The following is a 144,179-nucleotide window of genomic DNA, read 5'->3' as shown; positions in this document are numbered from 1 at the left end:
CAGAAGTAAGTGTCAGTCCCACAGAACCAAACGTGGCAGAGGTGAAGAAACTCCATCCCAGTTGAAACTCCTAGAGGCTGTACTACGAAGCTCGATAAGTATATCCGGGCTATCTCTCCTATTAGCAGGCTTAACTTAACCAAACATTTGCTGTCACAGAGCAGCTGTACTACAAAGCTGGTTATCAACATATTAACTTAAGCCAACTGTTTCAAACCTGAATGCTTGTATGCTCACATAATAAGGGTGGAGTTTGCTGCTTCTGGCCAATCACAAATACGGAGAAACATGCACAGCAACTTATGTTGTCATGAGGAATAAATGTTACAATTCAGGCTAAAACAATAGTTCTTGCAACAAAAGCAGGAAGGAAGGAATGCTGGCGGAATATTGCAGACTGTTAAAGCGTAAATTTGTGAGATTGTTGCTACAAAATTCATTTATTGGAAAACAAACGGACACACACTGATCAGTTTCACTTTATTAGGGCACAGACCTGTTTTTAATCAATCATTTCCAAGAGAATTGGTTGGCCAGGAGGTGGTGCTTTTATACTCCCTAATATCTTACCAAGAACAAACCTGCTCTTGACGAGGTTAGCCATTCAGCATCAGTTACCATGGTGATTTACCCTGGTAAGAGGTTGACCAGCATCGTAGTACAGGACACGCAGAATACATTCCAGAAGTTAGTGCAATAAGAGGACATCCACCTTCGTAGTACAGGCCCCTCATGTTACGGAGGTGTGGGCCCACAACACAGTGCGCACGGGCACATTGAAGCGCATATCGTCTGCGGTATCAGGGTTGGTTAATGGGAGGAGCCGGTATTGATAGCCCCGTCAGCTGAAAGGTATAACAGAAGAGTGATTATAATAATCAGGCTTTAAGGGTTAGAATTACCAAGGAGCAAGTCATAACACTCATCACGTGCCTGCAGTCTGTTTCCAACACTGCTCTGGTCAGGATGAAGGAATTATTTCTTGATGCCACCATGCACAAAATTTGTCAGACTGATTTCATGCACATTTTTACGGTATATACGTACATGCATTCATTTTCACTCTGAGCCCTAATATGAACATATTTGCATACCTGGACCTAATGGCTCACTAAAGGAACACATCTATAACACGGCAGGCTAAGGTACTTATAATTGTGTGTGTCTGACAACTATAAATGTATGAAATTAATTAGTCTTTAATTTCCCACCTCGCCACCAGTCTCTTGCGTCTCCACAGTGCTCGTGCATAAGGCTCAAAGTTGATGTACCAGTTCACATATTTTTACCAAGTTTCTTTTTATTAAGCACAACGTTTGCGCAGGAAATGCCCAACTTTCAGACCATGCTTTCTATGCAAGCAAGCTTTATAAATGAGGCCCTTGGATGAGAATATCTTCATCAGACTCAGGAGAGCTTGACTTGAGAGATATCTAAAACCTGCAGATCTTCAGAACCAGGTTTGGACACCCTCAATGATCTTGCTTTGAAGAAGAAATGTAATCTCTCATCATGGCAGAAACAGATGCATATTTCACTAATACACTGTTGTTTGTTTTGGAGCAAATCTATATTAACGGACTTGTGAGAAATAGTTAATAATTGCTTAGATATGAACTAAGACAAAATTTTAGTTCATTCTTACATTAGACCTCATTCTGATCTGGGTAACAGAGCTTATCTTGTACTGGCTCACAAAGGACAGTGTCGACAAGGAGCCAAAAGACAATAACTATAGGGATAAAAAAAAATAAACATAAAAAAAACATGCACCCCTGAGCTCAATTTAGCAGTTATCTAACATCACTTTTTTGGAATTAATAATTTCTTGCAGCAAGTATACAATCCAGTGAACCCTCATTTATCATTCTATTAAAAGTTTGCCAGTATGTTGAAACAAACTATTCATGTTAGTAATATTTTCACAAAGAATAACCCTTGAAAATAAATGCATGAAGTATTAAAACTATTGCTAGATCAGCTCTCATGATTTCTCTCTTATTTTTCATTTCTTCCTTATTATTACATGTACAGTAGCTGTACTCAAGCTGTGTGTTGATCTGTGCTGATTGTTCATGACAGTTCGGTGCCCCTTCTGATACCTGGAGTGAAATGACCTTGTGTTCAGAAGCCTTGTACCAAACCACTGCATGTGGCCGGGTACAAGGCCTCAATCTGATCATTAGTAGCAGATCTACCCTCTGAGTGTAGGAAAGCATGTGCCACAAGTGAATTAGAGTCAAACAGTGCTTGTTGCTTTGATTCTCTGTTTGACTGGAACTTTTTAGGAATTAGTTAGTGGAATGTGACAGCAAATATTCAGACACTTTTGCTGTACTAAATATGTGACAAAACGCAGCAAAGCATTTAAACCTGCTTATTCTCACCTAGGACAAAAAACTTTATTGAATTATTACATTTACTGCCAAGTTTGTCCAAACTTTAAGCTACATGCTAACATTTCGATTATGTGGTGCAACTGATTGGACCTACAATAAATATGACACAAAGACCGTATTTTGATACTGAAACAATAATGCAACGTGTTGACAAGCTGGACATAAAATTCCCGCTATGTTCTTACTGTTGCAGAGTCTAATTATTTACTTTTAAAATCAGTGTGAGTTTTGGGCCCATTTAGGTTATTATAGTGGTTTTCAAAAAGATGGCATGAGGACACTACTTTTTGTACATAGTTATGTCATTTTCAATCAAACACAAGATCCATAACATGAAAAAAAATTGGAAGAGAGTAGTTTGAACGGATGAAATATTGCTGGTATCATGAATGAAGTGCTTTTATCACACCATAGTACAGACAATAATATTGTCATAACCCTAATGTGGTTGATAGTGAAAACTAAAAGACTGCTGGAAAGTTGATCATAGTGTAAACATGACTGGCTATTCTTTAACAATGTAAGTGTTAAAGAAGTTTTAAACATCTCTACGAAGCCTCAGGTGAAACTGGTGCTTCAAGCATAAGTTTAGTCCTCTGACATCTATACATTTGTGAATGAACAATTTTTCTTTTTATCATAGACAAAAGAAAAGGAATGGATGATCCTTTGAGGCTAGTGTTAGCAAGTGCATAACAAAGTATATCACTGCTAGGAAGACATAGCAGAACAGACTGTCAATGTAGCCATTATCATAGTAAGCATCTGTTAACACTACACAGGGGTGCAGGGTTAAAAATAGCCTGCATGGTTTTGACTGTTAGGGGCTACAATGTAGTAAAACGTAATCCTTGTTACATAACGGGACGAAAGAATGGTTTCAGTGTGTGTGTGTGTGTGTGTGTGTGCATCCCAGTGTATGATCATGTGTGAGTATGCATGTGGATGCACTTGGGTTATGCTTAAAACAAACAGAGCCGTGCAGTTGCGTGACAGTGCTGGGAAGCGGTAAAACATCCGGATGATACAAATTTGCTCAAAACTTTGAAAAGTGAAACATTTTCTTTAATATTTGATTTTTTTCCATCTTTAAATTATGTTGTCGTACTGGACATTGTAATGCTCCACACTCTGTAAAATACAAGAACAAAGAAAACGTGAATAACACACAAATGATGAACACAATCGTCTTGATACCCAACCTTCGCCTGATTACACTGGTATCCTACACTGGTATTGTGCTGCAGAGCCAGTGACACTTTGCCAACTGCTTTATAGTTCAAATGAGATTTAATAAAAATGTACAAAATGACAGTAAAACTTTATTAACGTACCCGACTATCATTTACTGGATAAATTACAGCTGTCAGCAAAAAAAAAACTCACTCCAAATTTTAAACTGGCCTCAGTGTGATAGAATATTTGCTGTTTCCTTTTATACGGTAGAAGTGTAATATTCAAACACAGTGGAGGGATAATCCATTGTGAACTAGTAATCCAATATTCAAAGACCTTTAAGTGATTAATGAAAGACATATTATTTATCTTGTCCAGTCGAAGGTTCAAAACAGATTTCCTCTTTGCTTTTCTTCAGTCTTGAAGTGGTTAACAGTGAATAAAAGTCCCTTTAAAATGTTCTTAAGTTGCCTTTGGATGCAAAAATGGAGCACATGGTAAACAACAAAATGGGACAACAATGTGAAACTCATACTTTAAATATCACATAATTATGGGATAACCCTTTATGTTGTGATTAATCACAAATTATTACTGATTTAATCTCTGCTACTGTCATTTTTGTAAAATACAACTTTTAAAGGTTTAATATGTAATGTTCTTTTTATGTAGAAATGTTAACACGCATGGGTACGAGAAATATTTAGTTTACTGACATTTCCATTTAGAAAATAATCAAAAATGATATTTATAAATTCAAACACAAAATAATGGAAATGAAAAGAAAGGGAAAAATACAGTCACCTAGACCAGTAAAAATGGGAATACTTGATGCTACCAATCCAACAAATATAAAGCCTTTGAAGGTGGGGAAATAAGTACAGACTAATAGAAGAAAAAATAAAGTTAATAGTTTATACCTGGAGTTATTATTGAGTGCTTGCAATTCTGAGCTTGCATGGAGAAAAAGAAAATAAATGAATAATTAAATAAATTGTAATAATGACATAAAATGGAAAATATGAAGGAGTTCCTGCAAGTTTAAATTATGCAAAACTAAATGCGTCAAACACCGCGTCTCATATAAGAGCTTATCCCTACAACCTCTGAATGAGTATTTTATATTTTCCAACCTTATAAACTGCATGATGTCACTGAACCACAAAGATATTTTGGGCGGGTTTTTCGATTTCCAATGTAGAATTATATTTTTTTGTGGCAACACTTTAGAAGCGATATTTCATGACCTCTTGGTATTGTGTAAATTCCTTCTATCTATAACACCAGATATGACTGCTGCTGCTGCTGCTGCTGCTGCTGCTGCTGCTGCTGCTGCTGCTGCTGCTGCTGCTGCTGCTCATGGTTTCCATCTGGAAGAGTTTCAGCACTGACCTTGTGAGGTGCTGATGTTGGGGTGATGCTGCTGTTCAATGTTTACCTTTCCCTCATTTGCACTCATCACTCTGTGCTCACATCAACTCATCTTTTGCTCCCCCTCTTTCATTATGCATATTCTCCCCTCCGTGGGTGTGCCCTTGTCTCTTCAATATGGGTTTGTCAGTCTTAGGTTGGGTTAACTGAAAAAAAAAAATCAGTGTATACCAAAGTTTTGAGAAAAATTAAACAAATGAGGTTTTAATTATTCAATTACATTTTTTGGAGTAATTTTTACAGTTGAAAATACATGTTTTAAATTGTGTGGCTAAGGTGGGCTGTGTGTGCGTGTGTGTGTGTGTGTGTGTGTGTGTGTGTGTGTGTGTGTGTGTGTGTGTGTGTGTGTGTGTGTGTGTGTGTGTGTGTGCGTACGTGAAAAATAGAGACTGAAATGCAGCTTTGCCATCTGCTCTGACATGATGGTGATCGAAGTAAAGCCCACCAGAGAAAAGGGGTGAGTTATAAATAGAGTATCATGTTTAAAAATAGCAACAACACTCACCTTGAGGAGACCATATACATTTGGTCTCAGGTGGTAGAGTGGTCGTCCTCTGTTCGAGAGGTTGGGGGTTTGATCCCAGGGCTATACCTGTCAAAGCATCCTTGGGCAAGACACTGAACGCTAAGTTGCTCATTGATACTCATGAATGATTTCAATGACACTCATTGAAATCACCCCTCTTAGTATAGCATATAACATGACTGATCTCACAAAAGTAGTTTGTAGCTTCTTCCTTAGAAGAGCATCTGAATTAGTATTACTCATGTTATATCTAGACACTATAAACTAAGGGACAATGAAACTATCAGAACATTCATCGTTACAGCATTAATAAGTGAATCTCTTTTGGTGATTGTACTTCCTGTGGTAGTTTTTGGCGTTGTGGACAGGTACAAATCATCCCCATCAGCATGATTCTCGATCGAAAAGAGGAAAGAAACAAGGTTGTATAAAAAAAATAAAAAATAAAAAAATGCAATAACTGTGCCATTACAAACCAAAGCCACTACACAGTCCTGCCTCATGTACACTGACACAATCCTTCATCCATCTTAATCTGGCCGTTGTCAAGCAACGTTCACTATTGTTTCTGTCTTTGAAACAGCCAAACTGAGGACAAAGTATTCACTTTCTTACACCTGACCCATAACTAATAGGTGCACTAAAGACAAATGTTGCTGTTCACTTTACATGTCACGTGTGAAAATGTTTTTATTTCTACCGCAAAAAATAACATGTGGCTGTTTTTAAAAATAATACAGGACAAGGAGGAGCTTTTCTCTATCTAATATAACATAAATGTGAACAAATGACCTAACCCTGAATACCACAGGTTCAGATCAGCAGGAAATCCATGTAAAAAAATAACAGCCAATTAGTTAATGTGTTCTGACATACATTTTCTCCATTAAATATCTGCCACTGAGACTAAAACCTAAAATCTAAATAGAACACATGAATGTTAAAAAAAGGCACATACACCATGCAAACACACAACCATGCATACAGAAATCCTAGACACCAACTCATGTCAACAATTACAGAGTACAGTAATCTCCTTTCCTGTAAGCCGATGTCGGTAGGATGTTTGCGTACCAACCAGCTGTGAAGTAATGAGCCATTACTGTACTAAGTCACCCAGTGAGTCACGCACTAACTTGGTACTTCTGCCATGACTGCAGCTATTCTATAGTTTGTTGAGACTCATTTTACCCTTCCACACTAGAGAGGACTAAATACTTGACCTGTGACCTTTGTGGTTAGGCAATATTACAATATGCAATATTTGTTATATTTCGCAGGGAATCATTTTTATGTATTAGAAGATTATCAAATAGTAACGTATGACAGCTGATAGAGATTTTATAAAAAGAGAAACATGAATATAATCTTTTACAGGTGTGACTATTTGGGGGCTTGTCCGCTCCTTTAGTTTTGATGCACCTGTTGTTTATTCACGTGATTTTTGAAAGGAGTCAGGATAGTTGTCAATAGAATGGCGTTTTCTGTCTTACGTGTGTGGCTGGATGTAGTGACGTAGGTTTGAGTATTTTTGTGTGTGTCTTTTGGAGATTGTTGTGCAGGCGTGTACGGTATTTGGTGTAGAAAGGAGCTTGGTTTTTGAGGAGGGGAGAGGTTTTTGCTGTTTACTGCTGCTTTAAGTCACATTAGTATCAGGTGACACTTACTGTAAATGGCATCCTGATAATGTAACAGTTGTGTTTTATTTTCCTCTGAGCTTGTTTAGCTGTAATTCTGAGGAGGGGGTGCGGTTGCTTAGATCATTTTGGTGGGCCTTGGTGATCCAAGTTCACGAACGCCTTGAGCAAAGTGTTAACGGTGGTGTTTTTTAGTAAATTTATCATAGAGAACAACTGAAGCATGTATGACCCGACACTGATCCATGGGAGTTTGATGAGTTTATCGTTCATTTGTTATCACCTGTCAGTGTTGAAAAAAAACAACTGACAATTAAATGGAATTTATGAGATTTGTGAGTGTTTCAATGGATAGTTTCTTGAACTCAGCACTAAAAATTAAATTCAAATGCATGGTGGAAGCAGCAGTGCAGTTGGACGTGACGCTGCTGGATGTCACATCCAATGCACGTGTCCTTATATTGGCATTAAAGGATGTTTTAAACACATAGAGACTGTGATCATCTCATTAAAAAGTACAGTACACATATCACCATGATTCAATTGTCATTTGTTTCGATTTAAAATCAGAACTAAACATTTATCATGATATTCAGTTCAATTTCCTTTGAAAACACTGCATTAAAGTAGTAGAATAAATAGTGAGAAATGTAGAACAGAAGTCTTTTTGACTCTTTTTCCATTTGTAGATATTTGTAAAGTATTTTAAAGCACCACAAAATGACATACGTTTCAAAATGATGACGTGGTTTCATGTGAGTGTGTCTGTGGTCTGCTGCAGGTAAACCTAAGCCTGCTGCTTAATCCTGGTCGAGAGCCGGTTTACGCCACAGACTGTGTTTCCATGGCAACTAAGGTGTTTTCTCTTTGACAGTTCCAGTTAGATCCCGGTTTAACTGAGCCGGATTCTCAGGTTTAACCTGGAAATAAACCTGAGCTGGGTTTGATGAAATACCCCGCGTTAACACAAACACAAAAGAGTCAAAACATGAGCAATAAACTGAAACAATAGGACTTGCTGAAAAAAAGAGATGAACTAAAAGAGGAAAAAAAAAACATCAAATGTGTGGAAGCATGTTGTAAAACTTAAACTAGTTAATGAAAATAGTTTAAAAAGTTAATCTATCATCACAGGATCATCATTTCTACAATTCTAACATAGGCTACATCATTTTGGACAGTGGAGGGAATTTTGCATCTGGAGAAAACCTGGCAACCCTGATGGAAGGTGGATTTAAACCAACAACCTTCAGCATTGTAGTCCTCTATACTAAGTGCTATGAAAGTTACAATAAATAAAATGTCTATGTCTTCACTGCACAACAAAACTATATTATTTGTAAAACAAATGAACTTAATGTGTTTTACAATGTTTCACGTTGAAATATCAAACAATAACATTTTAAAATGCTGTTGGCCTGAAACACGTACAGTACGTGCAGGCTTGCAGCTCTAAAAAAAGAAGATATAACTTGAGTAAAGTAGAGAGGCTAAGGCTAATATGTAAGGTAAATAATCACAGTAAAAATAAGGATTTAAAGATTTTTTTAAAAACAACTTTGTGAAAGGTATCAACCATTTATAAACAAGAAATGCTCCAAAAGAAGGTCAATCTTCAAAAGGTAACAGTAAAAGAAACTTTATCAGAAATAGGAGGCTACAGGGACATCCTGTGGTCATTGTGGTGCAGTGTGTGTGTGTGTGTGTGTGTGTCCCACTATGCTTGTGTGGACATTTATTGTTTTTTAATGTTTATGCCTTATTATAGCCTTACCTCTGATCTTTGGTGTTTGTCACTTTTTTCTTATTTTTCATGCCTGACTGCATTTTTAGGGTCTTGTGGTAGCCTTATCTCAGGAAAGCTAGTTTCAAAGTTTTTCATGCCTTACTATAGCCTTATCTCTGATTTTGCGTGTTTGTCACTTTTCTCGTCATTTTTCATTTTCCACTTTTTTTCTCATATCTCATGCCTGACTGCATTTTCGTCCCAGTTTAAGTGTGCTCATCACATTTGCACTAGTTTTCATGGACTTTTGATTCGTATTTGACTTTTAATTTTAGGTTATTTGAGTTGAAAAATGTTACAGTGTTGACACATGCTGTGCTGGAATAATGGGATTTGAACCTGTGCTCTTACAGCTGACACTTCTTGTGGCATATTTGACTTTTACTTTATTCTCATCGATATCTAAAAAAAACTGTAGTTTTTAAATTTTTATGCCTTACTGTACTTTACCTCTGATTTTGCGTGTTTGTCACTTTTATCATTTAGAACTATTTTTCTCATTTCTCATGCCTGACTGCATTTTCATCCCAGTTTAAGTGTGCTCATCATATTTGCACTAGTTTTTAGGTTCTTGTGATAGCCTTATCTCAGAAAAAAAGATGCCAAAGTTTTTCATGCCTTTCCTCTGATGTTGAGTGTTTGTACACTGACTTACTAAGAACAGTGCTTGTGACATATTTGAATTTTAATTTCAGGTTTTTTGAGTTGAAAAACATTACTGACACATGCAGGAATGGGATTTGAACCCTTGCTCTGCTGTGCCAGAGTCACAGCTTGACAAAGTACACTAAAGCTCCTCGTATTAGTGGCACATCTTGTGGCGTATTTGACTTTTACTTTTATCTTATCCTAAAAAAAATTACAGTTTTTAAATGTGTATGCCTTATTAAAGCCTTACCTCAATTTTTTTTGTGTTTGTCACTTTTTTCTGATTTTTGATGCATGCCTGACTGCATTTTCATCCCAGTTAATTGTGTTCATCACATTTGCACTAGCATTTAGGGTCTTATGATCCCCTTATCTCAGGAAGAAAAAAAAATCCGAAGTTTAAAAAAAAATAATTCTGCCTTACCTTTTATTTTGCGTTTGTCACTTTTTTACTCATTTCTCATTTACCACTTTTTTTCAACTCATTTTCATGCCTTATTGCGTTTTCAGCTCAGTTTAAATGTGCTCGTCACATAGGCACTAGTTCTCATGGACTTCTGATAACCTTATCTCAGAAAAAAAAATTACAAAGTTTTTCAATTTTTATGCCTTACCATAACCATAACCTTACCTCTGGCACTTTTTTCTTATTTTTCATTTTCCACATTTTTTTTTTCTCATTTCTCATGCCTGACTGCATTTTCATCCCAGTTTAAGTGTGCTCATCATATTTGCACTAGTTTTCATGGACTTCTGATAGCCTTATCTAAAAAAAACAACAAAATTTTTTCAATTTGTATGCCTTACTCTAGCCTTACCTCTGATTTTAGATTATTTGAGTTGAAAAATATTCACAGATTGTGTTGGCACATGCTATAACTAATGGAAGAAAGGGATTTGAACCGTTGCTCCGCTGTGCCAGAGTCACAGCTTTACACAGTACACTAAAGCTCCTCTTACTACTAACTTTTCACGTGGCGTATTTGACTTTGAAATTTATCTCATCTATATCTAAAAAAAATAGTTTTTCAATATTTATGCCTTGCTATACTTTACCTCTGATTTGTTTGTCACTTTATTCCTAATCTTTCATTTTCATTTTTTCATTTTGCCCTTTTTTTCTAATTTTTCATGTCTGTCTGCATTTTCATTCCAGTTTAAATGTGATCATCATTTTTGCACTAGTTTTTAGGGTCTTGTCATTGCCTTATCGCAGACAAAAAAAAAAACAAACAAAGTTTTTCATGCCCTACTTCTGACAGTGCTCGTTGCATATTTGACTTTTAATTTTAGATTTTTGGAGTTGAAAAACTTTACTGACTGTGTTGACACATGCCGTGTCTAATAGAGAAATTAGATTTGAACCCATCCGACACTGTGTCAGAGTCACAGCTTGACACACTATACTAAAGTTCCTCATGCTGACCCTTCTGGTGTTGTATTTGACTTTTATTTTAATTTCATCTATATCTAAAAAGAATTACAGTTTTTCAATTGTTATGCCTTGCTATTTTTTTTTTATTTATGCCTTTTATACCTCTGATTTTGCGTTTGTCACTTTTTTTCTCATTTATCACTTTTTTTCCTCATTTTTCAGGCCTTACTGCATTTTCATCCCAGTGCTCATCATATTTGCACTAGTTTTTAGGGTCTTATGATAGTCTTATCTCAGAAAGGAAAATGGGTACATTTTTCATGCCTTACCTCTGATATTGAGTTTTGTACACTGACTTACTAAGAACAGTGCTTGTGGCATATTTGACTTTTAATTTCTGTTTTTTTGAGTTGAAAAATATTACTGACACATGCAGGAACGGGATTTGAACCCCTGCTCTGCTGTGCCAGAGTCACAGCTTAACACAACACACTAAGGCTCCTGTGATGACTGATCCTTCTTGTGGCGTATTTGACTTTTATTTTTATCTTAACTAAAAAATTGTATGTCTTATTATTGCCTTACCTCTGATTTTGGGTGTTTGTAACTTTTTCTGATTTTTCATGCCTTATTGCATTTTCATCCCAGTTTAAATGTGCTCATCAGATTTCCACGAGTTTTCATGGACTTGTGATAGCCTGATCTAAAAAAAAAAAAAAGTTTTTCATGCCTTACCTCTGATTGTGAGTGTTTGTACACTGACGTACTGAGAACAGTGCTGGTAGCGTATTTGACTTTTACTTCTAGGTTATTTGAGTTGAAAAAAGACACAGATTCTCGTGTTGACACGTGCTGTGCTGGAAGAATGGGATACAAACCTGTGCTCTGCCGTGCCAGAGTCACAGCTTGACACACTACACTAAAACTCCTCTTACTGCTGTCATTTCTCATAGCGTATTTGACTTTTATCTTATCTAAAACAGTTTTTTAAAATGTTGTGCCTTACCTCTGATTTTGCGTTTTTGTTGCTTTTTTCTTATTTTTCATTTTCCACTTTTTTTTCTTCTCATTTTTCATACCTGACTACATTTTCATCCCAGTTTAAATGTGATCATTATATTTGCACTAGTTTTTAGGGTCTTGTAATTGTCTTATCTAAAAAAAAAACTAAAAAAATAAAAAGTTTTTCATGCCTTACCACTGATTTTGAGTGTTTGTATACTGACTAACTAAGAACAGTGCTCGTTGCATGTTTGACTTTTAGTTTTAGGTTATTTGAGTTGAAAAATGTTATTGGTTCTAAGTGTTGACACATGCTGTGTGTTATGGAGGAAGCAGTTTTTCAGTTTTATGCCTTACTATACTTTACCTCTGATTTTGCATGTTTGTCACTTTATTCTTATTTATTATTTACCACTTTTTTTCTTCTCATTTTTCATGCCTGACTGCATTTTCATCCCAGTTTAAATGTGCTCATCATATTTGCACTAGTTTTTAGGGTCTTGTGATAGCCTTATCTCAGAAAAAAAGATGGCAAAGTTTTTCATGCCTTTCCTCTGATGTTGAGTGTTTGTACACTGACTTACTAAGAACAGTGCTTGTGACATATTTGAATTTTATTTTCAGGTTTTTTGAGTTGAAAAACATAACTGACACATGCAGGAATGGGATTTGAACCCTGGGTCTGCTGTGCCAGAGTCACAGCTTGACAAAGTACACTAAAGCTCCTCGTACTAGTGGCACATCTCATGGCATATTTGACTTTTACTTTTATCTTATCCTAAAAAAATTACAGTTTTTAAATGTGTATGCCTTATTAAAGCCTTACCTCAATTTTTTTTGTGTTTGTCACTTTTTTTCTGATTTTTCATGCATCCCTGACTGCATTTTCATCCCAGTTTAATGTGTTCATCACATTTGCACTAGCATTTAGGGTCTTATGATCGCCTTATCTCAGGAAGAAAAAAAAATTCAAAGTTTTAAAAAAAATAATAATTATGCCTTACCTTTTATTTTGCGAATTTATCACTTTTTTACTCATTTCTCATTTACCACTTTTTTTCAACTCATTTTCATGCCTTATTGCGTTTTCAGCTCAGTTTAAATGTGCTCGTCACATATGCACTAGTTCTCATGGACTTCTGATAACCTTATCTCAGAAAAAAAAATTACAAAGTTTTTCAATTTTTATGCCTTACCATAACCTTTCCTCTGATTTTCTGTGTTTGTCATTTTTTCCTTATTTTTCATTTTCCACGTTTTTTGTAATTTTTCATGCCTTACTGCATTTTCATCCCAGTTTATGTGTGCTCATCACATTTGTACGAGTTTTCACTATATAGCATTATCTAAAAATTAAATTAAAAACTAAAAAAAAATCAATAAAAAAAAATAAATCTATTTTTATACCTTATTGACAAGTTTAATTTCTGGGTTAATAAATGTCTTCCTGCTTTTTTGTAGCTTGTCTTTGTGTACATTAATGTATTTGTAAATAGTATGTTAGTTTAAAGTGTGTGTGTGTGTGTGTGTGTGTGTGTGTGTGTGTGTGTGTGTGTTCCCTGTGACGGTTTATGTGAGGACGTGGCGAACAGACGCTCTGCGCAGACTCACTGGAACAAACACTGACCGCAGACGCGCGGTGTGTATACGTGGGTCCTCCACGTGGACTGTGCCATTGATGAAAACACGATCTCCATAGCAACTGAGGGCGGGAAGGGGGTGGGCGCGTGCAGCAGCCCCTGCGCAATGCAGAGCGCGGACTGCAGCAAAGCTGAAACCTGTAACCTGGACCATACTCCTATAGCACACGCTCACTATGCAGACTGGTAGGTACACATCCTGCAGAGAAGTTTTCACCCGCTTCTGGTCGATCACTTTGTGATGTAATTTGGTCTCTCTGTGATGTAATGATGTAATGCGGGCGCTGGGTGAGTGTTGGGATGAAGGGACAGTGATGTCAGTGTCTACTCTACTCAGCAATGGATCAGCTGTGGGTCATGTGTGCTGTTCAGCATCCATGTTTTATCTCTACAATCCCCACACAGGAAGCTGCAGAGATGCTTATCATACTGCATCCTCTCAGAATCAAACTGAGTATATACAGTAGATGTGGAGGGATACCATTGAATATGCAATAATGGACCATGAGACCATCCATCGCTAAGTGAAGGGCTACAGAGCTGCTCTGACTTGGGTTGTTACCATTACATTTATGTATATATAGATAGTCTGCCCATGCATGCATGAATATATATATATATATATATATATACTGTATATATGTACTTGTACGACCGGACGCATATGTGTGTATATTAATATATGTAAAATTCTGCACATAACCTTGTCCCCTTTTATAACATTTATAACTTAATTATAAATTGTGTTCTATATGGAAGCCTATATTATTATTTAATTTTAATCTTATTGTTTTGCACACATTTTATATAATTGAATCTTTTCGTGTGTACATGGTTCTCACACTTGCTTTGACAATGTAAACCTGTTTTCTCATGCCAATAAAGCTGTTTTGAATTGAATTGTTTTTAGTGCACAGCAGTCCAAATGAATCCCATCTTAGTCTCAAGTGTTTATGGTAGCAGTTTTCCAGTGTGTTCCAAAGCATGATAGTGCTGTACATAATCATTGGAGGGTTATTTTTATGGACTTAATAAAGAGTGATTTGTGGGACAAATGTATAAAGTGATCACAGATATATACTCTGCGCTTTCAGGTGAATTCACAAAGTCCCACCTGGACCGACTGCTCTCTTGTGCTCTGCTTGTGTTCCTTCTCATAAACCTATGCCTGGCAGCTCCAGAGAGGTTTCAGAGGTAATCTCAATAAATGACTAGAATATATGTACACAGGTTAACTTAAAAAAAGAAGGTATGTCAAAGGTTTTTTTTTCTATTTCACAGACATGAACCTGTAGATACCCCTCCCTCTGCACAGCTGGCGAATCCTTTTGACTCAGGAGAGGAGGAGCGCAGGTAAAATCTACCAAAAACCTCTTTGTTATTCTTCTAAATATAAGATGCAGTTCTTACCAACCTCAGTCACATCTGAGCGCCCTACAGTTCCTCTAGTTTCTAATCATTAACTGGACTTTGGCTGCTCTGTTGTGTTAACGACTGGGCCTATCCTTTAGGTGATAAGATTACAAGAAATGCCGAATGCTGTGTTTTATGTTACACCGTAGAGAATCAAGATCGTCCCACCTGTCACAACACTGTAAAGACTATGAAGTTGACTTAACTTCTTCTTCTTTTTTTTTTCTTTTTTTTTAAATGCAAACTTGGTCCTTAAAAATACTATAATGTTTACTTAGATTAATTAGATTTGATTAAAAATCTAGAGGAGAAACACAAAGTGCCTCACATTTGAAGGAAACCATGTCATGTTAAACTGTAAATTGGCAGACATCATTAGTAGTGTGGAGGAAACACAATAGTGGGTTGCATTTCTTGTTGTTTTTTATGTCTTCCTCATAGAGTTGAATGCATGCTTTCTTAAATGTATTTCATTCTGTGTTTACCACAGATTGCTGCAGAGTTACATTAAGTCCAGTCTGAAGAACAGCTCAGGAGAACCTGAGATCCACACCAGGGAACAAGGTTTACAGGACTTCCTATTAATAAAACCCTCGACTCAACACAAACGTCTTCAGACATTGTTTATTCTGTTGAATAAGAAACAAATTTAAATGATAAGAACTGAAAATGTTGACATAATATTATTTAATGCAGTATACCTCTCAGTATTTAAGTAGCAAAGAACAGCAGGAAAGTTTATGGCGATATACTGAAGTTTGACTAAAAGTCTATTTCATTACAACAAGAATCCGCCGACCAAGACAAAGAGATCAAAACTGAGGCGTTAAAGTAAAATCCAAGTTTGAAGAGCCCCACACACAGCTGTTTGTCTGTGCTCTAGGGGTACATTGTGATGTATCAATGATCAAACAACGTAATGGATTGAAAATGGATGAGTGTTGATGACTGTCTAATAATTTAATTCAAAGTTTAAGAAAATGTCCATAACATGTAATACATACTGCAGCATTTTACAGAACGCATTTCATGTTTGTCCTCTAAATTTCTGTTACAGAAGTATTCTTTCTCCTCCGTCTGTACGACTATGATCGCAGTGGATTCTTGGATGGATTGGAGATGATGAAGCTGCTTTCAGACTACAACTCTTATCATTCACCCAATGCACAGACCAGTGAGCAGGTGAGCTGGAGTGGTTGAGGGTTTGTGTCTATTGTGTTCTTCCACGACTGCTACTTTGAAATATTTGTGCAAGCGCTTTTAACTACCAATGTTATGTTTTGTTTACTCTGACTACAGGTGGTTTCCATGGTAGACTCCTTGCTTCAGTCTCAGGATGTAAATGAGGATGGGCTGCTGACCCCATCTGAGCTGCTGTCTCCATCACTCAGTCACTCAGAGGTATACGATATACAAACGCAAGTAAAAACAAGTAATACTGCATTAAAGCATACTGTCAGTGTCAAGTGACTGTAAAATTGATATTTTGAGATTAAAGAGCAACTAAACTCCAACACCCCCTTTTCTGCTGAATACAAATGTCTCAATAATAATGCATTAGATTTTATATAGCACTTTGTCATTGACACTCAAAGCGCTTTACATTGATGTGCATTATTCTTTCACTCCACACACAGTGGTGGCAAGCTACTATTGTGGCAACAGCTGCCCTGGGGCAGACTGACAGAAGCGAGGCTGCCATAGTGCGCCATCGGTCCCATACTAGGCAATTTGGGTAAAGTCATGAACAACGACAATGACTTGGCTAAAGCGGGATCCCAACCCCCAACTCTTCAGTTATTGGACGACCCACTCTACCACTGAGCCACGGTGGTCGATGGGTATGAAATAGTGCTGTTGGTTGTTACTGGTCCAACTCTCAATATTTTAGTCAAAGTATTTTAATATGGCACATTTTGTTGTAAAATGTCAGAGTGACTGCCCTCTATGGGTTGAAACTCAGCTATTACAATTGATTTTTGCTATTGGCTGAGAACAAGATCATGTGACATTTTGGGACCATCTTGCATCACAAACAAGCACTGTTAGCCCCGCCCCATTTATAAAAACTATCACATGTGGGCTCTAAAATTTGTGGAGAGTAGGTTGGATTGAGAGAAATGTAAATTGAGAGGTATATTGAGTAATGAGTAGCTAGTTAACATAGCATAGATTGTTCATTGGAGATTTTATTGTATAGGCTGGGCGTGTCTTAACTGCTCCAGGAGCCCCGCCCATAATCAAGGAATTTTTTGAATTTCCCTCTTAGTGGCAGATCAGGGGAAACAGGGGTTTAGTTACTCTTTAAGTTTAACTAAACTTTTAACATTAACTCAACATGTGTGTTAAGTGTTCTTTTCTGTGTCGTTATTTTGTATGCAATGTTACTGCATGTTTTTTGTCTCAAAGGATTCAAATGCGTCCAAGCATGAGCGGGAGGAGAAAATAGGCGCGGTGGCATCCAATGTGAATGCTGGAGCCTCAGAGCCACTAGAAGACGGTGGGACGCAAGAAGGAGCTCAGCTTCAGGACGAAGAACAGCCTCAAAAGGAAACAAAAGCAGTAGGAAATGAAGAAGAAGAAAAAGCCATAGCAAACACTGACCATCATAAAGGAAAAGAAACGCCAGCAGAAGAGCAGCAACCAGTTCAGAGAATCCCAGTACATCAGGGGCAACCAGAGATATAACATTAGTAAATCAGCCACCAATCTAAGAATTAATGAATTACTTGAAAAGGTACTATGCTACACAAATATTTGTTGTTACTGTGCTGGGATTTTTTTCCCCAACTGATGCATTAATTCAGAGAAATTAATACAATCCAATATTGTTTTTCATAGAAAGCCAGATGCTGTCAATGTTAATGACTGGAAAGTAGAAAAAGATTTTGAATATTTTGTGTGTATTTTAAAAATTTCTGTGGAATAGAGCATACTTTCACAGTTTTTTCCCACCATTTGCTATGTTCACCATCTTTAGACACAAGTATTTCAATTACACATATCTTTGCTGTTGTTGTGGGTTAGGTACTGCTGCCTGATCTTGAGTTTGACTCTCGAGGTGGACCTTGGACTTGAGGAGTTTGCATGTTTTTCACACAGTCCAAAGTTTTGTAGGTTGGTTTCATGTGGGTCTGTTAGTGTGTGTGTGTGTGTGTGTGTGTGTGTGTGTGTGTGTGTGTGTGTGTGTGTGTGTGTGTGTGTGTGTGTGTGTGTGTGTGTGTGTGTGTGTGTGCGTGTGTGTGTGTGCGTGTGCGTGTGTGTGTGTGAGAGATGGCCTGGTATGCTTCCCTCCTTACACCTGATGTCAGCTATGTAAGGATGACAAATAGCCATAGAGACTAAATACATGAGTGGATGTGTGTGTTTATTTTATAATTTAATTTGCACACTTGGTGTTTATGGCTGATGGCTATGTGGCGGCTATATTAGCACAGTACTGTAATAAAAATTGTCTTCCTTTTAATTAATTTTTTCCCCTCGACAGCACCGGGAAAAAACAGGTTAAAGAAATTTGACTTTGATCCATTAAAGCTGTTTGGGTTAAAATGTTAGTTGTTTTTTCAATTTTAAAATAAAGTAACTAAGTCTTTTTTTTTTGTTTTGACAGTTTGTTGCAATATCATAATTTCAAAAGCCACATTTTTGGTTTATTATCAGAATTGACAACTAAAAGTAAATAAAAACAAAACTCTTGTCTGTTGTTTGTTCAACACTGACTGTAAAAACTGTTATTGCTACTGTAGCCGATTTTATTTTTCACAATATGTCATTATTTTATAGCCTACTCCCATTGTTTTTATCTCTTGTTTTCACATTTGTGAAGAGTGCATGAATTTATTTGCGCATTTCACGTCACAAAGTGTTCATAGGACAAATAAACCCTTTTACGACATGCTTAAAAACACTCACTTAAAAATGATTGCGAAACAACTGGACAAAACAGATAGAAACGCATTTATAATGTTAAAGTATGTCAAATCAAATTGGTGTTAGAAAAAAAGAAAGAAAAATGGGGTCAGTGTCATGTACTGAGTCTTCGGCGTACTGAAATTATATATGCGCATGCGCGCACATGCGCACTAACGGAAAATGTATTTTTGCTAAATTAAAAAAAAGAAAACAATTTTTTTTGTATAATTTTGTTTTCAAAGTGAACAGTCACGTGTTTTATCTGTTTATTGGATCAGATTAGGGTTATAATCTCAGTACGGAGGTAAACCCAGTACGTGACACCGGTACTCGTGGGCTGGCACGCAGTCGGTTGCTAGGCGACGAAACGACAACTGATGTCATCATGGCGGATAGTGGACAGAAAGCAGGTTTGTGTTGATACAACTACTACACAGAGTCTTTCCGAGTATTGCTCGGTTCAAACGTGGGAAAGCAAATATTCACCGACTGACCGCACTGTGCCTGTCCGTTAGAAAGTGTTCTGTCAGACTTCCGGAAGAGGATTAAAGCAGCGTTTGAAGCGTTTGACCACGAGACTAACAACACGGTGGACGTAAGGTGAGCATCAGCTGCAGAGGAAAGTCCTCAACTCTTACTTTTCAGTGCAAGTACAACCATATTGATAGAATGAATGAGCTATAAACACATTTTAAATCATCTTGTTTTGTAAATAAGTGGAATGAAACAGTATTTAGTGCCTCCTAAATAATTTTTTTTATTTGTTTATTTTATTTAATATTTTTTTTTTTTTTTTTTATCATTTACGGTCATCTCCCTCCTTATGAGTGACCAAGACTGACCATATTTCCAGTTTATATTCTAATATAAATAATTTCTATCATTATTTTGTGTGTTCTTGGTGTCATTTTGTTGTTGTTTGTCTGTTCATTTTAGTATACAGTTTATCTTATTTTGTATGTTTCTATAATGTTTTGGGGTATTTTATAGTGATCTTGTGTATTTTTTTCTCATTTAGTGTGTGTTTGTTGTCGTTTTGTGTGTTTCTTGTAATAGTAAGCATATTTCTTTCTTTGTGTGTGTGTGTGTGTGTGTGTGTCATTTTGGGTATTTTGTTATTGTTTGTCTTTTATCCAGTATATTTTTCTCTTATTTTGCGTGGTTTTGTTGTCCTTTTGTGCGTTGCATGTAATATTTAGTGTGATTATCATTTTAAACTAAAAATAAACATTATTAAACTTATGTTTAATGCTTTTATTTGTTCATTTTCCTCTCTCTCTCTTTCTCTCGTACTCCCTGTAGTGCCATTGTGTACCCCCATTTGAGAAACCCTTGCATACGCCATTAGTTTAGACAAAAAAATGCAATGGAAAAGTGTGATTATAATTTTTAACTAAAAATAAACATAAAACCCTATATTTTTTGTGCTTTCATTTACTAATTTTCCTCTCTCTCTGTCTCAAGTACCCCCTGTAGTGCCATATGTGGCATATGCACAGCTGTTAGCTCAAATTAAAAAACAAAATAAATAGAATAAAACAAGAGCACTCAGAGAGAGCTCCAAATATTCTCTGAGCCAGATTACAACAGTTTTCTGCAGTGATCCATTCACACTTTAAAGGATTGTAAGAAAACTATATTCCCATTAACCATAACTCATCGCTCAGCCTGCTGATTCAGATGAGTATATAAATGACCGCACCATTGGTATGTAGATATGTTACATATCCTTAAAGTCATCTCTAGCAGTAAATTGCAACAATAACACATATTTGTGCTCCTGCTTCAATCTCCTGCAGTCAGTTCACCTTAAAACCTTTTTATTACAACTTCTGCCTCGAATTTTACCCTATTATAGTTTCACTAAAATGTAATATAATACCAAATGTACACTTTAACATTTTACATACAAAGATTCTTCTTTGTGTTATTTGTGTTTCTCTAGGGACATTGGCACCATCCTCTACTCACTTGGTTGCTTTCCCTCTCAGGCAGACCTGCATGACATCATAGCTGAGGTCAGAATACGGAGTGATCATATCTAGTAAAATAAAGTCATATAATTATTTGTAAAGTCTTATTATATTTCTTTAATAAGGGCAGAAATACAATGACATGGATAGCCAGGAGTCAACAAGTGGTTTCCATATGTCTACAGAATGTTTGGTATCTGTCTGGATTGCTTAGGCATTTTTTACAAAAAAAACCTTGATGGCTTTGAGAAGCTTTTTTTTTTTTTTTTTTTAAATATTCAGAGGTTGTTTGAACATCTCTCATTGGTGCAGGTGGAGGAAGACCATTCAGGACTAATTCATCTGGACCGAGTCCTCCCAACAATGACTAAAATACTGCTGGAGAACAAGTAAGCTAGAATCTTTATGCCCCTGGCAATGACTATACTTACAATTTCCTTTCACACCATTTTTATATATATATATATGTTGTCAGTAATGAGACTCCTTTCTTCTTTAGGTTTCCTCCAATCCCTGAGGATGTTTTGCTTCAGGCCTTTGAAGTGAGAGCTTGATTTTTCACTCAGTCATACATTATTATATTCACTCAACACATGCTTATCTCAGCTAATTTAGAACAAATTTGACCTCAAGTGGGGTCAAACTTTGAACAGTATATTGGCATTATCATTTGAACATGTAATTAACCACCTAGTTTACAGAAGCATTCAGTAGTCTATTAGAGTATTCCATTTCTGAGTCACTTAATCCTTGTTTTCTGTTATTTATATTCTGATCACAGTCATCCCATGGCCTTCATGGATGATTGTTTGACAGGCTTTGTGTTTGACATACTTATCGTAGGTTGTAAAAGGCTCCATCCCTGCAAGAACCTGAGGAGCATGATCTGAGTGGATGTACAGAAACTTGTTTCCACATATGACTCTTTTTTTTACTGCTATTATAAAACACATTAGTTGTACTCAGGATTTAGTATGGTAAATTGACTTGGTTTATAACGTCCTTTATTCACCACTGCAGTAGCTCCAGCCAGTGCTTTGGGAGCGTTGTAGTTTGTCTTCTTCAAAAACAGCACCTGCTCATGAGACATAGAGGGGAAATCCCTGAATTTGACCCCCCAACCACCTGATTAAAAATGACATTTGTAGCTCCAGAGCCACCTTATGTATTATTTAAATACAACTATGGACAGAAGTATAATTGATGTGTTACACTGTATTCCCAGGTTCTGGACAAGGATAAAAAAGGATTCCTTGACCCTGAGCAGCTGACTAAGTACATGACACAGGAAGGTAAAGTCAAAGCTAAAGCTTTTGGTTTTCCGTTGTCACATTGAGATTTAAATGTGTGCTGAAATGACAAACACTGAATTTTGACTTTTGCACATATTGCTTACAGTTAACTAAAAGCTTTGTTGTGCACGTGTTCCATAATTCTACTCTTTGAACCAGGTGAGCCCTTCACTCAGGAGGAGATGGATGAGATGCTGACAGCACATGCTGACCGAGAGGACAACCTCTTTTATTACAAAGACCTTCTCGGTCAGCTCACCATTGACTCCAGCCTGTAGCAAGCACTGCCGTGGATAGATCAGTTTATGCAAATGTTTTCAGGCCAGCACAAATTCTGCAGGAAACAAATCTAAGATAAGATTTTTCTTTTAAACCTCAACTGCAGAAAAACGTTTGAAACCTGAGTCACTCGGGTTCATTATTTCCATGTTCTTCAGTAGAGCTTTGTAAATACAGTCAATGGACTAAATTTAGCAGCATAAGTGATCTGAAGAGTGCAATGTTTCTGAAAGTCATTTCCAATGGAAATAACTTGTATTAGAACAACCAATATAGACTCCTACCATGTGTCAGCACTGCAGCCATTCTCTTAAGCAATATATATCATGTGCATTATACTACTTTAAATAACCTGGCAACATGCAACATAAATTATAGAATGAAAGTGATAATGTTCGAGGTGTTTTTTTTTTTGGCTTGTGTGACATGTTTTTATAATTTAAAACAGCATTCCAAAAGGAGTAAACCTACCCGGCTTTAAAAAATAAACACAGCCATTAATGCTCACTCAGCATATTTATCAAGAGATTCTGCATGGAGTCAATATGCATAGTCACACAAACGGCTGTAGCTTCACAGTAAAAACCAACATGTTTCCTCACCTCCGACAAACACAAAAGGCATCAGCAGCACATTTATGTCTACAAGTGGCAGAATTGGTCTGTATTAAAAATTCCCTTTGCGTCATACACTAAAGCAGAATAATGCTCATTCACTTACAGCCAACAGGAAATAAGATTTGTCGAAACAAGGTAGATAATATATGTAGTGGTGGCACACTCATTAAACAATTCACTGGGATAGGAATGTCTGCATGCTTCTGTGCTACAATAAAACAAGGAAATATGTGATGAAAAGTGATTCAGCATTATAGACTAGAATGATATTGAAGGGAGGAAACATTACGTTACGTTTGAAATTATTCTGTGAGTCAAAAGATTTAAACATTGAAAATCTATGTGATCCACTACTTTCCAGTAATGTAACATGGTCAAAGTCCACACTGGGTGTTTGGTCCCTAAAACATCATAATCTGAATTTAAAAAAAAGAATCAAAGAGAAAATGTGATTATTAATAAGAAATGTGAACAGTAAAGTGAAACGTTGACATCACCATCAATCATTAACACACCCTAATCACAACACACACATCCACATGTAATGGGAAGAACCTGCAAGAGTAAATCTTCCTTTAAGAAAAACAGAGGAAACTTTCAAAATAAAGTCTAGTGACATCTTCATGCCTGAAGCTTGGCTCATCTGAACAACTTGTTCAAAGGCAGTTGAGGTTGAAGGCTGGTTCACTGGAGGAATGGTAGATTTCAAGTAAGTGACCTCGCTGGATAAACTTCATGCTAAAAAAACTGTAGATTTCATTATTTCTGAATCTTCCTGAAGTTTTAACTGCATAGAGAAGTCCATTCTGAAAACAAAGTATTCATCGCACAGCAGCATTAGTGCTCAAACATGACGACACTGCTAAAAACAAGCCAGTTCACTGTAGAAGGCTTTGGAAAGACTAACAGCGCTCATCACTTTAGTCCGAAAATGGCCCACAACAACTCCAAACATCACATGTATTCGAGTCATAAATAAAACACGCTTGATAAAACCTGCTTTACACTTATAGAAAGAATGTGCTTACAAAAGTGAATGAAGCATACATTGATTAAACCCATGAAGCTGCTGTCACCTACCCATCACCTAAAACTGAGAAGTTTAAGTCTGGCTGAAACGTTGAGCAGGGTCGGACCAGCTGTGGGGCGTTTCAGATGGGCTACAAAACCGCCTTAATGAGGGTTGCAGTACCTTTTCACACCAACCAATCAGAAAGGGTTTTAAAAAAAAAACGTCATTTCCACCACTTGACTTCCATCAAAGTCAAGTAGAAGTAACCCTAATCCTTACCCTAACCCTTTTTGCTGCTGATCAGATGAAATACCGATCAAAACCGGATGTTAACTTACAATTCAGAAGCAAATAAGAAGAAGGGGTGTTTCTGCCTCTGAAGGGGGTGTACCCGCTTACAAACCAAACGCCCCTTTTTGCTGCTGGTCGGAAGATATTGTAAAAGTTCCCTAATTTTTCTTCTATTTTCTTTAAAAGATCAAAATAGACTAAATTCATGGATTTATAATCTCTAAATAATAGATAGAGATCTCATCTGATTATGAGTCACTGCACTCAATCATCTGACAATAATCAACTCTACACCCATTTGCTACACAGCTGCTATGCTTAGCATAACCGATAACAGTAGCGAAAGTGAACGCAACACCAGCACAAGTTTCCAGGGACAAACTGCTGCTAACATTTAGTCAGCATCACACAACATGATCCAGTTGGTATCATCTAGATCTGCAGCACCAGCCCTGCTGCTGAGATGTTGTCTCCTCCACCTGCAGTCTGGTAAACATCAGTGCACACCAACACTGGAGCTACACAGATCTCATAGTCCTCTTCATTCCAGCAGCTGACCGGCTTGGTTTCCTGCAGAGGGATACGCTGGCTGCCTTCCTCTCGGCTAATGGAGAAGGAGTCGTCCATGATTAGCCGAGCTTTGCTCAGGTCGATGTCATTGGATCCGCAAACATGACGGTTAGCTGTGAGCGAGGCCTTAGCTGTGGCCGACATCGTGTTCTTCCACTGAGAGGCTTGTGTTACAATCATGGCCTGAAAAGCCAATGTGTGGACGTGGAGTCGGGTCAGAGGCTTCACCTGACCTTGGGCGCCGTTTGCCTCACTTCCTGCCTGGGCGTCTTTGGAGCGCTGGTTTAAAATGCGGTATACTTCTCTCATCTGGTCGAGGACTGTTGCTACGCGAGGATTGGGGTCTGACAACACTGTAATGTTGGAGCCTTTGAGTAAGCTCAGCAGGTTTGGAAGTTCCTGTTCATTCATCCCCAAAGAGTCGGCCTGAAAGAACAAAGTTAAGATGAATGATTATGCACCCCATTTATCTGTACGTGATACATAAAAAATGTGGTCTGGGGTTTGTTTCAGATTATATTTAGTTTTATACATGTAAAGCAATGGTTTAAACTTTTATTCTTCACCCATGACAAGAAGGAGCCACTGACATGGAGGAGAAAAAAAAAAAAAAAAAGAGTATGTAAATTAAATACCTACTGAGGGACACAAATTTGTTTACAAATGTAAATGTATTCAATTAACTTAAACAAATCCAACTATTTGGTTGCGCCTACATTTTTCTTCTAACATGCTCTCATTGTTCATCTTTGTATGCACCTGATCCTTTAGGTCAGTGATTCTCAACTGGTGCCCATGGCAAAATGTGGGTCCCAGGGTGAAACCAGTTGAGAACCCGTTTTAGGTGTTATGGATTAGTTTTGCTGACAGGAGTATCTCATACACACATTTGGGATGACGTAGTGAAGCAGGTCTTTCATGATGCTCTCTTCTACAAAACTGGCCATCTCAAAGTGGATGCCAATCTGAGGAGTGGATGAGGTCAATAGATCAGCCAGCCGAGAAAAGAGGGCTTCTCGCTCTCCTGGGGTGTAGAAAACAAACAAAAAAAAAAAACTGATGTAAGATTCAAAAACAGTATTGCAAAAGTGAAGAATAGGAGGACTTAAGAGGAAAGGGAAAATAAGAAGTTGGGGAGGAGAGAGTCATTTAAGGATTTCCCTTTTTATTTACCCGTCTTAAAGGGGAAGCTGTCCATCATTTGCAGACCACCAACTACAAGCAAATCTGGCTTAAACTCCTCAAGCTTCCCAGCAAACTCTTCCATGGCATCCAGGTAAGGGTTATGATCATCACTGTGAACGATATATCTGCAGGACAAGGACAGGGCGAGCGGTGGAAAAATAAACTGGGCCCTCCAGATTATTCTTTGTACTTTAAATAACAAATATCAAACAAACCTGTTGGCTCTCCGTGAGGTGAAGCGACCCCAACTCGCCCCTAATGGATACTCCAAAATCAGATGGATGTCTGGCTCTTCCACCTCATTACCTGCCACTGCACACACAAAGGCTGAGGTAATGAGCTTGTAATGACAGGGACCTACTTACAGCACCTACACTGTGTGTGTGTGTTTACGTACCTGTAATGTGTTTAGACAGGACATCATTAAAGTCAGCACTGAAACTTCCACCCAGCAACACGTCACATCCCTCAGCTGCCATGCGACTGGCCATTACAGGTGCGTTGCCACCTATAGACCATCTATTTTCAGGCAAGTCACGGGCGCCATCGACCAGCTCCGCAAAGAGAGTGTCATTTAGCATGAAACGCCTGCAGAAATCACAAAATACAGAAAATGAACAAAAATAACAATAAATTAACTGTTCTTTACAAAAAAAAAGCAACAAAAAAGAAGGATGAGAAACCTGAGTATTCCTATTTTCAGATTTGACCAGTGACGAGCAGTAACGCGTTAGAAGTAACGCATTACTGTAATCTGACTACTTTCCCAAAGTAATGAGTAAAGTAAGGGATTATAATTGAAGAAACAGTAATTTCAATACAGTTATTTTCCCACAACCAGGCTGCGTTACTAAAACGAAACCGTCTCGCTACTGTTTGTTGGGCATCTTGTGTTTTATTGCGCATTATAACCTAGTCTTTTTTTTTTGCATTATAACCCAGTCTGCCACCGTAGTGTCAAGCCAAAGACATAAGCGGCACAACATCATTGGGTAGCACGTCCATGCTGCTTGGAAGTACCAACGTTACTTTGACTCCGTAAAAAACGACAACATTAGCATCCGTTGTGCACTCTGCGTGGGAAGGAAACTTTTATCTACATCGAAAAATTCCACCTCAAATCTGACTAAGCACCTAGCACAGGAATGTAAAAGTCATTGCGAAAACAAGATTTAAAAAGAGACCGTTTCATTTGATTACATTTTTAACGTGGAACATGAAAAAGAATCGAATTAGGCTTTAAGATCTACTGTTTAATATTTTGTGCATCAAATTTTTTAAAAAGTAACTTAATTACATAAAGTGAAGAAATTAAAGTAACTAGTTACTTTTGAAAATAGTAATCAGTTAAGTAATCGGATTATTTCCTTGGCGTAATCACTAACAAATGACTATTTCCAAGTAACTTGACCAACACTGCATTTTACCACGTGTAGTCGTGACTTGTGATTGACAATGGTGCTTTTATATTATTAGGTGCTAGCCTAGTTGCCAACTGGTTTAGGCTGAACACAAGGGGAATTCAAGAATATTACTTCCATTTATACAAAATAGTGGGGAAAAACCTAAATTTTTTAGGCCAAATCAAAGTGTTGTAAACTCTAAAGAACCTGCACAGCCAGATTTACCTAAATATGTAGGACACATTCCCATAGAACTACTGTAAATGTTTATTAGGTAGTCTATTCAACTCACTGAGCTTTGATCCAAAACACAACTCCATGCTGAGACATTTAGTCCCCATGAGAAAAAACTAAACACATTAGTGTTGGCACAAACTCAGACTCAACCTGCCAAATTTGAACGTTGCTTTGTAGTGCAGGCCTCTGTACAGATCCAGAGAGGAACCAAACTCTTAAATGTTTATTTACTGTGCTTTAGGTATAGTTGGTCACTCACTCTGCAGCTGCTCCCGGAGCAAAGAAATAGGCAAAGCTCTCAGCCAGCTGCACCGCATTCTCCAAGTAGTCGTGATGAAGCGGCTGCTCGGCAGGAGAAACGCCCAACTTGTTGAGCAATGACACACCGTCAACAAGCAGGTCAACACAACCTCCAAACCCTGGGAAATGGGAGAGGAAAGAGATGTGTAATAAGAGCAATAATTACACATCATAAAAACACCCAGCAGAAGAAATTAAAAACAACACGAGACATCAAAGGAACCAAGTCACAGTGTCATCTGCTCAAGTGTCCTTAACTCTAAACATTCCCGACAAGTATGAGCACATAACAGATTTCTGCAGGAAAGAACCGAGTACCTGGTTTATTCATCTTTTAGAGAGTTGTTAGATAATCAGCTGCAAAGCTTTGGTAAAGCTTGACAGCTGATGTTAAATGTATAGTTCTGAAATATTTCTATCAACGTATACATTTTTGGTTTTGGAAATCAAATGGGGTGAAATATCCACCAACCCCTCCTTATCATGGGGAAGGAAGAGTGGTGGAGGTTGAATGTGGGTGATTCCCAGACAGGCACGGTTGGGGTTGAGGTGTAGCCTCATCTCCCACTTCTGACCCCTGTCATTCAACCAACCACACCCTCATTACATCTACACATAGTCCTCCAACAGGTGCTTTCCACACAAACACAGTAGTGACGGGGTTGTAGTTCATCCCTCATTCTGACCCCTGTAACATACCCACCACAGTGCTTACACCCCATACTCATTCCACACACAGTTTAGCACCATGTGTTTCCATGCAGGCAGACCTGCCAACACTGTACCATGTTTTTCTGCAGTCTGTGCTTTCCCGTAGTCGTCCTCTCTCTTTTTTCTGTTTCAGGTGTCTTAACGCTTGAGTTGGCAGTTCCTGATCTGTGGTTAGCGGCTGAACTAGTCTGTGATACTCTGATGTTCTCTCTCGCTATCCTGTTCTGTTCTCGTCTTTCTGTCCACTAGGGCAAAAATCAAAATCACGATTATTTTGATCAGTATTGTAATCACAATGATTTATCATATTAGGGAAAAATCTGTGTTTTTATTGCACTACTTTTAAACAAACAATATGTGCACAGTTTAAGCTTTAAAATGAAATTATAATTTTTTTTTAATTACAAAAATTAACCGAAGGATTTACTGTGATGTATTGACTCCCTGTCCAGGGTGCACCCCCGCCTAATGCCCAATGAGAGCTGCAGATAGGCTCCGACTTACCCCTGTGACCATGAAAAAAAAGAACAAGCGGGTCAGAAAATGGATGGATGGAACCCAAGAATTTAAAATGTACCAAAGGCTAAGTGAATAAATACACTATTACAAAGTGCAGAGCACGTATTTTAAATGTAAATATTGCCAATGATTTGGTTAATTTAATCATGGCAACCAAATTTGATTAAGTGTGCAGCCCTACTGTCCATTAACCATCCAGTTGAGGCAGATGGGTTGTAATCGGCTCTATATAAATAAACAGGGATCCCACATTTTTTTCACAATTATTTTCCAAAACATTTTACCAAATTTCCATGACTTAGTTCTGAACCGCTAACATCTATTCAAGACCATGAGAGCACAAAACTGAGCGGGTATTTCCAGTGTACTAGCGTAACAGAGGTCTAACAGTGCGCCATGGTTAGCAGCAAAAACGTAGCACAGGAAATGAAAGTTGTGTCCATCACTTACCCGTCATATAACATCGTACAATGGCGCATTACCTTTGACACCCATTTTATTATAAGATTACAATTTCAATTAGCAGACACTTATCCAAAGCGATGTACAACACAATGTGTTAGGGTTAAGGAACTTGATTAATATCCCATAATAAGAGCAAATGCTGGATTGGAACAGGTGTTCCTCTGTTTACAAGCCTGCTTCTCTACCTCTCCTCCCTTCTTTACTCACTAATCCCAAATATAAATAATAAAAAAGCAAAAACATTGAACAGGTAACAAATATATTTAATGTAGACAAACAATTTCAAACAGTAAATGATCATAAATAAAGTTGAACTTAGGTAGACTTCCTTTAAAGGAATGAATGAAATAAAATACATTTCTCTGGATTTCACTTAAAAGAACAGTGCACTTTGAACAAACTGTAACATACTGTAACAGCACAAGCAATATACAGTTCTTGGTAATCTAGAAGCACTGATTGAATCCTCTTTGCTTCAGAAAAAAAAATAAAAAGAATAAATAAAACAAAAGTGCTTTTCAGTTTTTTTTAAAAAACTTCTCTACTTCATTTCTTTTAATCTCATCAATTTCTTTTTGATATCTACGAGACCTGCTTTTATTTCTTTGGCTGAACGGTGCAGGCTATTAGACTTAGCAATAAATATAAGTTAGAGGGTTGTCTCTGCCTTATTTGCATACTCATCAACACGCCCTGTACTCTCTCAAGACATCATCACAAACTGATTCTTGTACTTGGTTTTCACTGACAAGTGTTTGCAGAATTGTTTTCATTTTAGTCACACACAGCTCTTTGTGTACAACCATTTGTCTCGAACCTAGACACTGCATGCTTCAAACAAGAGGGTATTGCACAAATTACATTACAATGAGGAAGGTTTTACAGTCCATTTTTAACAAACATCTGCCTCTCTGAGATATTCTTCTGACTTCTCAGTTTGGTAAGCGCAACCTCTGCTGCAAACCCAATCTTGACTTTGGAGGCATCTTTGTGTTCACTGGTTTGATCAAAAGGCACCTGAATAATGTTGTATACTGTTGGGAGACTCCAAAATCTTACATTATTAATAGACACTATGCTGACATAAAATATGCTGAAACTGCAATGTGCTTAATGGATGACACTGCGGTTTAGAAATATAGCAGGAAAGGATGAAGCGAGTGTCTTGTTAGAATGCAGAAAGTGTTTCCTTTCCTGTTGCAATCTGCTGAAATAACACCCTGTTGTGCAGTGGTAAATGTTAAAGAGAGTTTAACCGAGAACTAATAAGGTTCCACAGATCGGTAGAGAGAGAGCGCGCACCAGTATCCCCGTCGGCTGTGGGACCCGGTTATCCAACAATACCAATGTGGCCTTTTTCATAGTCTTCTCTTTGATGAAACGATCCATGAGCCCTGTAGATAGAATTAAGCAGATAAAATTATTTAGTGATAGTTGACTAGGTCATCATGGTCATTGTAACATTCTTCCAGTCATATTTTTTTTCCAAATTCCATATTGTATTTAAAGACCATAGATAGTAAATTACTGTCAAACACAGAGCAAAAATAATGTCAAACTAGCTTGGCCACTTCTTTCGGTAGGCTAAACCTATAACCTTGCAAAACCATTGAAGTGTAGCAGAATGCAATGGTCCTGTAATTACCCCCTGGCTTCTCTACCAACAGGGGAGGTGCCTTGTACAAGCACAAGCTATTATTCCAGCCTTAACATAATGACAAAACAAAATAAATCCCACACATTAAGAAAACAGCAGTACAATCTAATTTAATTTACCAACATCACAAAGATGAAACACCACCTCTAATGTCACGAGTAGAGCCTCCAAATTTCCGTTTTTATTATTTTTGCATTTTATTTTACCTGCCACAACCGAAGGGTTATGTTTAAAGCACACGAGATTGTGTGAATCTCAACAAGAATTTTCTAGCTCCTCGCCACAATTTTTATGCAGAAAAAAATCATTAAAATGAGTTATGAACCTAAAACATTAAGTTTGCATTTCATTTTTTTACGGGACATGGGAGAGTTACGCAGAAATCACGCAAGATTACGTCGTGTTGTCCGTTAGCATCAACGCTAATCATCCCGCGACACATTTTCTACAGCATATTAATCATTAAAATGGAAGATGTGATCCTAAAGCAGCATTTGTGAAACCTTTACTATTATAAAGTTTTGCATGACAACCCGTGCAGCCACTTGATGAGAGCGCCGACCCTCCCAATCTGAAGTGTCACAAACTGAAATGATGACCAACTGAACTACTACATTAATAGCTAAACCTGTCTTGGCAAATTTACATTTCAATGCAGTTATAATAATCTGAAACCCCTGAAATCACAAAACATTAATCACATTTCAGATGAAGCTCTGCATTCATTTTAGGTCACAGGATAACATGATCACGAGTCCAACTGCAACAAGCGGAGCTCTGTATTCCTACATTCACTAACTTTATACACCTTCAATCACACGTTTTCTGGTGGAAAAACAGCGAGTAAATGTTAGGAGAAAACTATGTTTATTTACCTTTGAGCAGCTGGTACACGTCCTCCCCCGTGAATGGCAGCATAGGTTTGTCGGTTTGGTACTAGACAAGGAAAGGGGTGACCTGCTTCGCTATGAATACTGGAGTTTTCACTGGGAGAAGTACATCTTCGCAGGCCTTTTTGATTTCTTAGAAGGAATTTATCTTTGGGTCTGGTAAGTCCTCTCTCACACGCCTTCACATTCTCAACCCATCCGTGGTGACAGATTTTAGCATGGGTGCTTCGCAGCCAGTGAGTTTGCTGAAGCCTTCTCTGGGCGTTGGACTGTTTTTGAAATGCAATGAAATGCCAATACATGCTTGAGAGCACATGACCCACCTCCCATTGGCTTCCCTTTTATCCATCGCGGAAAGCATTATGGAGTGTGCAGTCCACACGAGCCAATGTTGATAAGTGATTTGTTGATTTCGACAATTGAAGATTGAATTAAATCAAAAACGTTCCAATTAACATTAGGCCTGTCCATTGACAGCTGAACTAGATTCACCAGTCCCGTTTCAGAGAGAACATTTTGCATTCGCTCTACCATGTCCTGTGCAGTTACGTGTCCGAGAAATTCAGGGTCTACGTAGCAGGTTTTCACCTCACCACCATCCCAAATACGTATGTGTAAATCCATTTGTTTGAGCTTTGTTTAATATTTCATCAAACATCATTACATAGCCAGCCTGCCTGGTTACCTCTTTGACCAGGAGAAATTTGAATTAGGGGCGCTATTCCAAATGTTGTGAGGTATGGAGATTTGGTTTCTCCCGGAGTAAATGTAGAACCTATTTCACTGTTGTGAACAAAGCTTTAAAAACTGCAGCAGCGTTGGCACAAGAACTGTAGGAATAACGAGAATCCATCAACTTCTGAAACCAAAGCACTTCAGCAGACAGTACATTATTTAAGTCAGTAGACTGGCTGAGTGTCGGTTGTCTTTGTGCATTATTAACGATAGCCGAAGACCTCTCGTTAGCTAACTGCAGTCCGCGGAGTTAAGTAGGGGCTCACGCTTGCAGTGTGTTAAGCCCCCTTTTGGCTGTCACTGTGCTTTTCCCCCGTAGCGTGGCTAATAAGTGCTGCTTCCCCCATGTTGCTGATGTCAAATGATTTTTGACACAGTTTACATCCAGCACGGCCAGGGTCCACTTCTCTTTTTAGCCATTGTTGATATTTTGCATTTGCCAGCCACGTTCAATTGAATGTACATTTTCCCGGCAAGTTTCAAATACCCCTCTGATGCTCCCAGGCTCGTCTCAGCAGCGTGCAAACTAACCTGGAAAGGGAATAGACTGCACGCATCGTTTCCGCATTTGGCGTTAAAATGCAATGATATTAACGGTCACGGCATTCTGAATGCGGATGTTCGGGTGTTATAGTATGATGCTGCTGGTATGCAGCACTTTCACTTTGAGATAACGCTGAAAATCTTTGGGGTTTAATATATTTTAAACATTAAAGTAAAAAAGGCTATATTTCCAAAACTTTTCCAAAACAGACTGGAAAATCGTTTTTTTCAAATTCCATGACCTTTTCAGGAATTTCATGACCCTGATAAAGTTGTATTGAATAAATGTTTGTCTTTTTTCCCCGTCTCTACATTAGAATTGTGTTTTAATTTCAGTTCTAGTCTTAAAACTTGTAAGTCAGGTTGATTGGTGTTTAAATTTACAATAGGAGTCAATGTGTATTTTAGTTTGTTAGTTTTAAACTGCTTTGTGTCCTTGTTTGCACTCTAGGCTCCGAGACAGCTCTGTGATTGTTGTGTGAAAGTGAGTTTGAATGTGGCTAATAATAAGAGCACAGCACTTTGGACATACTACAATATAAGTGAGCTAAATATAAATGTATAGTGTGTCTATGGCCATTAAGAGAAGGAGCAAATTATTTTTATATGAGAAAAAAAAAAAAAAAAAAAAAAAAATCACAATTAAATGTCAATGGTGTATTTAAAAGGAATAAAGGACTCAAGTATTTCTAATTGTCATCTTTGCTATTCTTGCCACATAAACATGTACAGAACAAAAATGACGTAACCGGGTACTCCGTTAAGCCTTTTTATCAATACAAATAAAAAAAACAGAAATACACAACCAGCTTATTTTAATGTGGCTCAAAGTGGCTCTTTTCCTGATGAAAGTTACTGTCAAACCACAAATTCTCTCATTGAGAGAGTGAACAAAAAAGGAAAGAAAGTTGCATTATTATGAGCTAAAAGTAGAGTTTATGTTCCTCTCATGTGTTAATGTTTAGTAAATAGGCTAGAAATAAAATAATATACTCTTTCCAACAGGAGTAATCCCTTCCTGTGCTTCTTGCAAAACATTAAATCAGTAATACAACCACCAAACTGAAGAGACATCAAAAAGCTCGACATGTTCGTATCCATCCACTTAATGAGAGTACATTACATTATAATTGGTTAGACTGGCTGAACCTGTAATCTAGCTGGTTAAAGGTTTGACAGATAACATTACCTTTTTAACTATCTGTGGAAACAAAGTGCAATAGATAATAGATTAGCATAGAATTAAAACAAATACAGCCGTAAACACTGCAGAGCATAGTTACCTGGGCTTGAAACTCAGACTCAAAATACACAGTACTAGCAAACTTAAGAATGCAGTGTAGTAACTGGATGAACACATTATGTAGAATAGTAAAAGTGCTTCAGTTCAAATAAAAAAGCTGCCTTTAATGTCCACCTCTCTCAGTCCCAGAGTCTGACTGTCCCATGTTTACTCAAACTACATCAACGCTAAGGATCAACCAGTAGTCAGCACGGCAGATAAGATCGGCTGAAATTCAGCATTTTTAACTGCAGAGCTACTCAATTACAAATTCAGTTTGGCCAGATTTTAAAACTGAGACCTTAAGCATTTTCATCAGTCAATAAGGAGGAGGTAATGGCAAAATTCAAACCAACCTCAAATAAATATAACGAAATAATAAGTAATGTTTATTCATCATAATCTTCAATCATCAATACTTTTTCACTTCTGAACTATAAGAATAAACATTTCTCTTATGTAACCCAGACATTAAAACAAATAGTGCACGTTTATGGTGATAATAGATTTATAGTAAAAAAAAAAACAAAAAAAAAAACATATCTGACATAGGAACATCCAAAAGCGCATTAAAACCTTTTCTAAATGAACAAACATAGTAGCAATGCTATTTTTCGCTCTTTGAAATAATGCAAAATTATATTTTCGTCACAAAATTGTCTCTCCATTTTGAAAAGAAATGAACACATCACAAGGTGCATTTAAAGGTGTTAGTTTATACTAAAATACTAACTAACAATACAAGTAAGTTCACCATATCTAATATGGCAAATTACAACCATTTAAGACTTAATTTTTTTATTTTTCATTAGAAAGCACAAATAATTTTAAAAAGAGTGCACAACAAACATACTAGTCATATAGGGTGGAGCGGTTGTCATGTGCTGTGAGAGCTTCTTCCCTTACTCTGTCAATTTGTTCTGCTCTACAAACACATTCTAGGTTATTTTACACTCCTTACATGGGAAGGCTGTAACATTTCTATGTTTGTTGCTAGATGATTTTTTTTTTTACAGAAATACATTTAACGGATTTGGACTGAAGAATAACATTTCCTGCCAACAATCAGTCAACTTGTTTGGCAGACACAGTGATTCCAAAAGGCCTGAGGGAAGAACGAACAAGCTCTGCTGTTTACTAGAAAAGTACGTTGATTTAGCAACTCTTTCCAAAGTTGCCTCCTCAAGCTTTAAGACTGATAACTAGGTTGATTTGGTTCAAGTAAATCAAATCAATAGATTTAGTACATACATCCTGAAGCTGACATGCTATAATATTAATAAAACTATTTCTACAATGCACCATGATTCGGCTTTCTACTCCGTCTTCGCACTCCCACAACTAGCCCTGGTACTGTAGTCTGTGTCCTGGTGGTTGAAGGACAACCAGGACAAACTGTTAGTGACTGAGAAGATCAGAGCCCACTTTACATCAGTCATCCCTCAAAATACAACTATGCATCTAGGTAGGGATTAAATTCAACACATCAGCTGAGCAACAGTGTCAACAATAACCAGTAGAGCTGGGTCAAGGCATCATATCCATTCCAGATTTAGTTAAGGATATTTCATTTTACTTGGATGCGGAAGAGATTCTGAGAGATCTAATGCTGTAAATAGTAGAAAGTAACACTAACCTAACTAACTTGGTGCAGTGTTACAACTATTCATGTGTCACACTAAGCATTGAGCCCACAGCACTGCATTAGACACGGTGAAAAGTGCTTATTAAATTATACATTTTACAAAGTGATAACAGGCCATTCAAAGGTAAATCCATTCAAATTAAATAATCCCTTTTTATTCCAACCCAGCCCTACTAACTAGTGCATTGATCACACTTTATTCGAGAAGTAATGTGTGGCATCAATGAAATCCAGTAACAAAGAAATAATAACAAGGGAAAATATTATTAAAAATATCAAATCAAGTGCACTTCCTCTTTTAAATGCCATCAGATCATACGTTAACAATTAGTCAATCGCTATCGTTTCATACCAATTACCATAACTGGCATTAGAGCCAATCAATCTAAACATTTAATAAATCATTAGTAAGAAGTTCGAACAATAAAACTGATCTTTAATACAATCTGAGTTATAAGTATGTTATCATTTAATCATACCAACTCATTGGAGTGGTTAAATACCACCTAATCAAATAGTGAATTATCACACTAGCGTTGAATCAATTGTAAATAATGTTCATATCATGATCTGTCATCATCAAATCAAACCAAACCGTTAGTGACTTCTCTACTAAATACTGACTCAGCCATCACATGAATGATGGAACCTGATCTATACATCAATCCATGACTGGACCTCCCCCTCAGGTGAGGCTAGCTCTGTTAGCTTTCACTCTGCACCTACCGATAGCCACTCTTGGTCTGGCGACGTTGTTTATTCCCACTTTCCGCTCAGCTCGCAGCAGTGAAGACAGCACCGCGTCCAGCCGCTCGTCCAGCACCGCACGCGGCGGGGACTTAAGCCATAAAGCCAGTAGGACCACCAGCGCCGACACTACAGACCCGCATCTCCACCAGGACCACCGGCTCCCACCCTCCATCGTCTATGATGTTTGACTGAAGCAGCAGCACCGTCCGTGGGTATAATGAAGAAATATCTTCCGTCCACTCCACCAATCAGAAGCCAGCTTTTGGAAATATGCTCGATTTGTACGCCAGCATGTCCCGATGACAGACCGCGCAAACTATCATTTGCTGACAAAATCAATACAAAGAATATGAATTATTGAAGGTATTTTCCTCCAGAATAAACTAAAAAGGTTAAAGAATCTTGCTGTTGATCTTCTCATGTTTTTTATTTTCCCATTGGAATCCACCACCAAACAGTACAACCGGTGTGCGGTGGAGTGGAAAACGACCCTCTCTTTGATGGAGGCGGGCTGTAGTTTTTGCTGACATCATGGCGGAAGTCACAATCCTCTAAGATCTGACACCAATAGCAGTTTCACAGTGTTTATCACATTTATTATTAATAGTCATCCGAGCCTCAGATAAAGACGGCTCATACATACAGCGCCCCCTGCTGGTGAAAACCCGCCACACACCTTTAATTAGTTTCATGTACCTTTATGAATGGAGCTCAATTTCTAACGAGATCATCTCCATACCCGTTTCGAAGGGATTGGTGTGATTTTATTTAAATGTATTCAAGTTCAGCTGATGACATGGTCATGCAACTTAATGGGGACATGTATATTTGTATTTAAGTAGGGACAGTACATATCAATGAACATTCAAAAAAATATAAATATGTCAGATTATAGCCATCTGTTGTCTCCAGACAGGCTGATGTAATAAAATGTCATAATTAACAATAAAACAAGGCGAGACACAAAAGGATCACATACAGGACAAGGAACATAGGGTTAATAAAACACAGAAACTTTACATGTAAATGGAACACTGGGATCAGAACAACTACACTATCAAGAGAATGGACAGGATGCTGTAGGACAAAGAAAAGCAGTTCATCTCCACATACTCAGAGTTGGTCAGTTAAAGGAGTGCATACAATAAATTATTGAGTTTCATTATCTTCTTAAAAATAAAACAAGTTATTTAAAGTGTTGTATTGCAAATAGCCCTGAGTTGCCTTTAAAAAAATCACCTAAAGTGCCATAGTGCATAATGCAATTTATATATATATATGCCTCTTTCTCCAAAAATGTTTTTTTTTTAAGTGCTATATTGTACAGTATATGGCCTTAAGAATTTTTTTTTTTAAAGTGGTAAGGTGCATTGCACATAACCTTAAGGTGCTAATTTTTCTAAAATTGTTATTTACAGTGCTGTAGTGCATTGCACATAGCCCTAGGGTGCATTATACAAATATTAGCATTGTAAAAATATTAGTTTAAATCAATTGTGGTCACAAATCTGGGTTGATCTGAGCCACTCCTTTAAATGACTTTTAAAAGTGTTAAAGCTGTGGGCTTCCCTCACTGTGGTGGATATATGGAGAATTTTAGTTCCTAAAATGCAAAGCAATGGAACATGTGAGCTGGTATTTCTCCCCAATGTCTCCTTTTATATACAGTAGTCCTCGCTCACACTGCATTGATGGACAGCAACACTTATGGATGAACATTAAATGGACGGCATTTAATCTGAAACTATTTTATTATCAATGTCTGTGTGGAAATATAAAACCAGGTAGTCCCTTCCCAGACAGATACATCGCTCATAGTCGTAGGTAGCGTCACCCATAAAAGAAAATTAAAAGTATACGTTGAAGTTCCCTTTGAAAACTGATATTGAAGTGGTCCCAGCAATACTGCTGTGGGATGTTTTTTGAAATATGTATGAAAATTACGTGATGTTCTTTCTTTACAAAATCATTGTTATATTAAGGCCATTATATTTGTGTGTGCAACAGTCCTAAAAATAAAGCCCAATGAAACCTGCTTCAGATTTACCTGTAAGCTCAGATGACATTGGTGCAAATCTGTATATATTTCGTCATACACTTTTGTGTTATATCTTTATTTTTGACTTTCCTTTGGGGTTTTTCTTTATACCTGTATGCTCTTGTGTTAGATAGGCTAGTGTCTGCAATAAAGAGTAGTATAAAATGTAAAAATACATACACATACAATGACAAACATTTTGTCAAGATTTATTGATTTATGTCAAAAACTTCAGTCATCATGCCCAACACTGTTAATAAAGCCCTAGTTTCTCATTAAAATACACCTAAAAACGTACACAGTTTAAAGGCCTGATTAAAAAAAGTAAAAATGCAAATTCACATGAATGCTGCGATCAATAAAAGCATGCTACTGTAACACACACTTTGCTCTGCTCTCTGTGTAAAAAAAAATTGTCTGTTACATCATTTTTCATGGTTGCCAATATAATCAAATCTACAGCAGAGATAACCAGTTTAAAAGCATCAGAGAACAACATCACATGCTTGTTTCTCCACTTCTCTCCTTGTGTAACATCATAGAAGTGTTTGATCAGCTGACTTCCAAACACCCCCATCAGTGAAACAGCAAAGATTTGAACAAAAAAGTAGTTGAGTTCCTCTTTTCTGTTGAACAAATGTTTTTCATGTGCATTTATCATCAGGTTATACTACAGAGTAAAAGCGGCAGAACTAAAGTGGTGAGTTTGTTCTTCTGCTCAGGTCAGTGCAGGGCGTCACCTTCCATAGATAATGTAGCAACAGTGCAGCAAACCTGCGACAAAAACAGACAAACTCACAGCTTAAAATTTACACCAATCAGCCAATAAATAATGACCACCATCACTGTAACTCTAGGTCAACCACTGCTCTTGTAATCATTTTCTTTACAAAATATCCCGGGTTCATGAAGCTGTTTTTTTACCTTAAACTTCATTTGGGAATTCCGGCCACAATCTCCGACTCGATACCACAGTGATCTGATCCACGGAGGATTTTAAAGAATCCTAAACACAAAAAAACACACAAATCAAATAATCGGATTTCAAAGATTTACAACAGAACTACAAATAAAATCTACTTAACTAAATTTACGATATGATATACTGTTGTATTTTGAACAAATGCAATACTACAAAAAACAATAAACAAAAGATTTAATGCAGATGGCTCCCTCCAGAAAAAAAACAACAAAAAAATTACATATATTACTGCATACACATACTTTGTGTTCAAAAGGGAGTGGGTGGAAGTACAAACTTATAGTCCCACCCCTTTACCTAAATTACAGTTACAAATAATCAAGCATCAGCATCCTGTTTTCCAGCCATTGCTGCTGTTAATAACATTTATTTTGTCCTATCGTCATATGATTCTGATTAAATACACAAAAAAAAATACATTACACACTTTCAAAATTGTCATACAACGTAAAGTCATTTTCTTTATAATTATTTTATTTCCAAGGGCAAACTGTTCCACAATCTTATTCCACACACTGATATACAAAAGCTTTTCCTTGTGGTCCGCACAATCACAGACCTAAAATTAATTTTATTTCTCAGTTTGTAAGCCGAATGTTTTCAGATAATAATATATTCTTGGCCTTAGATACAACTTGAAAAGTTTGAAAAACAACTAAATCTGCAAATTTGAGTAACTTTGATTTATGGAACAAAATGAAATTTAAACTCATTAATTTGTATCTCTGTTTATAGATGTGAGCACAGGTGCAATAATCAATGTTTGATAATAATTTTGCATGTACAATACATACACCATATCAGAAGTTTTTTTTTTTTTTTACCACAGCCAGTTAAAAAAGAGGGTCTTATTGCTAGTGGAAACCAGGTAACTGTATCTTCTCACCATTGTCCCCCCAGTCAGTATTCCAAGAGTTGGCACATAGCCAGTAGGGAACACCGTCCTCCACCCCCCAGCCCAGGATCTTGATGGCATGGCCCCCCAGAGCATGCCCCGACACGTGCTGATACACACCTGGACAAAATAATACACACCGAGCAATCCAGAGGGTCAGAGGATCCACTGAGACAAAAACAAAGCTGCCATGTTTACGCCGTGTGTGCACTTTGTGCTCGTACCACTTTTATAGAGCGGGAAGTCTTCATAGACCGTGAACGCTCCTTCTACAGGGCCGTTCTTAAAGAGCTCAGCCTGGATTTCCTTCTCATCCTCCAGCACGTTGTAAGCAGTTTTACCTGAAACACAAAGGCCTGATTTAAGACCTGCTGTGAATATCTACGTGTGTGTGTTGTTTATGCACAAATTCATTTTCATTGACGTGGTAAAAAAAAAAAAAAACAATAATACCAAATGACCTGAAACATACTTACTTTAGGTAAATAAAGTTTTTTTTTCAGCCTTTCACCAACTAAATAGTTACTTAGCTTTATACTCAAACTGAGCAACACATAATGTTCTAATGTAAAATAATCTTTACATTCATTCAAAATAAAAAAAGAAAGTGTCTATTTGTACGGTTGCCGAAGTACAAGTACGTAGTGTCTTAAGGTTGGGGTTAGGATTAGGTTTAGGTTTAGGTTATAACTCAAAACTGCAACAATTTTTAGGGTTAGGGTTAGGTTTAGTCTTAGTCACGTGACCTAAACTGGCCAAATGGGGCACTGCGTACGGATAGAATGTCGATATATTGGTACGGCAACCGTATGAATAGCCACTGCCATAAAAAAAAAACCAGATACAATGACACTGAACAGTCAATGAGCAGAGGTGTATTCCATAAAGGAGGGTCAACATACCCAGCGATGGGAAACTCTGGGTATCTGATTCCATTACAGCTAATATGAAGTGGGTCAATCAACTCTGAGTATGTAAACCTTGGGTTACTTACGTGCACGCGCGCGATAAAAAGTCATCAATGGATTGACAATTACACAAACTACCATGGTAAGCACCCGGAAGAGAGTGATTTATTCACCCTGATGGGTGAAATAAGCCGGTGTTTGAGGAATATGAGCCTGTTCTAAAGGTGCATTCACACTGAACTTTAGTGACTATAGTGGATTAAATCACCCGTGATTAGTCGCTCTTTTTGGTCACTTTATCACTTCATCGCTTCAGTGACGTGACGAGCGGGGAACAATATGAATAAAATGTATCTGAGGAGACGTGTCAGCAGCATAGGATGGCTGCATAGAGAACCCTCCTGTTACACTGGATATAAAGACAGTGACTGCCGCTTGATATCGAATCACTTATATTGATTTTTAATGTAATATTGTCGCCAAAGTCATCTCGACGTCCAAAAAATGTCATGAAAAAAAAACTGAAGCGGGACGTAAACCCACAACCCATCGCTTTGAAAAGCAGTGTCATAATTCATTGCGCCATCATAATTCCACAGTTGTGTGATCTATAGATCACACAACAATGTTATAAAGAAAACTACTGTTTGCACAAAAAAAAAAAAAAAAAAACGTAAAGCAACACATTAGTAATGATGTGAACACGTCTGTGGTGTGTGATGTGACTAATGTGTTGCAGAGAAAAGTGTTAAGGTTCATTAAAGTGTTCAGAAATGGTGTTCAGGTGGGCGGAGCCAGGTAGAAACCCAGGGTTTCTTTGATAAAACCTCCCAGCGACCAGGTTTAGTTCACAGACAATGTTGCCATGGGAACATACTCAGAGAAGAACATACCTCACGTTTAGGAATGGGATACTCAGAGTTTCCCTCATTTGAGCCTGAATATACTCAGAGTTTGAGCATAACCCGCTTTATGGAATACCCCTCAGAACTATTCATGTGTGTGTTTTGGTATTTCTTACCAAAGTGCTTGTCCTTTTTGTAGCTCGGTGTGAATCCAGACTCGCATGACTTGACACATTCGGGCGTGCCACCTCCCTCTCCAGTGCACGGGGGTCTGCTGCCATTCACATGGTGCTCGCAGGGGGCAATAGTGTAGGGTCGACACCCTGAACGCACGCACACACACACACACAAAGTGTTTATACAGCTCTCACTGGTAGACCCGTAACACAAGGTTAGTATGCAAACTCACCAATATGAGAGTCGTAGAGTCCTCCAGAGACGAGTCCCTCATTGGTCCAGTAGTCCCAGGCAGCAGCAGGATAGCCACCATTACATCTAAAGATAGGAGATAATGCATCATCAGCAAACACACTGCACTTGTTCACCAACTTTCAACATTTTTGTCAGTAAAATGCACATTTTGGTTTATATACTAAAGGCATAGATTTTCCTTTTTTGATTTTTCATATTTAACACATTTTTTCATTGCATTTCTCCAACTCATTTTCTTTCATGTTTTGTTTATTCATTGGAATACATTTAATGAAAATGTATTCACTAAAGTGTAATTATGTATCTTCATCTGTCCATCTTTCATGGGAAAGAAATACAGAACTTAGTGTGGTCTGTAAGGGTCAACCATTATAGATAATGGACTGGACAATCATGTATAAATGTCTTCATCTCTTCATATTTGGTGGCTTTTAGAAACAAAAATCAGGAAACACATGCTGCTCAAATACAGTATTTGTTTCTGACTAAAAGGTTTGTTTTGTTTTCACATCATCATATTTAAGGCGTGTTTTGCATCGTACTCCAAGTGTTCACACTGATCAGGAAACAAAAAGGAATGGCATTTGATATTTGTGTAATTATTGTTTCATCCAACACTAATCAAACCCATTTATTCACTTAAATATCTTCTGCTGGTCAGAAACTCAACACTTTACATGAGGGCTTTATTGAATAAACTAAAAGCATCAAATCACGTGTTTATCAGAATCGGAAATACTTTATTTATCCCAGTGAAAAATTGCTTAGGTTACAGCCGCTCAAGAAATATTTTAAATAAAAGAACAAACACCAAACAAGAAGAAAGGAAACATACATAGTTAAGTAACCAAATACCACAGCACACATTACCGGAGTAAAAATTAAGAAAAGATAATAATCAAGAATTACTTCAAATAAAAAATAAACACCAAACAAGAGAGAAAGAAATAGAGAAAAAAAACGTACATAATTAAGTAAAAGACTGTTAACCTTTAGCTAATAAGGGCCAAAAATACCAGTGCACACATTACTGTGGTAAAGGATGAATAAGGTGTGCTCCCCCAGCAAACAAAGCGCAGAGGATCGCACTCGTCACCACAGACTCGTAAAACATCCTCTGCATTTACAGACTGATACAGACTTCACACTCCATGCTTTGCTTTGAGATTAAAGAGTAACTAAACCTCTGCTTTCTTCTGAGCTGCCACTAGGAGGGAAATTCAAAAATGCCTTGATTATGGGCGTCACTGCTGTAGCAGTAAGACACGCCCAGTCAGGCAGCCCACAGCTCTGTGTGCAGAGACAGACATACACACAATGATGCGTCTGTACACACACACATAGCGAGTTCATAAGCTGAAGTTTGTCATTACAACCACAGGCACAACAATCACAATGTAAAGCTCACATACAGCCTTACAGACACCACTCAGGATCAAACAGCCCTGCTCTCCCACCACCTCTCGCACATAGCAGTAAGACGTACACACACGTCCGCGCACACGCAGAGACAGACGGGAATACGCACATAGCATAGATGTGTCTGTAAATACACACATAGCTTGATGAACCCTCTGATTAGACCAGAATCTGCTCTTTATAGAAGCACAGAGTCATAAACATCACCGCTACAGCGGCTGTATCACACGGAACACAGTGGACTTCCTCATTAAAACTGTCAATCAATGCTCAATGAGGGCTGTGATTGAAGGAAATCTTCCTCACAGTTTGTATAGGAGGGGCGGGGCTAACAGTGAAAGTTGATGACGCAGGAGAATCTAAAGAATCCGTTTCAGCCAATAGCAAAACTCAGTTGTAGTAGCCAGCGTTTAACTCTTAGTGGCCAGTAACTCTGACATTTTACAACTAAATACGTAAAATTAAGATACTTTCACTAAAATATGAAGAGTGCGACTAGGATTAATAAACAGCACAACTTAATACACATGTATTCAAAGAGTAGGATAGTTGATAGTTGATAGTTGATTTCTCCTACCCCATGCCACAGTCATCACAGCAGGTCAGCAGATCCTCAGCAGAGATCTCAACGCTGACCTTGGCGTTGCTGTGGATACATATACGGTCAGACATGGCCTCTGTAGCTCCAAATGCCTGTATGTGAAAAGAGACACAAGGAGTTACACCAAATAGGACTAAAAAGATCAAGGGGGAAGTTACCATAAATGTAAAGGTTTTCAGTGTCAAAACAACTTTGAAAAGTTTTTGTATGCCAATTTGTGGATTAAAATTACAGAACACAATGAGTGTGGAGCTAAAACAATGTTCAAAAGAAATGATTTTCACAAGGTACAGGAATGAATCTGATCACCAATCACCAGTTGTTTTTTCCTATTTTCATGATTAGCTATGGACTATTTGCAAATATGTAGATTGTTTGTTTAATGATAAATGAATAATTCATTGTAGTATTAGTTGTACTTAAAAAAGCATCGTTAGTGATTAAAGGGGTAGGATTAAATAATTTACACTTCTTCCTACTCCTTTTTGCACATTCAAGTTGAGAAGTTTAAGTGTTTGTGAATCATATCACTGGTCTATTTCAGTTGTAATTCATTTTTTCATTTTCTAAACTGATGTTCTTTTATCATTTTTGAAAATAAAGACATCAATCAATCTAAAGGGAAGTTACAGGTGACCATACTTTCACAAAGTTTATATGCTTGTCCTCACCCAGCAGGACCCACAGGAGCCCTGGTCTCTGATCTCCTTCAGGGTGGGACAAGTTGGCCACTGCTCTCTAGCATCAAACTCAACAGGCAGCTTCAGGTCTCCAGCGAACTGAACCCTGTGGAAGCAAAGGAGGTTTATGTTAGCTTACTGGGTTCTACTGGAAGCACTTCTTCAAGCTGAGTGTGAATAAGTCTGTTATTTTAATGCCAACATGTGACTTGGGCAAAGAGCAAAGCACTTGTCTGAACTTTAATATTGCTGACATGGGAGTTAATGGATGAACTGATATGCTGTCACAAGTTAGACTTACATGATTGGTAGTTTGGGTCCCTTCAGCACGGTGCCACAGAGCCTCTGGACGTAACTGTAGTCCACGTTATGGAAATTGTGTCCAGCCTGCATGAGGTAGAAAAAAAACCCCTGTAGTTATTGAAACTGTTTTCTTGTCAGGCAGAAACACTTGTGGCGAGGGGAATCAAATGCTCACCTTCCATGTGGTATTGATTTTGTTGATGTAGTTAACCATATCATCGGACATCGGCCGAAGGCGAGGCATGGCATGGCTCAACGACAAGAAAGCCGCCAAAAACAGGAAGGCTGGGTGCCACATTTTACCTAAGAGCAAGCAATCCCATTGGTTACTTTAATTAGGTGATACATGACCGAGGAATGTTAGGAAATGCATGTATAGAGAGAGTATAGCCAAAATATGTTTGAAATGTGTAGAAACCAGAGGCAAGAATCTGTGACTTTAACCAGGACAGAGTTCATTATGTCTTCTAGATTCATGCAAACTGTATGAGTTCAGAGCTACAGTAAGATTCATACTTGCTACACTGTGTGATGTGAATCTCATAAATATACAGAGAAAACAATAAAAGTAACTGAGGTTCCTGTGTTGCTCCACTTTTTTGGTAAGATTAAATTAAACTAGATTGATTTGACAGATCACAAATGAACCAAAGGACAGAACGGATCATCATATGATAGCAAACAATATTAATTTATCAAGCCTTCCCCAACCTGAACGGTTCTTTTCAATAAATATCCCACTTTATTATAGATTTTAGAATAAATCCCTTTAAGGATTTCCTCAAATATGTAGAAATGTTTGCAAATGTAGAATAATTAATTTCTACATTCTGACAAATTGTTTATTATGAAACAGATTGATTTATTTACAGTATGTTCATTGAAAAATACATGACAAGAGGACCTTGAAAAAATAACTGCATATTAAATCACAATATTGAGGAAAAAAATAGAATCGCAACTAGATTAATTTCCAAAATCGTTCATCCCTAGTATCCAGTGTTATTTTTTTTTTTAGAAGGAATCCAATGTTCAGATGTTACAGTTTTCAATAAAGCAAAAAAAAAAAATTGCTTCAAAGTCACTGACAGATATTTTTTTTAGAAAAAGCCTGTTTTCTCAGCTTTTTGCTCTGAAACTGGTGATTTGTGTAAAACTTGCTCTATTTACTGTAACTGCTGATTACAGAAAAAACAAACAAGCTTTACTTAGGTAGCTGTCAATGTGTGCACTTTCATTTTTTTTTTTTAAATCAAAATGTGTGTACACAGTACACACATTCCAAGTGCTGAAGTAGCTGAAACTTGTTTTTTTTTTTCCACTGTTCAACCTGAAGGACAGATTTATTCAAACACGATGAACCACAGAAAGAACAAAAACACTTCAGACCAAATGATACCTCTGTGCTATGCAATGCATACCATTCCCACTTAGACACACTGCTACAGTCACCAGACCACTATAAGAGTTTACATAGCAGATTAGACATAGTCTCAAAGGTTAAACCTGAGAGTGAAACAAAGACAAACACACATACACACAGAGGTCACAGGGAGCACAAAAGAGAATAAGTCAAGAGCCCAGACTGCATCAGCACACAGTCACCTGATTTATAGGGATGTCCCGATCCAATATCGGCCTAAATTTTTTTCAAATTCATTTTTGATTTATTCTATTCAATTGTAGAATACTGTAGATATTATGTTGAAGGTTAAAATGTATGTAACCAATTGTTTAATAATAAATGGGTCAGTTTTTCTCATCAGTATGTATGATTCGTGCCGATATCGGATCAATATCGGTATCGGCCGATACGCAATACTGCAGTAACGGTATCATATCGGAAATGAAAAAGTTGTATCTGGACATCCATACTGATTTAACAAACAGGCTATGACACTGTTGTTCAGCCCTTTTTACATAACGATAGTCACTGTCACTTCCCTAAAGTGGTGCAGAAGTAAATTTAAATATGTATGTATTTACGTCATATCATTTCCGTGAAGCCTGAGTGAAGGTAAGATCATATTACAGTGCGACTCTCAGACTACAGACAGACTCACACAACTTATTTTTACCAACTCGTGCTAAAAATCAGGCCAGCAGTAGCACCCTACAAACCTAATGAAGACTGATCTGGATCTAACCTAAGAACTTCGAACAGTATAAGTCGAATTAACCTTGGTATTTATTTGGTAGGGTTACGTTTGCCACTTGTGGGTCATTTGAAAAAAAAAAATACTACAAATTTGTACATGTGTAACAGAAGAAAACTGACAACTTGTCATCAGTAAAACAGTGTGTGCCAGCCTGTTGACTACCATGCAATCAAAGGTATTGTCTTCTTTAAAGCTTAAAGGTCTTTCTCCACTTTAATGTTGTGACAACAGACTGTGCTTGTTAATAATTCTACATTTTATATTGTGAATGTATTGTAAAAAAAAAACAAACACCGATAAGCAGCAATGACTTTTACAACATGAGAATGATGATACAAAAAGTTTTGTGACGTGAAAAATGATTTGGATTCTTCAGAACTGACCTTTACAAATATAAGAATAGAATACCACACAAGTCATCACAAACCTGTCCCCACAAGCATTGAACTGCTGAGTCATACATGTCCTCTGTTTTTCCATCAAGAAACATTCTTCCACGTTTAACTCAGTGACAGTTGACTTCCACTGTTTGCCCACACAGTTTTAACCAACTGTTAAATGGTAAAACATCTTATGAATTTATCCTCTACTGGGGGAAAGGTAAAAGAGTTTAAGTGATAAGTGTAAATGGGTCATTTTTACACTTCAAACAATGACCTGAATCAATAATGTTAAAGTGAAACCGCATAAAACAGACCTTTGCTTCTTCAGGTCTTATCTAGTTTCAGACAACCTCTCCCCCACTTGAACTGCAACAAGTGTTTCTTTCACGTCTGCACCTGTGATGTTCTGATTTAATGTGACGAGTAGGAAGCAGAAAGGATGGAGGGACTGAAACAACACAGGGTGGAGTGGGGGCTGTCCGGCTTTGTGAAGGTTGTGTCTATTCGAACCATTTGCAATGAGAAAAACTGCCTTTTAGTATAATTGAAAGCTTCAATAAAAGAGAACCTGCAATGGGAACACTTTGGTCTAAAGCATGTCTCACAATGTGAAAATATATAGTAAACCCGTAGAATGTGGGAAAAGTGAACACTTGTTGATGGTAGAATATAAAATCATACATCTCATGTATATGTAACAGCCATATAACCTGCACAGAGTGTAAATAACCTGTATGACCTCTTTAAGATTAACGAGACTCACACACAACACACAGCACTGTGAGCACACACAGTCGTACCAGGAAGGGTTTGAATATCTGTCATTTCACAGTTTTCTAGTTTAACCACAAGCTGGGTTTTCAAAAATGAATTATAAAGACAAATAAAACTAAAAATGCAAGATTCAGGAACATTAGCAGACAATTTCTAAAAAAAAAAAAAAAAAAACAGCCGTAGCTATTTATACGGAAACTGTCTAGCATATTCATACAAAGCGCCCCTCATTGGCAACGTGTCAGGTGCACCACGTGACTTCAAGTTCCGTCAGTTTTATTTTAGCTCATATTTATTTTTAGCTACCCAGCTAACCCTTTTAATTTAGCCCTAATCCTAACCCAGGAAATACCCAAAAATTTTAATTTTTTCCGTATATGTATTTTTAAAAGGTGGAATTTGCTGTGTTAGATATGTTAAAATGAAAAAAATATGTATGACAACAGTGGGATTCGAACCCGGAAGGAAAAATTATTGAGTCAGGCACCTTAAACCAGGGGTTCTCAACTGGTCTCACCCTGGGACCCACATTTTGCCACTGTCAATAAATCGTGACCCGCTTTTTTTTTTTTAGAATTCAACCAACCAAATGTAGTTTTTCAAAAATAGCTGTTGAAAACAGGCATATGATCTTTTTTTAAAACATAAATCTATATATTTTCCTGTGCAACATGCATTTCACAGCATGCCTGTCAAAATAAAAAAACAAGTCCAACATGAGAGACATCAAGTATTTATGTATTTTTGACCAGACGTCCGCGACCCACCCAGTACAGGTCTGCAACCCACTTTTGGGTCCCGACCCACCAGTTGAGAATCCCTGCCTTGGACCACTCGGCCATCCTGACATGGTGAAAAAACACAGGCACACTATATAGAAAAGGTCCGGAAAACGTACCCATAGTCCCGTGGGCTATGGATACGTTTCAGTATTCGTAAACACTTCGAAAAAAAACCAAAACAAAATAGCAAAATAAAATAAAATCAATTAAGAGTCTAATATCAACAACCAAAGTTTAAAAAAAATGTTCAACACATACAATAAAGTAATTGAGATTTATAATGAAACAATTATGAGAGACATAAAAAGCAATGAAGGGAAAAAAGTAGTTTGTCAAAACACTAAGTATATACTTGTATGTGATGGTAGATAACAAAAAACATCTAAACGTACAAGTTCATACACCCATGCTTCAGTAAATAAAATACAAAAAAAAAAAACACTTTTTCTTTTTTTTTTGTTAAGCACTTAGAGATGGATTTGTTGTAAATTGCGCTATATAAATAAAGTTTAATTGAATTTAATTGTTTCAAAGGGAACATGAACTGTCAACGTTTAGCTACAGTTGTAAGCTAACACACACAGGAAGTTGTGCCCATACATCTATGTCTGCAGTAGCACTGTTGGGAACAAGATGGCAGAAAAACCAACAAACACAATGTACCGTACATACAATCACGGCTATGGTGATCAGTGTTGTGCTAGTTACTGAAAAAAAGTAACTAGTTACCGTTACTAGTTAACTAATTAACAAAGTAACTCAGTTACTATTTTGATTACTTACACCAGAAAGTAATGAGTTACTGGAAAAAGTAACTTTTGAGTTACTTAGAATTAAAGAATGTATTATTTATTTTGGGTCATTTCAATTGTGTCCATACAGCTTCATATTAGTGATGTAATAATATAATAATCCACTGTTGATCAACTGCTATAAAACAACCATAAATGATGTGCATATAACGCACAAAACAGCTGCTCCAAAATTAAATTAAATTTAATTTTTCAGCCTGAGCACAGTAATGTAAAGTAAGCTGTGCATATTCCAGGTGCACATTCTGCTGTTGAAAATGCTGATAAAAAATAAATGTGAAAAAACTAATTCACAGCATTTTTCTCAGCTAAACAAGGCTAAACATATCAGGCTAATGAGCTGCTGTTAGCAGTGACTCAGCAGCACGTGATGTAAACAGAGACACGCTTACAATGCTTCTTCTTCTACTGTTTTACCGTGTGTGGCACGGCATCCTGCAAAAATATGTAGCGCCACTGTAAACAGGAGGTACACTGCAGCTAGCAAAGTAACGGTAACGGCGTTATTTCTTCAGAAATATATTGCGTAACAGTACTAGCTACTGTCAAAAGTGACGTTGGGGCGGTCCAACACTGCTGAAACCAACTTAAAGATGACATCAGCCATTCAGATTTAACGTCACTTTGTTACAACAGCTGAATAAACACAAGGGAACCTGTAGAATGTTTTTCTTCTGCCTGAGGAGTCAAACTACAAACCTAACGAGTGGTAAACAGTGACAACATAAAACCATGGTTCACTCACCTGTAGCTTTAAATCCTGCTGCTACACAGTTCATAAGCAGACCTCTGTCCTGCTCGTTCTTTCTTTGTCTGTCTCTGCTTCAGGTCATCCTTTAGTACCACACTAAACACGTGAATGAGTCACGTGATCTCAGCTCATGTGACGGTGCTGTTACCACACTTTGATCTGTGGGCGTGCTGCTTTATCTAGTGACACATCTGATCCTAAAGGACAACACCTATTACTGACAAGTATGAATTTATTTCATTGAAACACTGGTTTATTGATTTAAAATAATAGAGGAAATATATACATTTAATCTGCAATACCCAAACCGAACCGTAGTTGGCACTAAGGTTCCCCGTTATTATAGATCAAACAAAAATAGCTTACTCATTGCTTTGGGTGCGTTTAGTGAAAGTTTTCTATATCACAGTTTTTGGCATTTATGTATAAAAAATCAAACAAAAAACCAACAACAACAAAAACAAAAAACAATAATAATAATAATTATTATTATTATTATACATCAATTTTATATATCACTTTTTGGACACTCAAAGATAGTGTCAGGGTACGTATTTCGGTTAGTATTTCTTTTCTTCTATCTTTCTTGTATGCTGCTGGTCCCGAGAAACACATGTTGTTTTACGGTAACATGAAAATGACAATAAAAAACCTTAAACCTTGACTGTTTTCCAACCTTTATTGTCCCATGTGCCCCTTATTAAGAGTGTCCTGATCTGATATTGATGTCGGATATCAGAAAAAAATAAAACAAAAAAATGAGTATCAGATTATATCTGCCTCCATCTAAAAAAATTGATATAACCACTCCGATACACTATTGATTTTTATTGGATTTATTGACGTTATTTTGCAGGATCTTCTAAAAAAAAATGTTTTAATTCCATTTTAGGATATTCTTATGTTTAAATTTAAAAGTTCTGTAACCCATAAGTTCACACCACATTTGTAATTTTCTCATGACTATTGTTCTTTGTTTGAATAATATCTCTTGATGAAACCTTTTCTAACATTTATGATCCATGCTGATATTATATCTAATATTGGTATCAGCTGATTCTCAAGGAATCAATATCTGTATGTATGGGAAGTGAATGAGTTGTATCAGGACACCCCTACCTCTTATCCATTTTGTCATAATGCAATTAAGTTAAAGTTATGTATTGTTTATTTGTGTGAACAGGCACGTCTAAACTCTTTCCTGTATCTGGTCCAACATTAATCTTGGATTTAAGCTCTTTATTCATATATTTTTTATGCCCTTTTACATTTTAAACTTCACATTTTGAGGTATTTTAATGAATTGTGCCACAAATTATCATCAATGGATGAAGAAAAGGTTTTTAATGTTAGAAATTAAATGGATAAATGTTATTATTTACCTCCTGAGATGTGATCAAGTACCCCCAAAGATACTCATACCCCTGGTTGGGAACCACTGATGTAAAAGTAGCCCACGTCAGTCCTACAAAGGTCAGAGTGCAAGAGTATAAGAGTATGGGAAAGCTGCACTGACTGTAATGTTAAGCTACTACTAATCCGTATCACAGTGTATTTATTTGGATAATATAAGCTCAGTATTGATCAAAGACATTCTGCATAATGTATTACAGACTATTTTTTATTCTAAAGTTCAACTGGTGCTGGTTTCACAATAAAATATCAGACCACAGAGAAAAGAAGCCGTTTGTTTCCTTTGTTTCTCTTCCCTTCTTGGGTCTGTCACCTGACATTTAAAAAGATGATGTGGTCAAACCAGTGCAAGCATAGCACGCCTTTTTGAAATTAGAGAAGTGAGAAATGTAAACTTAAGTCTGACAAAGGTCTCAGACTTCTTTCTGCTTTAGTATGAAATGTTAATAGTTTATCAGAGTATGACCTTATTTAATTATTGGTTAATACAACTAGACAGGAAAGGTATTTTGTTTGCGGCTTAACAGTATAGACTAATTCCATCATGCAGAAAAAAAGGTTAAAGCTTCAAATTAAGAACCGTTACTTAAGATTGTATGTTCTTTCACCAGATTCCTGCAATAGTCTATAAACAAGCATTAGAAATGGACTTATTGTATTTGAAGTGAATTAGCGTACAATAAATAGGTGACCCAGTAAAACAGGAGTACACATTGTACAGAAGCTAAAACAAGCAGGTTAATCCAGCACTGTTTGCATGAAACAATGTGTTTATAACCCATTTTTTACTTCCGTAAAAGGAAAAGTGAAAGATCTCGTGTGTAGTGTTTTTGTGGTTGAATTTTCTTTGGAGTAAAATCAATATTCAAGTTAACGCCATTAAAATAGTAAAAATGTTAAAATACCAGTAAATAATGAAATGTTTCAACAACAACATTTTATTGCTAAAAAATACAGGGACATAGAAAATTAAAAAAAAAAAAAAAACATGCAGATGAGCAGCGAGCACATCACAATGTTAATTAAAAACCTAGTTTTAAAAATCTATTTAATTTGTCAGCATTTTACTTTTTTATTGATTTAACCCTTTAGGCTTAGGGGGATAATAGTAGGACCAGAGAGTGAGTGATTGAGGGGGGGTGTCTGATTGGCAGAGGTAAAAGTAATGGATTACAAGTACTCACGTTACTGTAATTGAGTTTAAAAGAACGTAACGTAATTAGTTACATATTTTCTACACCTAACCGTTACTGATGTTAGAATAATTTATTCTGATTCCAGTGTGTTCGTTGAATAGGAAGCATAACAGTTCAAATTCTTAATTGACCTTTTATATTCCCTGTTGTGCAGGAAGCAGTTCAATACGAGATCTCGGGCTCAACCACACCCTTCTAAGAAAAATGCCCAACACTGAGTCTTGAGCAAAATCAAAGAGGAAGAGCCTCGAGCATCATGTGCAGGACTAATTTATGTTTTTCACTTCCGTCATCCGTTCCTCAGTCACTGTGATAGTGTGTAACCTGACTCCAATAACTAATACAGACATTAACAGTGTGGTTGAGCCGTTATAATCTTTTCAACATGTTATTCAACAACATCACAATGTTACAAAAGACATCTCAATTAATTCAAAAAGTGAGTTTTTAACTGTTTACACAAAGATTTCAATAATGCCATATGTGGCATTGACCTTGGCCATTCCAAGGAAAAAATGAGTGGCTGCAATAGCTCAGAGTGGAAAATCACAAAAAAAATGTTGAAACAGGACATGTTTACCTGCTGCACTTGTCTTTGCCTTAAGCAATGGTTTTAGCAATGATTATATGGTTAGATCAACACCCAATTGATTATTTAAAACCTTCACTGAGTAAATTAGTATTCTTTTGCTTTAAAAATGATCAACAGACATTGTAAAACTACAAATAATAAAATGCATTACATCATACCCGACCAATCAGATGAAATGCAGTGCACCACGTTAAAACAGCATTGAATGCCATGTTATTTTCTCTGGGGTTTTTTTAGAGTTCATAAATTTAGTTATACTTTTTTTTTTTTTTTCTTTTAATTGATTTCATTGGTGTTATTGTATTTTTTTTTTTTTTTAATTACATTTTGACAAACCTCTTACTTTTTAAGTATAAACATTTCATGTTTACACTTAAAAACATTAAACATGGGGTGTGAAAGTAACTAGTAACTTTTACGTTGAGTACTATTTGAGCTAATTTTTAACTTGTACTTGATTTTTTTTTATGTATGACTTACTTGTACTTGTACTTGTGTCCAATGTAAATCAAGTAACAGTACATCTACTTGAGTATGATATATCAGTACTCTTTACACCTCTGGTGATTGGGTGTAGCCTTGCTGTCTGAGACACACTCCGGAACAGAAGGTGACGGTAATAATCCATTAAACTGGATGTCAACCGCCGTAAAACAAGAAGAAGAAGAAGAAGACGGAGAACTGCTGAGTTAAAGTAGAAGAAGAAGAATGAGCGAAGGGGATACACTGATGTCTCTGTCAGTCTAATATTGAATGTTATTAATATCCAGCCTACAGACGGAGTCAGGCCACACCATAATAGTCCTAAAGCTTTACTGGAAAGTGAGAGAGCACAACACGGTGTCAGAATACGGAGTTTCAGACACAGAGAGGCTGGAGCAGAGTGCTAACCGAGCTAGCATAGGAGCTAGCACCACCACGCTACAGGATAGAAAAGTATAGAGAGTTGGAAAAAGTGGAGGAAATGGAGCAGTTCAAAGCCCCGTCACCACTTTCTCTCACCGCGAACCTTTCTGACAACTGGCACAGCTGGGAACAAAGCTTTCGGCGGTATATAGCGGCCTCAGGGGAGAAAAATGAAAAGGTAAAGATTGACATTTTACTCCACACCATCGGCGAGGATGCACTGGAAGTGTACAACACACTGACGGTTAGAGCTGATGGAGATGATCCGACAATGGAGGATGTTCTTCAAGCCTTTAAAGAGTACTGCAGTCCTCAGAGAAATGTTGTCTTTGAACAGAAACAATGTCGGTTCCATCAGAGGACAGCAGAGACATCAGTGAACACATGTATAACAGAGCTGCAACAGAAAAGTAAGGACACTGAGTTTGGAATAAGTGGGAATGACATGCTCAGAGATAAGCATGTGTTAAGCATCACAGACTCTCAGCTTAAAAATAGACTGATACAGGATAGAGGTCTAACGTTATGCAGAGCAACAGAGCAAGCAAAGACTCCGTTACAAGCCATCGAGACTGAACATAGAGTGCAAGAAGTCCCAGCGGATTCTGAAATGAAAACGATCCTTCCTGACAAGAGTCTCCACCATAACACCAGTAGACAATTGGGTTCCCAATCTGTTCCAAATACAGATGAAACAGGAAAACCTGTGCTGGTTGTCTTCATGCCAATAGTTCATCTGCAAAGATTACAGCTCCAGCAGCCGTCAGTCACTGATTGTGTTTTCACTGAGAGGAACAATGTGGAGCAGCTGCTCCCAGAGCGTCTTCACATTAAGGAGGAACCAGAGATACTCAGTGAAGGTCAGAAGGAAAAGCAGCTTTGTGTGCAGCAGGAGACAAACACTGCTGCTTGTCCTGTTAAATGTGAAGATGAAGAGGAGAAGCCTCAGGGCTCCCAGCTACACTGGAGACAACCAACGGAAATGAACACAAAGGTGGAACCTTCAACCTGCAGTTTGAATGAATTAATAAAAAGACAACCTATAGGAATGACCAGCCAAGGACCAGAAGCAGCCCAGAACCCAGATCTAAGCAGTTTAGTACTACAAGGGTCTGATGAATTGGAAACAGACTCGTCTCAGACTGAAGGTAGCGAGGAGGATGACGAAGACTGTTGGCAAGAACGTCTCTCCAAAACACGGATTTGTTCAAAAAAGAAGGTTCAGGTCAAAATGGCATCTGAATGTGTGGGTGGTAAGAAGAAAGCATCACTCAGTGCAGCTTCAAAACTAAGAATCCACGAATGTGACGTCTGTAGGAAACGCTTTGTGTGTACGTCTTCCCTGGAGACACACATGAGAATCCACAATGGGAAAAAACCATTTAAATGTGATTTTTGTAGTAAATGTTTTAACCAGAAAGTCTCCCTTAAGCGACACATGAGAATCCACACAGGAGAGAAACCATTTCAATGTGATATTTGTAGTAAATTTTTTATTGACAAGTATGAACTTAACACACACATGAGAATCCACACTGGAGAGAAACCCTTTGAATGTGATGTTTGTAGTAAATGTTTTAGACGAAATGATCACCTTAAGTCACACAGGAAAACCCACACAGGGGAGAAACCATTTAAATGTGATAGTTGTAGTAAATGCTGTTATAGAAAGTCTGAACTTAAGTCACACATGAAAGTCCATACTGGAGAGAAACCCTTTGAATGTCATGTTTGTAGTAAATGTTTTACCCGTAAGGGTTCCCTGCAGTTACACATGAAAATCCACACAGGAGAGAAACCATTCAAATGTGATGTTTGTAGTAAATGTTTTATTCAAAAGATTCAACTAACGTTACACATGAGAATCCACACAGGAGAAAAAAGCATTCAAATGTGATGTTTGTAGTAATTGTTTTCAGCTAAAGCATCACCTTAATTCACACAGGAGGGAAACATTTTGAATGTGCTGTTTGTAAGAAATATTTTAGCTGTAAGTTTTCCCTGCAGTTACACATGAGAATCCACACAAGGAAGAAACTATTCAAATGGAATGTTTGATTATGGAAATGTTTTGAACTGGAGGTTCACAAGAGAGTCCACACATAAAATAATTTGAAATAATAATAATTTGAAATGTGATTTGTAGTAAATGTTTTTTTTACAAGTTATTCATTGGCTTTTAGTGACATAGGTTTAGGTGTAGTTGGAGTTTTATATAGTAGTTCTTTCCATAAGATAACATAATAGATTTTGGCAGAAGTTTTATCATTAGACAGTTTATTTCTTTTGTGTAAATGTTTACTGTCAGTATTGCTGTTAACATTTTGTTATTTGTTAACCTTTAAATATTAAAGAGTCATCTGTGTTACATTAAATAGGTTTTCTCTTTAATAAATAATTTACACTTCTATAGTTCATTTGTTTTTTTCACAAATTGCACAAAAACAGATATTTCTTTTTTTTTTTTTTTTACCTTGTTTGCACATGCTGTTGAAGGTTAACACTACAAGAAGTGCAATCTTTTAACAGCAATGCATATTTTATTATTGCAATTAAATAAATGAATTTATTTCATTGCATAATTGTGACCATCACCAGCCCTCCCTAGGGAAGGGTAAATACTTTATTAAAGGGAGGATGTAAAAAAGAGAGAGGGCAGTGTTACACCAGGGTGAGGGGGGTGGGGGGGGGGGGAGTTAACAGGGAGGAGGGATACAAGATAGGAAAACGAATGGGTGGGGAATAATCAATAAGTTTCAAGTGATGTGATGTGAAATTGTGGTTGTGTATATTGTGCTTATTGTTGTGTTATCAAGCCAGTCTGGTGACCAGTGTGCGGCTTAGGAATAATGGTGGTGGCTGTGAGCAGAGGAGGAAGTGAGTGGAAGTTACATAAAACAGGTATTTGGGAACAACGTGTCTATGGTTGAGCCCAGTATGAGTGTTATCCCACAGCCCGAGGCCAGTGCGTCCATGACAAATGTGAATCCAAGAGCCGCTACTGCAAAACCCATAAGCCGCCCCCGGGCCCGAAGAAGCAGTCGGGCCAGCAGAAAGAGCGAGAGATCTAGGGGCCCCCGGCGACCACCCCACGGCCAAGCAGCCCCCCGAACGCCCCCAAGGTCCCAAGCCGAGAGGCTGCCATTGCCCCCCCCCCATACACACCCGAAAAGCCCCCAAGGAGCCAAGGACCCAGCGCACCACGCCACCGACTCCAACCCCCAACCCCCAGGCCCCCCAGCCCCCCACCACCACCCACACCCCCGCGCCCAGCCCCCCGAGGGGAGGGCCCAGAGAGCCCCCCGCCCGAGACCTCAGCGGAGGAGCCAAAGCCCACGCCCAGCAGACGACCAGAGCCACGCCGAACGGGCAGCCGACGGGCCCTCGCCGGTGAGCCCAGAGCCAGCAAGGACCCGACCCCAGGCCAGGAGGACCCGGAATGGATGCAGCACCAGGAGCAGCCCGCCCAGGGCGAACGACCACACCCCAAGCCGCATAAGGCACCAGGGGGCCGCTGGGAGTCCCCCCGCCGGTCCCCAGGCACCCCAACCTAGCCCCCCCGGGCGCCCCAGATGCTGATGCCGCCCGCGCCACGAGCTTCAGTTCTTTAAAGCCAGGGCCCCCTCCAGAGGCCAAGCCAGACCGCCCCGCCGGGATGTGGCGCCCTAATCTAACCCCGACACTCTGCCTCACGGGGGACTGCCCAAGCAGGGGCCGCACCAGAAGGTATGCAAGGGCGCGGCACGCGCCACCCGCCCCAGAAGACCCCCGCCCGGACCGGCCCGGCCAGCCGGCCAAGCACCCCGGGCCCCAGGAGCACCCCCAGGGACCAGGACCCCCCAAGGGCAAGCCCCCCGGGACGCGCCCCCCACCCCAGCCCAGGTCCCGGCCACAGCCCAGCAGGACCGCACAGCCCCAGACAGCACAAGGCCAGCAGCCCAGGGCCCGCCGCCCCCCGGACAGCGCAAGCCACGAGGCAGCGCCCCCCGCCGGCCCGCGAGCAACCGGCGACCCCCACCGCGGGGACGGAGGCACCCCAACGGCACACATCCAGCGCGGGACAGCAGCCCCCAGCCAAAGATGCCCCGGACCCACCCACCAGTCCGCAGATGGCAGGACATACCCACCAGGCGGCCGAAAGCAACCTCAACCATCGGAACAGCTAACGCCGCCCCCCCAGTAAACAGCATCATCCCGAGGCGCCAAACAACCCTGCCCCAACCCCGGTGAGGACACCAGCACCCCCCCAGCACACCCACCCCCCAAACCGGCGAGGCAGGCCGCCCCGGGCCCGCACACCGCGGGGCCCGCCCCCAAGGCCACCAGGAGACAAAGCAAGCACCAAGCCACACCCAAGGGGGAGAGGCACCCCCGCGCCCCACCCGGCCGACACAGCCCGGAAAGACCCCGCAAGGAGAGACCCCGGCAAAGCCCCCCCGAGACCCACCGCCACGCCCGACCGCACCATCCTGATGTGCTTTTACTCTATGCAGTGGCCAGCCACCAACAGAGGGGCCAGGCCCCCACCGGAGAGGCCCAAATATGTGTACCAACCCACCACCCTGTTATGGTGCCTCTCCATTCCCCAATGGAGAGGCACTTCCCGATCCCCTGTGTGAATGTGTGTGTTTGGTGAATGTATGGGGTGTAATTAAAAGAAGGGGGATGAAGGGGAGCGGTGCTCCCCCTCCAGCCTCTGTGGATTTATGTGTATGTGGTGTAATAGGCCGGAGGGTGTAAATGATGATACACCCTCCGGGGGGTGACATGTTGAGATGCAATTAAAATTGGAGGGATTAGTAGGGCAACTAGAGGTGGGAGGGCCGCCCCCACGCCACTACATAGTAACACAGGTGGCGGCCCCCTCCACCCCCCAGCCCCACCATCCAGCCCCCCAAGGGTTGGGTATTGGTGTGTGGTGCATTTTGTGAGTGAGCCAGACCAGCTGGGAGTGGGGTGAAGTGAACATGTAGGAGGCCTGTCCAGTGTGAGCCGGGCCCGTCCGCGTGGCGGGCCACGCGAGAGGGTAGATGGCGCAGACGGGCAAGTGGCACTGCGGGCCCCGGAACAGCACAGCCGGAGACCCCCCCCCACGGCACCCCCCAGACCGCGCCGGCCCCGCGGAGCACGGCGACACCCCCCACCCCCGGGCACAGCCAGGCACCAACAACAGATATTTCTTGATTCTGCATTTAGATGTTCATTGTAAATCTTAGTGAACTAATTATTAACGAATAGAGATCTTGGGATCTATGTGAAAGTGGTGAGCAAACTCAACATGGGTTCAGTGGTCTATGTGTGTGCCCAGGCTGTAGGAGGCATCCTCACTATAAGCCTTTTCACAGTCTGGAACTGTGCATGCGCGACCTGGAGGGGTCATAGGTCGAGAGGGATAGAAATGTCAACAAGCTCGTTGTCTCTGTTTATATTTCCACCCTAACTGTGTTTGTAATTTTAGTCCAGAGGTCTATAGTGTTTATATTATTAATATTACACATATTCGGACTCAAGGAGGGACCAGAGATTTTTGCTGGTGCTACTTTCTGCCGATCCGAGCACTTTTAAAAAGCAATGAGAGCAGCTCAGCAGCAGTATCGAAGCAAGGCATTCCTCTCGTTTCCACACAGGTTATCCCTGGTGCACGAAAACATCAACTACCTGGGTCTCCAGCGGGCGGAATTCGGATTCTACCTGGGAATGATGCACATATCTGAGCACTTTGTGTAAAACAGATGAGAGAAGCAGTATTAAAGCGACAGATCTCCCTTACTTCGACACTCCTTCTCCCAAGCTTTTATCTTATAATTATGTATTTTCTATGTTTACCTATATTATTGTTAGTTTATATGTTTTTTGACTTGTGTAGTTGTTTTAACAACTGTAAAGTGTCTTTGAGTTTTTAAAAAGCACTAAATAAAAGCGAGCTGTCCGAGTGTGAAAAGGACAGTATGAGTTCTCACTTTGAAAAAGTACATTTACCAGGAACACCATGCATTCACTAACCATGTCCATGATTATTTTTATTAAGCTATTATTTTAATTCCCTTTACAAATTTGAAGGAAGTGCACAAGATGGACACCAAACAGCCCGATAAGTGAAACTGTGCTGATCAGCTGATTGGCCACTTTTTAAAAAGCTGAGAAAAACCTGAAATTTCAACACGTAGCTTTAGCAGCTAACTCTGCATTTCTGCCTTGGAGATCGATACCACGTTTCCACAAACAATCTTTCAAGGAATCAATGCTCCTATGGGAAAAATAATGCAAATCTCTGTCAGACTTGTTGTCAGCCAAGGCAAGTTTATCCCTCTGGACCATTGAACTCACACGACAACTGAACGAGCGCGAGATTTCCAGGAGTGTGAAAAGGCTTATCAGTTTTTCCTTCCGTCGTCGCTAACTCCTCCTACACCGTTTGTCCGATTTTGACAAATAAGCTATCAAAACGTTCCCGAGATTTATGCTTGTACTTTTATAATTTATACGTTTTTGAGTTATTACATTTTTTGTGAAGCCACATTGACTTATTAACGCCAACCTCATTTTGTGGAGCTGCTCCAGTTTTTACCTTCAAATCTTTCCTAACAAATTATGAATTATTCAACCTTTAACATGTTTAGCCAAGACATTCAACCCATTTCAACCTTTTTGCTAATGTTAAGCTATTGCTAGGTTAATGCTATTTCTTGGCTAATGCAAAGTTAGTGATAATGCTAGGTTAATGCTAATGTTAGGTAAATGCAAATGTTGGGATACTGATTTTGCGAGGCGAATGTTATTGCTAAAGCTATTGCTAGGCTAATATTAATGCTAAGCTTATGCTATGCTATCACTGGGTTAAAGTTAATGCTAGGTTAGTGTTAATGCTAGGCTAATGTTGATGTTAGGTTAGTGCTAGGTTAATGCTATTGCTAGGTTAATACTCATACTAGGTTAGTGTCAATGCTAGGCAAATGCTAAGATAATGCTAGGTTAATGCTAAAGCTAATTAGTCAGCTAGCCAGTGTGATGCGGGCCAGCCCCTGCATCTTCTCATGCATTTTCTTCAGGAAATACAACTATTCTAGTTCACATTGTATTTTAAGGTTAATGTCCAGTCCTGCATCTCATAACAATAATGATAATGCATTGGATTTATATAACATCTTATTTTGGTAACTCAAAGCACTTTAAGTGGCATTATTCTTTCACTCCACACTTAATGGGACAATAACCAAAGAAAACGTCTATAGATCTTTTCAAGCCTTGAACGAAACACTGACTTTATTTTGTCACATCAACAGCACATGTAATTAGTCACAACAAAGGCTGGCAGCAGCTGCTTGTGGGTATCATGAAGTGATGCATGTTGAGCGCTATCGGCTCTCTGACCAGCTTCAACAGAAAATCATACAATTTATAACAGTAACAAAATATTTTTTATAAAAGGTGAGAATAGAAAATAAAACACAATAGTCTGAACATTACAGTCTCATTCCTCAGATTCACACGAAAAGCATGACGACAAATGTACATACATGAGAAAAGCGTGTGGGTCTACAAGGCAAAGCAGTGATTCATAATCCAGCCCAGGCATCGCTGCAGTCTGAAGCTTGTGCATATTTTCTTCACTTTGCTGGCTTATTGCTGTTGCGTACATTCACACGTGTGGTAACATCTATGATGTACAGGTGTGTTTAAAGTAAGTGCTTTCTTTCTCTATGGGTGCTCCTCACTCTGTGTGAATGAGTAACATGCAGTGACTATCAGCAATTGTTTGTTCCAAAAGCTCTCGTTCACATCAAATCATCACTGTGTTCCTCATGTGCTCAAAAAAGTAAATAAAGAGGAATTGTAGGGTTTTTATGAAACAAAAAACAGACCAAAAAATTTAAATGGAAGACTGGGGCTGCCAAAAGCCTCTCAATTAAATTACATTTACAATTCACAGATGTAAATAAATTCATAAAATAGCTTATAAATGCACTGATTGAACTTGAGTGTCTTAGCAGTCCAGGGCAGGACTGTTAACATCATTGCTTCTTGTTATATAATAGCTACAACAATAAGTTGTAGCTATTATTTGTCTTTGCTACGTCATAAAAAAACCTAAGATACAATTATTCTTTTGATCAACTGAGGTAGAGGCCTATCAACACCAAAACATAACGTTTTTCACTATCTGTGAAAATCAGTGTTCAATAAATGCTTCCATAACAGTATCGACTGGGATTATAATATTATTTTCTGTTTACAATGATTAATCTTTTCATTTGTAAAGACATGTAATGTTTCACTGAATCTAACGCAGCTCATGAAACGAAACAAAAGCCAATTATTACCGAAGCCAAATCAGAGGTGTTATATTGTGTTAGGAGTCATGTTCAGTTAGTTTTAGTCCAAACAATGACATTTGTTTCATCGTTTTAACAAACAGAAAACTACTGAGATTGTAATTCAGCACAAACGCAACTTTCTCTTTTCATTAAAACACTTCTTTTCCTCTATCAATCATTTATATTCTTTTTAATAATTCTTAAGTGAAAACGTTTTTCCAGTTAAATGATTTGATAGAATTTCTCTTTGTTTTGATTCTAGATGATTAGATGAAATCATACATGCCACAAATATTAAATGATATAAACAGATATAGAGGTCACCAACATTTCATGTATACATATATGAACACAAACCTTTACCCTCTCTTATTAAAGTTCCTTATTGTTCTAATTCCCTTTTTACAATGGAGTCAATCATGCAACAACCACAATGGAGACGTAAAATGCTGCAGTAAAGATATAGCAGAGAAGCATTGCTTACACATAGTGTGGATCTTGGTCCATACAGTTTTACAGTCATTGAACATGAGCTACAAGTTTCCAAATGTGTGTCAGTGATGTGTGTAAACTGGAACACTGTATATAGAAGTCATATAGGAACTGGCTAAGTGTGTGGATTTGTAGAAAACTGTTAAACAAAATTCAAGTTTTTATATTGTTTTGAGCGATCCTCCTGCATTTTGATTATATACACTGAGTACAGAAAGTATTCAGACCCCTTTAAACTTTTCACTCTTTGTTTCATTGCAGCCATTTGCTAAAATCAGTTCATTTTATTTCTCATTAATGAACACTCAGCACCCCATATTGACAGAAAAAAAAAACAGAAATACAGAATTTGTTGCAAATTTATTAAAACAGAAAAACTGAAATATCACATGGTCATAAGTATTCAGACGCTTTGCTGTGACACTCATATTTAACTCACATATGCTGTCCATTTCTTCTGATCCTCCTTGAGATGGTTCTGCTCCTTCATTGGAGTCCAGCTGTGTTAAATTAAACTGATTAGGTCTGAATACTTATGACCATGTGATATTTCAGTTTTTCTTTTTTAATAAATTTGCAAAAGTGTCTACATTTCGGTTCTTTTCTGTCAAGACGGGGTGCTGAGTGTACATTAATGAGAAATAAAATGAACTTTTTGGATTTTAGCAAATGGCTTCAATGAAACAGAGAGTGAAAAATTGAAAGGGGTCTGAATATTTTCATACCCACTGTATAAAATATATTCTGTGCTGTCACCTTGCAGACAACATGCTGTTGTAAACGTTTGGTTTTGTTTCGTCTTTAAGAAATGAGCCTCAAACAGGAGTTCGCCTTTTTCACAAAGCTTTGACAATGATTGGACTGCATCAGGTTTTAGATTTCAATGGGTAACAGTGATGCCTATTAGCACCTTGAAGCTCTCATTGTACTTCAGTATTTTTTTAAACAACTAAATACAGAATTTTTACTCTGTCTATCACATTCTTTAGTGTTAAGAAGCGTCTATGAGTCAGCTACTCCATTACGACAGTGTTTAACCTTATTATAACCTGCCAATGAGCAACATGACCCACAAGGAGTTATTTCTGCTGTTTACCCGTCCTCTATGCAGCTGCTGCAGCAACACTGCATTAGATGCTTATGCAGCAACATGATATATAATTTAATAAGCTGATAAGTGTACCAGGGTCACCTGTGGTAGTTTTTTCACTTGTGATGTCACACTGTGGATCTAAAAATACCAGGAAACAAGCTAAACAACATATCTATCCCTTTATAACTGTGTTAAAAAATAAAATAGGTCTAAATAGCTATCCTTAGGGACAGTGTTCTGAAAAAAATCTTTATAATGGTTTTGTTACAGTGATATACATTCCTTTAGCCTCATTCAGAGGGCCAAAGTTGATACATTTTTGTTTCCTCCCTCCCTTGCTATTCCACATTTTGTAAAAAGTCAGCTCCATTGCATTTTCCCCCCAATAATACGTCATAATGGGGAAACTCCTCCTACCTTACAGAAGAATGATCTCCTCCCTCTCACACTACTTCAGAGTTAAAACAAACATAGCGAAAACAGGTTGATATTACAGTTAATATCTTTACGTTCAGTTATATAGATAAAAATTAGAGCGCTCACAATCAGTTTCACTTTTAGTAGCCGTTATACCACCTTGTATCGCCTATATGGGATGATGACATGTTTGTGACCCAATGCGATGCAATGGTTGAACAAAACAATGGATTGTCTTAAATTGACTATTTCTGTGGTCAGAAAAGGTGGAGGAGAAGGAAGACTGTTAATAATTTACTACTGCTGCTGCTGTGATAAACACACATGCTGAAGCAGTGTGTGTGTTTACGCCTACTCATGCATTTGCACGAAGGCCCCAAAACAGCCTGTTTTGAGAAGCTTCATGAAATTGACTTTTTTGGAAAATAAACCTCAAATACTACTGTATGTTGTTGGGGTTCTTAGAACAATCAGAGATAGGTGAAAAACAACATAATACTGGACCTTTAAAATGACAGTATTCATTTTCTTCACCCTAAACCCCTCACACTGCTCGCTCTCTACTGTTTATAATCTGCACCATCTGTTTGCGAGGAGTTTGGGATATGACTGGAGTCAGAGGGATGATTGGAGCACCAGGGCCACCAGCCACAGGAGTCAAAGCTGCAGGAGTGGAAGCTACAGGGGTTGAAGCTGCAGGAGTTGAAGCACCAGGAGTCCCACCAGGAGTCCCACCTGGTGTCGTTCCAGGAGTTGCAGGAATCACAACAACAGGCGATGGACTTTCAGCTCGCGGTTCCAGCCGTGGGGTTGATGTGATGAAACGGGCCTCTCTGATGCGGTAAGGACTCCGGTAGCTGGAGATAGGTGACAGCTCTGAGCCCCAGCCCAGGTAGCTCCCAGTGGAGGGAGAATGAGCATCAGCACTGAAATATAAGGTGGTGTTGGCTTCTCCAAGAAGTGTTGGCTTTTTCTCTGGAGAACTGATCAGCAGAGGGGAGGGACGCTCAGGGGACCAGCCGGGTGTCTTGATGTCCAAAGAGCACACAGATGACGAGGCCTCGCCCTCGTGCACGGTGGCTGGGTTGCTGCTAATCTGTTGGAGACTTCCTGTTTGTTGAAGTGATGAAAGTGATGGTGAAGCGTAGGCGGCACTGAGGAAATCCTCATCACCTGTGAAAAGAGAAGTACATTACTGGAAACATCTAACAGTAGATAGCTACAGGATTTGATATATCTGCGTGATGCAAAATCAGATTTACAGGACATTATTAGAAAGGCAGTAGATAGAACAGTAACTCGTAATAAATCACACAATTTTTGTGATGTAATGTTACATAATTTAAAAATTCATATTGAAAAACCAATGCATATTCACAAAAATACTGTATAGAGCCACATCTATAGAAGTTTGTCAGTTTTTTGTCGCACCAGTGACAGCTGTCTGTGTTACCTTTTCCCTCTGATAATGCCACACTGGAGTCCTCCTCTCCCGTCTCTTCCAGAATAACCTCATGAACAGGGATGATTTCTGGAAACCCTCTCACATCCTGGATGGTTGTGGGAGGAGCCTTTCTCACCGGTCGTGCTACCACAGTGCTGGGAGCTGGCTTTGAAGGCTGGACCACCTCCTGGAGAGGGACACAGAAAGCTGAGCCTCAGAATGCGAATCCATCAGCGCAAAGTCTACAAATCTATTCCAACTCCCAATAGCATTTCTACATATGCAGGAAAATGTTCCAGCTTTTGATTTGAGAAAAGCAGCATGTCTTGCCTGTGAGGCCTGGATGACCAGTGGTGGTGGAGAAGGTTGGGAGACCGGCTGAGGAGCTGGTTCAATCATAGGCTGAGATTGAACAGGTGGAGGCTGATGAATTAAAGACATGTAGAAGAAACTCCTTAAAAATATTAGACTTCACATGTAAACTAATGAGGATGGGAGAAAACAACTAACCCTGTGGATGCAATAGTCATCAGGGAAGTGGACCTGCTCAGACAGACCCATCAGTCCTGCCAGCCCACCATCACCATATGCAGACCAGATCCTTGACACGTCCCCAGTCTTTAGAGCCAAGCGAATCAGGAGCCAGTGATGATGCTTCCATCCCTCCCATTGGATAGGGAGATCCATGATGGTCCCGCCTCCTGATCAGAACATTTACTTTACCTTTTTAGAGACTATTAGTGAATTAGAATGATTTCATTTCAATTTAGAGATGCTGGGAATCTGTCTAGTTCACATAAAGACAAACTAGTTATATAATCAGAAAGAGGAGATCATGTGCCACAATTTCAATCAATCTATCATTTGATCTGATTCCTTAGTCTCTATTTAACCACAAATAGGAACAGACCACAATAAAGAACAAATTAACAAACCAGACAGTGTGGCATGGCGATGAAATGTGGGCGTGACTTTCTCCTCCAGTGAGAGAGTTGAACCACGTTCAGTACAAGCTCCTCCAATCCCCCTGTGCCGAATACTCTGAAAGATCTCAAAGGACTTGGGATGGAGAAAACGATAGTAAAGCACCAAGGCAATCACTCCTGGTAAGGGGGGAAAAAGACATCTTTAAAATGCTTCACTGTGACCTGTGAGGATCAAACTGTAATGTTGAAAGCCTGCCACTCAAAGTCCTACCGATGAGGAAACTGCAGAACACAGCAGCTGGGATGCCCACAGTGTCCCAGGACACCATGGTAAAGAGCCAGGATGAGGCCAGAAGAAGAAAAGCATTCTCTAAGAACATAACCTGATGAGAAAAACAGAGATGTTATCTGTTCAACCATAAAACATTATCAGCAGTTTGCATTTACATCAGGCTCTCATCAAGGTGATAAAGTTTTTTTCTTCCATCTGCGTTAACTCCTACACTTTTTGTCCGATTTTGACAATTAACTTATCAAAACGTTAAATTTCCGAGATTTATGCTTGTACTTTTATAATTTGTAACCTTTAAAGGGGCAGTGTTATGAACAAATAACTTTATAATGGTTTTGCCTCATTCAGAGGGTAAAAGATTCCTCCCTCCCTTGCTATTCCACATTTTGTAAAAAGTCAGTTCCAAAGGGGCGAGTTGGATTTTTCTAGCGTTGTGCAGTCACAACGCGAAAACTCCTCCTCCTGACAATCCTGGCTCCTCCTACCCTATAAGAATGTGAGAATGTGAGCTCCCCCCTTTCAAACTACACTGTGGTTTAATATGGAATATACTTTATTGTCATACATGTAAAGTTACATATAAGAAATGTGGTTTCTTCATTTAACCCCTCCCTGAGGAGCAGTGGGCAGCCACGGTGTAGTGCCCATTGACCAGTTCCACTTTTACTAACCGTTATACCTCATCGTATCGCCTTTGACTTGATCTGACATGTTTATGACCCAAATCAACACAACGGCTGTACAAAACAAATGATTATCACCTTATATGCACTATTCTTGTGGTTAGGAGAGGTGACGATGACAAGAAAGTGAGTCAGCAGTTTAATACTCCGGTGAGTGTTTGAAAAAGCTGACTGCCTCGCATGCACGCGCACGCACACGCACACACACACACTAATGACTCTGCTTCAAGCAGTGAAATACTAACTTGAGAACACTTAGTTTAGCCACGTCTTTGGCCTCTGATAAAAGCTCCATTATTTATAGTCAAAGGGTGAAACCTCAGGTTGACACAAACAGCTTTTGTTGGACTCACAATCACAATAGCTGCTTAAATAGCCATGTGTTTTACTGTAATATGCAGTTTTATTCCTGAAAACAATAACAAGAGTGTGTAGATAGCAAAAGTAAATCGCTATTGTAATAACGCTGTGGTGTGGAGTCTGCATCTACAGACACGCCCACTCATGTACATGCATGAAAGTTTTCAACCTCTTTCAACCTTATTGCTAATGTTAATACACTGCTAGGTTAATGCTTAGCTAATGCTAGGTTAATGTTACTGCTAGACTAATGCCATTGTTAGGCTAATGCTAGGTCAATGCTATTGCTAGGTTAATGCTATTGCTAGGTTACTGCTAGGTTAATGCTAATATTAGACAAATGCTATTGCTAGGTTAGTAGGTTAGTGCTAAAGCTAGGCTAATGTTAATGTTAAGTTAGTGCTAATGCTATTGTTAGGCTAATGCAATTTCTAGGTTAATGCTAACACTAGGTTAATGCTACATTAATGCTAAGCTAATGCAGTGTGACGCGGGCCAGCACCTGAATTATCTTTTACATTTTCTTCAGGAAATGCAAATATTCTTGTTAATCGATGAGTTACATAAACTCGAAAGGTGTGATGGTCCTTATAAAAGATGTACTTTTTCACAGACTTACCAGGTAGAACCCGGCCATGCGATATCTGGACTGTCCATACTTCACATTGAGAAAAAGAAAGACGTGAATGGCTCCCAGAACAAGGTTGAAGATTCTCCATCGGGTAGTTGAGCGTATGATGTTGGTCTGCTGAGAAACCATCCAGAAAGTTGCCCCTAGCCAGTGCACACCTGAAAAATACCAAACAAACAACTGTGTAAAAGTACTCACTACGTCAGAATGGATCACATACACAAACTCACCAATGACTCCCAGGATCCATTGTTTAAAGATCCGTGTGAAGAGCATGAGGACAGCAAACCTTGAGCCCAGCATACTGACCTGCAGACAATCAAAAACACACCAAGTCAAAGGAAGAAGTAACAATACAGCTGCAGCCAAAGGACAGAAGGCGTGGGTAAGCTGACCCTCCACAGCAGACGACAGAGAATCCCAGAAGGAGTCATGTGTAAGTGACCCGGTCTGATGAGGAAGCAGGCTCGGGCGTACAGCACCAAGGCCCAGCCCAGGGAGATCAAACACACGATAAAACACACCAAAGCTGGAGGAGAGGAGAGAGGCATGAGACACTGTAAATAAATATCACACAAAAGATAGTAGGCTGATGGAGAGACATTGTCAAGTCAATCTCAATTTTGTGCTTTTCTTGACTTGAAAAGAACGTCTCTTCACATGTTGTTGTTTCCTGGACTTCACTCAAAGAACCAGACCTTCAATTACTTCTTTCTTTTTATTCAAAGATTAGTTTGTAGGTAGGTACATTCGCTTAGGTGAAAAACCTCAATAGGAAAATACACAGTACAAGAACAGTAAGACAACCGTTCGTTCCTTGAAATCAAATTTAGCTTTTTAACTTTGTAACCTTTTCCAAGTATTTATCTTAGTTTTTACACTTTTAAATCAGTATCATTTTTTCTAAACAAGGTTTTCCACTTTTAATCTTAATCAATGATGTTAAATTATTTGTATTTTAACTAGCATTTTAACAACCACATTTTTACAGTATTTAACATGTGTGTATAGTATTTATTTGCCCAGTCTTAAAGAAACAAATCAAATATTTATAATTATTCTACTTAACCACATGTTTTTCAACAAAATCAGATGATTAAAAGTAAGTGAACTAAATACTTAAGGTATTTTTACCAGTTTTAAACCACATAATTTACTGTATAAGCAATGTAGATCATTTCTAAACTAAGATAACTACTTCGTTTAACCATTTTATCTTAACGTATTTGTATTTCACATTAACCAAATCTAGATTTTACTACACAGTTAACATGGAACCTGAAATAACCTTAATACATCTTTAAATTAAACAAGTACATCAAACTCCAACATTTCTTGAATGGCCTATTAAACAAACTTGCCAAACTTTACAAACAAATAAACAAGAAATGCATTCAAGTTAGGATTCCATGCTAAACAATGTTCAAGTCTAAGTTTCCTAATTGCTTTTGAATGAATTGTCCAAACAACAGAAGTTTATATGAAGCCCGTGGTTATTTGGAGGCTCTTATTAGCTGTCCATCCAAACAAGTCTTTACATCAAACTTAGAGGGTAAATAATGCTTTCCTCTGTAGGCTGCTAAGCAAGCACTGCCATTGTCCCAGTTCACCCACAGTGACTGGTTTGTGTCATTAAAAGAATCAGGTGTGCACACTCACAAGTGGGAGGGGATCCACCTGGCCCCTCCCCTGCTTAGCAAGGGGGAAGGAGGTAGCTTACAGGTAGTTTGACAGAACAGACATCACACACAGAGGGGTGGATTCACGAAAGGTTTAGTGGTATTAAAATCTGTGCAAACGTCACTCCACGCGCTAATAAGGAGTACAAAGCCCAGGAAATCAGGTATGGCTGAAAAGCAGGTGCAAACACACACAGAGATAAATGCTGCAGTAAATGTGGACAGAAAACACAGCGGAGATGAAAAAAGGCCCCAGTTGTGTGTGTCTGTGTGAGAGAGAGAAAAGAAGCTGGACATGCGTACATCTCTCCTCCGCGGATCACTGTCTCACACACAAGCACACGATCAGCTGTGCGCATGCACCCATCCGTCACTCAGTCACATCAACGCACATTTCTCCACTGCAGGATGAATAAAGAATATCTATCTATCTATCTATCTGCTGTAATTCATCCATTTTTTATTTGTTTCCTCCACTAACACCTCCAATTCTGCTGTTTCGCATTTTTATTTTCGCTTCCGCACACTCATGTTCACCCTCCATGTTCAACACAAGATGTACAAAACACTCATTTAAATAAGTGCGGTCTGCACCAGTTCTTCACGTGCACTAATCATTGCTGCAATCTTAGTGAATTCCGTGCAGCAGGTGAGGAAACTGCATCACTAAAGGATTTAGGGAAGCAACTGGTTTACCACCCTTTATTTCAGATTTTAGTGAATCCGCTCCAGAGTGTATTTAGGGCCACAGTACCATGCTTGAGAAAATGAGCAAATACCATTGTACTACAAGGACAGCACAATGAATTAATCCACAATTGCTTAGATATTGTTAGTGCCTTACATAGGCCTACTGTACACATTATCTATTTATATGAAAGAGCAAACCAGGGCACTATAATATTGAACTTCTGCCTCACCTGTTTGTTGCCTCCAAAGCAACCAATGGAGGCAGTGAAGATGTGTCACAGTGTATTTTTAATAAACACTGAGCTAAAGAACTATTTGCTAATTATTTTGTCACAATGCAACCTAATGTAGTATTTTACCCGGAGACTTGATTCCTATATCAGTGCAGATGAGCACGTAGGTCTGCACTAAGGTCTCGGGAAGGGTCACCACCAAAGCTTCCAACAGACGCAATGCTGACGCATCGGCTTGCTTCATGATGTCACCATAGAGATCGTACCCTGACAGACGCATGCATTCCCACAGCCTGGAACACATAAAGTAAACATATGTAATAATTATAAAGAGACACTTGATGTTTTGAAAAAAAAAAAAAAAAAAGATGAAGCACGACCTTTTGAAAAGACCCAGGTGCAGTATGTGTGTCCAAGTAAGCGACTTTCTTCGAATTCGTCCATCTGAGAGGTACCATAGATAACTGAGCCACTGAGGGCACCAACCTGAGAAAAACATAAAATTACAATCAAACTGTATATATTCATGAGCTGGGATTCTCCTCTGCTGGTGTAATTGCTGATGTTGCAGAAGCAGTCACCTGGCAGCAAAAACAGAGCAGTAAATCCAGCGAGGTACGCATAGCAGTAGTTGTGTCCCACCCACAGATAGTACACAAAGCAGTAGATCACTGAGGAGAAATAGGAAACAGGCACATTTCAGAGACCAAAGCTTTGACACAACCACATGATTATAAGATTTGAAGAATAATATAAAAAAAAGAATTACTCATAAAATTAGAGTGAAAAAGAAAGCAGACACTCAAAAATATACTTTAAAATATTGGTGTCCCGATCTGATATTGATATTGGATAACGGTCTGATATTAGCCAGAAACGAATATCGGATTTTATCGGACTGCATCTAAAATCTCCGATATATATTATATTTATTCAATTGTAGAATACTGTAGATATTATGTTAAAGGTAAAAATGTATGTAACCAATCGGTTAATAATAAATGGGTCAGTTTTCCTCATACCTACTGTTGCTGACTAGGTATTTGCATTTTCTAACATTCCACACTACAAAATAAGTCATAAAAGTATGTATGATTCACGCTGATATTGCATCGGATCAATATCGGTATCGACAAACAAACAAAAATGCAAGGCTGCAATATCGGTATCGTATCGGAAGTGAAAACGTTTCTATTCTTCTTAGGAAATGGAAAAAGTTTTGTGATATGGGACCTTAAAACAAGCTTGTTCACTCTGTTGACATTTCCAACCTAACTGTGTTTGTAATGTTATTCCAAAGACCTTTAGAGTTTTAATAGTGTTTACGTATATTATTAATATTACACATTTTTGGACTCGAGGAGGTAACCAGGGTTTTGTCACTTACGGCTGATCCGAGCGTTTTTAAAAACAGCAGCAGTATGGAAACAAGGGCAGTCCCTGACCTCCTCTGCTTTCTGCTGTATTTTCTCTATTTACCTTTATTGTGGTTATTTTATTTTATTTTGTTTTACTTTTGTAGTTGTTTTAACAACTGTAAAGTGTTTTTGAGTTTTTGAAAAGTGCTTATAAATAAATGTTTTGTTATTATTGATGGTGAAGCAAGATTTCCGGGTGTGAAAAGGACAATAATTTCTGTATTTGCGGTCTAGGGAATACGGTAATTGTTTATCATTTATCATTATTAATTTGCACAAAGTGTATATTCTAAATGTAATATTTGCAAATACATACTGAATTTTAGCTAAAACACTGAAGAAAAGGTGGAGCAAAAGGCGGGGTTCAACTATACTTGATGAATAATGTGCACTTCAATGCACATTATGTTTGAAGGTAATTAACATCTGATACAACTAACATAATAAAGTATATTTTTCGGAATACAAATATATAATCAATATTTTTTGTAAATTACTAGTTTGTTACCGAACTACGCGACAAAAACTCTTTTAACTATTACCCAAATTTACAAAAACATTGCTTGGAGATGCCGGGGATTGAACCCGGGGCCTCATACATGCAAAGCATGCGCTCTACCACTGAGCTACATCCCCGTTCCACTGACACTGGAGATGTAAGGAATAATACATCATTGCGCATACACGTACTTACTGCTGACGTCCAGCTCACACTATGTGGACATAATAGGCAAGGCAAGGCAAATTTTTTTGTATAGCGCATTTCATACTCAAGGCAACTCAATGTGCTTTACATGATAAAACATTCAATTGTTTAAAATCAATAAGAACATTTAAAATCATCAGTGAAATCAATTTAAATCATCAGTAAAATCAATTTAAATCATCAGTAAAATCAGTAAAATCATCAACAAACACATTAATAACTAGGCAGAAAAAAAAAACAAAAAAACTAGGCACAAATGGACAGCAGCTGAGAGAAAGACAGACAGACATGTTAAAGAAAGACGTGGAAAGATTAAAAGCGAGCACTATATGAGGATAAGCAGAAGAGTCTTAAGTTTGTAGCTCTAAAGGAAAAGAGGTTAACCCTGTGCACTAGCTATTGGAAATAATTCATATATTTACATATGCACCGTTTGGTTAGGCTTTCTGCTCAAATATTCATTGAGTTTACAACAAGCTGTTATTTTTCTGATTCCTGAGTGCTAAATTTTATTCTTGTAAATTATTATGAAAATCCTTTCTTAATCTTTTGCCAATAATGTGGCAATCAACACAAACATATTCACAGTTATATACACCCTCGCTAATAAATACTGTCAGTCCCATATCAGTTTTTAAACTAATGGAAAAATAAACAATATATTTTATATTGACTGAATTTTATTTTATTTATTTTTTTCAACCTATTATGGAATAGAAATATCTGCTTTAAACGTCTTAAAATATCTACAAATTATTAATGTACTGTCAACAGCCATATGTGATTATTTGAGGGCCCAACAGAAAGCAAATACATGAAAGTAAATTAAAATATTGGGGATACCATGGATTTATATTGTTGTTGTTGTTGTTGTTGTTGTTGTTGTTGTTGTTGTTGTTGTTGTTGTTGTTGTTGTTGTTGTTCAGCCCTGGGCTTGAAACATATCCAGCCCAGTTCATCACTGACACAGGCAAACCCAAGTACATTAAATTCTATTGTCAATTAAAAGACTTTCATTTATTTGATATTTTTGTCAACAATACTTTTTCACCTAAAAAATATTCCAATGTAAACCAAAGCAAGCTGCCTTAAACAATAACAAAAATGATTCACATTTTTAATTTAAGTTTCCATCCTGAAGGTTTTACCTGATAAAGTAACACACAATGCACATTAGGGTTCATATGTCTGGACAAAACTGCAACACTTCAGTCTGTGGATTATACTGTCACATAATACACATCTCAACGCGGGTCATCTAAGTTCCATTGACCTCCTCAGCTGTTTATGGGCCTGCAGCTCCTGCTCCATCCATCCCTCCCTCCCACACATGCAACCTGAACCCTCAGGCAGACCGGGCCCCATCCTGGGGTCCGCCCTGCCCCTCCACAGTCCACAGACCACCTCTAAAAACAGTGCAGAATGGTCACTGCATGCTGCTGACTTTCCTCAGAGGACATCTTAAAGCTGCAGAGACAAGGTGGAAAGCCCAAACATGACTCAGCACATTGCCTCGATTATTCATGACAGGACAAAACACAGCAAAGTGACGCCTTGTGTCTTTATGTGCACATTTAACGGGACGTGTGAGCTGTTTGATCAACTGAACTATGAAACTCACATCCTCATCCACGTTGACGACCGATCAAGTCAAACACACACCTATGCATCATTCAGGGCCACCGTGCGTGTGTGCGCGTGTGTGTGTGTCCCGCGCAGGACTTACGGGCCGTCCTCTCTGCGACAACGAGGAATGCGGTGAAGGCGAACACGCACACTTGGCAGCATGGCAGACAGCCGCCTCCGTGGCTCTGCGGGGCCGTGTAGTCCCTCATGGCCGCACCATGCAGCGTGTGTTCCGCAGACGGGTCGTGGTCTGGTCCCGGTCTGGAGTTGGAGCTGCCGCAGCCCGCTCTGCTGTGCTGTGCTCAGTCACTGCATCCCCGCCCTCCCGTTAAAGCTACAGCAGGGTGGAGCTGGTGATGGAGACATCACTGCAGGACCTACATGATCATCAGCGTTTATAGTTAATATTTACATACAGATACATTATCTGCTTTACGGTGTAAACCTAAAGATGACCTGTGCTTTAATTTGTTCAATACTGTGCACAATCAGAATCAGAATTCCTTTATTAATCCCAGGGGGAAATTGCTTTTGTTACAGCCACAGAACACGTAAAAGAATAAAAACGTTAACAAAGAAAGAATAAACAATAAATAAGTTTATAATTAAGTAAAAGACTGCTAAAAATAGGGATCAGAAACACACACATTACAGTAGTAGAAAAAAGTAGGATAGATAATAACAATAATATAATAATAATATACAAATATATACCAATATGATTCAGATATTTACAAAAATAATACAAATACACAAATGTGATTTAGATATGTACAACAATCAAGCTGTGAAGTCACAGAGATGAATTATAAAGTTTGATCGCCACAGGCAGGAATGATTTCCTGTGGTGTTCTGTGGAGCACCGTGGTTGGATCAGCCTGGTGCTGAAGGTGCTTCTGTGACTGACCAGCTCATCATGGAGTGGGTGGAACTCATTGACCAAGATGGCCTTCACCTTGTACAGGCTCCTCCTCTCTGTCACCACTGTCAGAGAGTCCAGTTTAATCCCCACAACGTCACTTGCCCTGCGGATGAGTCTGTTGAGTCTGTTGGCGTCTGCGACCCTCAGTGGTCTTCAACCTTTTCAGCCCACGACCCCTGAAATAAAGGTTCCAGAGACCGGGGACCCTCACTGTACTGTACCTGAAGGTGGTTGAACACAGACATGAACATTGAAGGTGGAGACAGGGCCATTTATAAGGGAGAGGGGAGAGATTTTTGGGGCCCATCCATAAAGTCAGCAAAATGATGGTCCATTGTTCTATGAATCTGTGATAACCACATTTATTTATTGATCTGAATAATATCCACTGTTAACCAGGAAGTGTGTTATTATTTACACCTGACTATAGTCATCTTAAAGATGTAAATTATTGTTTTAATCAGACATAAAATGGGTTAAAAGTGACCAAAAATGGTGGAAAAGATGTTGAAATGGGATTTTAAAAACTACAGAAATTGGTTAGGGTGGCCAAAACTGGCAAATGGGAAATGCAAATCATGTATGAGCATGGTTAAATTGGCAAAAAATAAGCATGAAATATGGTGGAAAGAGATTAAGAGTGACAATAATGGGTCAACATATTAGCTGGGAAAAGTTGTAAAAAGGGTTTATAAGAGTTGGAATGTTGAAAATTGAAAAAAAAAATGGGAAAAAAAATGCAGAAAAGTCACTGAAATTTGACAGAGAAGTGGCACAAAAGGGAGTAATGTAGCAAAAGTGATGAAAATAAGTAAAAATATGGCAAGATTGGTGTAGTTGCCAAAAAAGGTTAAAAATAAGCAAAAATGGGCTCAAATTGTTCAAAAGAATTCTTAGTTCCTTGAAGGCATTGCGACCCCCTCCTAGTGTCTGGGTCCTGACCCCAAGGTTGAGAACTCGTGTCTTTGACTATTACAAGTCAAAGGCAAAGCATAAATGATACCAAACTTAAAATTTAGTTTACAATTATATGTAATTATGTAAACAATTGTATTCTTTTTTAATCTAATATTTGAATGTAACAGTAGAACAGTGGTTCTCAAACTGGGGTCCTCCAGACGTAGCTTGTGGGGTCCATGAAATAATTATTAAAAGAAAAAAAAAAACCTCTTATTAATGTGGAATTATTACAAAAGTGTATAACTACATGGGGACTTATGCACCAATAAAACAATCTTCCTTTACATGTACAGTATATGGATATATAAATGTACATATGCACATATTTGGTTCATTGGCAATATAATAAACATATTTTATGTTATAACTTGTACAGGTAGTCTTTAGGTTCATTTATATGACAAAGATCTTAAATATTTAAGTTGGAGGCTTCAAATAATAGATAATTCCAAAGGAATGGAGGGCAACAAAATGGCAGTAATTTGTGTTTAATTGACATAATGATTATAAGGGATTCCTTGATGTTCTTCTCTATGATGAATCCCTGGATCCAAATAGTTTGAGAACCCCTGCAGTAGAAGTTTTTTTTTTGTTGTTGTTTAAAACTTGCTGAGTGGTGGTTTGCAACGCTACAACACAGCTAAAGTCATAGGTTTGATGTTCAGTTGTTTTGAGCGGATTTTGCATGAGTGAACCAGGCCTGATGAGGGATGATCAGCTACAGTCTGTTGTGTTGAAGCAAGGCAACATCTAAAGCCTGTAGGACAGGAAGTGTTGGTACTATGTACTGTTTTAGATTAAAAGAGGGACTTAAACAACTCATAACAATCAATGATTTAATCACCAGACCTTGTATGGCAACACCATGATTTATTTATCATGTTCAAGGTTTTCTCCTACCAAATTCTGATCCCCAAAACTCATATTTTTAAGAACAAAAACCACATCAGTGCCAGATTATGTAATACTACTATAATACAAATCTTAAAACGCCAAAGTTGAAGAGAAATTAGAATTTTTTTAATTGCAAATTTAACCCTGAAACTGAAATTATTAAAAATAAATTAAAAAAAAATAAAAGCCCCCCACCACCCACGTAAGCACATTTGGGGGGTGTCTGTTAAGCTCGTGTATCTAGGGATCCAGTATTGTATACAATTATTTTGATCAATTATTTTGCATCTTTTTCATCAGAGGGTAAAGGTAATACTCTTTGGTTACTGTTTGTTGAAGACATGACATGCATGGCCATTACAGAATGGGGGGGGGACACAGCTTGTTGCATCTAATCACTCAGTAGTTTGTGTGTGGTTACTTGTCATTTATTGTCTTTTTAAATCAACATCTGAGTTAAGTTATTGTTTCTGCCTTCTCATGCAGTGGCAGGTTGTGGCCACCAGGTGGAGCAGCAGCTCTAACACACTGGTCTGTTCATAAAGTCGTTTTTTTGTCCCATGGTTTCCGTTTCTCGTGTTAATGATTGTTAACCTTTGCAATGAAAACTACCGTCGTTTAGCCTTGTGCTATTATTGTAAAATTTTAATCCTGATTAATAAGATCTATGCCTTTAACTGATTATCTACTACATGACTTGAACTAAATCCATGACCACGCCAAGAAAACAACTGTAATTTACAGTAAATTGTTTCCGGAGTTGACGACTACATCTATAAAATAATGAACCTTAATACAGTTTCATCGTTTGTACAATTTATTACACAACTTAAAGGGGAGCCATTGCTTGTTAAACAAGACTTTCTCACGTTAAGCTGAATCGTTAGCTGCCAGCCTGCTGAGCTGCTCATCTCTTCTTGATTTTTAATCCAAAGGTTTGCAGCATTTAAGAGCACCAGTGTGGATGTGTCTAATACGACACTGAAGATGTTCATTCTTGGCCTTGAAAAAGGATACATATTAAAGTTCTGCAAAACAATTATCCACAATCGATGCGGACTTAACAAATGATGCTATTTCATTTCACATATTAGTGCAACAGTGCCATTTCATGGAATTTTAATCATGTATTATCTGCCTTAAAAAGCTTCAGAGAGATCAAGTTCCCGGAGTCGGAGCAGTCTGAGGTGTGTAGATCATTTTGTAGAGTTTGCCTTTATCCCTCATATCATAGTCATCATGAATTGAAGAGCTCATGCTGTTTACATGTTGAATTACGAGTTGGGGCAACATCAGTCTCAGGATGTCTCAGTAGATCTTGGGAGCAATGGAAACCATAGGCTGGGTTCCTCACATTTGTTTTACTCTAAATCTCTCAGTCTGACAGTTTACTTAGTGTCAGTAATATCTGTTGAGACTTTGGGTGACTGTGCTGATGTCAGGTTGTCCATTCATCCAGATTTCACGCAGAATCCTCTCTCGATCCTCAAGCCTCTGGGCTCGGTCCAGCTCTGATAACACACAGAAAAATGTTGATGAACATCACAAACTTTCTTCTCTTTAACATTTTTTCACATCCTCTACTGTACAGCAGGAGCATGTGTGTGTATGGCAAGCCCTTTTAACATTTAATAAGATATCTGAAATTGAATTGCAGATATCTGCAATTCAATTGTTACATGTAAAAATGTAATTGCAGATATCTGCAATTCAATTTTGACATGTGGCAATTCTAATTCATGATATCTGCAATTCAATTGTTACACGTAACAATTGAATTACAGATATCTGCAATTGAATTACAACATGTCGAAATTGAATTCTTGATATCTGCAATTACATTTTTACATGTAACAATTGAATTGCAGATATCTGCAATTGAATTACAACATGTTCAAATAACATTGTAGATATCTACAATTAATATGGTAATTCGGACTACATATCCGAAATGACGTCATTATCCCGCCCACATATCCGAAATTAATATGGTAATTTTGAGTACATATTCGAAATGACGTCATTGACCGGCCCACATATCCGAAATTAATATGGTAATTTTGAGCACATATCCGAAATGACGTCATTGTCCCGCCCACATATCCGAAACTGCATTTCCACATGTTGTAATTCAATTACAGATATCTGTGATATAATTGTTACGTGTAACAATTCAATTTCTGCAATTCAATTGTTACATGTAAAAATGTAATTGCAGATATCTGTAATTCAGTTTCTACATGTCGAAATGACATTTTGACATGTTGAAATATATTTGTTGCGTATGAAAATGGCTTTACAGATATCTTGAATTAACATTTCAACAGGTCAAAATTACATTTGAACATGTTCAAATGTAATTTCCACTAGTGAAAACTAAATTGCTACATGTCCGCCAGACTTATTAAATGTTAAAAGGGCTTGCCATAGTGTGTGAGCATGTCTGACCAGAATGTGTAGCAACATGTCCAGACATCCGAGTCAGCTAATTTACAATGTACAGACATTTAAAAAGTATGTTTGGCGTGGTTTTAGTCGTTTGATTCATTAAAGCAATTTATTTCTAGAAGTTCATTTAAACTTTTAAAAAGACTTAAAGCTGCGGTATGTAGAATCTGAGACTTGTATGGAATCAACCACGCTTCCTCACCCCCCTCTGTGTTTTGAATTCACCGTCCTTCACCAGCCTCCTCGTAAACATGCACAACTATGGAGCTCTCAGCACCAGTCTTCTCAATGGAGATTAGTGACAAATGTAGGGACTTTATTTGGTGTTATTGGAGAGTTTTCTGACGTTTTAGAGACTGTGACATGAAAGCACTTATCATTCTTTAGTTACTGTCCTCATGGCAGCGGGTGCTGCCCTGAGTTCCTCCCCCCCACAAAGCTCACACAGGTGCCCTCAGCATTCCTAAAAGTCAAAGCAGACCCACACCACTCTGCATCCAGACTGCAAATGAATTGTGCATGTTCTCTCCACCTTCGATATCTTAGGTTTACATATGGTTTATCTAATCTGTTATCACTCTCCCTCTGAAACCAGTATGACAGACAGCGCGCGATCACGGACATCTCCTTTGAGTCCATGTGTACCTCCATGCAGTCCGTTCCGCCTGAATATGTTTGGGCCTTTAGACTGTTGCTTCACCACGTCAGTCTTCCCTTTTTCACTTGCTTTGCTGTGTAACCATTGTGCCTCACACCGCTATATGGACTTCTCCTGCTGGACGGTCCGCCATTGTACTTTACTAGAAGATTGGACATGAACGTGCATCAACTTTAGTCGGACAGCTTCAAGTAACGCCCAAAATACCTCATAGACCACTCTGTTTGTAAAAAGATCTATGATTGGCTAAAAAAGTAGCGTCACGCTCCTGGATATCTAAAGCTCAAATACAGAGCCACGATAAGGAGCAGAGGTACAGTGTCCTCTCAGAACACTTTGAATTACAATATACTCAAATGTTATTATGGATCTTTTGACCAAATTAACCAAAAAAACTTTTACTTACTGCAGCTTTCAGAAAGACTTTTTTTTTTAAAAAAAAAAAAAAGCTTCTACTGGGAGTCGAGGGTACAGCAAGAGGGTTTGATTTTATTGTGAAATTTGCCTCTATCCCTTACCTCACAAAACTCCATAAATTCTAGTGTGTGTTTTTAGCACACAACTGTAATTAAAAATAAATTCAGAGGTGTGTTGAAGTTACCCTCAGCTGAAGTGAACATGGATGCATTCAACAGAGCTCTCTCAAAGCGCCTGCGTCTCCGTGCAGACAGATCCGATGTCTCGTCCCATTCGTCTGGTTCGCTGTCCCCGCTGTGTCCAGTCCCTCCTGGGGCAACAACGACCATGCGGTCTGGGTTAGTGGCCGCAGAATTATGATGGGGACAACTGTGATGTCGCCTGTGGTGATGTTTGTTCCTATGACGGTTGCGATGGTGGCTGCTGTTGCCAAAGTGACAGTCTGCTCGACAATGAATCTGGAAGACGATGGCGCAAAGGGTGACAAGGAGGCCGACGCACACACCCCCGAGAAACACCAAGGCTGTCCTCTCGGGTTGGTCTTGAAGAGATGAAAAGATGAATTAACACTTTTAATGGGGAAGAAGGGAAGAACCTCTCAGAATAAGTATGACATTTCATCCTCTCATTCTTCTCACAAAGCCAAACAAACAATATGGCCACCTTGTATCATTTGGTGTCAGTGACTGATTTAACCATACCTGCAATGAAGGTGTAGGCAGCCAGTAAGTTACTAAGCAACGCCATCTCCTGGGAGGACACCGTCACCTCCAGGTTTGGGCTTCCTGTTGTTGGAGCATTCATGGTTTCACAGAGAGCTGAGATAACAGCTGCTGAGGCCAGGGAAGCTCCTCATGGCTCTCCTGCAGAGGTAAGACTTGGTGCTATAAGAATAGCAAAGGCAGGGAAGGAAGAGGGAAGATGAATAAGGAAGTGGAAGAGTAAAAAAGTAAGGAGTAAACATTCCCTTCCATAGGTTCTATTCCTAAACATAAAAATATTATAAATTCATTGGATTACAATCACTGTTATTGGTTCACTTCACCTGGCATGTTCTGAATTATTCTCATAGAATTCATGATGACGTGACAGGAATGCCATTCAAGCGATTGGGGTTAATTACTAGTTAGTTACTAAGCAACTTGGAAACGATGAGTCCTTGTCAATATCAACATGCCTTAACAGTGTTTCAGCTGAGCTCACAATGAAAAACAATAGATATACATAGTAGCCCTGGTACTCCACCTCACGGAATTCATCACAGTGTTTCCATTGAAATTGCTTGATATGAGAGTTAAACGATAAGACTGTATCAGAACACATACGTTTTTCACTGTAATACTGAGAGTAATGCCATCCAGAGAAATTATTTGCTCTGATAATTTGTCTCTAAGGCATTTTGGAGCAGATAAAATCATTTTGGTTTTGTCCTGGTTAAGAAGGAGAAAGTCCCTGTTTCGAAACATATCCTAAATAAAGGCTCAAACATACTCCACGCACAACGGACCGTCCGCACACCACAGCGTAGTAGTTTCCATTAAAATCCTACATTTCCCAGATTTTTTAGCGCTTCTCTGTAGTCCTTGTACTCCTGGGACGTGTTTTAAAGGTGTCGGTACTTTCGTAGCTCGTCTGCCAGTGTCTCCTCTAAGCTCGTGTTCATCTCTCCTGCTCTGTTTAGCCAGGAGGTGAAATGTGGGTTGGTGTTACATTTAATGCGGGTCGACACAATGCTATGCAGGGTTTTGTGTGACACCAAGTACGCAAACAACTCTGCGTGGTTGTTAAATGTGAGCTCTGTAGTTAACTGGTCTGGCAGAGTGCGCTGCAGTGATCCCAGCTTCTGGTCAGACCCACTCCACTCTGCAACCCAACTGCAAAATGAATTTGTCCATGTTCTCTCCACCTTGGATATGCTTCTCTTATGTTTACGCACAATTTATCCTGCTTGTTCTCACTCTCTCTCTGAAACCAGTATGTGGAGCAGACTGCACACGGTCACGGACTCCGTTCCTTCCAAGTATGTTCGGGACTTTAGACTGTTGCTTCACCATGTCGGTCTTCCGTTAAGAAAGAAAAAACACTCAGGATAACAATAGGTTTCTGACAGCTTGTGCTGTCTGGCCCCTAATAAAACATCATGACATTTCTGAGAGGTTCCTTTGGCCTCTACAATGATAAAAAAAAAAGTTCCTCAAAGCACATTTTAAGGGAAACAAAACTCATTGTGGGTAATAAATATATTCACAGGTTGGCTTTACAACAGCTATATCCACTGTGAACACATGGACGAGGGGTTAGGACAAGGGTTGTTTGTGAAGTGTCAAGGAGGCATCATATAGACACATCATGCTCCAGCACTTTGTTTCCCCTGTGCTTATAGTAACAGTGTTTTATTCATTATATTGGGTTGTTAGCTATGTGTCCAACCCCAACCTAGAGAAGTGGATTGCACCTAGTCAGGCCTCTACCTTCAGACCTGTCCAACTTGGGTGTCCCACCTGAAGACTAAGCTCCTGCTGGTATCTCTTAAGGTCACTGAGGCACGCAAACCCCCTGACCACAATAAGGTGGCAATAATAAAAATATAATAACATCAGTTATAACATATATCTTAACTGGATGGCCTAATTCTTAAATTAAGTTTAACCCAAAGGAAGACTTCACACAATAATCAATATTTACAAAAGAGAAAGGTAGTAATAATCAAAAAAAATACTTCTCAAACTAATTTATGAAATACAACAGATATATAACACAACATTTGATGTTTTCTTTTTTTAAAAAAACATTTTTTTAGGGCTTTTTTTGTTTTGTTTTTTTGCTAGCAACCGAACAGTTCAAAAATCTCTTTTCTCTCCAATCTTCTATTTTTCCTCCACGCCACTCTACAACAACAGTTTCCTATTTCCCTTTGCAAAAACCCTCACAAATTCATCCATGTCCAAATTTTTTCTTATGGACTTCTCATGGGCCAAGATCACCAAATTCCTCTTTGTGTGTGTGTGTGTGTGTGTGTGTGTGTGTGTGTGTGTGTGTGTGTGTGTGTGTGTGTGTGTGTGTGTGTGTGCTGACCAGCCTGTGAATAGACACACAGTGGAAGAAGCTGATACCATATCATCTTCGTGTCCCCTTTTCGGCAGATTTTCCCGCTACATTTTGTCAACTCGTAATGTATTAATTTTGTGAGTATATTAAAAGATGTGCTTTCTCAACTGCTGAAATTTTGATTTGTGGGGGCAAGACATTTATTTGAGGGGGCGTTGCAACCTCTTGCCCATGCATAGAGCTGGCCCCGGTTAGGAGGTTCAGAAAGAAGCAGCCTGGGAAAGGACGTCTGTCAAAGAAATGAATGCAGAAATTTAGTAGCACTTGACTTCATTAGCAGATCCTACAGTTACAGTATATAATATAATGGCAGTGTTTCAGTAATCCCATAAGATGGAAGAATACTAAGTGCAATTCAAGACTTTCTGACTTCAGGTTGGTGTTGCTGCCTTTACAGGAACCGTCATCTTTGCTGTGAAATCACTTGGCCTTTCAACAGTTTCTCTTCAAATTTATCTCAAACACATACAACTAAATAAGGATAGGTCAGGCTGTGCAATAGGTAGAACATCATTTGCACCTGACAAAGCACAAAATGTCAATTAAAAATAATGTTTTTAGCATTATTACTAAGTAAGTTTGCACTCTCTAGATTTTTAAATCTGCAGCTGTGTTGTCCTCCTGCTCTATAGAGGCTGAAGATATACCAAAAGCGTAAATCTGAAGAAATAAAATTCTAAAAATAAATTAACGTGTCTGAAAAGGTCGAACTGCCATAATTTTTGCTTTTAAGTGTAGAATTGGAGCAATCTTCAATTTTATTTGTTAGCACAGTGTGGAACAATGTGCATGCTAGTCCCATGTATTACTGTTGATTAGCACACAATTTACCTCAAGTGATGCCATGTAAAACTGGGCACTTCACTGTTCAGTTTGACTTGGCTTGTGGCAGATCAAACGTGTCATCATGGCTGAACGCAGGAAGATATAAGCTTACAAATAGACTTTGGAGCACTTTTGAATTCACTGACTGTCAGGGTCATTTTGCCTTGTTGTGAGGAAATGCTGCTGGACATGAGTGCCCTTCTCCCTCCAACTCTCTCCTTTTCCAGGCTTTGGGTTTAGCAGCTTATATTACTGTGTGTTTGGAGTACAGTGAATAAGTCAAATATAAGGATATTAACAGAGTCATTTTGTTAAATTATGTTGTGATCCGTACAGTGAATATTTAAAATGAGAGCAGATTTGGTCCCTTTTGTCTTGGGAGAGCATCTGTGTGAACGTCTGCGCAAACGTGCAGAGATCATGTGAGCAGGCGAAGCAGATGGTCCCCAGCGTCACAGTAGGGAAGTGTAGTGAAAAGTCACGCCATGACTTACTAACAGGCAACTGAATATCACAGTTATGTAATGACATCAGCGTGAGACATTCAGCCTGCAGCCAGCTCATTACAGTCAGTTACACTGAGCAACAGCCAAGACACTGTGTACAGATGACCTTACATCACGTGGCAGATCTGTCTATATTCAGCGTATAACCTCTATCTTTGTCTTTTCAAAACAAAAGTTTTGGATTGGCACTAATGCGGTTGCCCCTGGGACTAACAAGAGGACATCTAGCTCTCGCTTGGGCTCACTTGGCAGCTTGGTTTATTTTTCTTAGTGAATCTTAGATTTAATGACTGGCACAAAGATACATTTTTATTCTATGTTTTTTTTTTTTTTTTGTCAAATCTGAAAGCTCCCAGTCATAGCTCCCTGAACTTCAGCGTCATTATCAACATAGAACAAGCACACTATAGCTCTCATGTAATAGAATCATTGCCAATGAAAATATTACAGAGAAAACAGTATTATGTCGAAACACAACCTCCCTCCACCACACTATTCCCTGATGTTCCTATTTTATTTTTTACAGGTTTTTCAACCTCTTGTGACAAAAATGCATGTTTTTTCAAAATAATGATTAAAAAAAGATTATTCTGCATTATTGTGACCATCGTTAGCCCTGCATGAGGAAGGGAAGATGAAAATTATTTCAGGGAAATAAGTAAAAGGAGAGTGCAGTGCTACGACTGAGTGAGTGGGAAAGAAAAAGGTAAAGAGGTTAGAGAGGTCAGGACAGAGAGGCAGTATTAGCATTACTACAATTGTGCAGTGGAGTGAAATCTACTGTACACACACTCACACACACACCTGGGAATATAAAAGTACATCTGATTCTCTAGGTATTTGTGTATTTGGGTTATACAAACGCACACACATCCACCTGTATGAACTATTATTATATATACAGTTCACTTCTTCACATGTTCCTTTTGATTTACACCTGCCGACGTGTATTTGCCAGTGTTGACCCCAAAACATTTCAGGTGTCACAGAAGATTGACAACACTGGAGGCTCTTAGAGGAGTTATTAAAAATGCATGTGTAGCAGATTTACTAGATACTTTGGCTTAGGCAGTAACTTAGGTACACAAGAGCACTCAGAGAACAAAAACCTCCACCGAGAGCAAAATCTCCTCTTTGGCAGATATCGGCTGTTATCTGGATCAGTGATCCTGATCATGGTACCATGATCCAAATGGATCAAATGTTTTGGCACCTCTATATTTTATTCTTGAAATATTGCCATGAAATGTGCAATCCATATCTCATCTAGATAAAACTTGGTGGGATAACTGAGGAACCAATCTGATATAAATGGGTCAAATTTCATCAAGATTTTTTAAATTTAGGGATTGGTCCATTTTTTCAAACTGATCCAGAATCAGTATTTTTGATCCATCCTTGGTTAAAGTTCTATTAGGTACTTTTGATGTGATACAGCTAACAGACAAACAAACAAATGAATAAAAGCTGGTGAAAATATGGCCTCCTTGAGGAAGGTAATGATTGGATGACTATCACAGTTTACTGTAGCCAAAGACAACTTATTGAATCAGGTCTGTTGTCTGATTAGGAAAACACTATGGTCTTCAAGATGGTCTTCACCTAGCAGCCTCAGTAACACCAGCATAGTCTAATCGTCCTCTACTGGTTTTTTTTTTTTTGGCTCCAAAGAGACACATTTACTCCCAAAGTACATAGATAAACTCCAATTAACCAAACATGTCTTGTTTTTCTATTGAGTCCAATCTTCCTCTCCACGCCTGTGCATTCATTTCAAATTCTTATGTGACAATGGCTCTTTGTTTTTCTCCATGTGGTTATGAAAACTGTTCAGTGTCCCGGAGAGTTTAGTTCATCTCCCACTGTAATCTGCAGCAGACACACACTCCTGTCCTGTCACAGTTATCCCTCACCTCACCAAAATTTCACTTCAGGCGACTTTCTCTCCTTTGGTGCACCTGAAAACAACACTAATGTGAAGTGACACTGGCCCTTCCTGCCCTGCTGTGCTGTGCTCACTCAGTCTGAAAGCGACTGTACAGAGAGTTTACAGGCAAAAGAAGAACAAAATGCAAAAAGACAGAAAGAATTAGAGCTGGAGTAGTCTTGGTACAGCTGAGAGGGAGTGAAGATATTACAGAAACATGCAGAGCATTAATACACTTTGCATCAGGAGCATCATCAGCACGAGCAACGGAGACTGGAGCAACATCCTAAACAGCAAGACCTCGCTTTGTACTCACGTTTTATTAATTCCATGTTCCCGTGTGTTTCCGTCCCTCTTCTTCTTCTTCTGCTCCTCTCGACACTGCTGCTCTGCTCTCTGCACTCCTCTCTCCTCTCCCTCTCCCTCTCTCTCTCTCTCTTCACTCCTCCTATCTCCTCTGCTCTTTGCCTTTCCCCAAAAGTAAACCAAACCAATGTTAACAGGCCAGCATAATTACACGTCCAAACCTTTTCTGTCCTCCCACTTTTTGTCAGATGATCCCAAGAGCCTTTCTCTCCCTTTGCTTTTGTGTAGTATGATTATTATTATTCTTTCTGTATCTGATGCACAGGCAGCTCAGGCACAAACTCATTTCCACAGAGCAGTTTTATGTCTACATTTTTGTTTTTGCAGCTTCTTTTCCAGACAGAGAGGCAGAGTTCATCTCCTGAGGGCAAGTGAGACATGAAAGCTTCCGACAGGTCGTGCAAATCTCCCTCCTGCTTTCTCCTTGCTTGATTATTTTCCTCTCTTGTTTCCTCTCTACAGTTTTTTGCCTTTCACTTTCTCAGTTACAACACATACCATAAAACCAGAAAGTTACACAGCTGTAAATGGTCTCTCGGGCTCACTTGTCCATTTCTCACCATGAGCATTTAGCTTGAAGGGAGGAGAAGTGAAGAGTAAGAGCAAAGTGAGATTATACTCAAACTCGCACGTATCCGAGTTATTTTAGAGATGAACAGTGTTGAGATTACTGGATCACGCAGACATTTCTTCTGATGTCATTTGCCCATTGATCTTGTCATCTGTACCTGGTTATTTTTCGATCGTGACCCCATTTTACTATTAAGAATTTCTGGTGACCCGGATATATATATATATATATATATATATATATATATATATATATATATATATATATATATATATATATATATATATATAGTGCCTTGCAAAAGTATTCGGCCACCTTGAACTTTTCGACCTTTTGCCACATTTCAGCCTTCAAACTTAAAGATATAAAACAGTAATTTTTTGTGAAGAAACAACAACAAGTGGGACACAATCATGAAGTGAAACGAAATTTATTGGATATTTTAAACATTTTAACAAATAAAAAAACTGAAAAATTGGGCGTGCAAAATTATTCAAAATTGTTCAAGGGGGCCGAATACTTTCGCAAGGCACTGCGAATATATATACTGTATATATTTATATATTTTTTAAACTGCATTTTAGCTGAACTAGATTTATATTTCACAAAGTGAAAGTCTAGAAATACAGTTGTTTAGGATTGTGTGTTGTTTTAATTTAAAAAATTAACAACATTTTTCAGAAATTTCAAGCGACCGCTCACATGGGGTCCTGATCCAAAGGTTGAAAACCCCTGATTTAGTGGTTCCTAGAATTAGTTTTTATCCTTTCCAGTCATCTTACGGCTGGGGTGGGACCAAGAGTGACACTTTATTTGTTCATTTTCCACTTTCTCTGTTTCAGTACCCGTTTCAGTGCCATCATTTACCCCTCGGGGTACATGTACCCCCATTTGAGAAACACTGCTCAAATGGGGGTATGATAGGGTTGTCAGAGCTTTTCTTCAAGGACTCAGAGTGAAAGAGTTGACATTAATGAGAGCAGAGATTAATTTAGTGATGTGTTACTCTGCTATCGTTGTGACGGGGTTAACGTGTTCTGTTGAGTCTGCTGTAGTGAGCATAGTGTGTATACTGACGGGTGAAAGAAGTCACTGGAACACTATTATTATTACTATCATCCTTTTGCTCTGCACTACAGTGTGAGCGACTTAATGCATTGTTAGGCAATCCAAAGTTTTAAATGTTATTTAGCAAAAGCTTTATAAGAGATGCTGCTTATGAATCTTTTACCAGCTGACCTGTCAAGCTGGCAGGTTATTTTTGTGCTGATGTTATGCAACAGGAAAAGCATGAAAACGCTGCTGCCAGGAGGAAGGTCGACGGAATAATCCAGGGCAATGGTTGCAGATTAAAAAATTAAAAAGACTTTGCTTTTAGTGTGTGTATGTGTGTGTGTGTGTGTGTGTGTGTGTGTGTGTGTGTGTGTGTGTGTGTGTGTGTGTGTGTGTGTGTGTGTGCGTGTGTGTGTGTGTGTGTTGATGAAGACCACCTCAGCACTCTCCTTCCATCAGATGTCACCTGATTGTGGGCGTGGCTAACCTGAGGCCTGACCTCTGCTGTTCACAACACAGAATAAGGCTTTTTGTTGTTCTTTGCATGTATTGGTTATTTAAACTGAATGAAAGCTACTCAGCATGATAACGTACTTTAAATTAAATTCATCACAACTGCAACTGACAAAAAGTAATCAACCAGCCAGGGTTGGGGTCAATTACATCTTTTCAATAACAATTAGACCATAATACCGGTATGTGGCGCACACAGCCCCGAGGTGGTAGAATCACAGAAAAACTGCCCTACAGGGCACCGCCCAAGCAGGAGCCACCCCACGCTGCACGCACAGGCATGCAAGGGCACGACCCCCGCCTAGAGCGGCCAAGCCAGCCGGATCCCAAGGGGGTTAATTGTAATTAATTATCAATTACGTGATTACTATTATAATTGATCTCAACCCTGCAACCAGCACCTCCATGACCACCACAGGCAGGTGCTGACGGTTGGTTGACATGGTAGAGATTTCACATTTGGCCATTTTTGATGTTTTTTTGTGCACCTATTGTGACTGAGGATACTAAGCATGTCACACCCTGGACAGCGCACCAGTGTTTGAGAAACCAACAAGATGTGTCCACCAGTGGAACTTACTTACTTATTCTCTGGAGTTACAGTGACACACACACACACACGCACACACACAGAAATCACTATCACCTCATCACCCTCAATAAAAACAGGGTCTCCTTTAATATGGATGAAAGTAATGAATATTTGATGAGCCACTGTACTGACTGAACTGCTTCTCCCAGTGTTCCCAGCTCTTTGTGTTACTTTTGGTTTATCCATGTTCACTGTCCTGTCTGACTGAACCCAGGATCAGCCAGACATTTTGGATACATGCACTAGTTTATAAATCCTGTAACAGATGTTGATCCAAACGGTAACAGTGGGACCCTGCAAACACCTGCATTTTAAGAATTTGAGAGAAAACGGGCTGGGTTGTCTTTGAAACGTGGGATTACATTAAAACTTAAATGTGCAAAATATATTTGATGTTTGAAATATCCACCTCTTTTAAAAAATGTTTTAATGACTCATTTCTGCTTAATCAAAAGGGTCGTATAAAAAAGAAAAGGAAAATCCCTACGATTTATTGCACACCAGATTGTTCTGATTTGTTTTTTTAACATTCCCATTGAAAAGTCATACACAGAAGTCTAATAAAAGCAGTTATTTATCAAACTGCAATTATTTGGGGTGTTTTTTCCTTTCCAAATTCTGCCTCTCATGTCATACCTTTAATTTGACAAACAGAAGTTTAAACATCATCTAAATGACCTTCCACAAAGCACATGAAGGGTTTTCACTTGAAAATTGAAGGCAATGATATCCTTATGGATAAAGAAAGAAATAATCTGATTAAAAGTGCACATTGGTTTGAGCTTGGTGAAGTGATGAAAATACTTTTTATGACCTCATACATGCTCACAGTTTACTCAAGATTCATCCAAAAATCCTTGTGATTGAAAACTTATACAGTTGATTTGTAGTATTACTTGTTGATGAAAACATCTATTTCTGATATTGTAACTAAAATTGGAAAATTGACAGATATAAAACACATTCCATTAGTTCTGTAGATAACTTAAAATAAATGTAATCAGGAAATTTCAATATAGATGACACATGTATTGGAGTAAATGGGATTCAGAGTGTATCAGTGTGACTGATGGATGGGTGACCTTTGCTCTGGTGTGTGTGTGTGTGTGTGTGTGTGTGTGTGTGTGTGTGTGTGTGTGTGTGTGTGTGTGTGTGTGTGTGTGTGTGTGTGTGTGTGTGTGTGTGTGTGTGTGTGCGTGTGTGCACTGACTGGACTTTCCTACATGTGCGCACACCTCTGTTTCTCTCATCCGCCTCTGTCGCTATAGGCAACCTTTACTCAGTGAAGGGTTTTGTCTGCAACACGGACCTTTGATTATTCCACAGCTCTCTTTGTATTTTTATCTGTGTGTGTGTGTGTGTGTTACATAAGACAACTGTTCATGTGACGATAATCAAATCATTCCCATGACTAAGTCAAGTGGGACCGAGGGCCTCTCAGACTCAAACTCTGTGCTCGTGTGTGCGTGTGTGTGCGTGTGGTAACCCTTTGTCTGTATTTAACATTTTACACACAGAGCTTTCTTACCTGTTTCAATTAGTGTTTTCCCCATATTTGATTATAAGAATATCTTAATGCTCAACCACTTATTGAAAAATAAATCTGACGTTCTAACTGATCATTAGTTGTGACTCTTTATCTGACCATGTAGAGATAAGCAACTTTAATCACAGTGGGGGCCACAAAAATATAGTATCTGCACTTTGAATAATGACCAATCAGAGCACGAACCTGGTAAAAACAACAACAAATGGTTTAGTTAGGCAGGTAGCATCACTGCAGACCCCTCACACCCTGCACACAATCTGTTCTAACTCCTCCCCTCCAGCAGACGCTACAGATCACTGTACGCAAAAACTACCCGCCATAAAAACAGTTTCTTCCCCCAGGCTGTCAGTCTGATCAACTCTAAACAGTCATAGAGTGTCAGACCTGTTTCTGTTACTGTAAAATAACCATGGAACTAAACATAACTACCCTGGATCAACCTGTCACTGAGAATGTTCATGGACATAATATTTTCATTTAAATGTTCACCTGCACTACTCATCTATGCACTACTGCACTATTATCTTATTATTCCTGTATTTTTATTTTATTTTGTTACTATTATTATTATTATTATTATTTTTATTATCTTGTTATTTTATTTAGTTTGCACATATTAGTCTAACTACTCTTATATTTATGTTTATACTTCTTTTTTATTTATTTTTATTTATTCTAGTTGATTGTTATTATTTAATGTTACACTATCTGAGAGAGCACAGGTCACCAAGACAAATTCCTCGTGCGTATTCATACACTGTTGGTCAATAAAGTTGATTATGATTCTGATTCTGATTCTTATTAGCTTGTTGCTACCAACTTGAATAGGTACAGATCACCAGCTGCTACTGTACATGTTTTATTTTATTAGAATCCCCCTCACATTCCCATTAAAGAATATACACTTAATGTGCTTATATGTATTTAATGTGCTGCTGGGTACTTTTTCGGCATTTGGATTCAGTTTGTGCATTTTGTTTTAGGAGCTGCCAGTTGCCCGTGTCTGAGGTAGACCAGGTCTTCACTGCCACTTTTTTTAAACTTTTATTTTAAATAGAGAAAAAAAAGTTGATTTGATGCTCGGTTACTATAATCAAAGGTAGGAGCTGGATATGTAGGCACGACTAAAAGCACTACAGCCGTCCCTGGTTTACTGTATGTTTGTGACAGCCTGTACCCATACTCACAAAGTACCCTAAAAGTAGCTCTTAGAAAAATTTGAGAATAGTGAGGAGGACTTTTAAGAAACAGAGAGGATATAAGATATTATCTATGACAGTGATTTAATAAGATACTACCGGCTTATATTTATAATAATAATAATAATAATAATAATAATAATAATAATACTAATAATACTAATGTGTTTCTGGTTGGTTTTTGTTTTTTTGCACCATCCACCATGTCACATTCCTTGTGTTGTTTTAAATTCTAATTGGCAATAAAACTATTCTGATTTTGACTTGTCTCACACAGAATAATGTAATAGCAGTCTTGTATTGATGCGCGATTTGTTCGCTCCCTTCTCTGTGTGCTGTCATCTCCGCCCTTACTGTGATTGCAGCTCGTAGCAGCACTTCTCACTATCTCACTTACCAGGAGCGGATCTAGAAAAAAATTCAATGGGGTGGCAAGAGGGGGGCAGGAATTTTTTAGAGGTGGCAACATATAGCAGACGTACATAAAGCATACTGAAAGGGCTGGGTATCGCCAGGTACCTATATTTTTTGCCCATGATAACGACACTGCGATATTCAACATATGGCGGGAAAATGAATCCATGATACATCACGATAAATTACAAAACATTGTCAATCAATTACGCAAATAAATCAATGTATAAATCAACCCATTTACGAGCACGGACCGGCTGAATCCCTTCTTCAATCCAATTCTTATCGTCTTAAAATTAGCATCATTACTATAACGCTGTGCTTTCATTATTATTTCATTTCCTCATATATAGTTCATCATTTTACCCAGAGCTGCAAACTTTTAACCTCTGAGTGAGACTCAGTGGGATCGACCACATTATTGACATTTAGGACGACACATAAAAATGTTGCTGGTCAACTGATTTGGTGAATGCTATTCTGATCTCCTACAGTAATCATTTAGTAACTAACTAAGTATTGATCTTGTAGCATTTTAGACATTTACAAAGCGTCCAATGCCTTTACATGCTTTACCAACACATAGTGAGGTGACCAGATTTATGAAAAAAAAAAATATGGGACAGATATTTTAAAAGCTATTTGGTCCAATCTAGAACAGTATAGGTCTACCTGTACGCCTAGGGGTACTTAAACACCTTGCAGGAGGACCTTGAAAATATTTATGAATCCCAGACAGTGCTCACCAAATATTTAAGCAAATATATTCATTAATTTACATTATTAATGCACACTTTGCTGAATTAATTCCATGATTACACATTTCTTACTGCAGTAAAGGTATGATCAGTTGATTTTATTCCCCATTCCTTACTAAGAACACAGTGTGTGTTTTTCCTTTCTCTAACAACCAATCACAGCTCTTAGCAGACTGCATTATACCCAGCAACAGGGTCAACCACACCTCCTCACTAAAATACACATTTCGGTCAACTCCTTCCTTAGAGTTGTTCTCAGAAACTTCCTCAATCACTTTTAAGCCAAGATTCCTTGTCAGGAATGTTTAGGCTAAGTTAGGAGCTCTCTGAGAGGACTGGGAATGAACACAGGCACTGATGCTGAGCCTTGGATGTTTAGTCTGAGGTGAGCGCAGAGCGCTGATTGGACAATTCAGCTTCACTGTGAGATCATTTTAAGTATTTTTTAAAAATATCTATGACGAAATGGGTCAACACAGTCCATCACTTAGAGGCAGTAATGAGTAAATGTCTCCAAAAGGTGAAATAAAGTCAATTAATCCTACATTTCTCTCTCCTGTTTCAGAGCTTCCAAGCTTATTAGGACCTTGAAAACAGCTGAAATATTAAACAAATCAATTAATGTATAATCATGACTCTATTGCCACACCTACAGCCATGGAACAGTGTTTGATCACCAGAAAGACACTTATTTCACTGAATTGTTATTATTCGTAAACCCATTGTTGGACATTTGATCAGATTCTAGTAGGGCGACCATGGCTCAGGTGGTAGTGGGTCGTCTTCTGATCGAGAGGTTGGGGGTTCGATCCCAGTACCTGACTATGTGTCGAAGTGTCCTTGTGCAAGACACTGAACACTAAGTTGCTCCCAGTGGTCGACAAGCTCCTTGCATGGCAGTCCTGTCCCACTGGTGTGTGAATGTGAGAGTGATTGGGTGAATGAGCTGATATGTAAAGCGCTTTGAGACTGCTTCAGTGTGGTGATAAAGCGCTATATAAAATCAAGTCCATTTACCATTTGTATATAATTAACACCATACACGGTTTCAAAACCGTAGCAGAGTATAAGCATGTTTTGTCTTCTCACCTTTATCTGATTGTGACAGAGATCATATCACCATCAGCTCTTGTCATCACAACTACTGCTGCACACACAACTCAGATTGGTAGGTGTGTGTGTGTGTGTGTGTGTGTGTGTGTGTGTGTGTGGTAATTAGGTCAGAGCACAGCCACTCTATGATTACATAATGACTATTGGTCCTGGAGTCACTGAAGGGTAAAGGACTTAATAGCTATTGGTGTGCAGCACCCCTGATTCCACAATGAGATGCAGTGAATCTGAACATAGACACTAAACAGGAACCAGTGAGTCATCAACTCAAAGCTCTAATACTTTTCATTTGTTTACCTTTTTTTAAAATAAAAAAACAGCAACTTGTGTCTCTCAAATCCACTATTACATCATATTTCCTCAAATAAATAAAACACTGGATCATAACAGTTTGTCTTTTTCTAAATTAAACGTTTTTTCCCATGATGTACAACTCCAAAAGAATGTTCTTTAAAGTTCCTTAAACCTAAATATATCTTTAGATCAGGGGGTCACCAAGCTTTCTCAAACCGTGAGCTACTTTATAGGTACTGTCGTCCAAAGGACTAGCAGTTAGAAAAGCACTTTTTTAATACTTTAACACACTTCTACCAGACGATATTCACAACCATGTGCGCACACGCAGAATGATCCGTTGTGAGTTATGAACATGACAAGCAGCTTCATGTGTCGAAAGTGCTAAAATCACTACTGCTAATCACTTTAACTTGCACACTTGGAGCAGTATCAATGATCACTTCTGATGAGAACATGAAATGGAGATGCTGTTCTATTGCAAGAAACAAGTGGTGAAAAACAAATTTAACTACTGACAAGGACTTTATTCCTCCTGTATGACAGACACCAAAGAAAAACACATCAAAGGAGACTGTCCTTCAAAATGTACATCTTAAATAATGTATATATTGTATATCAAAAGTGCCTAATCTAATCTTGGTGAGGAAGATCTTTATTAAAGTTAAATTGTGTTAGATTGGCTATATTTTTCAATCTATTCCCAGAGACGGTCTCTGGTGGCTTCTGTAGTGATGCTCCTCAGAGTGATATAAAGTATAGAGGCAGGGTACTGGCCTGACTATCATTTAAAATGTAGAAGAACAAAAAAAGTATAAAAGAGGCACTGTGAAACCACCCAAAGATAGAGGTTTTACAGTTGATCCCTGGAATTGAAAAGCTGAACTTTTGCTGGTTCAGAATCGGTGTTTGTGTACGACACCTTATAACGGACGTCGGCGACTGGCGGCACGGCCTCAGTCAAATTTTTTACGGCCCCCAAAGCAAATCCCCATAACATATAATTCAAGAAGACGGAAGGAACATGAAGTCAAACATAATACACAAAGTTCACAAGAACAGATGAAAAAATTCCAAAAGACTCATAAAACATATGACAAAGAGACAACAACCACTTCAGCAAACAAAATGACTTCAAAAACACACAAAACAACAACACACTAACTGAATAGCTCCAAAGACGTACAAATTGCCAACAAAATTATGGGAAAATACAGGAAAACGACAAAATGCAGAAAGTGACTCCAAAAACACACAAAATTACCTAAAACTGACAAAACATCAAAACCACAGACAAATAAAAACCCTTTTTCCCCACTTGCATTAATGCTCAGATTGGTCATTATTAAACATGCTGACATGAATGTTGATGATGTGGCCCTCGGATCAGATACAATCACATTTTTGTGGACCCCGCTGAGAAAGACAAACACCTCAGAAAGTGGCAGTGATGGCATGAAAACGATTAAAGCGTGACAAATTCTGTTGCGTCTGTGGCCTTTTAATGCAGAGCACAAACACATGAGAGGACGTTCCAAATATAAACACTGAAGGGAAATTAATCATTTCCTCTAGCGGTTAAGACACGAGTCTAACTACCTACTCAATACCCACTACCTCTCTATTCATTATTCTCTCAATCCAACCTAGTCGCCACAGATTGCAGTCGACAGGTGCTAGTTTTTTATAGAAGGGGCGGAGCTAACTGTGCTTGTTAGTGATGTAAGAAGCCACCAAAATGTCACAAACCACCATTCTCAACCAATAGCAAAATCCGATTGTAATCCAGGTTGCAGAAAGGCAGCGTCGGGGGCAGCTAAGTGACGGCAGGGGTCCTCAGGTAAAGACGGGAGCATCCGAGCAGAACGCCAGTATTAAATAGATGGTGCGGCTGATTAAAAATTAATGTTAAAACAACCCGTACACATCTCTAACTCCCTTTTGTGTCTAACAATTATGACAGTATCAATTAAAAAAGCAAAAAAACAACAGAAAATTCCTCCTACGTTGCTGAAAATGGAGCACAGGGGGCGCCATCACCCAACAAAATTACATCAACAGAGCTGGCGAGAACCCTGATATATTTATATATATATAAAACATAGCACAACCCAAACCTGCAACACAATGCTTCAGTGAAAACAAAGATACAACACAAAGATAATAATGTAAGACTAAAACTTTATCACGTGCTGCAGTATTTAACTTGATTAAGTACTACCTACATGTGCCATCTGTATTTATCGTTGTGAGTTTGAATCCTGGAAAGTAAATCAGATTTTAGATGGAGCTCATTAGTGACGAGAGCTCCTGAGGGCCCCTCACATGGTCTATGCTACCTGGTGCCCACAGGCCCCATGTTGGTGACCTCTGTTTTACACAGTTAGTGATTGGACAGAGTGTTTAGTTTAATTTGAACATCTTTAATTTGCTTTTAGAAACCCTGATTCAGAGTGAGGACAAACAGCAGGTTAGAGAGTCCAGAGGGGAACGCTGGAGTCCATGAACACAGTGAGCAGTCAATGCAGAAGAACTGTGGCAAATTTAAAAAAAAAAAAAGAAAAAATGTCACTGAAGACCCAGATACAGGCAGGAAAGGTAGTCCAGTGTTTCCCTTAAAATTAAAAAATAAAATAAAATCAGAAATATAAGAGTTAAAAACAAACTTCTGTTGATGAGAGGAACAGCAGGCCTAGGAAAAGGACTAGAGAGCTAGTCTACAACAGGCTACACAGGGTGTCCAAAGAGTGTCAACACGTTTCAATAGTTTTACACAAACACATAGAAACCTGAGCAATCCTCAGAGATCACACATATCACGCTCCTAACCTTTGGATAGTCACACGCATAAATAATGAAATAAATACAACACTTGGTTTAAAGCCGGACAAAAAAAAAAAAGAAAGAAAGAGAGAAACAAAAGATAAAGAATTAAAACCTAAAATATACAGCTGTAACGGCCCCAATCCTTGAGTCTTTGTAAATGTTTGTAAAATTACATTTTACAAATTAACATTTTTAAGCATTAGACATGTTGTGAGGCACATAGTGAAGGACAACACTTTAAAAAGGCAGACATGATGAAACGGGAAAGAACAATAATAATTATGGGAAACAAAAAACCAAGATTATTGCGAACAAACATGTGGCTCCTCCTTTATCAATGCAGCTTTCCCCCACTATGAAAATAGTTTGCAAACTTTGCCCTCACACAAAAAAACAACAACCATCAAATCAAAACAGGGACGCCCAAAGAGATTTAAAAAAAAAAGAAAGAAAAAAGAAGTGGAAGCTCCAAAACAGGCAGCATCAAACAACACAGAGGAACAAATGATGCGAATGAGATTTGATTGAGAACAAGTGAACAGAAACAGATCAGCAACAAAACCACAACAGTACAAACCATTTTTCCTTTGACAGTTTAGATAAAGCAGGAGTTCGGTCAGTGTGGACCTGTTGAATGGATTCTCTTATGATGACATAGAAAAGTGTGAATGCTCCCAACCCGTTTCAGCTTATCTTGCAGAACTGATCAACACAGAAGGGTCTAAATGATGCCAACCTGCATGTGTTTAAAAGGCACAACGTCTTTTACTTTAAACATCCAAGATATACAGTATTACGGCAACAAATTGTAATCCTACAGATTAGTCTGCTTTAAGTCGCTGCTTTTTCCCGACTTTTAAAAAAAGGATAGATTCCTTTTTTTCCCCCCAACGCTTCAAAAAGGTCACTTCAGATGATGTCACTAAGGCTCTATAGGAATACTCCTCAGACATCCGAGGAGGTCAAATGTTAAACAATGTTAAAATTCAAACAGTTGGTGTGTGATGAGAAACAATCTGCTGGTGTTATTATATCAGTGTCTTTCTGGCCACCTTAAACAAACCAACCATAACCAGACAAGATCATTTGCTGCCAAAGAGCTGCAGGTCCAGTCGGACCCAAACTTCTCCAGTTGGGACCTCGTGCAGCAGGAGGCGACGTGTAACAGAACCCTTGTTTTCCAACTCTTTCTTTATGGTTGCCACGGGAATTTCAGTCCGACCCAGGAAGTCTGAGACGGGAAGAAAAATCATGCATGTGAACGAGTGGATTCTCATCAATTAAAGATCATTTTATAAAAGAATGAGAATGGCCTGTCTCATGTTTGATATTAGCTTTTTGCCCATATTGTCCAAAGATAGATTTCCGATAGCGATAAAATAAATAGCCCCCCCCCCCACACACAGGGGGACAGATATCATATATAACTAGAATATTTGCATTTCCTCAAAAAAATGCAAATGAGGATGCAGGTGCTGGCCTGCGTCACAGTGTATTAGCTAGCATTCATATTAACGTTAGCTAGCAATAAGATTAGCAATAGCCAGCATTAACATTAACTAGTAATAACTTAGCTTAGCATTAATATTATCTGGCATTAGCTAGGGAATGGAACTGAAAAATCAAAGCAGTTTCACCAAAACTGTAATAAGTCAAAAAGTTTAAAAGTTAAAAATGATAAAAGTACAAGCATTAATCTCGGTAACTTTCTGAACGTTTTGATAGCTAATTTGTCAAAATTGGACAATGTAGGAGGAGTTAACGCATACGGAAGAAAAAAAACGATAACGATAATAATATGCCTCCTGCATCATCACTAATAACTCCATGGAAATATCAGGTTAAACCTAGTTTTAATGTGATGCCTCACTGGATGTATTCCACAAATAAACCTTATCTGTGCAAAATACTAATTCAACTCTAGTAATGCAAAAAGTTCCATATTCATTTTTAATATGTTGTCTCAAGCAACATTTTATGGCTAATATCGTTGGATAATATCGGAGGGCCAATAATATAGCTCATCTCTATCTGTCTCTGCTGGGTCTTAATAGTTTGCTTCACAGCTTTAAAATCAATGGTAGGAGGAGAATGAACAGTGAGTAAACTGACCATCAGGTGAAAACTGGTCTCTTTCAAAGATGGCGATGGAGAGGACGTCCTGGTAAAGGTCTTTAATGTGAAACTGACAGTTAAAGTTCCACTTAGGGTTCAGGGTGTCGTTGATGGTCCTGGATGTGAAGATCTGAGGTCCCATGGTCACCTCACAGTACGGGTTACTTTTCCCTGCAGGAGGAAGCCATCATGGTGAGCAAGGTGAAGAAAAATACCAGGAAAAGTAGATACTGATGACAAAGGGATCAGAATCAACTTGTTAACTCTACAATCAGGCTGTTAAACCTGGACAGGAGTTTCATGGACTTATAGATTTGTAATATTTTTTTATTGTATCCCCTGTGGACGCTGAACTACATGGTGGTTAAAGCTGATGTAAAATCAGCATCTCTGTCATTGTACTGACTTTTGTTATCATCTTTGTCTGCTGGTATAAAGGCATGTATGGCCTGGTGTACCGCAAAACTGAATTGCCTTTTGGTAAAAATAAAGTTTTCTAAATCTCACATTTAAGCGCAAAGCCGAAAATTTGGGAAAAGTTATATTTTAAAGGTGCAACTACATCCTGTCACATGACTGCCTTCATGCTCACCGTTGGGTTTTCCTGCCTTTAATTCAGTAGCTTCCAAAATGGTGACAAGGAGTCGACCAATTCCACTGGTTTTCACTGCTCGGGCTACGAGCACACAGTCAAAAGACAATTGATCAATTCATTGATGATGGATTAAATGTTAACGTAAAGAAATTCATTTGGCAGAACAAACCTTGATAGGCCTTATCTCTCTTTTTTTTCTCTGTCTCAATAAACTCCTCAGACGCCGCTTTGATCTTATGAACCCATGATGTCCTGAAAACATGAACACACACACATTCACAGTATTAAGAAAAAGATCCTCAAACACCTCAGGGTGTGTGCAGAACTGACCGTTCTTTGATGTTGTCAGTCTTCAGGACGTAGACTCTGTCGATGTGGGATATGTGGAAGATGGGCTCGTCACTGGAAGGATCTGGAAGCTTCACCAGGACTTCATTCAGAAGCACAGGCTGCAGCACAAAGCACAAGCATTGTGCGTCACGCATGAAAACACACAAACATCATGAATAGCAGAACAGGCTGATGAGGCCTCTCACCGGTTTGTACGTCTTGAGCTGCACGTTGTTCTTGTTGCTGAATAGTTTATCGAGACCAGAGGACGTGAACTGTTTGGCCGCGTGTGTCAACAACAGGAAATCATTGAAGAGAAAAGCCCAGAGTTCCTTGTTGCTCTTTACCTTGTACATCTGAAACAGAAGGCAAGGCAAGGGAACTTTATTTCTATAACACATTTCAAACACGTTGGAATTCAATGTGCTTTACATCAGGGGTTCCCAAATAGGGAACGTACGCTTGGGAACGTGCTCCTGTATCCCTAGGGGTTCTTGCAGGGGGTACTTGGAAAGATTTAACAATTAATTTAAAAATAATCGAGAAATGTTTCCAGTTACTTTTTTTTATTTTTTATTTGTTTTTACAAAGCTAACGTACTATTGCTCAATAAATGACTATATTTTCTTGTAATTTATTGAAACAGGATTATTTTATGCTGTAGAGGCCATTTTATCACACTTCTGACAGAAGGAGATAATAACTAGCTACATTTTACAAAGGAGACTGTATTTATGTATTATTGAAGAATTTACATAAAAGTTGCATGGTATTAAAAAATTTTAATAATTTCCACTCATTGATTTGAACTTGTAGATTAAACCTGAGGGGGTTTAGGAGAGTCTGCTGTTCCACATATGAAAAAGCATATGAAAATATGGAGACGATAAGTGGGGGTACACATGATTTGACAAAAAGTAAAGGGGGTACACGGGACAAAAAAGATTGGAAACCACTGCTATACATGATTAAATGTTAAACATTTAGACAACATTAAACAGAATTTGAAATCAACAATAAAAACATAATAATAAAAAAAAAAACTGACTAAGCAGTAGAGAAGGCAGAAAGTGGTTGACCTAATCTGTTGTTTTGAGATCCACAAGCATGATACATGGCACACAGATCATCAACACACAAATTAGTGTAAACCAGGGGTCACCAACACGGTGCCCGCGGTCCCCAGGTAGCCCACATGGACCACGTGAGGGGCCCTCAGCAGCTCTAGTCACCAATGAGCTCCATCTAAAATCTGATTTTCTTTCCAGGAAGTTAAATATATTTGACAGATGTAGTCAGTACTTAGTAAAATTAAATACTGCTGATAAAGTTTTAGCATTAAATCAAACATCTTTAAATGTTTATTTTCACTAAAACATTGTGACAAATGTTTGTAAGTGTTGCAGATCTGGTGCATGCATGGTCAGTGGTATGTTATTTATAATATGTATGTATATATATGAGGTGGATTTTCCATAAAATGGTATGAAAATGAAACAATTGCATAAATAAATTAAGTGTTTCATGTTGTAAACTCAACATTTCCTCCTTTTTAAGCTCCTGCTCGTCTTCTTTACTATCTTATCCACTAACTAATGCGAAACCCTGAAAATGTAGTATTTAAGAAGTGCTTTTCTAACTGGTAGCCCTTCATACTATACAGTACCTATGAAGTAGCTCAGTTTCAGACTGGTTGGTGACCCCTGGTGTAGACCAACGTGAACTGAATGAATTGGGACAATTAGGACTTTTTCCCATGTTGTTGCTCATGAGAAACAACCTGGCAAACTACATGCCAAACTAACTGTTGGTTACAATCAAGTAGATTATAATCTACATATAGATTATTGTTGTAATTTGCGTTATATAAACAAAGTTGAATCTCAGAATCTCCAATTCCTTACTAATGTATCTATATATACAGTATGTAACTGTTTCCATACTTAGATCAATAGGCTCTAGGACACTCACCTTCCCACTGTGCAGCAGTTTCCTGGGACCCAAACAGTTAGTGAGAGAGTTAAAGGTCAATTTCTGTGAAAAGAAAAAAAGTGTGAAAAAAACAACAAAAACACATTTGTTTGGATAAATAAAAGAAACTGAACAAGCGAAGTCAAATACCTCGATGATGCCTTCACATTGTACATGATTCTGAATCCATTCCAGTCTGTCAGAGTTCTCTTTTTCTCTCACGCCCTCATTCACCTGCACATGGGCTATCATTTAGTACCAGAACAGGGCTTTCATAAAAACAAACTGATGAGTAAAAACAACACCAACACTGTAATGGCTGAGAAATCCTAAATAAATGAACCTGTTGACAGAGTTCCTCTGCTCTCTCCAAAGCTTGTTTGAGTGGCCCTCGGTCAGCGTGGCCCTCTGCAGTGGACTCCAGGATCTAAAAACAGACACGCATGAACAGGTTTTTCTTAATAATACAGACTAAAGGTTGGGTATGGTAACTACAGCAGACGCTCTGAGGAGGCTAGGAGCTTACGCTTTTAATGTGCAGTGGGTAACGTGTGATTCTCTGCATGGGTTTCAGCAGGAAGCTGGACAGTGGCATGCCTTTACACCTGTAGTCTGTGGCGATTTTCTGAAGAGCAAAAAGGAACAAGTTTGTTTCTAAATGAAAGAACAGAGTAAATGTAAGTGTCTAAAGATCAAGTAAAAAAAAAAGGTTGGAAACCGCAGTCTTTTATAGCTTTAGGAGCTTTCTACAGACATAAAACTTGATGAACGTATGGTTCTTTGATTAAGCAGTTTCAAAACCAAATCAAAAAAACAAACAGCGTGGCTATTTAGTTTTAATGATTTAAAACCAAAACGGAAATACCCCCCCCAAAGAAAACCAGAGATTTTCTATTTTAAATTAAAAATGAGAAAATGGCTAAATCTTTTATATTTGTATATCTAAAGAGCTTCTTACTTCTTCCTCACGTTCTCACCTTCAGGAAGTTCTTGAAGTCCGGCTCGTTGTCTGTACGAGTCTGCAGCAGTGTGGCGCCGTTGATCTGGCAGGAGCAGAAGCGTATGTACGGCTGCATGTGAGAAAGCTCCGAGGCCAGAATGTCGCCGATCATCTGCACTGGCATTTTTTCCCCTCCCGTCTTCTTACGATCATGTAGCGCTCTAAAAGCAAAGGAAGCAGCATATAAACACAAATACTTTCATATTCTATATATGTTAGCTGGTGCCCATATAAACAGAATATTAAAAAAAAACATTTATGTAGAAAGTTACTCCATTATAACTCTCCTGTTTACTCTCTTCTTCACCCACAAGATGTTGTTTTTGTGTTTTTATACACAACATTTTCTATACAATAATTTATTAAAAAGAATAATATCCAAACAAATAAAAGCTCTTTGCCATGAGAAAAAACCTTTCTTTTCAGAAGAGAGGTTCCTAATTTTTTTTTGGATCATGATCCGATTTTGATATCAAGAATTTCTAGAATTATTTTTTATTCAAGTTTGTTATACTGTACTACTACAGAGTTGCCAGTACTAGTAACAAGTTGTGCCAACTCAGATCTTTTTATACTGCATTTTATTATTATTAATAATATAATAACTAGCTTTATATTTGACAAAGTAAAAGAATAGAGTACAGTTGTTTAAGATTGTGTGTCGTTTTAATTTGTAAAAGATTAATAATTTAAAAAAATTCCAAAGTAAATTTTAAATCAGTAATTTAAATTTTCTTTTTATCGATTACTAGACATTTGACCCCATTCAAACTCCAGGTGACCCCACATAGGGTCCAGACGTCTATATCAGCTCTACGAGTGTGGACAACTGGTCCTAAAGTCCTTTAAAATAATAATAACTACAATTAGCATTTCCTGAAGAAAATGCAAGAGAGGATGAAGGTGCTGGGTTGCATTGCACTGCATTAGCTTAGCATTAGCTAGCATTAACCTAAATTTGTATTAGCATTAATATTTGCATTAGCATTAACTAGAATTAACTTTAGTTAGCATTAGCATTAGGTAGCATTAACAATAACTAGCATTAACATTAACACAGCCTAGCAATAGCATGAACCTAGCGTTAACATTAAACTAGCATTAGCATAACGTTAACATTAACCTCGGGTTAGCATTAGTCTAACATTAAAACTAACCTAGCATTAGCTGAACATTTGCAATAAGGTTGAAAAAGGTTGAAATCAGGGGTGGGGAACTCGTGGGGACTTTTGGGCTGCGTTCACACCGAATGCGTCTTCTGAGGCACCGGAGGCATATGCCACGCAAAAACGTTTTGCAAGATAAAAAAAGTCCCCATTCGCTTCATATGCGTGTTTGAAGCGAAGCCCCGCCCACCAGCAACACATCCAACTCGGTGAGTTTCACTGCCTGCTGAAGCGAGGAGCTGCGCTCCTTTTTCTCCTCTCATTAACATAAACCACCAGTGAAAAAAAAAACAAAGTGATTAGCTGCTAATGCTATCCTAGCTCAGTGCAGACTTTCAAAGATGAAAACTAAAGAGACATCTAAAAGTCTTAGGAATCAGGCCCTAGAGAACTGGAGTTGCCCACCCCTGGGTTAAAAGTAGTAGCTGAACATGTTCAAGGTTGAATGGTCAAAATCAGATGAACGATCTATAAAAATAGAGAAGATGCCTCCTGCATCCTCACAAATAAAACAAATACCGACACTTACTGGACAAGTTTGGTGTTACAGGCCAAAAGCTCCTTCCAGTTGACAAAGATCAATGACATCTCTGCTTCGTTCAGTCTGCCAGACTCCGACATTGGCTTGTAGAATACCTAAACTCACACACAAGCGGGAATACACACTGATTAGAAGAGTTTTTACATTTTATTTTCTTAACCTTAGTAACTTTAGTGATAGATTTCTGGTGACCTTTACCTCCAGCACTATCTGCAGGTCTTCCACGTATCGCTCCTCAGTCTGAATCAGCTCGTGAATGTAACCCTGGCGCTTCTTCTCCTGAGAGCTCAGTGAATCCAGGCTGTTCAGGTCTGCACACCCTGTAATTCACAACGCATGCACACACAAACGCACAGACCCTTTATGGAAACCCAAGCAAACACCAGTACAGCAGCAACAAGAAGCAGCCTTTAACCATGGTATTAAATCAGCACTGCTTTACTGCCTCCTGCAGGAAGGTTTTTGCTGACAAAAATTAAGAGAAAATGAAAAGAGGGGGAAAAAACCCTAAAAATAAAAACTAAACTAAAAGCACACACAGGCACAGACTTACCTGGAAAAACACCCCCATTAGTCCTGTGTGATGACTCAGACCCTGTTCTCTGCTGTTTGTCCGATAATTCATCCTCACTGTCCGTCTCCTCCCAGAGATTTAAAAAGTGAAAATTGCTTTGAAAAGTCATCACTTTGATGTGATTTGTGGTAGTTAGTCACTATTCTGTTACTCCACTCTCATTTCATCTCTTCTGTCTGGTTGGTTTGTCTCTCCCTCTGCCGTGTAATCGGCTCAATCATGATAAATCTGTTTTGACCAAAACAAGAAGCAGAATTCTTCGCTGCTGTTTACTATTAAGACCTAAGCATTGCCCAATATATTTACACACGCACTTTCTAATTGTTTAGGTAATACTTTAATCAAAAAAACCCAGGGGGAAAAAATAACAGGTTTATGGTTTATAGAGCAGGTCTATACAAAAATAAAGTGCATCAAATATCTGTGTATTTATACATATTTAGACAATAACCAAGTCTCATTCACAATACAATGAATAGAATGGAATATAAATCAGTGTGATAATGGCTCTGCTTTGCTTGTACCTAAATGTTTGTAATATTATGATGTTCCGTACACAAAACCAAACCTAAAAAGCATTATGCAGCATGGTGCTGCAGAGATAAGGAGCAAAGTCCTCTACTAATGAGGAACTGGAGGACATTCACTTTCTACCCATTGGGTGTGTGCGCTGCAGGACGTGGATGGAAGCTCTATCAGTCCATTCAACTCTAAAGGGGACATCTTCCCAAGAGAGGGTGCAAACCATTTCTTTTTATATATATTATTACACTGCAGAGTGTTACTGTACGGCTAAATAAGATTTAAAGGGCAATAATTTTCTGGTCTGATCCAAAGGAGAAAACCCTGCGTTGTCCCTGATCTGTTGGGGTCATTATAATTGTAATTGCGTAATTGATAATAAATTATATTTATGGCATAGTGGTTTTCTTAAAAAATCTGTTGATGTTGTAATTGTAATCGAGTTTAAATATTGGACTTTGTAATTGTAATTGCCATGACAATTCTATAAAAATTGTCAATTTTAACGCAAAACCCGAGGAACAATGTTACAGTTCTACGTGCAGTTGTACAAGTATGTAGTTATTTATTAAAATATGCTTCATATCAAGCTTTACCACATTTTACCATTTAAAAAATATTGAAATCTAGGGGTATAATGACACAAAAAAGGCTCAGACGCCCACACCAAAAATATTAAAACCTATATTTTCATTGATTAGGAAGCCTAACAAGGAAACCAATAGATAGGAAAGAAATTAGATGATAGATGTTTTTAGTGTATTTTACAGCTGATTTAGGACTTGTTATCATAAGAGATGCTAACAGAACACTAACACAAGAGGAAAGTTAACGTTTATTAGGTTATTTATTTCAGGCTCAGTAATTGTGATTAATTGTAATTAAACTTTAGTAATTGAGAAGGTAATCGTAATTTACCTTCTGAGGATAAAAAATGATTGTAATTCATAGGGATGTCCCGATACAACTTTTTCATTTCCGATATGATACCGATATTGCAGCCTTGCGTATCGGCCGATATTGATCCGATATCAACATGAATCATACATACTTTTTACTTGATCAAGTGATGTCAATCAAACAGAAAACAATAGTCAGCAACAGTAGGTATGAGAAAAACTGACCCATTTATTATTAACCAATTGGTTACATACATTTTAACCTTCAACATAATATCTACAGTATTCTACAATTGATTAAAAAAAAAAAAAAAATTGGGGGAAAAAAAATAAAATAAATAGGGGGAATCCAGAAATTTTAATCCAATATCCGATATTCGTTTTCAGGCTAATATCGGACCGATATCTGATATCGATATCGGGACACCCTAGTAATTTAATTGTAATTGGAAAAAATGCTGGTAAACTGTGATTGTAAATGAATTGTAATTGAACATGGGTAATTGAAAACGTAATTGTAACTGATAAATGTAATTGACCCCAACCCTGACTACTACTTTACTCGATATTACTTTTTGAAAACAATATTTCTCATATGAAGGAGACGAGTTAAACGTCTTTGCTTAATGGTGGACATAAGAGCGATAAGTGACTGTCCACCTCATCCTTAGACCACAGTGAGATAGTTGGCCTTCCTGAAGTCAGGAAGAGGAAGTGAAGGAGGAAGGTCTCTTTAAAGGCCTAGAAGGATAAGGACAGAAACCGAGGAATAAGAGGAGCCAAAGGAAGAAGTGGAGAATGGAGATGAGGAGCACAGATGAGAAGGTGATTAAACCTCAAAGTAGGATGAGTCAGACACATGAAAGTGGGCGGGGTGTTAAGAAGCCCCTGTGACGTGCCTAAAACGCAGTTTTTTCAGTCGTCAGTGATTTGTGGTTGATGGTTTTCTTACACTGCTGACTGGGGTCACAGTCGGCCGTGGTCAGTTTGACATAGTTGAAGGGGAACAAGCCGGTGGCGCCGTTGATCTCTCCTTTCCACCAATCAGGATTACTCTTGTCCAGAACATTGATCAGTTGTCCTTTGGAGAAGCTTATCTCATCCTGGTTGGCCGCTGAGTAATCGTAGATGGCAATCACCTGACACACTGCAGCAGAGCAGGAGGGTCAATGCTAGTGTTCATCCAATCTTTATTTATTTACAGGGTTCCCACACTTTTTTCACAAAGATTTTTCAAAACTTTTCCAAAATATTTTACTAAATTTCCATGACTTAGTTCTGAACCACTAAGATCTATTCAAGGCCATTAGAGCAAAAAATGAGCGGGTCTTTCCAGTGTACTAGTGTAACAGAGGTCTGACAGTGTGTCATGGTTAGTAGCAAACGTGGCACAGAAAATGCAAGTTGTGCTTATCACTTATCTATTACATAACATCGTAATGGTGCATTGCCTTTGAGTCCCATTTTGCAATACTTTTTAAATAAAGATGCATCAGCTATTGAATGTAACATTAAACAACAACTAAGTGCAACCATGTTTAATTATAATATTAACATTTCAATTAGCAGACACTTTTATCCAAAGTGATGTACAACACAAGGTGTTAGGGTTAAGGGACTTGCTTTACGTCCCATAGTAATAGCGATGGTTGGATTTTAAACATTAAAATAAAATAGGCTACTTTTCTAAAACAATTCTAATATAGTTGCATTATTCCATGACTTTTCAAAACTGGAAAATCAGCTTTTCAAATTCCATAACTTTTCCAGGAATGTCATGACCGTGGGGACCTTGTATTTACATTTACTACACTTTGATTATGCTCTCCTTTCTATCTCTAGGTGTGTGTGTGTGTGTGTGTGTGTTACCTGCTTGTGATGCTGGGGTTGACTTTCCACTGTTAGATCCCAGGATTTTAATATTACTGGCAGGAAACCAACCCTTCTGACGTTTCTTTCCACGAGCCTGGAACCCAACAACAGAAACCGATATTAGTTATCATCATCATCATCATCATCAATCTTTATTGCAATCCTTAAACAGCGACATTGACTTTTTTTTTTTTTTTATAATTTGACAATAGGTGTGCTGTATATAATCCAGTACAGTCCTTTTATGTTGCTTTTCGGGGTCACTTCGGAGAGGTTACCGATCGAGGAACACAAACTAATTGCCTTTGCAACCCTTTTAGCTCGATGTTTAATTCTTTTGAAATGTAAGGATGACGCTCCTACAGCAGTGGCACAGTGGATTAAGGATGTGATATCTACTCTTAATTTGGAAAAAATAAGATGTGTGATGGGGGGTCAGGAGGGGAAGTTCTATTGGGTGTGGACAGACAACATTGGTTCAAGACTGATTTTAAACCAACACTGGCTGAAGTATTCATTTATATTTGCTATTTTGTTCTCTGTATAAGATGTGGTAAATGTATGTACATTTGGCTTTATACCTTTGTATTTTGTTTCTTTTTATTTTTCTTTATGTGACAATGAGTTCTAAGATGTTTCAATGTGGGGTGGGTCTATGTTTCAATGTTTTTCCAAAAATTCAATAAATATATTAAACACAAATAATCCAGTACAGTATGTTTTAAACAATGTCTTTTTTAAATCAGCTGTGCAGGCACCAAACTTAGGTACGAGAATATTAGCCTGTGCATACATAACACGACATTGTCTGTATATACTGTATATATCTGACTCACAGGTGTCAAACTCAAGCCCCGGGGACCAAATTTGGCCCTTTAAAGCATCCAATTTGGCCCTCAGCAAAAAGCAAAAAAGTCAGAGAAGCCATAAATCATTGTGTAAATTGCTAACTGATTCTGTTGCAGATATCTCCAAAATAATACACAAATTCATTGAAACACCACAATACTAGCAGGGCTCACATTTTTTTCACATTTTTCACAAATCCTGCAGGTTTCTTCAAATATTCCCAAATTACATAAAAATTGGTCACAAAATGCAAGGGCTGATATCTGTCACTTATTGCTTTGATATTGTCAGTGCCTTATATATTTTATAATTTATTATAAATAATGATTAAAATACAAATTTTCTTGCCTAAAATCTGTGTCCCACTTAAGATAAACTGCTCTGTATTTGGCCCCTGAACTAAAATGAGTTTGATACCCCTGATCTGACAGATCATCAGTGATAAAATGTCCCAGATATGTAAATTTGTTACACACATTCAAATTGATGCCACATAATACAAACTGTTTTCATAAGAAGAAAAAACGCATTCTTTGACGTGATGCTATCCAACAGAAGCAGACCGTGCAGTGATGTCACTCCACCGCTGAACAAACAACAAAATGTAAAATTGGTATAGTTGACCTCTAACAAACAGTGGTTTGCTTCTGACCTGCAGCTCTCCGAGCCACCAGCCGGAGGAGTTTTTGCCGAGGATGAGGACAAGCTGGCCGTTTTCCAGAATAAGCTGGTCTGGGCCGGTGGGGGAGTGAGGCTTTATCACCTGGCCAATCTCTGAACACAAGACACAAATACAACCTGAAACCACTCCAAAGTACAGCTTTTCCTATCGTGTATAAGATTTAGTTTTGAGTTTTGAACAATACGCATAAATAACTTATAATGACATCACCTATCTTCCTTTGTATGATATTGAAAATTCAGTGACCTTGGACAGCAGAAATATGTGCAACTCATTTGTGTGTGAAATCCTGCTCAGCCAGCTCATGTGTTTACAAAAACAGTCTGACCTCTCTTTGTATGTTGGTTAGCTCTAATGCTGGCACAGAGGCAGAGCATCTACTCATAATCCAACACTATACTGTTTACAGTTACACACCTGTAGGGGGTCAAAAGAAACACCCCAGAGCGCAGAATCAAAGATATAGAAAATTTAACAACGATAGAGACATACTGCAGACTGAGATTACCTGGCTTTTTCTTTCCAGATGTGCTCGATGTCTGCAAAAAACCCAAAAAAACAACAAATACAGAGACATTCCTTAGATACAAGCTTTAATCGGCACGAGTGAATTAGGCGTCAGTGTGTGTGGTGTATCCTTACATCAGTCTCTTTGGGTTTGACGTAATTGCTGGGGAACAGGCCTGTTCGGTCGCCTCGAGAGCCATGCCACCACTCTCCCTCTCTCTTGCTCACCAGGATCACATCGCCCTCATTGAACGTAAGGTCACTAAGCTCTGGAGACTCGTACGTGTACAACGCCACATATTCTGTGCATTAAAAGAAGATACTGTATTTTTCACGACATCTATGTTATGTACATTTTAAATAGCAGTGAGCAGCAACTGTGCAGCCTGCTTAGAGCATTTCCCAATAGCATCCACATCATTACAGCAGTGCTATCATCTGTTACAATGCAGACTTAAACCAGAATGCCTTTCTGATACTGTGAGCTACTTCATAGGTACTGTATAGTTTGAAAAGCACTTCTTAAATACTACATTTTGATAGTTTAATTTGATTTATTTTCTAATTTATGTCTGTCCCACAGTCGTGTATATTTGCACTATTATCCTACGTTGTTATACTTAATGTGTGCTATTCTATTTTTGCTGCAACTTGTGAATTTCCCCTCTGGGGGATCAATAAAGGTCTATTCTATTCTAGTTAGTGGGTAAGATAATAAGGAAGGCTAGTTTAACTTAAAAAGGAAACAAATGTTTATGTTTCAATATGCAACACTTCAGTTTCTATTTTACTAGCTACTAACAAACGACTTTTAAATTATTGTGAAACGTAACATTTGTAAAATCCACCTTGTGTTTTTAAAAATATATCTTCTATGTATAACACACCACTGACCATACACCAAATCAGCAGATGGTAATTTAATGCTAAAACTTTATCAAGTGCAGCAGTATTTAACTACTAAGTATTAACTAGCGACAAGAGCCCCTGAGGGCCCCTCACATGGTGCCTATGGGCACCGTGTTGGTGACCTCTGGTCTATAGACTATTGGCTCATATCCCCAGCAGGTTGCCGTTTGTTTGTTTAAAGGAAAAAAGAGAAGCTTGGTAACAGCAGATTGCTTAAATGTGGCAAAAAACTACAACTAAAACCACCATTATGTCCGTTTCTTAGTAAACATGATTTTAACATAGATGTAAGACCTGACAGCCCTAATGTATGAAGCCTGAATGATTAATATTCCACAGAAACTCTTGGGGTACCTTCAAGCTGAGTCCCATCACTGGAGTCAGCGTCAGCAGGGAGGCTCTTCAAACTGAGAACAAAAGGAATTTATTATCTAAACATTTACTTCACAAACCTTTGAGTTCAAACATTAACTAAAAAGATTGACAGAACTTTTTCATGCAAATGTTAAGAGGTTTAGATCAGGTTTTTTTTCAAACGTGCAGCCTTATCGTGTTGTTTATTAGTCAGCCCTTGTAAACGCAGAACGAACAAAAACCAACTGACAGAACATCAACTCCTGCTTCACCTTTGCCTGATAATAATAATAATACATTTTATTTGAACATCAGCGCATTTCAGGTCACGTATTACAACATTGTGATTTCCTGGTTAAGTTTAGTCTTTCTTTCACCAGACTGGCTCAATAGATTTCACCCCACAACACAATATGCACAATTATAGCATCAAATTACACTTTCAGCACAACCAAAATAATTCCTCTTACCCACCCCAACTCCTTCTCCCCTGTTCCATCCCCCCCCCCTCACTACGGTGGAACACTGCCCTCTTTTTTATATTCTCCCTTTATAAAGTATTTCTGACTCATTCTTAGGGAGGGCTGGTGATGGTCACAATTAAGAAATACAATCCATTTATTCATTTCATTGGAATAATAAAACATGCATAGATTGCACTATGTATAGTGTTACCCTTCAACAGCATGTGCAGACAAGGAAAAAAAAAACCCGTCTTTAAAAATCAAGTTTGTTAAAATTTTGACTAAGTATAAATACCAATGACCTGCATAAAACATGTTCTCTGGTCACACTATGAAGTACAAATTCAAGTTATTTATTGGTCAGAGCACATTTCTTCTTCTGTTTTCTAACTGAGGATGTTTTGAGAATTTTATTTACTTGTTTTTGGTAAACCTTAAAAAAAATCATTGTTGGCAAAAGGAATGACTGTGTAAACAGATGAAATGTGGCCTCTATTTCCTTCCTGATTTAAGGAATGTAATCACCTGATGACCTGCATACTTTAAATTCAGGAACTTTCACCGTACATAAGAATGCATCTACCTGAACAGGTATGTTCACATTACTCAACAGGTTTACTGGTGACTAAAATATGTCGGTTTGGAAAGCAGGAGGGTGCATACCTCATGCCGCAAGGTAGCAATAAGCTCATAATCAAGTCATCAATGTAACCTGTAACCCAACAGCATTGATTGTGGTATATATCTGTATTATAGTTGTACATTTGTATTTCTAGAATTTTTTTCTACTGTGATGTGTGCACTTGTATTTCATTCTTATTTTATTAACAGTCTTGTACTTTTATTATGAAATTATGATTTCATTATGTACATTTTTCTCTTTCTTTCTTTCACGTTTATTCTATTTATTCGTTATATTTATTGAGCCTCTGTAACGCAAGTAATTTCCCCCTGGAATAAATAAAGTATTTCTGATTCTGATTACCTTGTGATGAGTTTAACCAAGGTGCAACAGCTTTATAAATTACTTTTTGATACACTTTCTGGAAAACATCCTCCTTACTTTGGTTAACACTTGTCTTAAATAACTAAAATATGTGCTCGAGGACTTACTCTGAGCTCTCTTCCTCGCCCAGCAGGGTCACATATGTCTTGGGGAACCAGCCCTTTTCACCGTTCAGCTCTCCCAGCCACCAGTTCTCCTGCTGCTCCAACACCTGAATCACATCGTCCTTGTCGAAGTCCAGGTGGTTGTCTGTTTTTGCCGTCCAGGAGCACAGCGCCTGGGCCAGCACGTTACCTACCACCTTCTATTAAATAAAAAGACATTTCAATAATGATCACGTGGTGAAGGGAACTCTTCAGTCCATGGCTTCACTGATAAACCTTTACCTGTCCTGGAGTCTCGGATGGTGCAGGATTTGGAGAGTGAGTTGGTGTGAAAGCAGACTTTGCTCCTGCAACCTTTGCAGCCTCGAGGGCATTGGAAAGCTGTGACTGGAGGGGCAATTTAGCTGGTGATGGTGCAGCAGTGGTAGTGGCTGCACCTGATGGGGTCACTCTCTCCACATAGCTCTCTGGGAACCAGCCCATCTTTCCCAGTCTGCTGCCATACAGCCAGCCCTCATCTCGCTCAACCGTCTCATCCACCTGAGAGGAGAGGAATTTGTATCATTACTGTACTATTGACACTCACTAATCTGTTTACATCTATATAATAGAATATAGCTGAGCACTGTGGCTATAGTTTAGTTCACCCTGATGTCGAGATATGGCTACAGCAATCATAACTAAGAATGGTAGGCATGTAATAGAATATTAAAATATATATGTATATCAAGAAAGAGATTCACATTAAAATGGTTAGTCAGATCCAAATACCCTTAAATTAAATCTAAATATTACTTAAAAGGTATGTTTTTTTAGAGAGAGAGAAAGAGAGAGAGAGAGAGAGAGAGAGAGAGAAACAAAAAAATTGTCAGTCTTGGTTGAACTTTCTGAAAAACTTTCTGAAAATTTTAAATAGATTTTTGAAATTGTTTAAAATTAAAACAATCTTAAACAACTGTATTTCTATATGTGTTCACTTAGAGAAATATAAATGTAGTTCAACTAAAATGCAGTAAAAAAAAAAAAAACATGTCTGAGCTCAAACATGATCAAAAACTAATTCTAGAAAAAGAAATGTCTTTAGGGTAGCCAGAAATTCTTGATATTAAAATGGGGTTAAGATCCAAAAAACATGGAACATGGATTCAAAATATAATGAAACTTGAGCCAAAAAAGTTAGAGAACCACTGGTCTAGTGTGTAACTCTTTTGGTTGGCCTTGTCCACTGGCTTGTGCAGTCATAACCTGATCAATTGCTGGCTTGGTGAAAGAAACATCAATAATTACAGCTTGAGTTATAGAATAAATCAAGACATTTGTTGTTCAGTATTTGCAGTCCAATATGGTAGAGATGCAATGTTACAGAAGACGATACCTAAGAGAATGCTGTAAGTCTTACCTCAACTATGTCCTCTTCATTAAAGCTGAGCTCTTCATTATTCCTTGCAGTGAAGGCGTAGAGAGCTTTGAAAGAAGAGAGAGCAGCAGATTTCCTGCGCTGTCTGTTCCTTAGTTGACCACCTGATGGATCATCAGGAAAATTAATAAACAGTCAACTTAAAGGTTAACAGTGCAATCGCTACAATGGACCAGTTAACAGTAGATAATAGGTTTTCCTTGCCGCCATGATGAATTCATGTTGGGTGTGGGACACATATGTATATGTGTGTATCCATAAAATGAAGAGTCCGTCCTTAAGACTGCTCTACTGTAAAGTGTCTTGAGATACCATTGGTTATGATTTGGCGCTATACAAATAAAAGATTGATTGATTGATTGAAGAGAACATTTTTATTGGGATGAAAGATATTCAGGGTTTGGTAATCCCATTATTTGCAAAACTGCTATGATTTAGATTCAGTCTCAATGATGATCAAATCTACTAAAAGCTATCAGCGAACAACAAGCTACAAGTACATCTGTGCCGTCTGATTTTGAATCTAAATAGTCATAACTGAATTTTGAACTGCAATAATTATATTGGTATTATATATGGTAAACATTTACCATTAAGAGCAGGTGTTAACATCGGTGCAATCAAGGAGAAGCGATCATCCAGCATAGTTACACAGTTATACTTCTTTGGTCATGTGACACAGATGTAACAACAATAGTTGCATCTGTCTCTGCACCACCATGATGTCCACAAGCAGTGATGGTGCTTGGGTACGTTAATTTACACTTTCTTTACCTTTGTGTAAAGTTGAAAAAACTGATCAGCTGTAAATTCGAATTTACATAGGGATTAATTGCTTCTCCATGGTTACCAGGATGTTGATCCTGACTCTTTTGCAGTTGAAGGTTTTGTGATAATGAAATTTGGTGCTAAAAAAAACTAATCAGTGATAAATGTTTTGATTAAAATCAGATTGACTTCAATCAGTCAACATTGTGTCAGATTAGGAACTTCCTATTCTAAGACAAAACCCCAAAATATCGTTGCCTATCATTTACATTCTCTAAGCTTTTTTTCTGTTTTTTGCATCAGTCATGTAAATGTGTAAAAAGTTTAGAAAAACAAAAATTTGATTTGATCTAGAATATTCTCAGTAAAAAAAATGACATAATCTAATAAATGTATTAATAGCAGATTATTTCTAAACAAACGGTTCAGAATTGGAGAGGGAAACATTTGTCTCACCCTTCCGCTCCTCCAGTCCCTTCAGCATTGCCTGGATATCCAGCCTCCCACCTGTGCTCGACGGCTGCTGACGAGGAGGCTCTTCCTTCCTCTTCCTCTCCTCCTCACCTTTCCTCCTCTGCTCTTCTTCCTCTTTCCTCTTCCTCTCCTCTTCTACCTTCCTTTTCTCCTCCTCACGCCTCTTGCGCTCTTCCTCCTGTTGCTGCTGAAGCCTTCTCCTCTCTTCATCCCTCTTTCTCCTGTCTTCTTCCTCATGTCTCCTCCTGTCCTCCTCCTCCTGCCTCCTCCTCTCTTCCGCATCTCGGACTGCTGCTTCCGCCGCCTTTTGTCGCTTCCTCTCCTCCTCCTCCCTCACACGTCTGCGTTCCTCCTCCTTCCTCTCCTCCTCCTTCCTGCGTCTCTCCTCTTCCTCTTTCCTTCGTCTTTCCTCTTGTTTTCTTTCCTCTTCCAATTTCCTTCTCTCCTCCTCGAGCTGCCTTCGTTCCTCTTCAAGCCTTCTCCTCTCCTCCTCGTGCCTTTGTCTCTCCGCTTTCCTCCGACGTTCCTCCTCTTCTCTCTTCTTCCGCTCTTCCTCCTCTCTTTTCATGCGTTCAGCCTCCTCCTTTGCTCTCAGATCTCGTTCAACCTGCTCTTTGGCTGCCTGGATGAGCGCCTGTCGCTCCCTCTCCTCCGCTTCCCTCCGTTTGGCTTCTCTCTCTTCCTGAAGTTTCCTTTGACGCTCTTCCTCTTCTCTCCTCAGTTTTTCCTGCCTCAAACGCTCATTTTCCATCTTAATACGCCTGTGAGTGTAAAGCAACCATTTATCATGATATATTCACGTATAGAAATCTACTTCTAATAAATAATTTGAGACACGTCCTTAAGATACCTCTGTTCCTCCTCCTCCTCCCTGCGCCTCTTCTCCTCCTCCATTCGTTTCCTCTCCTCCTCCTTGTGTCTCCTCTCCTCCTCTTGCTCCTTTTTGCGACTTAGCTCCTGGCGTTTTTCTTCTTTGACGCTCCGCAGTTTTTCAAGGACTGCCTGTTGCTTTCTTTGTCTCTCCCTCAGCTCCTGACATGCACAGAAACGCACACAGCGGATGAAAGAGTAAGCAAACGTCTGAGTAAGAGGAGTAAGGCTTAGTCAGCAAGAAAATAATTATCTTAACTGCGACCTTCTACTCTTTAAACCCTCAAAACCTAATGACAGTCAAAGATGACATCCTTGTTTGACCACAGTTCTACAAAAACCTATAATCAAAAGAAGTTAAAAAAATGGTGCGAACAAAAGCACAATTTTTTTAACCTGCATCTTGTAGAAGCTCAATTTTTTTTTTAGATTTTCATTCAAAACTAACATTTAGATCATGTTCTATCAGGTCCTACCTGGATCTCACTGTTGTACTGGTCCATCTCAGCTAGTTTAGCTGCAGTGTCCTGTTCCAGTGCATCCCGCTGTTGTTGCAGCTTAAAGCAGTTTGCCCTTTTCTCTGTGACCCCCACCATTAGGGTGGATAGGGTTGACGCTGCAGGGACATTATAAAAACAGTCAAATATTTTGAAATAATATTAAATGCCGGGTCTTATAATCATCAAAGGGATTTTTTTGTACTTTGTAATGGTGTGAATACTGCTTGCAGTCTGACTGCTGTGGTTTCATTCATCAGTACTGACCTGGTATGTTACCCACACTCATGGTTTTCAGTTTCTCTGACAGTCTCTTCTGCTCTGGAGTCAGCTGGTGCAACTTCCTCTGAAATTCCTGACCAAAAGTATAAAACAAATTTTAGGAGTAAACATTCATACTTTAAAAGTGCATCGCTTGTCCATGTAACCAGTAACATATACGCATTAAAACAATGAATGAATGAATTAATTACTACGACTGCTGGCAAAGAAAACCCAAGGGAAATGAAAACAGCTCCTAAGCACAGACCTCCAGCTGTTTCTGCAGGTTGTAAATATCCTGTTGCTGCGTCTCTTTTCGCTGCCAGTTCAGATCAAGCTGCGTTTTCTGAAGCTTCCTCTTGTTCTGAATGTCTCGCAGCCGATCTGAGATCTGACGGTGCTTGTTACCCTGAAACACGAACAGACGGGTGAGTAAAAGAAGGTGACGTCAATATCAAAGCTGATCATCTGTCTTTTCAGCTCTCACCACAGCCTCCAGCTCCATCTCCAGGCTCTTCTTCTTTGCTTTGAGTTTAACTATTTCATCCTGTTCCTGTACTTTCTTTATCTGGAGCTCGCCTCGCCGCTTCCTCTCCAACTCCTCTTTCCTCTGACGCTCCAGCTCCCGCTGTGCTGCCTGGAAGTGACCAACACGAGAAAATTGTACACAGCATCTACAACAGACCCTCGGCCTAATTCAATGTGGCCCCCTCAAATAAGTACATAAAATAATGACGACGACACACATAATGAAAAAAATTCACACAAAATGAGAAAAAAGTACACACAAAAACAAACCATTTGTTATTTCTTGTATAACTGTTCAGATCAATAATTAATTATTCTAAATACTAACATGACTAATAATGATGGCCCTCAGATCAGAGAATCAGACGTTTGTGTCGTTCGATGTAATCTACTACATATACAATATTTATATGATGAAGATCAGAGTTTTGTTCAAAAATTTAGTTTAATTTAACTTCATTCTTAAATAAACAGTCATTAATATGTGTGACTAGATGTTTTTGCACTGTGTGACAAACCTTAACAAGGCACCATTTATCTGACAATGTATGTAAAAAGCTCTTTGTAACAACTTTCACCTCTTTCCTTTCCAACTCCTTCTGTCGTTCCTCTTCTCTCTGCCTCTCCAGCTCTCTCAATCGCTCCTGCCTCTTCTCCTCTTCCTTTCTCCTTTGTTCCTCTGCCTCTCTGGCCTCCCGCTCCCTCTTCTCTCGCTCCTCCCTTTCTTTCTGAGCACGCCGTTCCTGCTCCCTTCTTTCTGCCTCCTGAAGCGCCAGGCGTCTTTTCTCCAGCTCTGCGTTCCCTTTGTCCAGGTTGGCTTTGAATTTGTCCTCAAATGTCACTAAATATGTAAAGAGGTAAAAAGATGTAGAACATATTTCTATTCCAGTTTCGGTTAATGTCGTTAAATACACAAAATAGTGTTACTGTAAATAAAGAGTTTCTAATCTTTATTTGGAAAAACAACCATGATTAAAGACTGTGAAATTAGAGCAGATAAATATTAGTTAATAATGAACAACAGAGCTTTTCTTGTGAAACAAACGGTAAACAAAACATGATATAAACATAAGCTGGATGTAAACCAGTAAAAGAACATGAGCACCACAAACATTCCATTCACATGTTATGTATCACAATGATACAAGTGGCTAGTGTCAGAATAAGAAGTGTAAATGATTCTTGCAAAAATCAACAGTTTCTTTGAAAACCACACAGCTGCACAGAACGCTAGCACACAACACAGCTGCTACACATGGCTACTCCCTGTGTGTTGTTCTGTAAGCACTCACTATTGGGTCTGGCTTTCTGTGGCGGCTCTACGTCAAAGTCATCCATCAAACCTGCATAGACAGAAGTGCTGGATCCATTCACTGTAGTCCTGCAATAAAATAAAATAAATATTCCGATCATTTTGGGATATTTTCAATGTGTGAAGCGGTTTAAAATGTATGTTTAGTGTTGAAATGTTAAATGCCTTTTACAGGGTTCTTACTCAGGGTGTCCACATACCTTTGTGATGGTGGCACCAGCTCTGTTGGTAGGGTGATTGGCAGCGGTTGTCCACACCTTGCCATGTCCACAAGATGCATTGCCAGAATAAACTCTTCAGCTTTTAGCTTCCCATCCTTATCTACATCAGCCAACGTCCTGTCAAAGGATCCAAAATATGCATGGATTTAGGTTTATTTTACAGTGGACAACCATGATCACACCTCTTTGCTTATGTTTACATGTATTTGCGACATAACATGGTATAAAAAAGATAACCAAAAATGTGTTTAACATGTAGGCTACACAAAACTTTTCTGAAAAGAAAAGGGTACAAAAATGGTGAAAGTTTATTCAAATTAACACGCGACAAAACAAGTTCAGACACACGCAAAAAAATAAAAATACAGATGTCTCACCAGATTGAAGCCAGCTGTGTCTGTGTCAGCATCGTGGTTGCCATGGCACTTCTCACCTGCTGACCTGCGAACATATGAGATAAAAAATAGGGAACAAACTTAACACCAAGCATCTGATTTGTGTAGTAGTTAAAACATGTAACTAAAGTGACAAACTCAGTTAAATATTTCAACTGACAAACAATGTGCATATTGACCATGGAAGTGTGTTTATCGTTGGATCCTAATTTTAATTTGACATTTGATTTAAAAAGCAAAACACAAGATAAAGTAATAAAATAAGAAATAATCAGATACTGTGACATTTAATCACTGCTTTACATACAATAATGTGCAACGTCATCCAATGCATGTGTGCTTACATATGCTTTTCAGGGATCATGCAGCATTTAAAAAGGAACAGGTTGAGCAAGGTGTGTAGAACACAAATTCACACTTGACAATAAGTGTGAAACTGCCCTGGCATCTTAACACACCTGCAATCAAAGCTGATACTTCCTCAGCACTGACTAAGGCACGAGGCATTAAGCCAGTATAAACAGAGGAAGGGCCACCCTTAGGAAACCATCAGCGATTCTTGCATATGAGCGTTCAAGCCAGTATTTCTCTTAGACTGATTTTGAGCAACATGTTCACACTGTACACATAAACGGTACCAGTAAGGAATCCAATCATCTGTTTATCCAAGCTGTTGAACTGCTGCCTGTATTTGAGTCTGGAAGCGTGTGGCACAGCCCAGTCACTGGGAACTGCAGACATGGGTGTCATAAAGGATGGAGATGAGAGGCTAAAAAAATAAAATAAAAAAATAACAAAGATTTATACGTATTCATAAGGAGTAAAACAAATAATAATAATGATAAAGGATAGTTCTCCTTGATGCCAGTTTGTCATATTTACCTTCCAGGTCCTAAATCCAGCAGGGATGGAGCCTTGTTCATTCCACCAGTAGAAGATGAGAGTCCAAGTGGTGACGGGTAGGATGCAGATAGAGGCAGACCTAAAGCACACACATTTCACTGCCAAGTTATATTCAGGACAGTTTATTAAACCTCTTAACAAAACCTTCATCACTGTCAATACTTGTATATTTTCAACTGAAGCTGACAGCTCTCTGGGAGCTCATTAAAGCTTTGTCTAGAACACAGTGGTATAAATTAAATAAATATTTTCTGATTTAGATTAATGACTCTCCAAGCAGCCGTTCCTCCTGAACTGTTCCTTACAAAAAGACAAACAATAGCGGGGAATAATGCGAGAGAAACTTAAAAAAAGAAATAAGCATAATATGTACCTGTAACTAAAGATCCAGCAGGAATTGGTTGCAGGTACTGAGGTATTGCCATTGTGCCGTTTGGCAGTGTTGCGTTTCCCACAGAGGGCATCATGGGCCTCACTGGGGCGGAGGCCATTAGCGGGCTCAGCCCTGTTGCTGTGGGACCCAAATGGGAGAGGCCTGTCATAGCCATGGATGGTGCGAGTCCAGGGGTTGCCATGGTGATAGGAGTGAGCATGGTGTAGTTTGCTCCAGACATCATGGGCATGGTAGACATGGAGCTCAGACCTACAGCCAGGACAGAAGTCACATATCAGACTATATATTAGTTCACATTGGTCAGTCAACAGATTAGGTACATAGAATAGGTTAGAAACATTTACAAACTAAATACCATATTATTTTCTCAATAAAATTAATATTATCAGTAATGTGTTTATATCAGTGCTTTTGGTTATAAATTGATTTTTAACTTTTATTATTCTTTTATAATGTTGCTCCTGTTTTAAATTCACCTCTGTTTTATTATCCTCTGTGTGATGTTGCTCCTGTTGTTTTAATTTCACCTTTGTTTTTAGAGCATTTTGTGATTTTTATCTGGGAAAAATCACTATATAAATAAGATGTACTTACTTACTTACTAGTGTTTCTCAAATGGGGTAAGTGTACCCCTAGTGGTAAAAGAATAAAAAACATGGGGATTTTAAAATGTGTATTTTTGGTAAAAAAAAATGATGTATCACAAAATGATTAATAATAATGATGATGAAAATGTTTTTGATTGGAACATGAACTGAAAATATAAGGGTAGAAAAGATAAAAACTATAAATCTAAATCTAAAGTGTCTGTGGAACAATCAAAGCTGCTCACACAGACACTGAGGTGGACACTATTACTATGTTTGAACCACATGACATCTGACCAGTAATGTGTATATATTCATGAACGAGAACAGATTGATGAGTATTTTATGAAATGTATTTTCTGTATTGATCTTATAGTGAGTGTTTACAAATAATGACAGATGTTGAATGAGACGATGTATTTGTCCAGATGTGTTGCTGTAAATGAGAGGTGTGAATGTAATGTACAGGTGTGCAGCTGTACATGTGTGTGCGTGGGTCAGTGTACGTGCATATTCTGAGTGTTCTTGATTGATTGTTCTTGCACATTTTACTATTGTAATTGATTGCTTGTTATTGTATGTTTTATACATGTAACCAGGAACTACAGATGGAAACTAGCTGTTTAGCTATAATCTGGTGTAGAACATCTGTGTCTTTTATCATCTTAATGTCTCTATGCATTGTCCCTTCAAATAAAGACAAAAAAATAAATAAATCAGGAACCACTAAATACTGTTTTATTCCACTTATTTACAGTGTGATTCTTTAAAATGAGTGTTACCATTCATTCATTATGCCCTATAGTTGTTTTTTATAGTATTCTGAGGAGAATATTGTACATGGACAAAGGCGGTGCTTCAGCCAAAAAAGTTTGAGAACCACTGGTTTAGATGATCAAAACAAAAGTAACATACCATAGGTGGAGTTGCTGAGAGTGGGAACAGCCACTGGCGGCTGCTTCATGATGATTGGCAGTGCTGAGGGAAGGTTCGTACCCTGGAGCTTCAGCTTTACAAGTTTCATGGCAATGGAAAACTCCAAGCGGTCCATTTTTCCATCTTTGTTCATGTCAGCCAGAGCCCTGAGAGAGAAAGCACAACACCATGAGACGATGTAAAGTTATGAACCAACCAAAAAGCTTGATTTGATTTCTCAGAGAGCTTTTTACTTTAACAGCATATATAATTCTCACCATATCTCAGCCAGCACGGAGGCTGGTAAGCCTGATTGGAGGAAAAACTTCCTTGCCTGGTCCCCTACAGAAAAAGAAATGGTTAAACTAGAGTATAATTGTCATATTAGCATCTTAACAACTAAATGGGTTTTCCATCTCGTCAATATGAAATACCCTAATGGTGCAGTCGCTATATTAGCTAATGATGAACCAAGTTGGAAAACAATAAGCACTGTATAGTGAAAGGATGCAGTCACAGAGGTGTGTACCTGAAACATAGCCATGTAACGGGGAGAGGGTGTCAAACTTTTGGTCATGTTTGTTCCTCTCCTCTGGAGAGATTGCCCACACACTTGGAGCACCTAAAGAAAGGAAAAACGCTATCATGATACCATTCAAATTGATCATGTATAAAAATTGGTCAAGATAAACAAGCTCCTCTGCCTTGGAAATATATATATATATATATATATATATATATATATATAATAATTAAACCCTAATCTAAATACTGCAAACAAGTTGCAGGTAAACTTCTATTCATGAATTGAAAGTAGGGCTGGGCGATATATCGAATATACTCGATATATCGCAGCTTGTAGTCTGTGCGGTGTTGAAAATGACCATAGCGTTAAACTTGCGGACTTTTTTTTTTTTTTTTTTTTTTTTTTGAAATGTCATCTTAATGACAACATGCACAAAAGGGCACTATTTGTTTTAAAATATTGTAGTGGCATTATGTACAAAAAGTGCACTTTAATTTTGTGTTTTGAAATGCCATGTGAGTTGCATCCTGCACTAATGTCTTGTTTTGAAATGTCTCTGTGACAATTTTGCACAGAACGTGCACTTTCTGTTGACAATTTTATGTTTGAGCCACTCACTGTTTAATAAATACAGTTATGTCAACTTTGACTTAGTTGTGATATCCCCTTTTTTGCATGAAAGTTTAAAATTGGCATATATTAATGCAGTATGATCAAGAATGTTTTAATGTAGACATATAGAATCATCATACTGGTGTGATTTTGTGCATCAAAGTGTTAATTCAAGGGTAATGCAAAATATCGAGATATATATCGTGTATCGTGACATGGCCTAAAAATATCGCAGTATTTATAAAAGGCCATATCGCCCAGCCCTAATTGAAAGCTGACAAGTTAAAAATGATTTACACAAATGTACAGATGAGATAATGGAGAAGGTCAAGGGAAGCTTCTGGGCCAGCTACGGACTGGGATTGCACTGGTATTGACAGAGATAATAACGCTCTGTGTTTCCTCTGATGCTGTGACTTAGAGAACACACTCAGGCTTTCATTGCATGCACAGTTCAATCCACCAGAGATCATCATAGATATGTCATTATAGATTAGATCTTCTATAACTTTGGAAATGTTGCTAAACCATGGAAAAAGAAGGGGGGGGGATATAGATCTAAAGAGTTAAAAAAACGTCAAAGAAAAATGATTCATACATGGAGCAGTAAAGAGCATTAATGGGAGGAGCACTAGGAGTTAAGTGACACAAACTAAATGGGTCTTCTTACCATTCATGTTTGCATGTGGAGTACTCCCAGTGACGTCCTCAGCATCGGCTCACAGCCATCTGCAAAATACACATTCACAATCCAGTCAAGGGTCAATAATGCAGCTGAGACTGGACAGCACTATCTCTAGGGGCAGGGCGGGGGTAAAACAGGCAACAAGGGGATCTGTGAGGGGGCTTGTGGTCGGTCAGCAGAGTCTAACAGGGCTTCTCCTGTTCGCTTCAGTCAGGAACTCTATGGAAACGTCCCAAACCACGTGGACTTGATTTAGGACCAATCCTCGCTGACTGTGCAGAGTCCAGACAACCGTGTGGCACATACTTCACAGCCAGCTTGATATCACAAGACCAGAATTCTATTAGCAACATCACCCAGTGCATGGATTTAAATTATAATAATAGATATCACAAAAGCAAGCAACGCTTCAATCAAATCAGTCAAACGCCCCTTAATTTTGTCCACAGTAAACTTAAATAAAGTGCTGCTAAAGACAACAACAGGACATTCAACTGCTCCGCCCTGTTTAACAAGATGGCTCACTGCATTTTAAAATGCAATTAACCATTGACTGCTAGTGTACCGTCTGGTCTGATTAAGCTGTCGTGAAACCTATCATAACACGGCTGTATCTTGACTTAGATGACGTGAGCCAATCTGAGATACTCTGTAGTTTAACTGTTATTCATGCAAAAGAGATCTGTGTGAAAATGACATTCAGAAATCATGAACTGCCACTTTCATTGAAGGGAAAAATGAGTAAGTGCGACTTGTTAAGATCAAACATTACAAGCCATTGATAACAATCACATACTGCTTGAGGTATTTCATTATGTAATAAAGTAGTGAAACAAATACTCCATAAATACAGTTGTACTTCACAACTCAGCTTACACAAGTGATTTCAGAACTCGCTTTCTATGTCAGTTTCGTCATGCTTTCTACACAATTTTGTTGAGTCATGTTGATAACAGGATGGAAAAGGAACCAGTTGAACGCTGTCAAAACTTGTTTCAAGAAGCAGAGACAGACATTCCAACTTGGGTAGGACTGGCTAACACTTAAAACATGAATATATATAGATTTATTTCATTTTGATATTAAAGAAATATAACAGGGATGTCAAATAAGTGGAGCTCAAATCCAGCCCATGAAAAAGTAATAAATTGACACTGTGGGCCAGATTGAAGGTACGTATTTTACATCAAGTGAAACATGCATTGTATTAGTTTAGTTAATATTGTATTCATTTCAAACTGCAAACATTTATATATAAGGCTTTAACAAATAATTCTGATGTAATGGACTTTTCATAATGCTAAAAGTATTCTAAAGTATTACTGTCATGTGAGAATATAATATAGATGAGGATATTCTGTTTTTGAATAGCATTCCTTTTATCCAAGTTTGTAAACTTCAGTTTGTGAAGTAGTTCTACTCACTGAAAGATCTCAACTAGAAAAGGCTTTGTTGCTGTGGGAGGTTTAGTACTTATTGTGTGTTTCTAGAAGTCCAAACAGACAGAATCAATATGATGAAACTTGTATGATTAAGAAATGGGGGTGGGATTCATTAAGTCTTTCTTCTTCCCACTAACATTTGAGCAGACTCATTATTACAATTATAAGTGTACATGAATCATATCTATTATTTTGAACATCTGGTTGCTTTTCTCTGTTGGGTTTCCTTGTACACAAAGAGTTTTTTTGGGTTTTGTTTTCTTGTCCCTGCTGAAAAAAAAATTTAAATAAATTAAGCCAGATTTTCTGCACGTGGAGAACATGCAAACTCCACACAGCATGGAGGTCCAAGTACCAGGAATCAAACCCAGAGTCATATACGGTGCTAATCACTAGACAACCATGCATGTTTTAAAAATAAGAAACTAAACATTATATTATGTACAAGTGTTGAATATTTAATTGATCATATTCTGAAGTGAGATTTATATCAAGGAGGTAGTGTGCCTCCTTCCAGTCTCACTAAGTCACAGGCTGTTCTGTTTATCTTATTTAATGCTATGGAGTAACAGGGAGGAATCCTGTGGTCAGTCATAACTTAGTACATGTGTAGACAGAGACACATCAAATGTACCATACAAGGCCTCTTTGTTGACAAAAGACTGATATGTTGGTTGTTTTATGCAGGGTTTGTCTCTATATTTATAGAACTGATTTTTGGCTGCAGCACTGTGCTGGCTTTTGAAATTCAGCCACTAAAGACAACCTTTTTTCTTTAGATTTAAGACACACAATAAGATTGGGAATATCTGAAATATCAGGAAAAAAATAAAATGATAAAATCAGGCAAGGAATTTAAAACTAAACTTTGGTTTTGAGTTAAATTCCCCAAAAACTTAAAGAGTAATAACACCCTGCTTTCTCCTGGCCTGCCACTAGGAAGTAAATTCTAAAAATGCATTGATTATGGGCTGAGCAATTAAGACACACCCAGTCTATACTATAAAATCTCCAATGAACAATCTATGCTATGTTATAGCTACTCATTACTCAATATATCTATACTCTATTCAGCGGGGCTAACAGTGCTAGTTTGTGAGGCAAGATGGTTTCAAAACATCACATGATCTTGTTCTCAGCCAATAGCAGAAATAAATTGTAGTAGCCAGGTTTCAACCCATAGAGGGTAGTAACTGACATTTTACAACTAAATATGCCAAATTGAAATACTTTGACTGAAATGTTGAGAGTTGGACCAGTATCAGTCAACAGCATTACTTCATAAACCTTGAAGAAGCACCAAAGCAAAACTGGCACATGAGCAGTTGTGGGGAGAGGAACTAGCTGGGCTACCGCTATTAGCATAACTCCAAATCCAAATAGAAAGATGTCGACGCAGGAGGATGGTTAACGTGCCCTTAAAGGTCCAGTCTGCAACTCTCAGATCCCTCTCAGCGTCTCTGCCGATGACGACATGGTTATTTGTTACCGTGTGATTGGCTAAAACAAATCATGGTGGACAGGCGCTTCGCCCAAACAGTTTCAAGCATTCTGTTCATGTCCCTCCCTGGTTCTGAAAGGATTCGCCAGACACAAACCCAGATTGATGTGGAGAACTCGAGTTAGAGGAGGGGCTAAACATCAATCTGGCTGTTGCCAGGTTACTACTTCATACCCAAATATATTTGTATACAGCAGATTAAAGTGGTTTTGGCGTTTAGTTACTCTTTAAAGACAGAAGACAAAGAGAGTCCTTAAGAGCCCGTATCATTACTCGATGCTTGAAGTTAATTAGAGGCATGTTCAGCACTGTTTCCTCTCAGTTTGATTAGTTCTTCTTATTCAGTCAGCAGACTCAAACAATAAGGTGGAAGAGGATAAAGGAGGAGAGAAATTCCAATCTTTCAACTCACCACTTCCTGCCTACTGGTCTATGAGCAAAAACATTTCCTTATCCAGCACGAGTTGACAGGGGTGACCATGGCATTTAGCAGAGAAACAGCTCTGATAATGACATCATCTCTCTGGATAATTATGGGCTTCATGGCTATGAATTATTTACTTGAGGATAATATTAAAATGAAGGGCTGTTTAAGCAGCACAGGCAAACCACTGATCAGCTCATTGGAGCAGTGTTTAGGAGAAGATACATGAGATAATGAGAAAAACCTAAAGAGAATGAGAGTAAAAACAGGTACAGTTTCTGTGTGGCGTTGTTGACCCTCAAGAGGAGAGAAAACATCCACAGAGAGAAAATTTACTGTCTGCCATCTGTCACTCTCTCCCCTCCCTCTCTCTCTTTCTCTTCCACTCTCCAACCATTCACTCATGTGTCATTCGCCCCTTCTTCAGTTTCAGCATCTTTATTTCTGCACGTGTCCTTACACTTACTTGAAAACATTGGTGCAAAGAAGTGAATACAATATATCCCTCCATTTTTTTTTAGAATACTGATTCATTAGTTGAGAAAACAAAGATACATACAGAAATAATATTAAAAGTTGGACAGTGACGACTTTTAGATAGGACTGAAACAATGATGAATAAGTTTTGTTTGTTACTCAAACAGATATTGCCTATCACAATATAAAATGTTTATTTATATAGTTCAAATAGGGCTGGGCGATATGTTTGATATGAAACACATATCATGATACATTTTCCAGTCGATATCAATATTTATTGATTCGATTTTTTAAGGACCAGAAGAAAAATAGCCACATTTAAATACTTTTTTTTATTTTAAATGTAATATTTACCATTTAAAAATAGGTCAACACAACTATGGAAACAAAAAAAATTAATGTAAATGTAGTGGTAAATGTGCAAATATAAACTTATAAATAATGAATAAATAATAAATAAATGCCAAATCAAACAAAATGTGCAGCTGTTCTTCTGCCTACATCCCCCAGAATGTCTTGCGGTTCTGTTTAATTTATTTATTAATTTAGTTCAGTGAATTTATCTAACATTCTATCGCACATATTTCCTATTGATATTGATCACACGTCTATTGTGATACAATATTGTTACTGTTTTATCGCCCAGGCCTAAGTTCAAATCAAAAATTGGGTTAATATCATGTTTATAGTTTTATACATAAAATCGCCAGCAATGAGTGAACTGACTGGTCATGTTAAGGCTCCAGTTGTAAAATGTAACCTCTACTAATGTATAAGGGTGTCCCTATCCTATATTGGATATTGGTCCAATAACAGCAAAAAAATAATGAAAATAAATATCATTAATTAGTTTTTATTGGATTTTTTTAGGTTATTTCTCAGGGTCATCTTCTATCTTATTTATTTTATTCAATTGTAGAAAATGTTTAAGGCAAAACTGTAAGTAACCCATTGGTTATTAATAAATGGGTTTGTTTTTCTACCTACTGTTCCTGACTATTGTTCTCTATTTGAGAAATATCACTTTATCAAGCATTTCTAACATTACACACGACAAAATAATCAAAAGCATGTATGATTCATGGTGACAAGGTATTGTATCAATATTGGTATCTGCCAATACTGAAGGCTGCAATATCAGTAACGGCAATGAAAAGTGATAAATGGGAAATCTGTGGATGGTTTACTTTCGGCTCAGCGTTTTCAGAGTGGTGGATAGATAGACGGCTCCATGAGGAACTGCCCAACCGATTCAGCTTCAACTCCTGACTGAATTCAGCTGCAGACGCAGATTTGCAAACATCATGCAAATCTTTCTGAAATTGCTTACCTATGCACGCTAACACACACTCAGCTGTGGGCAGCAAAATGAAAACAGCTCATTCACTGGAAGCACTGTGATGAATTCCCGGAGTAGAGGTGGAGTACCAGGGCTCCACCAAACCTCCAAAGCCTATTTGATCTATACTGTACAATGAAGGTTAAAAACAGTCTGAGATCTGACAGAAAACAGACATTAATCTGCAACAATTAGATACTGTACGTACAGATCTATCCTAAATAGTCACTAAAGTGGTCCCTTTACCCACATAAGTGTGCATATAACACTGTGGGTGGCTTTTATGATTTAAAATAACATCAAATTAAACATTTTAAATACATTTCACTGTGTTGTTATCACCATGTGGTTGCAATGAGAATGAGCAGTTACTTAGCTGCTCATTTTCAAAAAGCTGTTAAGTATTACCGTACTTTTCTGCTTCTTAACCCATACTGGTTAATGGTAGGCCAGTTCTACTTCCCACACTTATACACAAGTCCATGTACTGTTGTCAAGGTTTAGTACTACAGAAATAGACACATGACTCATACTGCCTGTAGTTTCAACCTGTTGTTAAACGGCTCCTGCACAGTCATGCAAAGGTGATGAAACATGCACGTATTTGCTAACTAAAAGCTCAATACAGTGAAAGTACCATTAAGACTCAGGACTGGGAACAAAAAATGACAAACATTGAGTTTGAATGCGACATAAAAATCAGTCAATATCAGTCTGCAAAATTTTATATTTGTCAATTCTATGCATTGTTTGGGGGGAATAACATGTCAATTTCTGATATTGTCCCAAAACATGTTCACTGTACACATAGGCATCTGTTGGAGTTTTTCCTTTGCAGTCTGACCTTTTATTTTCCCCTTAAACTTCCTAAAGGAGCATGCAGGCACGCACACGCACTTCTTAATGTAAGAGGAAAATTTATGTTAATGCTACTTTTGACTGAATGCATTATTTTGTACTTTTATATTCTTACTTGAACTTTATTTTGGAATTTTGAGTTGAAGAGCAATAAATATTGCAATGTTAAGGAATTCATGTTTTTTTTTTTTCATTTTAGATATATAAATCAACATGTATAAATTACTTTTAGTCAATTAATGGGGAGATAATCGAGTCGAATCAAACTGGAAAAAATGAATCGTAGGCCTGGGCAATATATTGAGATTCAAGATATATCAAGTTTTCCATTTTGGCAATATAGAAAATTCCAATATCGCCTATATTGATATTTTTTTTATCTTATAGCTTTTGCTACATCTCAGAGCAGCATGAAAAGCACAGTTCGATGGATTGCTGAGTGCGTCCTAACCCAGACCTTCCCCTAAACAAGCCACACTACAGAACTCACTCACACTTGCTGTCCCTTATAGGACAAGAAGCCAAACGTGGGACATATTGTGCAGCCTTTTGTTAATAAATGTGCCTGTGTAGCATTTTTCCATCAGCAAATTTAACCTAGAAATGTTTTTCAGATTTATATTGTATATGGCCATTTTGAGAGAAAATATTGAGATATTGGTCCATATCTCCCAGCCCTAGGCCTAAATTTGTTTATATGTAACTTCCTTTTGATCCATACTGTTCATGGACGTAACATATTACACATGATCTGTTACAACAGGTGTGATGTAACAAACGTCAACAGGAGTTGCAAGACAAATGAAAATCCATCTAAAGATGTATATTTAGTATTACATTAATCTTTAAGGAGATTTCACTATTTCTAAATTCATTGTGAAACACTTTTAGCTAAAGTTATGTTTGACTGGCATGCAATAAAAAAATAAACTTCACACTGAGGAGGTGTTGACCTATTTTTCAGATTCTATCTGATTTCTGGATTATGTAAACTGCTTAAAGTGTACATGTGGACTGTCCTTGACCTGAGCTGCTTCTGGAGCAGCTTTGAACACATCCCTTACTTTTAGTCTATGTTCACCTGCCCGTGAATGTTTTGACCCGTATGCTCAGTTAAGTGTAAACCTTGTCCCCATATGAATGACAAACAGGACAGATGACACCTTTAAACTATTTTCTCCTTTATAGACTGGTTAATTTTTCAATCATATTTCATAATTCTCTGCTTGTATCCTAACAGGATAGATACACAGTGAATAGCTGCTAGTACTCACTGTTAGAAGGCCCTGGCTGCGTGGTGAGTTATCCACTCTGAGCTGAACGTTGGCTGTATAATTTCTGTGGCTCCTCTTCATTGCCCAGCGTTGCCTGGCTGGCTGACTATTGGCTGATTGATTTTCAGCTGCCTCATTCGCTGACCTCATGCTATTGGCATCAACTGGATCCACAACTCTCTGTTTGAAAGCTCTTACTCTCAGATCACATGAAGGGAGAATCATTTGTGATCACACCACACTTTTAACGTGAAGCTTTTAATGAATGCATAGAGCAATACCAGGGTTCCTACAGCTTCAGTCCAATCAAGTTCAAAACTTTTTATTGACAAATGAAGTTAGAGGTGTCCCGATCTGATATTGGTATCAGATATCGGTCCGATATCAGCCAGAAAACAAATATCAAATTTCATCGAACTGCATCTAAAATCACCAATATAAGTTCTCTGATAAAATGTTCCGTTCCAGCACTTCTATCCATAGGTGACTGTGGTTCACACTCCAACAAAGTAACTACTGTTGTTGACTATTGTTCTCTGAGTAACATCACTTGATAAAACCTTTTCTAACATTCCACACTACAAAATAAGTCATTGATATTTTTTTAATTAAAAAAATAAATAAATAAATTAAATGTATGATTCATGCTGATTTATATCGGAAATGAAAAAGTTGTATCGGGACATCCCTAGATTTTAGTAGACCAAAGTTCCTGAGGTCATCTCACATGGTCCATGTGGGCTACGTGTTGGTGACCCCTGCTCTAAAAGATCTTCATAAAACCTGAATTACAATAACTGATCTGTTTTAGTTACATTTTGGTTCATGATAGAATACAATTGTGATAAACTGGTTATTCTTGACCAATATACTAACAATGAAATGGACTTCCAGTCCTCTAAAACTAAGGTTGTTGTGGTTAGGGCTGAACGATTTTGGAAAATAATCTAATTGCAATTTTTTTCCTCAATATCGCGATTGCAATTTAATATGTGATTATTTTTTCAAGGGTGCTCTTGTCATGTGTTTTTCAATGAACACAAGCAATAAATCAATATGTTTCATAATAAGCAATTTCAGATTTATTTAAACTTTAAATAAATATAAAATATACATTTTGAAGCACAGATTACAACAATAAAGCAAACAAACCTGTGGCTTTACCTCTTCAACATATTTAACTAACTTCACATTTCATGAAACATGTAATAGGAGTGTGACAATATCTCGATACGGCGATATATCGCAATAATTTTCCGCACGATCGATTATCGATATGCTCGCGCCAAGTATCAATTTTTTTAATATTTATTTTTTTCAAAACCTTTTCTGCTTTTTCACTAAAATGTGCAGGTAGGTTTTCACTGTTTGTTGAAGGAATCAATATATTGTTTACTGGAATACTGCACTATAATTTTGTCACTGGTAAAAAAAACCCTATTTTTTATTTACAGAAAGTACTATTGGAGATACTTATTGGTTTACACTGGTATGTTGACACTTATTTACAGAAATTTTGCACTAAAATAGTGTCACTGCTCATAGAACACTTTTTCAATTCATTGTCTTTCAGAGATACAAAATAAAAAATTTATTTTTTCACTTAATCTTTTTTTTCTTGTTATGTCAGATTATTGTAGACTGATTTATGACCAATATATCGATAATCGCAGTAGCGTCATATCGTGAGATAATTGTTATCGTGAGCATTGTATCGTATCGTGAGGTATCCAAAGGTTCCCACACCTAACAAGTAAACATGTGGACTGCACTTCTGAAACACACTCTGAACTTAACAGGACAAGACAGGACAAGAAAAAAAAAAAACTGCAGCCTTTGCGATTAGAAAAATCACATTTTATGATATTGCAATAATATCGCAAATGCAATTAATCGTTCAGCCCTAGTTGTGGTACACTGTAGGCCTACAGGTGTGAATCAGCACAATTTTCTATCCAAGGCTGATGTTAAAGCACAGTGTTGTCCTGAATCTACCCGACCATGGTCAGTTCTTCATTAGATTGTTAAAACCTGGATCAAGTTAACCTACAAGAACAATCTGGACTTGAGAAGTCTCAGTAAAGCTACACCAACAAGAAACTCCAGTTGATCATACAATGTCTGGCAAAAAGAGAATAAAGAAGCAGCTTTACTTTACAAGATACTGACACGTTGGTTGTGTGTGTGTGTGTGTGTGTGTGTGTGTGTACTGATAGAGTTGCATTCCCTGATCACTTGTCACTGACTACAACCTGTCTGACTAGTTGGATGAATTGAGGAGGCTTCTCTTCAACTCTGACCCATTTCTCAGCCGTGTTCACCATAAATAATCATGTTGTAAATGTTCCTTTCCCCCAGCATGTAATAAATATAGCTTCCTCATCTAACAGAGTCCATCTTATTTCTGAGTAGAGCAACAGAAGCATCACCATTAAATGCACTTTAAAGATGCTTCCTTTGACACACCGCTACCACAACAGACACACGGTCATTTAACAACACAAATACACGAAAAACACACATTAAACCCCTTTGGAAAGAGCTGAAACACAACTATTACAAACTAAACTCCCACCCACGCTTTGAACAGGATACTTTTGGTGTACGTACCTCTCTCTCTCTCTCTCTCTTCGCGGTCACTAAACACGCTAAGTTCTGGTGGGTTTGCCGGGTTTCCCAAGTACCGAACCGGACTTTCAGGTCCACGTCCGCACACACCGCAGAGGTAGTGGGACACGGTGTGAGGACGGAGAAGTTTAGCAGCACCGGAGCTCAGAGGACCTGTTGCTGACAGTTGTGTGTGTCACACCAACAACATGGCTGACTACCAGTACTCAGTGCTCACCACAGACCCTAGGGGGCGCTGTTAACCTCCTCTACAGTCAGTGGAGAGAGAGAGAGAGAGAGACGACCTCCAGCCCCCACAGACCTTATAGTTCCACTACATTTATGTATATATAGATAATCGGCCCATACGTGCATGAATATATACACATGTAGGTGTTTGTGTACATGTACAGTACTGTACGTATATATATATATATATATATATATGTACTTGTACAACCGAACGCATGTGTGTGTATATTGATATATCTAAAATTATGTACATAACCTTAACATAACATTAATAACTTAATTGTAAATTTTGTTCTACATGTGTATTTTAAAAGCCTATTTTATAATTCTATTTTAATCTTATTGTTTTGCACAAATGTAGCTAATTTATAACATTTAATCTTTTCGTGTGTACATGGTTCTCAACACTTGCTTTGGCAATGTAAACCTGTTTTCTCATGCCAATAAAGCTGTTTTGATTTGAATTGAATTGAAGAGAGATATGTGTCTATCTATCTATCTGTCTATCTATCTATCTATCTATCTATCTATCTATCTATCTATCTATCTATCTATCTATCTATCTATCTATCTATCTATCTGTCTATCTGTCTGTCTGTCTGTCTGTCTGTCTGTCTGTCTGTCTGTCTTTCTATTTATCTATCTATCTATCAGGACAGGACAACTATCACTTCAACCATAATGACAAAACATTTTATACAAAGCAGTAGGGCTGGGCAATATATTGAGATTTAACATATATCGAGATTTCTATTTTGGCAAAACAGAAAATTACAACATCGCCTTTATAGATATATATTTTTATTAGCTTAATTTATAGCAAAATACTTGTTTCAGGAGTCGCTGCTGGTGCTTCTTCTCAGAACAGCATGGAAAGCACATTTAGATGGGTTACTGCATCCTAAGGCTGCCTTCACACCTCAGGCATCATGAAATGTTTGCGTGACCAGATTACATACAAAGTCAATGGGGTAGAGGGGGTAAGAAAACCTTCTCCTGTTGAGTGATGCAGTCTGATTCGCGTGACAAGAGCGTTGGTCGTGGCATGCGCGCTCCCGATTTTTTGTGACATTCGTCATTTGCCTGAGTTGAAAAAAATTGAATTCCAAGTAATGTTTTGTGTTTGTGTTTTCTTGTTGACAATGATGTCAGGCCATCTACATGGATACTGGTCTTTTCACCCATTTCCACCCCTACCCCAGTTCCTGAAGCAAACAGTGAAACTCACCGAGTTGGATGCATCGCTGGTTAACCTGGTGAATCCAGGAACGGCGGCGTCAAACGTTTTAACGGCACTTCAGCTTTCACACAAGGTAAAGAGCATCGACTCTCCTGGGGTCCTCCATAGTTGATGGTGAAAAGAATGGGAGTCTGGTTAGCAGCGCTTTTATGTTTGCTTCAGACACGCATATGAAGCGAATATAAGGAAAATGAGGTATTTTTCATCAGCAACAAAATTGTCTTTATGGTCAGACTTCATTTGAATTAAAAGTTTTGAGATCATATTATATATCATATTATTGGCATTTTGAGAAAAAAAACATCGAGATATGAGTTTCGGTTCATATTGCCCAGCCCTGGCTATAACGCTGAATGGTTTATTGTTTTTAATAAGTGCATGATTTAAAAAAGAAAAAAACAAAGCAAACAACCAAAAAAAAAAAAAAAAAAAAAATAAGTAGAAAACAGTCTTCATTGTTTATAAAAAAAATAAAAATAAATAGTTTCTTTAATGATAAAGTCTCTGAAATTTGTCTATTTATATTTTTAAACTGTTGTTCTCTTATCATTTTACATGTTCTAAATAAAGACATCAATAAATCATCAAACCATGTTTTGTTTTGTTGGTTTTTGTTTTAGTGTACAGGTAATTCGCTTTTAATTTTTTTTTTGGTATACTCTAACCGAATGTTTGGATTTCTTTTGTTCAAAAAAATTACTTAAAAAAAAAAAAAAAAAAGAAATCTATCTAACTATACGCTTGTAGTTTTATTGTACTACAATACCCACAATACAGTGGAAAGCCAGCGTCTGTGCTTTACGACGTTTTCAAACGATTTTCGACAATTGGTGGTAAAAATACACAGAAGAAGAAGAAGAAGAAGAAGAAGAAGATTTTCGACATACGCGTTCGTAGGTTTAACGTAAAGCGTTTACTCGCTGTTTAAATGTTAGTGAAGAGATATGTTTAACAAGAAGCCTCGGAGAAACTTTCGACAGAGGAAAAACAGCTCCAGTGATGAAGATGAGCAGGAAAGGAAGAGCGGAGGAGCACCAGAGGAGAACCAGAGTGTTTCTGTGGTGGTGAATAAACCGACTAAAGCTTCTCTGAGCCGCGGGATCTCATGCAGCTCCAAGCGGGAAGCTACGCCTCCGAGGCCGGGGAGCAGTGACGAAGAGGACGGAGGGGCTTTGGAGCGGACGGAGGAGAGCATTACAGATAAAGAAGGGACCAAAATTAAAACAAACGCTATTCTTAGTTTCTCTGACGATAAAGAAGGTACGTGGAAAAAGCTGCTTTATTACACTCGTTTACTACAGAATAATCTGAGGGGGTGTTTAATTAAGGATGTCACTATTATTGATTTGTCAGATAAATAATTACGATTGTAGGGATGATCACAATTCTATTTGCATTAATTGATTTTACACTACCATGAACAAGTAAACTCACATGAACACTCATATAGGTATTGAATATAAATGTATTTCCATCTTTAAATGCTCTCATAACAAAATACATCACCAATGTAAAGTAAACAAAAAAAATTACATAAAATGATAGTAATAATCCCATTGAATGTGCTGGAGAACAAGAAAATAAAACACATTTAAAATATATATTTGAATAAATGTAAATAGAAGTGATTATATTATGCAAATATTTTAACTATTTAAAGGACCAAATATTAATCATCATGGGGGATTCATATATATTAAATATTTAGGATATTAAAATCATTTTTGATCATTTGTTTGTCTTATTTTATGTGGCCAAAAGAAAATACCGATCTGTTATTTAAGTCCTTTGATTATATTTAAAAGGGATCATCTTCTAATCTGGTCTTCTGATTCTTTTCTGTTTCAACAGGTGGAGAATCAACCTTTCAGTTAAAGAAATCGTCTGATAAAGCCGTGCTTTTCCAAGTCAGGAAAAAGAAGGAGACTTCACTTACCACGACCACCCACAACAAAGGTACCTGGGACGTATCACAACAGCGTTGCGAGAAGAGCCCACACATCAGAAGCTGTGGTTTCTTGCACTCAAAATGCTCTGTTTTGCTGCTGGAGGGAAAGTTAATACTGATCAACATTTCTCCACCTTTCTTCCTGTCTTTCAGTGTCAGTAGTTGAAAGTGACCCATCATCAAGCCCTTCCATAGAAAATGATAGTCAACCGACTTCACCAGAGATTTTAAGCCAAGATGATGATGAGAACAGCGCTTGTGAAGATAAATACAGTCATGATGGAGGTGTTGGGTCTCCATCAGACTTTAGCCGCACTGCTACTAAGCCAGGTAAGTGTTGGTATAATTTTATTTTCAAAGAAAACGAAACTAAAACTTTGCTTTCTGTTTCTGAACGTGTGTTTGTATGTTTTCTTTTTTTATTTAATTATCTGTCTGTGTGTTTTGTCAGCCATCAAAATCCCTAAACGTGAGGAGATTGAGGCAGCAAAGAGACGGCGGCATGCTGCTCGAGTGCAGAAAGACTTCATTCCCATCAGTAAAGATGGCCAGAGCTCAGCTGGCAGCAGCCCAGATCACTGCAGCAGGGATGGAGCAGATGATAAAGATGAGGATGAGGATGATGATGATAATGAGCCAGATGATCACCAGAAACGAATCGAGTTTGCTCCACGATGGAAGAGCATCCGGGAAAGGATTGCAGAGAAGCTCGGTAGGTGGAGCAAAATGTTTGAATGAAATGTAAAATATGTGCTAGCACTGGTCCAGCTTCAGGAATATAACATGTAATTCTTAGTTGGATCCTGCTGGTGTGAAAGGGATATTTTTTGATTTGTGTTTTTTTTTTTTTTTTTTTAATTGAGGAGGAAGTGATGGAAGCCTTTCAGAAACTGAAGAGGAAGAGCAGGAACTTTGGGAGGAGACACAAATTGGGAAAGGAGTGAAAAGACGACCAGGCGAACAGGTCACACACTTAACTTGTTCTTTCTGTCGCTTTTTCTCCCTTATCACCATGTAGAGATTATCATCTTGTTTTATTTAATTTGTCATACTAAATTTTAGCGTACTTTACTTATTATTTGTCCTCAGAGTCCATCCGGCAGTGAGTCTAGTAGCTGCAGCAGCATTGGGAGACGGGCTAAGGAGAGGCATAAGAAAAAAATGGCTGCCTTATCAAAGACTCTCCCTGTAGTCACTATATCAATGGTAAAGAGGAGAATCACTAAGAAGTGAGTATTTTCATTCAGAGGGATTTCTTTCTTATGCTTTTTATATTTATCTGTCCATTTTAGAGTTAGTATGGCCAGAGAAAGCACTGTGGCCTGATAACTGATCTAAAGCATTGGCTGTGTGTGCTTCACTTGTGTTATTTTCAGGTTGGACTCTCTCACAGAAGTCTACAGAGCCCGACAGGCGGAGCTTAGGAGGATGGAGGGTGATGTAGAGAACGCCAGGAGTTCTGCGGAGTTGCTGGAGGAAAGTTCATCACAGAAGGCGCTTCAGTTTTACAGATCCATGACCCTCTATGTCCACAACCTGGTGGAGTGTTTGAGAGAAAAGGTCATTGCGATTATTTTTCTTAAATGATTACTTTAGAAGAAAAAAATTCTTCAAATCATAATAGAAAATGTATTGGGGACCCCTGGTTGATTGTAGGGCTGCACAATTAATCGAGAATATAATCGTGATCACGATTTTGTTTGCCACGATTAAATTATCCGGATTGTCGGCAACAATTACATTTAAAATGTGGGCTCTGCTTTGTATCTAATTAGTCACTTTGTCAACCAGTAGTCAGCCAACCACCAGGGTAAAAAAAACACATGTTAAGCGACCCTATAGTGGCAGCTTTGAGTCACTCTGTGGACTGATGAGAGCTGTGATTGTTTTCAATGAGCT

General features: G+C 38.3%; 8 protein-coding genes and 1 non-coding gene across 13 annotated transcripts in view; 3 read left to right on the top strand and 6 right to left on the bottom strand.

The window, feature by feature from the left end:
* The first annotated feature begins 13,574 nt into the window (after nt 1-13,574).
* cgref1 (cell growth regulator with EF-hand domain 1) lies at nt 13,575-18,724 on the top strand. Its single transcript, XM_028436295.1, has 7 exons — nt 13,575-13,806; nt 14,715-14,814; nt 14,902-14,973; nt 15,524-15,597; nt 16,091-16,215; nt 16,333-16,434; nt 17,443-18,724. The coding sequence occupies exons 1-7, from the start codon at nt 13,797-13,799 to the stop codon at nt 17,719-17,721; spliced, it is 762 nt and encodes a 253-aa protein (XP_028292096.1). The 5' UTR covers nt 13,575-13,796; the 3' UTR covers nt 17,722-18,724.
* A 476-nt stretch (nt 18,725-19,200) lies between these two features.
* Nucleotides 19,201-22,874, top strand: drc8 (dynein regulatory complex subunit 8). The gene is made up of 7 exons (XM_028436308.1): nt 19,201-19,355; nt 19,461-19,545; nt 20,891-20,963; nt 21,231-21,307; nt 21,418-21,460; nt 22,144-22,210; nt 22,370-22,874. Exons 1-7 carry the CDS (start codon nt 19,331-19,333, stop codon nt 22,486-22,488), a joined length of 489 nt encoding a protein of 162 aa, XP_028292109.1. The 5' UTR covers nt 19,201-19,330; the 3' UTR covers nt 22,489-22,874.
* Nucleotides 22,875-22,986: 112 nt separating this feature from the next.
* adpgk2 (ADP-dependent glucokinase 2) lies at nt 22,987-37,507 on the bottom strand. The gene is made up of 7 exons (XM_028436284.1): nt 37,278-37,507; nt 28,064-28,223; nt 26,562-26,752; nt 26,380-26,476; nt 26,153-26,289; nt 25,867-26,003; nt 22,987-25,405 (listed from the first exon to the last, which is right to left on the bottom strand). The coding sequence occupies exons 1-7, from the start codon at nt 37,471-37,473 to the stop codon at nt 24,842-24,844; spliced, it is 1,482 nt and encodes a 493-aa protein (XP_028292085.1). The 5' UTR covers nt 37,474-37,507; the 3' UTR covers nt 22,987-24,841.
* Nucleotides 37,508-39,840: 2,333 nt separating this feature from the next.
* On the bottom strand, nt 39,841-52,211 carry ctsba (cathepsin Ba). Of its 2 annotated transcripts, none has more exons than XM_028441201.1 (11): nt 52,060-52,211; nt 46,580-46,707; nt 46,403-46,488; nt 46,093-46,207; nt 45,398-45,513; nt 43,379-43,464; nt 43,146-43,292; nt 41,441-41,557; nt 41,208-41,336; nt 40,264-40,345; nt 39,841-40,113 (listed from the first exon to the last, which is right to left on the bottom strand). In XM_028441201.1, the coding sequence occupies exons 1-10, from the start codon at nt 52,091-52,093 to the stop codon at nt 40,272-40,274; spliced, it is 1,032 nt and encodes a 343-aa protein (XP_028297002.1). In that variant the 5' UTR covers nt 52,094-52,211; the 3' UTR covers nt 39,841-40,113; nt 40,264-40,271. The 2 variants fall into 2 exon arrangements, with proteins under 2 accessions (XP_028297002.1, XP_028297006.1); XM_028441205.1 differs by having other exon boundaries at nt 46,580-46,718; nt 52,060-52,201.
* A 14,670-nt stretch (nt 52,212-66,881) lies between these two features.
* xkr5b (XK related 5b) lies at nt 66,882-77,471 on the bottom strand. The gene is made up of 13 exons (XM_028438836.1): nt 77,278-77,471; nt 74,009-74,098; nt 73,808-73,913; nt 73,554-73,720; nt 71,221-71,354; nt 71,056-71,134; nt 70,814-70,983; nt 69,131-69,242; nt 68,869-69,036; nt 68,444-68,634; nt 68,264-68,356; nt 67,943-68,120; nt 66,882-67,662 (listed from the first exon to the last, which is right to left on the bottom strand). The coding sequence occupies exons 1-13, from the start codon at nt 77,384-77,386 to the stop codon at nt 67,034-67,036; spliced, it is 2,226 nt and encodes a 741-aa protein (XP_028294637.1). The 5' UTR covers nt 77,387-77,471; the 3' UTR covers nt 66,882-67,033.
* trnaa-ugc (transfer RNA alanine (anticodon UGC)) lies at nt 75,410-75,481 on the bottom strand. Its single transcript has one exon. It is a non-coding gene; the product is annotated as a tRNA-Ala (tRNA).
* A 3,281-nt stretch (nt 77,472-80,752) lies between the features above and the next one.
* eva1ab (eva-1 homolog A, regulator of programmed cell death b) lies at nt 80,753-90,321 on the bottom strand. The gene is made up of 4 exons (XM_028440060.1): nt 90,159-90,321; nt 84,178-84,360; nt 83,661-84,017; nt 80,753-81,464 (listed from the first exon to the last, which is right to left on the bottom strand). The coding sequence occupies exons 2-4, from the start codon at nt 84,278-84,280 to the stop codon at nt 81,352-81,354; spliced, it is 573 nt and encodes a 190-aa protein (XP_028295861.1). The 5' UTR covers nt 84,281-84,360; nt 90,159-90,321; the 3' UTR covers nt 80,753-81,351.
* Nucleotides 90,322-100,671: 10,350 nt separating this feature from the next.
* itsn2b (intersectin 2b) lies at nt 100,672-139,073 on the bottom strand. 3 transcript variants are annotated; one of them, XM_028473462.1, is made up of 40 exons: nt 138,844-139,073; nt 128,901-128,959; nt 127,622-127,714; nt 127,371-127,434; nt 127,093-127,259; nt 125,570-125,839; nt 125,176-125,275; nt 124,932-125,062; nt 124,276-124,339; nt 123,878-124,015; nt 123,658-123,746; nt 122,944-123,206; nt 122,325-122,474; nt 122,106-122,246; nt 121,844-121,931; nt 121,556-121,695; nt 121,060-121,241; nt 120,192-120,970; nt 118,950-119,071; nt 117,833-118,090; nt 117,554-117,750; nt 115,977-116,029; nt 114,849-115,015; nt 114,715-114,745; nt 114,177-114,298; nt 112,673-112,769; nt 111,756-111,950; nt 109,007-109,128; nt 108,797-108,903; nt 107,079-107,262; nt 106,628-106,726; nt 106,445-106,528; nt 106,252-106,335; nt 106,102-106,164; nt 104,337-104,486; nt 104,131-104,249; nt 103,970-104,052; nt 103,798-103,881; nt 103,203-103,376; nt 100,672-102,321 (listed from the first exon to the last, which is right to left on the bottom strand). In XM_028473462.1, the coding sequence occupies exons 2-40, from the start codon at nt 128,905-128,907 to the stop codon at nt 102,173-102,175; spliced, it is 5,610 nt and encodes a 1,869-aa protein (XP_028329263.1). In that variant the 5' UTR covers nt 128,908-128,959; nt 138,844-139,073; the 3' UTR covers nt 100,672-102,172. The 3 variants fall into 3 exon arrangements, with proteins under 3 accessions (XP_028329263.1, XP_028329271.1, XP_028329256.1); XM_028473470.1 differs by having other exon boundaries at nt 128,901-128,961; nt 138,848-139,073; XM_028473455.1 differs by lacking the exons at nt 128,901-128,959; nt 138,844-139,073 and having other exon boundaries at nt 127,622-127,739.
* Nucleotides 139,074-141,171: 2,098 nt separating this feature from the next.
* The window catches only part of gcfc2 (GC-rich sequence DNA-binding factor 2), a 9,486-nt gene continuing 6,478 nt past the window's right edge, over nt 141,172-144,179 (top strand). Inside the window, exons 1-7 of one of the 2 annotated variants that reach the window (XM_028438167.1) lie at nt 141,172-141,592; nt 142,184-142,288; nt 142,434-142,610; nt 142,732-142,992; nt 143,147-143,244; nt 143,370-143,509; nt 143,657-143,840. In XM_028438167.1, the coding sequence (XP_028293968.1) occupies nt 141,277-141,592; nt 142,184-142,288; nt 142,434-142,610; nt 142,732-142,992; nt 143,147-143,244; nt 143,370-143,509; nt 143,657-143,840 (1,281 nt within the window). In that variant the 5' untranslated portion in view covers nt 141,172-141,276. Of the gene's footprint in view, nt 141,593-142,183; nt 142,289-142,433; nt 142,611-142,731; nt 142,993-143,143; nt 143,245-143,369; nt 143,510-143,656; nt 143,841-144,179 lie in introns of both variants that reach the window. The other variant, XM_028438159.1, reaches the window with a different exon arrangement.

Source organism: Gouania willdenowi, chromosome 3 (genome assembly GCF_900634775.1).
Source record: "Gouania willdenowi chromosome 3, fGouWil2.1, whole genome shotgun sequence".
Classification (NCBI taxonomy): Eukaryota; Metazoa; Chordata; class Actinopteri; order Blenniiformes; family Gobiesocidae; genus Gouania; species Gouania willdenowi.
This window is presented reverse-complemented; position numbering and strand designations above follow the sequence as displayed.

What these genes read in the sequence shown, in the direction of transcription:
- cgref1 (XM_028436295.1), top strand. An exon ending in TCAGGAGAGGAGGAGCGCAG is followed by an intron (nt 14,974 to 15,523) that starts GTAAAATCTACC and finishes TGTTTACCACAG; the next exon opens with ATTGCTGCAGAGTTACATTA. An exon ending in CATCACTCAGTCACTCAGAG is followed by an intron (nt 16,435 to 17,442) that starts GTATACGATATA and finishes TTTGTCTCAAAG; the next exon opens with GATTCAAATGCGTCCAAGCA.
- adpgk2 (XM_028436284.1), bottom strand. Translation starts at nt 37,473, where the DNA reads ATGGAGGGTGGGAGCCGGTGGTCCTGGTGGAGATGCGGGTCTGTAGTG. An exon ending in ACCTCACGGAGAGCCAACAG is followed by an intron (nt 26,290 to 26,379) that starts GTTTGTTTGATA and finishes CTTGTCCTGCAG; the next exon opens with ATATATCGTTCACAGTGATG. An exon ending in TTCACTACGTCATCCCAAAT is followed by an intron (nt 25,406 to 25,866) that starts GTGTGTATGAGA and finishes TTGTTCTTTCAG; the next exon opens with GCCGACTCTTTGGGGATGAA.
- eva1ab (XM_028440060.1), bottom strand. Translation starts at nt 84,280, where the DNA reads ATGAATGCTCCAACAACAGGAAGCCCAAACCTGGAGGTGACGGTGTCC. An exon ending in TGCCTACACCTTCATTGCAG is followed by an intron (nt 84,018 to 84,177) that starts GTATGGTTAAAT and finishes CATCTCTTCAAG; the next exon opens with ACCAACCCGAGAGGACAGCC. An exon ending in CATGTTCACTTCAGCTGAGG is followed by an intron (nt 81,465 to 83,660) that starts GTAACTTCAACA and finishes GTGTGTTATCAG; the next exon opens with AGCTGGACCGAGCCCAGAGG.
- drc8 (XM_028436308.1), top strand. Translation starts at nt 19,331, where the DNA reads ATGGCGGATAGTGGACAGAAAGCAG. An exon ending in AACAACACGGTGGACGTAAG is followed by an intron (nt 19,546 to 20,890) that starts GTGAGCATCAGC and finishes GTGTTTCTCTAG; the next exon opens with GGACATTGGCACCATCCTCT. An exon ending in TGCATGACATCATAGCTGAG is followed by an intron (nt 20,964 to 21,230) that starts GTCAGAATACGG and finishes TCATTGGTGCAG; the next exon opens with GTGGAGGAAGACCATTCAGG.
- xkr5b (XM_028438836.1), bottom strand. Translation starts at nt 77,386, where the DNA reads ATGAGGGACTACACGGCCCCGCAGAGCCACGGAGGCGGCTGTCTGCCA. An exon ending in TGCTCTGTTTTTGCTGCCAG is followed by an intron (nt 73,914 to 74,008) that starts GTGACTGCTTCT and finishes TGTTTTTCTCAG; the next exon opens with GTTGGTGCCCTCAGTGGCTC. An exon ending in TATAGGAATCAAGTCTCCGG is followed by an intron (nt 71,355 to 73,553) that starts GTAAAATACTAC and finishes CCTCTCCTCCAG; the next exon opens with CTTTGGTGTGTTTTATCGTG.
- itsn2b (XM_028473455.1), bottom strand. Translation starts at nt 127,739, where the DNA reads ATGATAGCGTTTTTCCTTTCTTTAGGTGCTCCAAGTGTGTGGGCAATC. An exon ending in GTTACATGGCTATGTTTCAG is followed by an intron (nt 127,435 to 127,621) that starts GTACACACCTCT and finishes CTTTTTCTGTAG; the next exon opens with GGGACCAGGCAAGGAAGTTT. An exon ending in TCCGTGCTGGCTGAGATATG is followed by an intron (nt 127,260 to 127,370) that starts GTGAGAATTATA and finishes TTTCTCTCTCAG; the next exon opens with GGCTCTGGCTGACATGAACA.
- ctsba (XM_028441201.1), bottom strand. Translation starts at nt 52,093, where the DNA reads ATGAACTGTGTAGCAGCAGGATTTAAAGCTACAG. An exon ending in GGACCCAAACTACCAATCAT is followed by an intron (nt 46,208 to 46,402) that starts GTAAGTCTAACT and finishes TTGCTTCCACAG; the next exon opens with GGTTCAGTTCGCTGGAGACC. An exon ending in TACTGACTGGGGGGACAATG is followed by an intron (nt 40,346 to 41,207) that starts GTGAGAAGATAC and finishes TTTTGTGTTTAG; the next exon opens with GATTCTTTAAAATCCTCCGT.